Source organism: Stegodyphus dumicola, chromosome 6, assembly GCF_044657685.1.
Source record: "Stegodyphus dumicola isolate Sdum_Otavi_A_Nest chromosome 6, ASM4465768v1".
Classification (NCBI taxonomy): Eukaryota; Metazoa; Arthropoda; class Arachnida; order Araneae; family Eresidae; genus Stegodyphus; species Stegodyphus dumicola.
The window spans coordinates 93,114,864-93,259,042 of NC_140773.1; the positions used below are offsets into that span (position 1 = coordinate 93,114,864).

The 144,179-nt window shown below is 34.2% G+C and overlaps 1 long non-coding RNA gene across 2 annotated transcripts; it reads right to left on the minus strand.

The window, feature by feature from the left end:
• Window positions 1–15,579: 15,579 nt before the first annotated feature.
• LOC146996802 (uncharacterized) lies at window positions 15,580–110,506 on the minus strand. 2 transcript variants are annotated; one of them, XR_015041473.1, is made up of 2 exons: window positions 110,329–110,506; window positions 15,580–15,898 (listed from the first exon to the last, which is right to left on the minus strand). It is a non-coding gene; the product is annotated as an uncharacterized LOC146996802 (long non-coding RNA). The 2 variants fall into 2 exon arrangements; XR_015041472.1 differs by having other exon boundaries at window positions 110,326–110,506.
• Between the last annotated feature and the right edge of the window lie 33,673 nt (window positions 110,507–144,179).

A 144,179-nucleotide genomic window follows, 5' to 3' on the forward strand; every position in this document is an offset into this window, starting at 1 on the left:
TACAACTGTTAAGGTTTTTTAATCTTATTAAAATTCATGTTATTGTTAAACTTGAGTTTGAAGTTCATTTCAACCCTGTGTCACAACCTAGGGTTTGCGTAGCGGTTTCGGCCACGACACCACAATATTGTCACACAGTTAATAATTCCTTGTTATAAATTCCTGGCCATCCAAACTGCGGCACCATAAAGGAAGCGACCAAACAGCATGAAACTTACAGGATGTGTACATGGCGATGGAATATATTAATGATTACGATTTCAGCGCACGCGCACATCATGGGCGACTGCATTCGCAAACTCACAACGAATGCAGGCCATAACACAACAAGCAGTTGTGTTATGGCCTGCATGAACAATTCCACGTCATTTACAGTATACTGGATTCTCTTCTAGGCTTCCATTCCTTCACTTTTTAATATTAAATCACAGACGTCTGCATTTGTAATGGTTCACTGAAGAGAGGAGATGCACATCCGAATGTCATCTCATTCTGCTTTCGGACGAATCACGCTTCTCTCTGAAGTAATACGATTATCGGATTAAATTTTGGAGACATCGTCGAGAAAGGTTGCTCGAATGTTGTGTTATGCATCGCCTTACTAGTCCTGCACCCAGTGTTGTAGTGTGGGATTTCATTCCCGCTTGCCCTAGTAAGCATTATCGATACACTTAACAGCTAACGCTAAATAATTTTAGCAGCCTATTCTCTTTGCTTAACTTGAGGGCTTGAGGCGGCCGCATTTCAACAGGAAAATGCGGAATACACGTTACACGCAATGTTCAAGCTTTCTTGTTAGCTCACCTTATTGCAGTGGTGCACTACCCTGACTTTTTTTGAGGTCTTTCGTCATATCGCACAAGAATAGACAATGAGTGGAGAACGCCTGGCCCGGTATGCCGCAATCGCATGTAAACCAGATGCAACATCGCTACGTCACAAGCTATGGCTACGGCACAAGCTGTCATTCTCCAACAACCCATTTTAAAGCCTTTTTCACTCAATGCGGTCGAGTGTAGCAGTGGTTATTGACAACTATGGAGGCAACACTCGTTACTGCTTTTCTCCTCTTCATCACTTCAAAGAAGGCTCAATCAATTAATTAACATTGGTATTATTTGTAATTTCTCAAATAAATTTGGCTTTTATATCTCTTTTCATTCTTCGTGTTACATTTTAGATGGCCAGCAGTGTAGTATAAAGTGTCAAACTGGCTACCTAGTACTTCGCTGAGAGAATATTAAAGAAAATGAATTCATAATTGCATGATTCATTCAGAAGACTGAAATTTAATTTTTTTCTCCAGTAACATTAAGAAGTTTCCTTCCTGAAATAAAAAGAGGAATTATTTAAAATTTTATATAAGTTAAATTTTTAATAAAGTCGCAATCAAATATTATTTAATCCTTTGCGAAAAACTTTATTCGAAAAATATTTACATGTTTCTTGACACTTTGTAACGTGTTTTTCTTAATTTAATCAGATTTTTTGCACACATATATATTTGAAAGTATATAGAATAACTGTATAAAGCTGTGAAAAATCGACATTTCATGCCAAGCGATTGAAAAATCTGGTTAAAAATAATTTTTCCCCAAGTCTATAATAAATACAAGACCATACTCTTTTAATCGTTTTATACTTTGCTTTTTCTAAAAAATTACAAATGTGGTTTATGAAAAGAATTAATTAAATAATGATTATTAACTGCTAGCAACCAAAATTTAATTTATTAACTCCTGCAATGAATTATTATAATTTATCCTCCTCAGAATTTGCAAGTTTCCATCTTGATCTTTCAGTTAGTAGAAAAAAGAGGAAAAACTGAAAGAATCGGAATAAAAATGTTTCTCATTTCTTACATACTACATTCATACATAAATTCATATATAGTTCAAGAGCTAACACAAATTTGAGCATTTTTGAAAGCTAGAAATACATGTCTGCGACATTATCGTCATGCGATGTTTCAAAACTGCGATCGTTTATGGTCGCTTTGTTTTTTACTACAATTGTTTAATAACTAGGGCATTTTTACCTTGCCTCTTTTCTACCATAATATTTCACTTCAGATTTTTCAGCGGAAATCGTCGGCGAGATTTTAAGTCATGATTTATAAATATTTAGCACTAGTGCATATAGTATTTTAAAAATTATTTTAATAAAAATTTTGCATCTTCATTTGAAATTCTATAAAAACATCTCAAAGAATGCCTGTAAAAATTTCAAATCTTACAATTTCTAAATATGGTAAGTTTAGACGCTGTAATGTAGTAATATTTGTAACACTTTGGAAATGGAATTTGCCGTTGTTACACGTAATAGAAATAATTTAGAAAATTGGGTTGGAATTTTCATGAAAACTTACCAAAGAATCGAATTCAAATTACGTGATGTGCAAGAAAACATACACTGGTTCAAAACACCCTCTAGGAATTAAAATGCTCATTAAAATGTTATGCTAAAATTGTAGGGTTATATTTATTTTAACTAATATTTATTTTAAGTTTAAACTATCTTTCCTGTTAAGCCTTACTTTCCCCTGGAATTGCCAATGCCAGAGTATATAAATTTTAGTAGAACGCGCAAAGTATTCAAAATAGTCAGCGGAAGTATTCTGAGTTAAATAGAAGGGAAACGAGTTCGAAAGGGGTGCTTTCTTGCTTCACGAGAGTGGAGGTGGCTAGTTAGAAATTGAAGAACCACGCGTTTCGGCCTGTGTGCTTGCCTCGGCAGATAGTTAAATTTTTCAACGTAATATTCAGAAGTTTGCTGAATTGTCAGCAGTATCTTAGAACGTGGTTAGATTAGTTATGTTTTAGAGAGCCTCGTAGGTAGTCACTTGTTATTTTTCATTTTTAGTTTCTTATTTTTATTTTACCGCCGGGTCGGCGTAGTTTGTGAGCGTCAAGAGGACGCATCTGTAATTTCTAAAGTTGAATAAAAAGGGATTTATCCAGTTCATAGCAGTCACCACTATTGTTGAGTGCAGGTTGGAAGCGCGCAACATTACATTGGCGCCCGAACACTTGTCGAACTGAAACGGCCGAAAACTGGATGGAAGCTGCTGGACAACAACAAGAAATGGCAAGCCAATTGGAAGGATTTGGATACTTGGTCCAGACGATGACAGCGTCAATCAAGCCAAACGTCAATTTCGACGGAAAAATTCGGTGGCGATATTTCTAGAAAGCCTCGAAAATCACTTCCAGCTCTACCCTGTGCCTGAAAGACAAAAAGTTGCCATCACCACATCTGCACTAAGAGGACAGGCCCCGCTATGGTGGAAGAATATAGGCAAATTTTTATTAGGGGAATTCGGAGGCCAGACATATATATACATTTGAAAATTTCAAAAAATCGTTTTTAAAGGCCTTCCCCATAGTGAAAGATCGAGCAAAGCTAGAAGCCGAACTGTATAGTTTTTATCAACGGAATATAGAAGAGTTGACGGACTTTATTCTTCGAAAAATTAAGCTGACGGATATGCTGTATGGGAAGAAACCCGACGCGGAGATTATTGAAATAATCTTACCAAGATTACTACCTGCTGTTCAAGATTACTTGGAAATTAGAAACCCAAACACATTGCAGGAGCTCCTCGAATTGGCGGTCAAGTTCCAAAATCGCAGAATAGCGGAAAAAGCTAGAGAGGCATCGTATTCTCAAAGTATCCGAAGGCAATCTTCAAATGAGCAGACCAGAAATGCAAACCGCTCTTATGGGAGAAAGAGCTATCAAGCTAACTCATCGAAGCTCGAAGGTCAAGGCCCAAAAAGGAAATTTGAAAACAACCGTCCGCGTATCCAGAAGGCAGAAGTTGAAAGGAAAGCTTTAAACGAGTAGAGGGGCCTGTGAAAGCGAGGGTCCAGACCCCGGAAGTTTTGAAAAAACCCTCAAGAAGATACGTAAACACGGTCATCGTAAAAAACTCACAATTACCAATTATACAAGTCTTGGGTGGCGATGTACCAGTAGAAGACCTCATCGATACAGGAGCAGAAGGTAATTTTATGAGTGATATTTTTTTTCGGAAGAATTTTAATAGCTTACGATTATTTAAAAAAAAACCAGAGAAATCATAGCAGCGCAAGGACAAACTTATCAATGTATAGGAAAATTATCTTTAAAAATACAGGTTCAGAACAAAAGCCTTAAAGTATTAATTTTTGTACTAAAAAACTTGCAAAGTCCACTTATTTTAGGTATGGAGTTTTTAAAAGCCGCGAAGGCCAAACTGAAATTTCAAGACAGTTCTATTGTGCTGGAGATGGATTGGAGGTTGGTGGAACCAGTGGAACAACCGCAAGTCGACCTTAGCCATTTGAATGACCATGAAAACCAAGCCATCCATCAAGTGGTGAGTACTTTTTCAAAATTGTTCGCAGAACGGCCTAGTAGTTGTCAAATAGTTACGCATGAGATACAGTTAACTGCCGACAAACCCTGTAGAACTAAACCTTACCGCTATGATGAACAGAAAGAGCAAATCATCGAAGAACATATTCAGGAAATGTTAAAGAACCAAATAATAACGCCCATAAATAGTGAGTACGCGAGTCCAGTCGTACTATGTAGGAAAAAGGACGACTTTCCTCCTTCGGATAAAAAGACTTGGAGGTTTGCTACCGATTACAGAAAACTTAATAGTGTTACTAAATTCCCAGTTTACCCTTTGCCGGTTATAGAGGAAATTATTAGAAAGATTAAATATACAAGATACATGACTATGTTGGACTTAAAGGCTGGCTACTATTAAATAGCTATTAGACCCGAAGACGTACATAAAACCGCGTTTATAACAAAATCGGGGTCTTATGCATTTTTTACGCATGCCCTTTGGGTTGTGTGGGACCCCGTCAAATTTCCAGAGAGCTATGGACATTGTTCTAAAGCCTGTCCTAGGAAAATCGACTTTAATCTATCTAGATGATATAATTATAACGAGTACGTTGGAACAACATATTAAAGACCTAGAAGAAGTTTTTAAATTATTAAAAGAGGCCGGTCTTACAATTAACGCCTCAAAATGCAAGTTCGCAACTAAAGAACTTAAATATCTGGGTTATAAAATTTCGCAAAAGGGTATAGAAACTCAAGATTGAAAAATAAAAGCCATCAAGAATTTCCCACCTCCCAACACCGCCAAGAAACTTTCTGCTTTCCTTGGGTTATGTTCTTATTATCGGTCATTCATAAAAGATTTTGCTAATATTGTTGAACCCTTGTTAGTAATTAAAAGAAAGAAAAGTAAATTCACGTGGACAGCAGAAGCAAATACCGCATTTGAAAGGTTAAAAGAAGCGCTCATCAATGCCCCTGTTTCGAAATTCCCGGAGGGGGACGAAAACCTGGAAATTGCAGCAGATGCGTCGGACGATGCTGTAGGTGCTGTTCTCATGCAAAATGGCCGTCCTTTGGCATTTTTTAGTAAAACGTTGAACCCTACACAAAGGAATTATACAGCTACAGAGAGAGAAACATTAGCCGTATTAATGGCTGTACACAAATTTCGAGTTTATTTCGGCAAAGCGCCAGTAACAGTCTTTTCGGATCATGCGGCTGTTGGTAGACTTTACTCGGGGAAAACCTTAACGCCCAGGTTAATAAGATGGGCTTTAAAACTTCAAGAATATAATCTCATAATTAAATATTGTTGCGTGCGTACGGGTTCGTTATGAAATGAATGCACAAGTCCGATGAAAAATGAACAAAAATTTATTATTATCACAACAAAAATGCTTAAATTTTCTCAAATTATCATGCAGTATTACAATATCTCACAGTAGTTATCTTTTAACTACTCAAATGTCCAATAGAACGTAATTCAAAACAGCTAAAGAACGCTAATCCGCGAATTCGCTGCAATCAAAAAGAGCAGTTTTCTAAACAACAACAAACTAAGCAACTACTACGAACTGAGATGTTTTCCTCCTTTTATAAGATTTTAAAATCACGCGCTAGAATTTTCCAGTACTTTCTCGAAATCAAAAAGAGATATTTATTTATTTAACGCACGCGCTCTTGTATTTTTAATTTTTCCGGCTTAGCTTTCTTTTAATATTCGTCACGCGCTGCACTGCGCGAGAAATAAAACCATTTAATTTATAATTGAACTAACATTAGCTTTTTAAATACCAAATTCGTAACAATATAAACCGGGTAAGGAAAACAATGTAGCTGACGCACCTTTCTCGTATAAAACTGGACGATGAAGGAAATGAACTCAAATGCGCTGTGTTGACTTCAAAAATTTTAGATTCTAGAGAAACAATTATTGCTGAATTGAAAGCTGATCCTGAATTTGGAAGTATCTATGCATATTTGAAAGACCCCGAAATCTTTGAGCACACTGATATCGATGCGATAAGAAATAGAGCAGAAAACTATGAAATAATAGATAATTTATTATTTTATACGAAAACAACAAACGACAATTTCGAGTACAAACCAGTCATCCCAGCCTCGCTTCGACTAAGCATTTTGAAGGAATTACACGACGCGAAAACAGCAGGTCATTTAGGGGTCAGAAAGACTTTAAAAAGGGTACGCGAGGCGGTATATTTCCCGCAATTATACAAAATAGTAACTGCGTGTGTCAGGTCCTGCAATAAATGTCAGTTAATAAATGATACTAATTACAGCCCGGCCGGGTACTTAAATAGCATTCGCGCTACATTTCCGAATGAAATTTCCGCCCAAGAAGCAGAGAACTGAAGAGAAACCTAGCCCTTCTACAAGTCATGCGACGGTACCGAAAAGAAGAAATGAAAACGTTCAGACTCCAGCATTTAAGAAATTCAAGAAAGCAACGCCGCCGCGTAAAGTAGCTTTGGTAAAGAGGAAAACACCACTTACAACGTATCGCAATAGAAATTCTGCATCGACGAGAACGCTTCCAGGGCCAGAGTGTCAGGTGCAAACAAGGCCGCCGTTCCCGAGAACGAAAAGACAGCAGGAGGAACGAAAAGACCACCACCAACAGAAGAAATTCAAGCATGATTCCAGACCGGAGGACGCCAAGACCAACCGTCCAGGGGCAAAACGGAAAAGACAGCAGCCCGACGACTACCACTCCAAGAGGCCAGCATGCACAGGGCGAAAAAAAAATATCAACATGGACGACACTCGAAGGACACAAAGGAGACGACTGACGTCGATGAAATCTATAACGTGGGAGCAGTTCTGCCAGAAGAGGATGTCGGAGTTCCAATCAGGGAAAACTCAAAGATAAGTTAAAATCTTCTATAAATTTTTTCTTTTGTTCCGAAATGTTATGCGTAAATACGATGTTCTGTGTTTTGACGGAAGTCAATGTGTCTCGGTTGAGACTTAGTTTTGTTTTACTTTATTTAGCTAAGGCAAAAGTATTATTTTCTTTAAGTATAAAATCTAAGAACAAGCAGTTTCTGTTGATCGAAAGACTAATTCTGTTACGTTAAAGCCAAAATTTGGCCGAAGATAAAAATAACTTCGTATTCTTGTATTAATAAGAAATTTAGTTTCAGTGCCGCCAGCTTGGCGAAGAATACGTAAAGTAAAAATCTATTTTTCTCTTATTCATTTTATGGTAAATTGTAAAAATCATATGTATTAGAATTTTGTAAATATACGTAAATACTTGAAAGTTACATAAAAGTAGAATTTTGTCTAGAAGCATAAAATTTTAGATGCTAAAAGTAAATGCTCAATAGAAATGAATTCAAATTTAAGTATTAAACTGTAGATAAAATCATGCTTTAGAGCGAAAGCCTGCATGTCTAAAGAGGAATGAGGGGGAATTTAGAATGAATGTGTTTTGTAGGGTTCTCCACCTACACTTGAACTTTAAGAATGTTAATAGAGCTCATCGAGTTTTAGAATGTCTAGTAAGGTGTGTCTAGTTGGTCGTTGAATTCTAACAAATCATTGTGGTTAGGGGAAGTGTTGCAATACTAAAACACGAATATTCCCGTTTGACGCCACACATGGTGGAGAGCCAGGATAAAGTTAAATTCATGTTTGAATACTTGAATGAATGTGAATTAAGCAGTAACTAAGAAAAATAAATCGATCAAAAACAAACTTTATGCAGTGTCAAGAAAGTGTAAATTATAATGTATTTAGAAAGATACTGATACTTATTCCTTCCAGATGCTGGAAGGAAGAGAACATATTGATTGCTGAAGTCCAGGAAAGGTTGCTGTAAGAAGAGAGGGTTAAATAAGTATTTACAGAATTTTATTCTACCTTTTGTGAGAAAACAGTTTTTTTTATGTAAACGAGGCTCTTAAATTTTAGTTCAGAATTGTGGAAACTTTTCAACAGGTCGTTTCTAGGACCTACTTCCAAGTTCACCAAATTCTGGCAGCGGCAAATGTAGGGTTTATATTTATTTTAACTAACATTTATTTTAAGTTTAAACTACCTTTCCTGTTAAGCCTTACTTACCCCTGGAATTGCCAATGCCAGAGTATGTAAATTTTAGTAGAACGCGCAAAGTATTCAAAATAGTCAGCGGAAGTGTTCTGAGTTAAATAGAAGGGAAACGAGTTCGAAAGGGGTGCTTTCTTGCTTCACGAGCGTGGATGTGGCTAGTTAGAAATTGAAGAACCACGCGTTTCGGCCTGTGTGCTTGCCTCGGCAGATAGTTAAATCTTTCAACGTAATATTCAGAAGTTTGCTGAATTGTCAGCGGTATCTTAGAACGTGGTTAGGTTAGTTACGTTTTAGAGAGCCTCGTAGGTAGTCACTTGTTATTATTCATTTTTAGTTTCTTATTTTTATTTTACCGCCGGGTCGGCGTAGTTTGTGAGCGTCAAGAGCACGCATCTGTAATTTCTAAAGTTGAATAAAAAGGGATTTAAACCCTTCTCAAGACTTTGTATACTTTCCAGTTCATAGCAGTCACCACTATTGTTGCGTGCAGGTTGGAAGCGCGCAACATAACAAAATAATTGCAACAAATAGAGTACAAAGATATAGAGCAGTACATAAATGGCTCTCTAAGTCTGATTCAATTGCTAGTTGCCAGTATAACCTATACTTGTGCTATACTACCTCTTAGAAATAAATTTATAATTATGTATAATCCAGTTATAGAAATCTCTAGTGAAAGCAACTCATCAGTGCCGGATAGTAAAATCGTTGAACACTCGTATTTAGTTACAAGTAAACCGGCTCAAACTTTCTTAAAATATTGGGGACTCACGGGCTAGCTGCATGCTTTCTTGGATGCATAGCATCATTTTCCCCGTATTTCGTTTAAACACCATCCTCTAAATCTTCTCTTTACTTAGTGCTTTTCCGTAATCCAAATAAACCACACTTTGGTGAACTCAAAATTTATTGCATTTACAAGAATTTTCTAAATGTGTTTGTTCGATTCTTAAAGTATAACCGTTTCGTTCTAGCTGTAAAAAGAAACATGCACAGACATGATAATTAGTTATCGGTAAGGCACGATTGAAGAGTTCTTTTTTGCTTGTGCACTGCAAAACTGACAGACCGGCCAAGACGATCAGCTGAAAAGAAATATGTTTAAAAAAGAAACATGCACAGACATGATAATTAGTCTCAGTGCGGAACGCTTGAATAGTTTTTTTTTTTTTTTTTTTTTTTTTTTTTTTTTTTTCTTGTGAACTGCAAAATTGACAGACTGGCCAAGACGATCAGCTGAAAGATAAATATGTTTCATCATCGCAGGTGCACATGTGGATGACATGTAAACAACTTATTGAAACTCGATTCAATCTTTATGGATGTATTTATATAAACCATTTTGCAACTTATTTGTTACAGTTATTTGTGCTGTAAATTTGCAAAATACAGGTCAAAATTAAGAATCGCCTTGAATTTTACAGAATTTTTGAAGCATTTGAATTCTATTTCTTTATACTACCACAAGCACTGTGGATATTAAATTTGAACCTATTTCATGTTTTCCATCTGATAAATAATTTGTTAAGTTCACTTTCAAGATACGTTCAAATTTTTCTAGTAGATGCTCTATGAGAGTTTTTAGTTTGTAGAGGTCATTAAAGGAAAAAAAAAAGAGCTGAAGGAATTCAGAAGTGTCCTTGCTAGGCTCGAGCCATGAATATTCCAGTTGCTTTTTGAAATTTCTAAGAAATTAGTCTGTAAAAGCATGTAATGCAGAATTTTGTAAAAAAATAGCGAAGAAATGAAACAACGAAATGTTTTAATATCGGTTCAACTATTTATTTGATTCCGTTAACAAAATTATAATTATTTTATTTCTTTAGAACGAGTTTTGTTCTTTGGAACAAGAAAATTTAAAGTAATGATAATTCTGAACAAAATAAATAATCCTTCTCTTCTAAGCTCGGTATAATTTACTATTCACTCTATTAAAACATGCATTTATTCATATCCACCGAAATAGAAATAAAAGCTCTGTTGTGTCGTATATTTATTTAATTACTGCTCCCTATATTATACTTACTAATGTTAATTTAATTAACTCAAAATATTAAATTTCAAATAAAAAGCGGAAATCTAAATATCATTTAAATGTTTATTAAATTGAGTTATTAAATCTTTTATCTCTAACCGAAAGTTAAAATTTTAATTTGTGTTTTTGCTAAAGTAATTCTTGAAATTAATTATTAGTAATTGTGAGAAGATTTCTTTTATGTAAGCATTAAAGAAGTTTCTCTTAATTAATCTTAACTCAGTTTCTATAAATTTTTAGAATGGCTGTTACCTGCGTTTATTTAATGGGTATGTCCCTATTTATTCAAGTTCAGGTTTAAGAGATTACCAAAGACGGGAATCGTGTTTCTAAATAATTGAATAAAGCACGAGAAAAGATAATGATTATTTATATTTTAAATTTAACTAAATACTCATGCAAACACTATTTGTAAAAGTGATTTCCAATTTGCCGTGTTTGAATTCAAATAAATTCAGGTTCATATATACATGAACCATAATTTTGAAACATTGAAACAGAAATAAGTAATGAAATAATAAGTAAAATTTCCAATTATAATGAAAAATTAGCAGCCTTCAATAAAAAACTAATAACTTCTAATAAATTTTACCATAGCTAATTTCCTAATATTTAGGACTTTTCAAAATTTAATAAAAGCACAGTTAAAATCAGATTTATTGCAAATGGTATTAAAATTATGAAAAGAACTCAACTCCATTTGTGAAAAGAAATGTTAAAAAACATTTGCAATCCCCGTAATTCCAATTTACTTCCTGGTAAAGAGCCGAGAGGGCATGGTCCTTATTGTTAGAGTGCTGCTTGAGAGGCTGTGCTTTTATTCCTTTCTGCAGCGCATACCGAACTTCTACTTGCGTTACAAATAGCCATGCCGCTGTGACTCTGTTACTACTGTTTCAGAAAAGCGCAGTAACTGTATGCTCTCCTATAAAGTAATATAAGTAAATGAAACTATGCAATACTTATATAAATTATGTTACTACATCCTGAGCCACAATGGCATCAAAATTTTACAATGTTATTTGATGTAGTTCCTAACATGCGATGACGCAAGATACACTGACTACCAATAAGTATTTGGACACCTATGCAAGTGACGATATCTGCGGTCCTAAGGTACGTCACGGACTCCGCTGGTATATATCGTGTAGGAAACAGCATCTGCTTTAGTCGCATGCAAGATGCCTCGCAGTTCGGAGCTCTCTGATTTCGAGAAAGGTATAATTATCGGATATCACAAATGTGGCCGATCCGTAAGGGACATATCTAGCGATCTGAAGTACCCAAAATTGACAGTGGCCTATGTGATTAAGAAGTGGAAGGTGAGCGGTGATTGTTGGAATGTGCCCCGAGTCGGCAGACCAACGAAACTGGAGATAGAGACCGACGAGTGCTGTCCAGAGAAATTCGGAAGAAACGCACCCACCCGATGGCCCTCATCCACGAGGAGTTTCAACAGGCATCCAGGAGTATTGTTTCAATGAATTCCATCCGGAAGGAAGCACATCTGCTTGGTTTTCATGGTCGTGCTGCTGCCCATAAGCCTTTGATCACAGAGTCCAATCGCGCTGCTCGGTTAATGGGGTTCAAAGCACATCGAAATTGGACCGTAGATCAGTGGAAACGGGTTCTTTGGAGTGACGAATCAAGGTTCACCCTTTACCGTTCGGATGGCAAGGTTTGGGTCTGGCGTCTACCTGGAGAACGTCTCCTGCCGGAATGCATTGTGCCAACAGTCAAGTTCGGCGAAGGTGGAATTATGGTCTGAGGGTGTTTCTCCTGGTATGGATTGGGACCCTTGGTCCCCATTCATGGTAAGCTCAACTCCGATGCCTACTACACTATTTTGGATAACAATGTGCTCCCTACGTTGTGGCAGTTTTACGGGTTGGACCCCTGTTACTTTCAGGACGACAATGCCAGTTGTCATGTTTCGAAGTTAACCAAGACTTGGTATGGTGCCAATAGACTTCATCGAATGGACTGGCCTGCCCAGAGTCCAGACCTGAACCTTATCGAGAACCTCTGGGACGAGTTGCATCACCGAAGTCAGGGGTGCACTACCCGTGCAAAATCGGTGAACGAACTTCTATGTCTTCTCCAAGCCGAGTGGAAGAAAATACCACTAGCTGTCATACAAAGACTTGTGGAAAGTATGCCCCGGAGGGTGCAGGCTGTAATTACCTCTCGTGGAGGCTCTACCAACTATTGATTTTGAATAAAGTTAGTTTTTCTTCTCTATCACAGGTGTCCAAATACTTATTGGTAGTCAGTGTAGTATCACCTAACATCTTGATAGAATGATGGTGTCTCCTCTTCCCGTCAATTGTGCGTCGGATAAAGCTGCTGACCTCCCCTTTCCCGTTTTTTTTTTTTTTTTTTTTTTTTTTTTTTTTAAATTCGTTAAGTTTAATTAATGTTTTGGTCGGTTTTTTAGAATTGATTACCTCGATTTTTTCTTTGTAGATTCGACAAGTAACACCGCCAGTCATTAACAGATGATTAAAAATAATAAAAGGGATTATTAAAACCATTAAAATTAGTTACATTTATGGTATTAACAAGAATTTAATGATAGGTTTATCAAACTTAGCGAAATGGTGTTTAGAACTTAATAGCACCATGAAATTCGGAAAAGAGATGATCTATGTTAAGTGTTCTCGTTTCCATAATTTTATTATATTTAAATATACAATCTTTCTATAGAATAACGGAATTCCAAAGGACACGAAATTTTCAACTTTCATTTGTAATCTTTCTCTTCTTGGACAAAATTTATGCAACCTTATGAAAAAAAAAAAAAAAAACAAAAAAAAAAAAAAAAAAAAAAAAAAAACGAAACCTTTAATCATACTTTTAGTTACATAGATGACCCTATCACGTTCAATAATTTTTAGCTAATTGAAACTGCTAATATTTTTATATAAATGTTTAACTTTATACAGCCAATACTTGTAACAATCAAATTGATTACCTTAAAATTCTTAGCTGTAAAAATATTAAGCTTTTTGACAACAATGTTTTCTTTGAATACTATACCAATAACTTTGTATATAGAAATTCTAGTATTTCTAGAAAAGTAATTATTAATGCCATCATTAATCAGATTCTCAGAATTAAAAGTATTTGTACAAATGCTGGCCCTAAGAAATTCATTATTTTAATGTTACATTTATTAATAATAATTAATAATTAATTTTATTACTTTAATTCTCCATAAATTACACACCGGGTCTTTTAATTTTTACAGTCAATTATGATAAAAAATGCTTAAACCAAATTTGAAATTACTTTCTAGATGCTTAATAATTGTAAACATCCATGTAAATATGTAAACAATCCGTCTATGTCTGTTACTAACAAATGGCCATTTCTGTTCTAGTCCAGTTATACGTCAAAAATAAGTGAAGACGTTTTACTGTTACTCCCTTTTTCTCTTTTCAAATCTATTCCACTTCTTACCTTCCCATTCTCGACAAAAAATAACTTAGCCTTGTCACCTTAAGTGGCTTTATTAGCCCAAAGGGGTCAATTTGTTTAGAAGGGCTATTAATTTCGTTTCCGCATTTTGCGTCGGTTCACTTTTAAAAGCGTTACCACCAATAAAGCCAGCATTACATTTAAAGAAATTAAATAATGAAGAATCTGCGTGAATGTATGTATGTTTTTCCATTGCGAAAAAACAACGGTACCTAGAGACATCACATTTTGAATAAAGTATTCCCCCATTCGAATATGAACATCTGGAAGAAACAATTTGGAATTTGTTTTATAATCTGTTTCATATTTTGTCAAACATTAAAGAACTTTTGATTAACAAACTCAACGATTTCAAAACGAGCAATGGCAACACAGTGCGAAAAAAAAAAAAACAAACATTTTTATCTCCAGCGCCGGGAAACTGTTTATCGTAAATTGTAAAGGTACTCGTATGCTCTTTTAAATACTTGTAATATTTAAAAGAGCTTGTAATATTTGTAATATAAATAATTTTGAGCTTTTTCTTGTAATATTTGTTCAATTGAATTCCATGGTTTAAGTGCGAAGAACATGATATTTAATAAGCAAAGGTAACACACACATCGTTCAAAAACGCTGCTTTGGACTTAATATAAAATCTGAAAGTTTTCAGTTTTTTTTTTTTTTTTTTTTTTTAAATTAAGAAAACAAATACAAAACTAGTTTTTTTTTGTGTGTTGCATTTTTAGTCCAAAGGGATTTGAATCCCGAAGTTTCGTTTTGGCATTTTGCGTCGGACGGATAAATGTCGGTTCACTTTTCAAACTGTTGCCATAAAATGTTAGAGTCCTGCATTATATTTGAAGAAATTAAATAATGAAAATCTGCGTAAATGTATGTATATTTCTCACATTGTCATAAAATAACGGTACATAGAGTCATCGAATTTTGAATAACGTAATCTTCCAACGAATATGAGCATGTGGAAGACCAAATTTGAAATTTGAAATTTGTTTTATGATCGATTTCCTATTTTTTAAAACGTTGACGAATTTTTGATTAACAAACTCAAGGATTTCAAAGCGAGCAATGGCAACGTTGTGCAGAAAAAACATTTTTATCTCCAGCGCGTGAGTCTCTGTATCGGAAATTCTAAAGATATGCTCGTTTTAAAACTATTTTGCGATATTGCTGTTGCACTGGATCTTATGGTTTAAGTGCGAGGAACATGATATTTAATAAAGAAAGGTAACACACAAAATGTTAAAAAACGCCCCTTTGGACGTAATTTAAAATCTGAAACATTTCAGATTTTTTTTAGCAGTTATCTTTGGTTCTACATATTTAACAAAAATATTTATTTAGATTATGCTATTAAATCTGAACAATACCCACGGCATTGTTAACAGTTTTATCCTGCAATTAATTTCTCGAAAGGATTGTCGTTAGAATTTAATATTAAATTAATTCATTTTTCTAATTTTAAGACTTTTGGCTGTCATTACGTACGGCGTACAAATTTAGGGGCATATGGACTTAACAAAATACACGCTGTAACAAAAAAATCGACGCACTAAAGAAGGCGTTGTCCGATGGAGATAAAACTTGGCGGATAAGAAGATTATATACAAAACAGAAAATGATAAAAATTCCAGAACAAATGAACGATTTATTTCATGGTTACATAGTTACAAAGTAACGAGCTCAATGAAGTGTTGACCCACTTCTAGCCTGGATTCAAGCTGCCGCATGGCGGGGCACAGAGGCATAGACTGATAAACTCTCGGATGGTCTCCTGCGGTATTTCTGCCAAATTTGCTCCATTTGTCGGCCTAGGTCTTCAACATTCCCAATAGATACAGTCAACTTCTCATCATATCCCAACCATGCTCGATGGGAGAGAGATATGGCTGGCCAAGGAAGCGTTTGACAAGCTGTAAGACAGTTCCTAGCAGCACGTGCCTTGTGTAGCCTGCCATTATCTTGCTGAAAAATAAGGCAAAAAGAAGATTAGCAAAATAGGTCTCAGAATATCGTCAACGTACCGCTGTGCTGCAATTGTGCCTGTAATGACGACTAAAGTGGTCCGGCTATCAAGGGAAATGGCACCCCAGACCATAACTCCTGGTTGAGGGCCTATGTGGCGTGCAATAGTGAAAGCAGGATCGACCCACTGTTCTGAGCCACTCCGGATAAGTCTTCGAAGATCGTCACGACACAGTTGGAAGCGGAATTTGTCGCTAAAGACTATACGTCCCCTGTAAGCATCATTCCAACAGGATCGAGCCAAGCACCACTGTAATCTGGCTCCCAGTGTTCAGGCGTGAGTGGCAGGTGGCGTACAGCTCGGTACGAACATAGATTTCGCTCTGCCAAACGTCTGTGAATGGTCATGGTGAACACTCACGTGCGGGTCGCACGTTTGATCGTTGATAGCTATAAATAAAGCGTTCTGATAGCTGATCTAGGTCGAATATTATTATCATGACGATGAAATCTGCGATTGTCCACCCATTCTTGTCAGCATCTTTTTATCGCTTCGACTAGTATGACGAGCGATTCTCCGATTTTCCCAATCTGCCTCTTTCAATCCAATGATACAAACTCTTTCAAACTCTGACAGTTATTCATAATAAGCTCAAATCCTGCGGCGAGGCATTTTTTAAATCGTTGAAAGGTATCCTAAATCGCAATGCAACAGAACCTTTTAACAACCGTTCAAGAACAGCTCCTTACATACATCTGCAGGATGCGAAGTTTCGTTGAACTGGAGATCGTTGTATTCATTCATTGGACACCAAATTTTAATCACTTGCATGAAAACATTTATGCATACAAAATTTCAAAGCAATCGGATGATTCCTTCTTGGTGTGTCGATTTTTTAGAACGTACTGCAAATTGGATGCCAAACTATTTAGACATTAACTTTCTCTTATTATATACTAAACCGCATAAATTATTGATAAAGTTTTACTTGATTCTATAAAATTATCGGTCAGCAGATTTGTCGTTACCAAAAGAAATTTAACACTTAGAGTTCGATGACTTACGGATCCGAACTACGACGTCTTTCAGCCTGTTTAGGACTGTGTATGGACCATCCGAATGTGATTGTAGTTTAGGATAGAGTCCTTTCAATCGAGTCGGATTTCACAACCACACCTTGTCTCCTTCGTTGATCGATGTCCAGTAGCTCTCGTGTCGTATCGGGTCTTCATCTTCATCAGGTATAAGTAAGAATCTGTAATATCTGTCACATATGCCGTGCCCCAAGTTCTCGGAATTTTCAGTAATACAGCTTCTTTTAAGGCAGGTGTAATACGTAGTAAGGTAAAAATACGCTGCCGACTGATGTGGCTGCTTATTCGGAAATCTCCACCTTCATTTAATCTGAGGATCAATTGTCCAAACAATGATTTGGAAGATGTATGTTTGAGAAGCCCTTCGGCCACCACTAACGCCAGAAGTGGTGTTCACTTTATTATGGAAGCACCTAGTAGGTCGGTCACCTCTGCCTCCTATGAAGAGCCGGACATTTAACAACCGTGCCTCCTCCGGGATTCGAACCCAGGCTCTTTGGATCGGAGTTGGCTTCCCTAACGACTGTACCGTCTAGGCAGCTTATGCATAATGTATTTTAGCTGACTTTTATGCTGCTATATGAAAGAGGCAGTACAATAAATTGTTTCTGATTCTTTTGGAATTCTTAGTAGAGACATTTTGTTGATAATAGACTGCGTTCTTTACTTTTACATTAAATCGAAAACGCTTTTACATTATTTCATAACAAGTTCCGCATTCAGAATTTTTCTGTTTAAACCTCGGAAAGAAATTGCAATATTTAACACTTTACTTTCTCGGTGTGAAATCTATTGGCATACTGGAATAAATATCACTATGTATACGCGAGGGAAAATTGTGTAATATGAATGCTTAAGAGGAGTAAATAACGCTGGAATGTCTCTTAGTGATCATTAGTAAAAAAAGATGATAGCACATGATATTAGAACTTTATGCAATTGCTGACACTTGCCTAATCTTATACAGAAAAGAAAAGCACCAACACATCTATCAAAACATTTTATAATATGAAGCAAGATTCGCTAGAAGCAACATGACATGATTTCTTGTCTTCTTACCTTCAGTTTGATACGATGATTCACTGAAGTGACTACAATAGTATCGTCCTTCTGCTGGAATGCATGGTAAAGCTTATATTTATCAATTTTTTACTTAAGCTCAGTAGCACCACATCAAATCTGAATGAATGTAAACCTTACTTCGAAGGTAAAAAATGAGATTCTTGAAAATTATTTCTGCAGTCAAAAATTGAGAGTGTTTTTCTTTGGTTAGAGAACAGCAACACTAAATAGAACAGATGTATTTCTCCTACTTAATTTCAGGTTGCATGACATTGCAACTAGACAAGCTTTGATAATTTACTTTATAAACCTTTGCTTTGATAGATCCCGGCATTTGATAGGTGAAAGATGAGAGTAGGGTCCGTACACCAAGGCGGATTTCACTGACTATTCGGGTATCGTCCGAATCCCGCAACTGTCCAGAAAAAGAATATTGCAAACAGGGGCAGAAGGTGGAAAACAGGCTTATTACGGATTCCTACAATACCAATGCCTATTATACAATATAGAGATACTTACATCAAAAAGTGCTGTTACTATGTTTAATTACAGTATTAATACATTGTATTACATTATACATTAATAGTGCACTATTATAATAGTCAACGCAGGGACGATAAATTAATACGTACAATAATAAAATTTCATTTACAGACATTGCAGAGCGATATCAATGCGCATTGTATGACCTATAACTATATATAGTATACATTAATATTACATACATACATACAATACATTAATACACAGATAACATAAAAGGTGGATTCGATATAATCAATAAAACAAACAATCAACAGGTTGTTAATAGCAGAAGTTGAAATATGTAATATTGTCTAGATTACTCAGAATAAAGGCTCACCCGCAGCCGAACAGTACAGTCTCTCAACACTGGTTTGGACCAGGGTTCGAATTTCGTCAAACGGGCTGGATGAATGGGCATTTTTGTGGTTTTCTCTACACACAATACGTATACGAGCCAGTTTCCTTTACAAAGTCCTCCTTCTGAGGCTAATAAACTTCGAGTACTTTGCCTTAATTTAATATGCCATATAATACCATACCACAATTTGACTGAAACTAATATTCAGATTAATAATTTTTATTCCATATTAAAAGGAATCTGATGTGGACACCACGACTTCCTTGTACTACCTATTAAATTATATACACGTTTTGCTGCATTTATTTGAACTTATTTCATTACAGATATACTTTTCATTCAATTAATTCAGTTCTCATGTCGCAGCAAAACAAAGATGTATAAAAACTCAAAATATTTCATTAAAATTTGTATAGTAAAAAATCCAACACCAAATACAGATAAAACAGCTGAGAACCATTTTTACAATTAAAATTAAAATTTCTATGCAAAAACAAACAAGCGAGCAACAAGGCGGCAAATAAACAAATGGTGCTTAGTTAGGCTTAACTCACCACGTAAATTTTCAAATTGTTGATAATTCTACAGCTATAGCATGCAGATTAAGGCTGTTTGTTGACAAATATCTGCCTATTCTTTCAACAGCAAGTTTAGCAGTATATTATCACATAAAACAATGCAGTGAAGTGCTGGAGAAGTCTGCTCCTACATAGAATACATCTTCAAATTTCTGCTAAATTTTTTAAAAAATTGCATACATTATCATATTATTATTAACTATTTGCTGGATATCACTTTTATTTTTTAGCGTTTATTCGATTATTATCAATGTTAAAAAACAGGATGCGCGACGCCTTCATTATGTCAGATGGTTATTTTTCATTTTGGGAAACATTTAATTTTTTTTACCTCAGGAAACGAAATAATATTTACACTTTCAACACGACACATTTCATTCATCAAAATGTAATTTCTACAGCACAAAATGTACATATACATCGATTATATTCAAATACTTTGGAATCCTAAAGGTTTCGTTAAAGGTCATTGCGTTTTTTTTTTTACTCCATTTGTTGCGGATCGTCTGCAGAATTGAACAGGTTTTGAATGTAGATGCACCTTCTCTCAAGCAATTTAGTACAAAACGTTGAATGATTTCAACAGCCATCTATAGAATCTAGAAACCAGAACGAATATTTAATTCCAAGATCCTTCAGCTAACGAGTCAATGTGTTCAACGAAAAATGTTTCAAGCGCAATTTTCGGCTGTCCGCTAAATATAATTCAAATGATAAATTACTTGACTAATTCTATTAATAAATATTCAACTAAGGGTTATGCAAGAACGTGGAAAGATCATTTCATATTTTTTCAGAAAGCCTTAGGGATATCTTTAAAACTGCCTTCGGTTACCAGTTTTGAACCATTTTACGTGAAATCTTGAAAGCTGAACTGATATTCTTATGGAGTATTTTATGGAATTTAATCATAGGAAGAGAATGTGTTCACATTATACTTATATTTTCTGAATAATCTCATTATATCATTTAATACGTTGAAATTAAGCATAACTGAAACGCATTTAAAATATAGTCTTCAAATATTAGGGATAATGTGTTGTTTCTATAAAGATTATTTAAAGTAAATTTTGCACTTTTAAAAAATCTTATAATATGACTCTTCTTATTGAATATTTCAGTGTTATTTCGTGCATTCTATAGTATAAATTATCTCTATATTCGGTGGTTTAATCTCTCGGCTACTCATGGGGTAGTTAATTTACAAACTTTTTCTTCAAAAGTACAATATTTTTATTTATCTTTACAATACAATATTTTTATTTATAGTTAAATTAGTATATTTTAAGGTGCGTATCATTTATTTAAAATTAATTTAATTTAACAGGATAAAGCCTGAATAACCTCATTTTCAATTAAAACATAATGACCTCAATAAGCTCTTCAAAAACTTTAAAAAAAAAAAAAAAAAAAAAAAAAAAAAAAAAAAAAAAGTCGTTTTCTGTTTATTTTTAAAAGTCGTTCTCTATTAATAAAAACTAACTCTCAAATCGCATTCAAGATACAACGAAAAAATAATTATTAAAATATACCCAATATACTCTTGATTAACTGAGTGCGCATTATCGGGTTTTCGGATTATCCATGTGTACCCATGCAGGCCACTCAACTCTATGCGCGAGAGTATGTAAAAAACAAACATGCTCAAAGTCGATCATGGACAAAGATTGTTTTTCATACAGAAATAGGAAATTTATCTAATTGTGACGAAGTCGAGGCAATGACTAATCGGAAATGTAAAAATTCTAGACACCTAGGGAACATTCATGCCAATTTTGAAAACGATTTTTCTCTTTTACACTTTCATATATTCGAAAAATTTCAAAATATCTAAATTTAAAAAAAAAAAAAAAAATAAATAAATAAATAAATTCAAAAATTCAAAATATTTTTCATGTATTTAAAATGTATCATATACGAAACATTATGTTACATATATTTTTAATCCTTTTTCTTTAAATTAATTCTTCATTTCAGTCCCTTACCGGGACATGAACCTGAATCTCTCGAAAGGGTCGTTCAGACTGAGGTTTATCTCAGCTAACGGAGACAACTAACTTAGCCGACCCATCACCAAAACCAGTTTTTCCCCATAGCGCAGCAACTTGCAAAATCTGAAATACACGCATAGCGGAGCTAGTCGTTACATGGAACTAAATCTGTTAACTCAGATAAACCCCAGTCTGAACGGCCCTGAATGCGCGTCGACCCTTATAAGATAAATATACATATTACGTTATGTAATAACAGCTTTTGTTTTAATTTGGCTTCATTTTACATTACATTCGAGTATTGAAAATTTTCCTGAAATGTTGTACTTTGTCGTCTTTTATGTCTATTTCATATCTCAGCGTAAAGGAATTTGTGAATTATACCTTCGCAAGACATGAGGAACTTTAAAAGATTAATTACTGAGAACGTTGCTTAGAATAAACTGAAAGAGGTAATCTACTAATATTGGAAGACAGAAACAATATAAATACCCATGTCTTACCTGAGTTAAAAATTAATAATCGTAATAGAAGAAATTATTCCTCTAATTTTTGCACTAAATGAAGAAATCAGTCAGTAAACTAATACGCACTACTATATTCTGCTATATAAACCAATAATAATGCAGATAGAGATTCAGCTAGTACCAATTACTGTTGTTTCAATAAAATTTCGTGCAAATTGAATTTAAAATTTAAGACGTATAGTAAAGATACACACAATTTTACTTGCGAAGTAATTCTAAATTAAATATCATTTAATGACAATGTTTTCCAGATAATAAATAATTTGTGCTTCAAGACATATATATATATATATATATATATAATAAATTTATATTTCTTTCAGGAATGCGAATGAATTCCTTTGGAACTTTTCAACAAGTACGCTTTATCATATTTCTATTTAATGAATGAAATATTCCAGTAACTGCTTCTACATACATAATTTTCAGATGGATGCTTCTCAGATCAGTTAAAATGTTCTCTGACAAAAAGCGAAACTAATAAATGTTTGAAAAATGTATAATAATGTTAAAATAGGCACCATTAACTATTTCTGCGTCTCTGAAAGTACCGTCTAAACGTTGAGGAAGTTAGTTCAAAGATTATTTAATGCTTTCCAGTGGATCACATTTGGAATGAGTGAATAACTTATCTTTCAGGCTTGTGCTATTTGCATTTGTATACCTATGCGCATAAAGAAATGCTAGTTGAACTGGTTTCTCATTGAAATATCACATCAGCTCCAGCAATATAAATAAAAAGTCAAATGTAAGCTTAATTGCATTTAAAACTGAACAGAAGATTTCGAATATTTATTTGACCGTTCTACATTCTGATACTATATTCTGAATAAATTATTCACTCTTTATCGAATTTGATATTCAAATCTTCTACAGAGAATATTTCTGACTATTTAAAAATGTTTTTTAGCTATTACGTATTCATTTTTTCCTCTTAACAAATCTGATGTGTTTCGGCATGTTATGCAAATATACTTGTTAGTGAATTTAATATGACAAAATATAAGGAGTCTACCTGCATTAGTTAGGATACGTTCACGAAAGTCTTTTTAAAAGGGACTAAGTCGTAATTATATTACAGGTGGAAATCAAAAACGTAAAATCTAGAGCTAGACCATTCTCAGAGAATAGAACCTGGAATGAACTAAACAGTTTCAAGATCCACTCAGCCACTAAGAAATAAGAAAAGTAATGACCGAATACACGGAGAGCAACTTATACGTCCTGCTTATGTTATTTCTTTTAAATTAGTAATATTCAAAAATAGCAGATTTTCAACCAGATCATCAAATTTGGAATATTTAAAAAATTTTTCCTTGACGATTATTTCAAACAATAATTAATGCAGTTGACATTCGTTATAGCAACCCTGCCATCCTCTAGAAGTTATTTGAATATACAAAGCTGTTTGAAGGAAATAATGCCTCTGCGGAGGATTTTCTGAGAAAATTGGTTCATATCCCCGGTTATGCATGGGTAAAAAACCATAAAAAGCAACGTTGCAGCCAGCCCCTTCATTTGGGTTCGAGACCAGTTTGAATATAATGAGTTAAGCTGGGCGCTTAAAATGGATGTAATATTCTTTTCTCAGCTGAGTACATTTTGCATCAGCTGGTTTAATAAACGATAATTATAATGAGCAGTCGCTGTAGCGAATGTCCATGCATATAAGAAATGAAGTGCAATACGGTAAAAACAAACTAAATAAGCAAATTTAAGAAAAGTTATTTCATTTATTCTAGATAACGATTTAAAGAACTAATAACAGTTATTTTAATTGTTCTAGAACAGTGGTGAAGAACCTTTTGGAGGCCGCATGCCCATTACCTTTTAAGGAAGTAATATTTAAGTAAGTAATAAGGATGTAATATTTTAATCGCGTACCGACTGATGAGGCTCTGCGTTCCAACTGTGGCACGCGTGCCATAAGTTCGCCGTTACTGTTCTAGAATAACACAAATTAACAAGCAACAGCACACAAGCAAATTCTAACTGTGTCTAAGAGAAAAACACAATGAGCGGACGCATTGATCTGCATCGTTGCGTGATGGTACCTTAATTTATATGCCCACAATTGTTCTACTATACATTTATTTACATTCAGTATGTACATATTGAATGTAAATAAATCAATTGCGGTAGAAGTATTACAACTTACTGCTTTTCTGCCACCTGGCAAATACAGTGCGTTATATCATTAGATAAGTTATATCATTAGTGCGATATATCATAAGATTGCTTCTTTGACATTCTATTACGCAACTGATAGCGTAACTGATTTTACGCGGTGTGCCGTCTGGTATAAATCACCGCAATCGGAGAAGATCAAACACAAAATATTTACAATGCTGTCACAACATTTCATAACACTCTCAGTGATATCATCCAATATCATGGTATCTTGAAAATTGTTTATATAGCTCATTTTGTGGATTTATTTCAATTTATCGATAAAAGCTCATAAATGCTAAATATAATACACACATGCGTAATTCATTTATGCTGATTCATCGCTATTGATAAACATTCAGGTTACATTTCTAGAAGATACAGAATTGAATGAAACATTTTTAAAAGTAAGCATTTGAAGCATAGTGTACATAAAGATAGAACACGTGACCAGATATAAATAGCGTTGAATTTAATTCTATTTATTTCTAACTTAAGTAGTAATATACATATGTTAGAATACATATTATATATATATATATATATATATTTGCTTACTGTTTTAAATGTCGTTCTGAAATCTTTGATTTTAAAGAGATGCCGTGTACTGTCTTGCGTTTGATGATTGCAACTAACCTCGCATGGAACAATATTTTTCCATTTGCTGTTTGCTATAACTAATTAGCCACCAAATTCTACAACTGAGGGGTAAGTATTCATTCATTTATTTCTTTGTTTTTCCTGCAACTGTATTTCAGAGGTTGAATCTGTTTAATAACAAAGAGCAAGCTAATCCCATTAAAAAAAACCTCCATAAACTATAATCATAAAATTTTAACGATCTAATTACTTCTTTGTTTCATCTGTTATTACATTTTAAAATGATTTTTGGTTGAAATATTTAGACTTAATGGAACCGCCCAATCTGTATAGTAGTTAGGAGAGTAAGCCGCTAAGTTGGCTTCCGACCCAGGTATAGATACATCCCTGCAGAATTGGTTACAAACTGAGCGGGAGTCAACCACTAGCTGCCAGGCCGCAGCCCTGGGCAGCCACCGCTGAGCAAATGACATTTATAAAATGCAAAAAAGAAATATGCATGTGCATACAAAGCACTTGAAGAAGCGTACAATCAAAATATATGTATATACATATAGATACCAACTCGTATACACTCTTACATACATATATTCCGAAACAAATAAAAGTATACATACTCTCATTCATATTGATATATATATATATATACGTTATCATGATAGTTAAAGTTTACATGAAGCATGCCATTGAGGTACGCGTGATCCTTAGTATAAATTATGTACCATAAATAAATAATATAAACATGTACAGATACATTATAGCATTCAGATACAGTAGGAAATTTGTGTATGAAAACCTGGCACAGCATAAATACAAAATTACATATTGAACATACCTATCACATATTCTGTTGCTGACATATTGAACTAGCTTATATAGACTTTTATGGCTACTATCTTCAAGCGTTAGAAGAGTAATTGCTAGTACAATAGTCAATTATTGTTTTCACTTTCCGCTGGGCAACTCTGTTACTTTGTAGATTCTGGAATCAAGACGGCCAGAATCTGGCTCCTGGTTGCTTGAGGCTTTTAAGTGCTGTGTGTGGGCAGGAGAGCACAAAATGGTCTGGATGACCCTCCTCCCCACATTTACAGTTACCATTCTCTTTCAAGTGAAAGCAGCAGAGGTATAAAGTGAAGGGCCCATGACCAGTGTGGAAATAGGTCATGTGATTGCTGTCTTGACCTTGGGAATGAGATTGTAAACACGTCTCCCTGTGGAGGCTTGATCCTAACGTTTTTGCCATCTTCTTAGGATCTGATAGAATGTTCGACTCTTTAGGTCCGAGACTGGGCTAAGGGTCGGGACTTCTCGCAAAGTGGAGGAATCCGCTGCTTCCTTTGCGACAACACCTGCTCTCTCATTTCCTTCTATTCCCGTATGAGTGGGCACCCAGATGAGTGAGGGTCTTTGCGAAGCAGGCATGTGGTTAGAATGTCTGTAATGCTGCTGACGATAAGGCTGCGAGAACGAATTCCAGTTATCGCAGAGAGGATTGAGGCTGAGTCTGTGCAGATGATATTGGGCAATGTGGGATTATTCTTCAGGTAGAAAAGAGCTGCTCTGATTGTTATGAGCTCCGCCTGAAAGACAGAGTTTTTAGAAGCGAGCTTTCTTTTCCAATCATACGTTAAAGCTCCTCCAGAAAGTATACAGAATCCGCTTCCCGTGCCCCCCTGGAGTTTTAGAGCCATCAGTTAAAACACCATTTGCAAGTCCCTCGCTCTGTGTTCTATTAAAGTAGATAGTGTCTACAAGATTATTCTTAGCAGGGTGGCAGGGAGCTTGCGGTATGTGATGCTCATAATCAGTATGTATATAGCTTTGTCCCCAGAGACTCATGGTGCGTCGTAGCCTGCTTACGTTAACCACCGCAGCATCTGGTTCAACTAATAAGTCCAGAGGCGACGGGCCTGCGATGATTTGTAAGGCTGCTGTGGACGTGGTACGATAAGCTTTGTAAATGAGAAGAAGCTGGTGTCACTGCATAGAGAGTAGTGAACGTCTCATTTGGGAAGAGTTGTTAGTTCGCCAAATAGCAGTGGAATACAGAATAATTCTTTCCACCACTGCCTTGTACCATATTCTAAGTAAGTGACATGGGATACCCCATCTTAACGAGGTTGTTGATCGCATGAAAGTAGTCAGTCAGTTGATTCTTAACTTTAAAGAAGAGATGTGTGATTGCCAGGAAAGTCTATTTTCTATTACTACTCCTAGGTACTTAAGTTGTTTCACACATTTAATGGATGACCCCAAGAGTTTAAGACAGGGATTTCTACGTAATGGAGAGCCTCGACTAACTATGACTACTTGTGTTTATGGCACCGAGAGTTTAAGTTTATGCTCTCTTACCCAGTCAGCAAATAAATTAAGGTAATCCTGAGTTCACATTTCAAGGTCGCTTTAGCCTGCTACAATTAGTAAAAAGTCGTCTGCGTATGCTAAAAGTCTTACTCCTTCTTTCTTTTCAAAGGCTGAGAAAACTGAGTTAGCAACTATGTTCCCAAGGACGGGTCCAAGATAGGAACCTTGCAGGCATCCCCTCTTAAGAGCCTTCCTTACCAATTCTCTGTCTAACGTCATTAAAACTTGTCTTTCGTAAAGATAGCTGTGAATCAGGTTATCTGGTTCAATGTTCCGTCTTACTTTCTTTGGGAACATGCAAGGACCTGACTCTGAACAGGGAGCTTACTAAAGCTATGTTCAATAAATGTGGGAAGTAGACAGGATACACAAGAAGGGTATACAAAACCCTTTATTTTTCTCTATTTACAATAATTTCCGTACTTCGGAATACAAAGATCCACTACTTGTGGTCTAAACGTAAGAATATAAAAATAGAACTAAACTCTAACTTAACTATGAAATAATAAACGTGGAAGATGGCCTTATATTAACAGGAAGCCGTATGTAGTACAGAGAACTGTTAACACTACAATACGTTTAAAATTTTCAAGAGGATTAAACCTCTGGCCTGGAAGGCAACAAGCAACTGAGTAAAACTTCTAAGGCAAGCGGCCTGCTTCGTCTAACTCCTTCCTCTCTCTCGCTTGGCAAAAAGCCACAACTTAAGTACTTGGCGTTCGCCAGACAAATTTTGCATAAATAAGTTAACGCTTTTAATTCTGGCCGGAAGTAGAAAATAAGAAGTGATAGTAAAGATTTAAAATAAAATAAACGTTAGTAAAACTTAAGATCCTTACAAGGTGTCTTATGGAAGCAGAGCATTTGAGGGCAGCCAAACTGTTCATTATATCAGGCCACCACAGCGAGTCGAAAGCTCCTTGAACATCGAAGGATATGACTGCTGTATGCCTATCTTCCATTTTGTTAGTGAGTATTATATCCAAAAGCTGAATCAATGCGTCGTCCGTGGACATACCTGGTTTGAAATACAATTGATTCTGATGAATGTTCTTAGATCGTTCAATGAAGTATACAAGTCTGCCGAGTACAACTCGGTCAAGTAATTTACCTGGAGCAGGCAGGAGACAAACTGGCCTATACGAGGATGGAAGGAAAGAGTCTTGTCTTGGGTTTAGAAAAAGGGGCAGTTCAGCTGTTTTAGTACTAGCGGGAAAATACCGGAGACGCCAGCATGCAGTCAGAAAAGCCAAGATTAAGACTGGAAATTTTGGAAAATGATTTTAATCACTTGATTACGTACTCCATCCGGACCTGGTGCTTTACGAGGTCAGAGTGTTAAACTTCTGCTCTGGATGGATGTGGTTCAGTGTCTTGCATACCAAATGTAGAGTAATTCTCTAAATTATGGCTTAGGAAACGATGTTTTTCGAGGTCTTCATCCAGATTGTTGTCAGGAAAGATATTGTCAAGGAGCAATTTGGCTACCTCTGCTGTTGAATCGGCAGTGGAACGGATACTCCGTGGAAGTGAGGTAGGCCTGAACACTTTATTCATCGATATTTTGTAAGCTTGTCCATAAGAATGCGTAGTTTCGGTACAGAAATTCTCCATAAAGAGAGCTTCGCTTGGTATATGTGTTTTTTACAGATGGTACGGCCGTCCTAAATTCCTTCATACGTAAGTTTCTATGAGCTTGTTCTTGGGTGACCTGCGCACGCCTTCGTAGAGCTCTTAGACGGCTTCGTTCTTTTTGTAGGCCTGAGATCCACCAGTGTGTTCTAGGGTTGCTCTTATACGCTTTGATTTTGTAAGCTGTACGACAAGCTACGTCAATCGTCTGGATGAGTTGATCATAGGCTTCATCGAGGGTTTGCTGATTGTAGCTGCTATTGAGAAAAACAGTCATGTACGGGTCTCTCGGTGCAAGGCAGTCTAGGAACATTTTGTGACCTCCATATATAGTCTTGTAACGTTTTTTCACCAGATATATGATTAGTATATCTATGCTATAAGTAATTAGGCGATCATCGCTTGTTGTGGGGATATCTTTGACCCTTCAGTTCTGAATGTAAAGGGCCACGAGGGCCGTATTGATGGTAAGATCAGGCCAACCTTCTGATCTGGTTGTTCAAAAGGTTGCGGGAGAGACTAAATCGTTAATTTGGATCAAATTGTTAGTAGCCATGAAGGCAATCCTGTGGTTGGCTCTGGCATCCTCTTTCTTGCCTCGCCATACGGGGCTCGTGGCGTTATAGTCTGCCTCAAAAATTCCGTATGATGCCGGAAATGGTAGTGTTTCCTCAAGTTCTCTTATTGGTACCTCAATATCCACTCTCGGAGGGAAATACGATGAAGTGGCTGAGAGTTTTTGATCGCATGTCTCCAGGATAATAGAGACTGAACGTTCAGTGCTCAGGAGTAATGTTGGAGAAAGAGGACCTTCGTAAATGATACTGCTAAGGAGTTTCCAGGCAAAAAGCAATTGCTTGTGTTGGGCAAACCTATGATCTTGCAGTAGGTGGAATATGGTTCTTGAACCATGGGGAGGTCTGCTTTCATCTGTCCCATAATCTGAGTAATATTCAGTGTAGCAGGACGTGATCGCTGATCGCTGAAGATTACATTGCATGCATTTCAATCCTCCTAGAAGACGAGGGAGAGCAAATCCCTGCTGGTGCTGGTCTATGAATAGACCCGACATTGTTGAATAATGTGCTTGTACGTGTGGCATGCTTTTACGTTTGCCTGGTGATTTACACTGTAATCAGTGCCCTTGAGAGCGTTTGAGTGAGAGCAGTTGTTACAGTGCTCTGCCTTCGCAGTACAATTCTCAATCGAATGCCCCTGATCGCAACTGGCACACACCGGATTGGACTTGCAAGTTCTACTTATATGTCCAAATTCCTGGAAGTTATAGATATAATTAATAATAATATTAAAGAATTTTTTAATCTGGCATAAATTAAAGCCCAAGTAGATTCTATGTAGAGAAAGGATAATCTCTTCTAGAACGTGGTCTATATCAAGAATCCAATTTTGGCTGAGTCTCTACTCTTGACAGAATTACGAGAAAAAATAGCGTCTTGCTCTGTGTTATGAACCAGTTGAGAAATCGTATCTGCTCCTTGCTCTCCCGTGAATTCTTTTGGAGCTCCAAATAGTATGAGAGCACGTCGCTTTGGACGTGGAAACCGGAGAGAAAGGGAGTCTTTAAGTAGAGGCTGTTACTCTATGGCGTTCTTGATAGAGATAATATCAGAAATGGAATTGCACCTATTGAGCAGTTCCGTGCTGTGCCTAGGGCGTCTTTAAATTATTTTAGTTCCGAGCTGCGCTGCCTTCAGTTCCCAACTGGATCCTAACGCTCTCAGGCGTTCTGGAGGAATGCTTAGGTCGAAGAAGGAGAACGTGCTCTGTAAAATTCAGTTTAGGCTCTGTGCGCAAGATATTATTGGAGGGGGAGGGAGCAGAAATGAGGTTAGACTGCTGTTTTGTCTTTTTCATTCCTCGTCGAACTACTTCAGTGAATGGTGTAGGGTCTTCTTCAATAAGATCAGGCTCCTTATCTTTAGCTGTTATTGTCCTAGTAGAGGGGGTTGGAACAAAGAGGTTGTTGCGTGAAGCTGCAAGCTGCCCTTCCAAATTAGCTATTTAAAGTTCTTGCTCTGTGAGGAAAGATCTAATGTTGCTGAGGCAGATTTTAAGGGTATTGCAATCAGCATTGTTTAGCCTGTGGGTCGCGTTCTTGGCAGTAAGGAATGTAATTACTCTATCGCAGATCTTATTGAATGAGTGAGCTCTCTTTGGGGCTTCTGAGTTTGATGTTGCTGGTTGTTCAGATGCCGGGGAAGTAATCAGAGAGGTGTTAGTAAGAAACGAGGTAGTCGATTTTGCCGGCGATATTGACTCATTTGCCATTTTGAACCCGGTACATGCAATAGAGAATTGCGGTTCAAAACCGTGAACCGAAGCTATATTGTGCTATTAAATGCTTTGCCCAGTGATGACGAAAACAATTACATATAGGTAAATACAAGCATAGGTAGTCAGTATATATAAACTTATTATTGCAGAAAACAGCTAGTCTGATAAAGACAACAATAGAAATAATAATAATAAAATTCACGAGTACAGTAATCTCATCTGAATGGGGCTAGAAAACCTGTAAGTTAGTTACTGCACTATTAACATGAGGTGCAGACAATGAGAGGTAATATGCAGAATTACAATAAAAAGCGAGCAGTTACTTAATCTGAGGCAGTACAATTAAATATAAGTGCGTGCAATGAAAGCACTGCCAACAGTTAGCGTGCACGGGTACAAGGTGACATGTAAATGAGAAGTGAATGGAGGTTACAGAAAACTCTTATTAATTTCCGTCACAAATGACAAATGTATCGAACTGTATGTTGAGAAGAAACCAGCCACAGAACCTATTACTCATACAATGCATACAATACACAGAATAATTGCATATACAGAAATAAAGCCTGAAAGAAAATAATAAGGTATGGTAACAAAGTACAATAAATGGCTGTCAGTAATTAAGCATAAACGAAAATTGTCAGGAAAATGAAACTAAATAAGTATAAAAATAATAATAATGATGATAAAATATTAAAAAGTAAATATAATAGAATAAAAAACAGTGAAAAACTAGAACAGGGTTAAAAAATTAGGTATAATAAAGGCTGGCTAAGTACCGTACAGCTAAGTGCAGAATGTAAACAAAAGCACGTGCAAGACTTCTATCAACCGCACTCTACTATGCGCGCATGCGCTGGAAGAGTTTGGCAAGGAGTTGTCCGACAAGTTCAGAGAGCGACCTATCCTGCTGGACAGACCCTTACACCGCCGTGTCGCAAAAACGAGCCGGGTGATGATATCGGGGTAAGAACAAGGTCACAGAGGAAAAATGCAATTAAAACTTACGGCGCTCAGTCACTAACTAAGCTAGCAGGACAAATGATACACTAGGAAAAAGGTAACCTAAAAGCCTACTTTATCGTCGAACAATGGTGTTGATATTCCCACTTAGACCGGAGATAAGAGCAAATTAATCCAGGTGTAAGCGCTGTTACGTCGCACAATAAAAACACTGCAATATATCGCACAAGCACTTCACAATCACAGCACTGGTATCAATAAAGAGATCAATTCTTTCACTTTCCAATGGTACTATGACTGAAATTGGATGCCAATAGGTACCAGAGAAATATTAATAGATGTAAACACCACAAATCGGCACTTTACGGGGTGACGTTAAACCTCAGCAGATATAACGAGGTCAAGTGACGAACAATCACTTCTGCATTAAAGGCTTAATTAATCCAGCACTAATGATCGGAATCGCTCCAGATGTATATCAAATTGCTTAGCTTTAAAAGATCTTTAAATTGATACAACTCCTGTGTATACTATATCAAAACTAACTTAAAATAAAGAGACGAAACGGGAGCTCGCCAATAAAAGTTCTACAGCGTTGACAAAGAGTGGTTAGGGGAGTAAACCGATGATTTGGCTTCCTACCCAGATAGATAGTATATCCATGCAGAATTGGTTATCGACTCAGCGGGAGTTAACCATTAGCTGCCAGTCCGCAACCCCGCCTGAGCAGCCGACATTTATAAAATGCAAAAAAGAAATATACATGTGCATACAAGGCACTTGAAGAAGAGTATAATAAAAACAGATGTGTATACATATAAATACGAACTCAGATACAGATATATACACTCTTACATACATATATATTATTAAACAAATAAAAGTATACGTAATCTCACTCATATTAATATATATACATTTTATCATAATTAGCTAAATTTTACATGAAACCTACCATTGAGGTACGCGTTATCCTTAGTATAAATTAGGTACTATTAGCAAAAGATATAAACATGTACAGATATAGTACAGCATTCATATACTGTACAAACTTTGTGTATGAAAACATGGCACAGTATAAATACAAAATTACATATTGAACATACATATCACATACTCTGTTGCTGACATATTGAGCTAGCTTATATAGTTCTAACGTGATTATCGCTATGCTTTGCAGAGCAAGTAATCTGTCTTCAGGTTAATAAATGTGCTAGTTCAAAAAGAGTTAATGCCCTACTGAAGGTGCAATGTCTTTTTCTAAGAGAACTGTGCTTAGAAATGGCATTGTTAGAAATTAATACGTGTTAGACACGACTCAAGTTTGCACTTTATGGCTACTGACTTCCAGCGTCTGAAGAGTAATTGCTAGTACAATTGTACGGATTTTCTTAATTTGCATAACAAATTTATTTTAAGTTTTCCTGTTCTCAACTTCTCAAACTTCCCATCACATTCTCTCGCCAGGATGTAAATTTACAGTTAAGTGAAGTGCTATTTAAAAGTGTGATTATCTCAGTTTATTCATAGCGTGTTTCGCTAGCCTAGTGCACGTTTCGTTGTTGTTTCGCGGTCACGCTAGTAAGCCTTTTGGCCTTATCAGTTTAGTATCGCGTCGGTTAGATTTCTGTGAGTCCAGCTGTTAGGAGTAATTTTGATGTGCGTTCGTGCACTCGTTTATTTTTCAGTTTTGATTCATATTATAGTCTACGTTTAGTTACCACCGAAAGTGTACGGTGTTTTGTAAAGCACGAAGTCCATGCTTTCTGTTAAATTAGTTTGATTCAATAAAGGATTATTTTGCAACCTTCTTCTGTGCTGGTATTTAATTCACGCCTTTGCGAGAATTCGCCAGATTCATTGTAGATCTAAGTTAGTGTATGTGGACCAAGTGGAGATAGATCTTACAAGGTAGTCAATTATTGTTTTCACTTTCCGCTGGGCAACTCTGCTACTTTGTAGATTCTGGAACCAATTTGGTCAGAATCTGGCTCCTGGTTGCTTGATTCTGTTAAGTGCTGCGTGTGGGCAGGAGAGCATAAAATAGTCTGGATGACCCTCCTCCCCACATTCATAGTTACCTTTATCTCTCAAGTGAAAGCGGCAGAGGTATGAAGGGAAGGGTCCATGACAAGTGAGGAAATACGTCGTGTAATTGCTGGGAGTCTACTTTGGTACAGATGGTCCCGGGTTCGAATCCCGGACAAGACAAGGCTGTTTGTAAATATATAGTGTCTTTGCGGCATGGGTGTACTCTAAACACAGGGCGAGATGAAAGTCCTCTCGAGAGGCTGGTGGTAGGATAAGTGGGGTGCGCAGTCTTGCACTGTTAAGGAATATTCTTAGATATCGCCAAGAGATGGCGTTAGGAGTCCATCTATTGGCTTACTTAACCTTTCCCCTTCTGAACACGTGACTTGAAAAAATTTTCTTCTTGAAGGTAGAATTTCGATGCACTACGCAATAGAATTCGATTTAGATTTTAGCTGGAATTATTCAGTGCCTTTTGAGCATTAAATATTCGATTCAGGCATTTTAGCCTCTATTGTATATATGTAAATATTAAGTTTAATTAAAATTTATGGAAAACCCTCCAGGCCATGCATCTCGTCTTTTGGATTATGACTGATTCGACTTTGATCTAGAACTTTCGTTTCATAATGGTGCATCGGCCCCAGAAAAGATTCTGATTAATTTGAAAATTTGTGTTTTTCGCCTTTTGGATTAGCTTTGTAAGCGAAGACTTCTCACGGTAAGTCTCCTTTGATAATTTATTAAAATGGAACAGAATACACTAATTAAGAATCGAGCACATATACGTGCTTCTGTAACTCAAATTATTAAAAATGTAGATGTGTATTTAAAAGAAGAAAACAAGAAGAGTTAGAAAATTGTTTGGAATTGTTAAATAGTAAAGAAACGGAACTACATGATTTAAATGAAAAAATACAAAATTTGATTGAAGATGAATCAAAATTAGATTCAGATATTAACACTTCTATGGAATATAACGATAAAATAATAATAGCGAAGTCTAAAATCAACCGTTATTTAAGGAAATACAATACTCAAAATATCAACACGAATTTAAATAATTCATCTACAGAAGTTGAAACCAAAAGACAGATTGAAGGCAATGTGAAATTGCCCAAACTGTTAATTCACAAATATTCCGGAGATTATAAAGATTGGATGAAATTTTGGAATTCATTCAAGGTCACTATTCATGACAATGTTACACTTTCGAAGATAGAAAAATTTAATTATTTGAGAACTTATTTATGTGGAAACGCAGCATCAGCCATAGAAGGTCTCTCAATCTCAGACGCTAATTATGACTCTGCTATAGACATTCTTAAAAATATATTCGGTCAAAGTGACCTTATTATCAATACACACATTTCTAATCTCTTAAATTTAAATCCCGTTCAAAGTTGAAGTGAAGTGGCAAAATTGCGAAAACTTTATGATGCAATTAACGTTCAAGTCAGAAGCCTTTTAGCATTCGGTGTGAAACCAGAAACATATTCCAACATGTTTATTCCAATTTTGATGAAAATTGTCCCGAACGATATAACTTTAGAATTTCATCGTACAAATACTGAAAATCCTTCAACCTATGATTTAAACAAATTTCTAGACTTTCTCCGATTAGAAATAGAATCGCGAGAAAAGATTAATTCGTTATCCTTTCCACGCAAGTCAAAACCGGAAATGAAAGGTATACACAGATATCCAGCGACGCCGAAACATAAACAAACTGTCACCACACGTGAATTTATGGCAGCCGCGTCATCAAATGAAAACTGCATTTTTTGTTATCAAGACCAAGACTTAGAGTCCTGTTTATGCCTCACAGTTAATGAGAAGAGAGATATTTTGAAAAAACAAGCGCGTTGTTTTCTTTGTTTGGCCCCTAAACACAAAATCTCACAGTGCAGGCAACGCCAAACTAAAGTTTGTAAAATTTGCAAAGGTAAACATTCAGAAGCCATATGTTTTAAATCCAGTTCAATAGTTAAAAATACACCAAGTGATAAAAAGGATAGTATATTAATTTCGAAAAATGATACACAAACTAAGGAACAGAAAAAAGAAATTGTTTCGGCCGTTTCACATAATGCAAATAATACAATTCTTTTACAGACTTGCACGATAAAAGTTAAAACAGCTAAGGAAAAGGTGTTTGCCAGACTTCTCTTGGATAGTGGAAGTATGAAAAGTTTTTGTGCTCGCGAGTTAGCGGACAGATTAAACCTCGAAGTCATAAGAAAAGAAAAATTGACTGTCTACACTTTTGGGAATACTTCTCCCATCCAAAAAAATTATGACGTAGTTAAATTAACTTTAGAACATAGAAGTTCTCCCGATTCTAGAATAGAAGTTGAATTATTAGTAACTGATCATATATCAGGTACAGATATTCCTCCTCCTAAATCAGAAGAAATTAAGCAAAACAGACAATTAAAAAATTTGCTGCTCGCAGATTTTCCCGACTGTAAAAAACCCATTGCCATTCTAATTGGTGCAGATTATTATTACAACATAGTAATGGGACACGTTAAATGCTTAAGCAAAAATCTTGTTGCAGTGGAAACTATTTTCGGCTGGTGCCTACATGGACGAAAAGGTGATGATGATGTCTCTTTAGCTTTCAATGTAGTTGTAAGGAAAGATTTGATTTCCATACAAATAACAAAATTTTGGGACTTGGAAAACTCAGGACTTATTGATAAGAGGGAAAACTTCGATTCAACTGAAAATGAAGTCTTCGAATATTTCGAATCAAATATAACATATGAAAATTCTCGCTATAAAGTTAGATTGCCTTGGAAACATGACACATCAAATCTAAATAATAATAGGGAAATCGCAGAACAAAGATTTCATCGACTTAGAAAACGATTTAAAAAAGATCCTAATCTATTTTACGAATATAGGAACGTATTAAGACATCAGTTAGATCAGAATATTATCGAACCAGTTTCAGAAATTTCAAATGAAGAGGATACCGTGTTTTACTTGCCACATAGGGAAGTTATACGCGATGATCGAACTACAAGTAAATTACGTATTGTTTATGATGCATCATCGCATGCCCCAGGATCCATTTCTTTAAATGACTGTCTACATGTTGGGCCAAATTTATACCCTGAAATATTCGAAATATTGTTAAGATTTCGGTATAATCTAATAGCCTTCACCGCAGATATAAAACAAGCCTTTTTACAGATTCTCATATATGAAAAAGATCGAGACGCAACCAGGTTTCTGTTTTCCGATTTCCCTAATGATGAAACCATTTCTACTGACATATATAGGTTCACTAGAGTTTTATTCGGAATAAATAGTACTCCATTTCTATTAGCCCCTACCATTAAACATCATCTGAAAAAATATAATAAACTTTATCCTACAAAGGTTAACTTTTTGAATGAGAACATATATGTAGATGATGTGATTGGATGCCAACCAACGATCAATGAAGCATTAACTACGAGTCTAGAATCGGTCCAAATATTTAAGGAAGCAAGCATGCAGCTTCACAAATGACATAGTAACTCGAGACAATTACATGAATTGTGGGTAAAAAGGGGTATCGTTCCAGATGAAAATCCTGAAGATTTTAATAGAGAAAATTTCCCATTTAAAGTCTTGGTATGGGATAATTCAAAGGACTTACTGTATTTTGATGTTCGTAACTTATTGTCTTTCACATCTAAACCAATAGAAACAAAACGATTTCTTCTACAAGTGTTGGGTCGGATATTCGATCCGATTGGAATTTTAGGACCTTTCACTGTTAGAATAAAGTGCTTAGTACAGAAGATTTGGTTGTCACAAATAGATTGGGAGGAACCGTTACCTGAAGATTTGTCCTCTGAATGGAGAAAGTGGTGTGAAGAGCTACCTCAAATAGCTGAATTCTCCATCTCTCGTTACCTTTTCATGCACTCGAACATTAATGTCGAAAATTTCGAACTACATTGCTTTTCAGATGCAAGTGTCAAAGCCTATGGTACAGTCGCATATTTACGTTTCACGACAGAAAATAAAGAAATCAAAACGGCCTTTGTCTCTTTTAAAAATAGGATAGCCCCACTAAAATCCCTTACTTTACCGAGGTTAGAATTAATGGGGGCATTGTTATCAGTTAAGTTAGTCAGCAATATTCTGAAATGACTGAAATTGAGAATTCCGTGCTATTTTTGGACAGACTCAACAATTACTTATTTTTGGATCCAGAAACAACCTGAAGCCTTCAAACCCTTTGTCAGGAATCGTGTCGAAGAAATACAAAAATTAAGTTCACCTCAAGATTGGCATTATTGCCCAGGTGTCGACAATCCTGGGCAATAACCTCGTATCCTCGTAACCTCGTAACCTCGTATCTCGGTGAACGAAGATTTCCAAGTTAATAAATGAGACCATTTGGACGCAAGGTCCCCAATGGCTTCAACCCCCTCACGAACTTTGGCCAAAATTAGATATTAAAGAAACAATAGATGAAAACAAGCTGGAATACCGAAAGAGATCCGGTGATATACATCAACTTGAATGTACAATCGAAAAAAGTGCAGATGATCTTTTCGACATATCAAAATATAGCAAATTAGAGAAGGTGTTGAGAGTCACTGCTTGCACAACACGTTTCATTAGAAAATTAAGAAAAAACTAGCGACATTCAAGGAACTCTCACAGCTGAAGAGTTACAAGAAGCAGAAAATTTCTGGATAAGATCAAAGCAAAAGAAGTTTTTTGCCGAAGAATATAAATCCCTCAAAGAAGGTAATTTAGTTGGAAAAAATTATCCTTTGTACAATTTTCTTTCTTACATTGATGAAAAGTAAATCATGAGGTTGAGAGGAAGACTGGAATTTTCTGCCTTCTCACTAGATAATAAACATCCAATAATCTTACCTAAAAATTCTCGACTAACGATTCTGATTGTATGCAAAGAACACGAGAAGATAATGCATGGAGGAATTGCTGCGACTTTAGCTAAAGTCAGATCACGCTTCTGGATTCCTAAAGGACGACAGTTAGTCAAAAAAAGCATTAAAAGGTTGTATAATTTGCCAAAAATATTTAGCTAAACCAGCAGACCAGATGACAGCACCCTTACCAAAGGATAGAATCAAAGAATCGCCTCCATTTGCAGTCTGTGGAATTGATTTCGCCGGACCAGTTTACGTAAAGAATTCTAAAGACACTCAAAAATCCTATATTGTTTTGTTCGTTTGTGCAGTAACCCGAGCTGTACACTTAGAACTTGTATTAGATATGTCAACAGAATCCTTTTTACTTGCATTTCGCAGATTTTTGAGCAGAAGAGGAACCTGCGTAATCATCTACTCTGACAACGCCAAGACCTTTAAGAGGACAAAAAAGAACTTGAGAATTTTTCAAAAGTTTTAAAAGATAACAAATTCAAGAATTTCATTGCCAAAGAAAGAATCCATTGGAAATTTATAATAGAACAAGCCCCATGGTGGGGAGGGTTTTATGAGAGACTTGTTAGATCTGTTAAAGAATGTTTAAGAAAAATCGTAGGAAAAGCATTGTTGACTTTCGAAGAAATGTCTACACTACTTGTTGAAGTGGAGTCAGTTCTTAATTCACGACCTCTAAGTTACGTTTACAACGACAATGACGAGCCGCAACCTTTGACTCCAATGCACTTCTTAAACATTGGACAAACTGATTTGAAGTATCCTTTGACCTTTGCTAGAATCATCGGTAGCGAAACGACAAGAGAAACGCTGTTAAAAAGAAAGCGTTATCAAGAATTGCTGTTAAAACACTTGTGGTGGAAATGGAAGCAACAATATTTATTAGATCTTAGAACTGCCCATTTCTTGAAAAATCCGCAACTTCAACCAGAACTAAAAGTAGGAGATGTTGTTTTAGTCGAAGGAGATAATAAAAACAAACTCTTATGGAAACTTGGTAGAATCATAAAAATTATTCCTGGACGTGATGGTAAAGTCCGATCATTCGAATTAAAAACTGGTAATGGGACTTTAAAACGTACTGTTCAACATCTATATCCTCTTGAACTTTATATATTTTGAACTTTAACGATTTAGTTATGATTTTTTCCTTTTTTTCTATTAATGATTAAATTGAATATCGTTAGTTAAGTTTGTTCAGTTAAGTGGAAAATATTTTAAAATTTAGTTCATTTATTAGTTATAACATTTATTATTTGATACATGAAGTGTATAACCTGTACTGGAATTGAAGTGTTTGACTAATTAGTATTTTTTAATATTTTTATAGAATAGTGATTTATGTACTTGATTGTATGTATAACTGAGTTAGATGAACTCTTGTCAGAGTTCAGGTGGGGAGTGTGTTAAGGAATATTCTTTGATATCGCCAAGAGATGGCGTTAGGAGTCCATCTATTGGCTTACTTAACCTTTCCTCTTCTGAACACGTGACTTGAAAAAATTTTCTTCTTCTTGAAGGTAGAATTTCGATGCACTACGCAATAGAATTCGATTTAGATTTTAGCTGGAACTATTCGGTGCCTTTTGAGCATTAAATATTCAATTCAGGCATTTTAGCCTACATTGTATATATGTAAATATTAAGTTTAATTAAAATTTATGGAAAACCCTCCAGGCCATGCATCCCGTCTTTTGGATTATGAGTGATTCGACTTTGATCTAGAACTTTCGTTACATGCACTCCTTGCTACTGTAATACTTCTTTGGCGATATGAAGCAACTCCAATGATGGAACACAGCAATAACTTTTATTTAACACTAAAAAAATGGCGACATACAAACAAGAAGAGAAAACATATTCTAACATTTAAAAATAAATTACATTCTTCGTGCAAGAGTCGCACGTGGCACTCGAGTCTGGTTTCAAATATTGCCATTCACAAATACCTTAATGTTCAAATATTTAAATTATTTAAACTACAATATTTAATATTATTTAAAGCTGTTACAACCTCTTCCTCAATGGAGAGACTTTTACCGAAAGGAAAAGTTCTGTAAAATTCGAAAGTTTATAAGCTCGGCTTGCTCAGTTGCTTAAAGAGAAAAGATAACTTCTCTCATAAGTTTCCAAAATTTCAGGCCGAAAATTTTAAGTTTTAAACAAATATTTTTACACCACATTTAAATAGGAAGAAAATGGACAATGTTCAAATTAGTCTTCTTTTTTTTTCTTGACGGCGCCTAGATCTCTTCCATGGTGGACCAGTTCCTCGGCTATAATTCACAGCAAAGCCTTTCCTCAGTTCATTTGTGCCTTTCGGATAATATTCATTTGTCATTTGCTTTCGACAATTGTTTTCTTAGTCTGTTAGTAGCGACTTTGATATTAAATCAAAAGCCGAAAGATGATGATAACACTGCATTGCAAAATGATTCTCAATATTAATTTCTTTATCGTTTTCCAATTTTTCGTGAACATCTTCCACGCCTAATTCCGGTGATTTAACTTCTTTTTTAAAGACATCTCTGGATGCTTTATTTTCTTCCTTCATCGGTTCCAAGATCTTCTCTTCTTCTATTTTGCTTTTCCTTTGAGCTCTAGTAGAGACGGCATTAACCTGGTGAGGATGACTATCAGGTTCCTTTCTTTGTTTATTCGAAAGTGCAAAAGTTCGATTACCTAATAAATACTTTCCCTTGTCGAGTTCATTTCTAATAATGGCACCCATAGTTATTACTCGCCCAAGATCGCAATTTAGTTCGATCTCAGCCAATGGTAAACAGGTTGGATTCAAATCTAATGGCTGTTGCATCCACACATTTTCACCTGTCAGCATTTCCGGCGTGATGTATTTGCGACAAACTATATCAATACTAGCACCTGAATCCCTTAATATAGGAATTTTATGACCATTTACATAACCCATACTAGTATAAGGTAATAGAAATTTATCCTCTGGTTTTGCACTAATTCTGTTAAGATTAGCAGGAGATTCAGTACTATTCTTAAGGTTTGGACATTGGGGTCTTAAATGTTGAAAAGACCCACACTGATAGCATTGTGGTGTTTTTCGTTTTTCATATTTATCATCTTGACGTGGACTTCTAGGTCTTTGAAACCAGCTTTTCGAATTAAATCCTGATGACAATTTTTTTTCAGTTTTATTTTTATTATCTGAACTCAATTTACCTTGAGTTAGTGCATTGTATCTTTCTTTCTGCCGATACACTACAGGCCTTTTTTGAAAGTTTCCGCAAACGTTTTCATGGGCATCAAGTTTTTCAGCTAATTTTTTAGATGAAATCATCTCTACCCACTCATCAAGAAAATGATCTCGAATTTCAGGAGAAACTCGACGCTTAATTTGGTCAATCACCATCAAATCTAGCAACTGATCAAAAGTCTTAACTCTTAGACCAGTCACCCATTCTTTGCAATAATTTTCTATTTCATAATTGAAATCCACCCATGTGGATTTGGTACTCTTTTGATGTTTCATAAATTTCTGCCTAAACTTTTCCGGGCTTAGTTTAAACCGTCTTAACAATAAATTCTTCACGTGCTCATAGTCTTTAGCCTTATCGGAGGGTTCTCTAGCTATTAACTGGGTTACTTCGTAAGGAAGTAGTCCTAATAAATGAGATACAAATTCTTCTTTATCAATTTTAACCCATTCTGCTTGCCTTTCAAACAATAGCAAATATATACTGATATCTCCTTTCTTGTCATCGAATTTTTGCATAAGGTGACGCAGCTCCGTTTTCGGCCGGATCTGTCCGGTATTTTGAAACTTTGTCTCTGCTTCAAGTCTTAATCTCTCTAATTCATACTGTTCGTTCCTTCTCCGCTCTTCTCTTTCCCTTTCCTCCCTCTCTTTCCTCTCTTTCCGTTCTTCTCTTTCCTCGCTCTCTTTTTCTCTTTTCTCCCTCTCTTTCCGTTCTTCTATTATTGTGTCTAAGACTCCTTTGACGAATACTTCATCATAATCTCCACTTTCAACAATTTTCTGTTTTAAATCGACTATTTTCAAATCTGCAGTCACATGAACTCCCAGTTCAGCCGCGAGATTTTGCAAATTTTCCTTACGAGCTCTTCCTAAGTAAGACATTCTTCCTATGTTTAAAATTAACGAACACTGTGTTCTTTATACTTCCTAAAAGTAGCTCAATTCAATTAATTTAATTAATTAATGCAGTCAGGAATCACGGAATTAAATGCACTCTGTTAAATACGTATACCTCAAAAATGAAATATTTAAATTATATGAAGTTCATTTTCTCTACCACATTAATTGTGACAGAAATAAGAATAACAACATAGAGCAATAGATATATCTACTGTCTGGACAACTAAAATGAATATTAAAAATAATATCCAATATGGTAATAAAATAAGATAATTCAATATTAACAGGAAGAAATAATCTGGTATCGCTAATATTGCGTTTAGTGATGAACTAATAACATAAAGCAATTCAATATTAACTGGAAGTAATAATCTGGTATCACTAATATTATGTTCAGTGATGAACAAATAAAATAAAAATACGCACGATTATTCGATCTCGGTCGGTGCCTCCAAAATAATTAAGACTGTAATACTTCTTTGGCGAAACTCCAATGATGGAACACGACAATAACTTTTATTTAACACTCGAAAAAATGGCGACATACAAACAAGAAGAGAAAACATATAACATTTAAAAATAAGTTACATTCTTCGTGCGAGAGTCGCACGTGGCACTCGAGTCTGGTTTCAAATATTGCCATTCACAAATACCTTAATGTTCATCTATTTAAATTATTTAAACTACAAGATTTTAATACTATTTAAAGCTGTTACACTACGATGGCTTTCTTGACCTTTTTCTGATGTTGTTGTCATACAAGGGAGATCACAACAACAGGCCTTCTTACAACAGGCTTTACTCAGTAAAGCCTGAACAAAGTCGATTACTTCAGTCGAGTAAACATATATATAAATTTTGCACTATCTTATCATCAGTGCCTAAGAAGACGACAGAGTTAAGGAATCATAGGCTGCTTATTTTTCAATCTCCGGCATCCGGCTGTAATGAAAATTTGTCTTTTTCCATGATTTAACAAGAATGAATGTAAATTTGGCTTAGAAATTCAACCATGAAAGCACTTGCTTCTAGCAATGAAAAAAATAAATTTTACCTTTTATGTATGTGCTTTCGCATTAACATGTCGCATCAATTACCTTCTCTTCAAACGCTGGTACATTAATTTATATTTGGCATCCTGTTGAATTGATAATATTAGTGCGTAAGTGTAATATAAATAGCTTATTTAAAAGGAGACATTTCCTCTTGAACACAGTCCACTTTCTATTCTCTTTGACATTGTAATTCATTTCAAAGTTACCTTTGGTGATATTCAGCACGACGGAAAGTTACCCAAATTGCTTTTCCAACTGAGTAAAGCTGATAAGCTCGGAAAGTGTGTAGTAAATTGATGTCATAAGAAATAATGTTTGCTCCCTGAAACTAAAAGGTCTCATCGTGCAGTTCATTTTGAGAATATTGCTTCTTTATATTTCTGAATCGATTTCCTACTAGCCCTCTGGACGGCACGGCTTTTTGGATCTGTCATGAAGACCTGAATTTATGCAGTATTTATTAGCTAAATTCATATATTTACTTATGTTACACACTAGTTTCATAAATGTACATTCATTAAGATTACATTTACATTATTCAAGAAAGTAAGAAAGCAAAATATCTTAAAAGTTATAAACTATTATGTATCAAGGGATAAAAATCTCATGACCGGATAAAGCCGGTTATACCGCTCAGAGGGTAGATTATCTATCTTCTATGAAGAGAAGACGATTACATTCAAGTCACAGTTCCAGTAGTTTTGCTGGTTTTATTTAGTTTGCTAATGAACCATCCGTTTCTGTATGAGAATGAGGCCCACCAGCGGCCGAAGGGTAAAAGTCTCTGAACACTGGTAGTTCGGTCCGAGGTTTGAATCCACGGGCTGGCTGCATGGGTGTTTTCGTGGTTTCCCTTATGTTTAACGTGTATACGAGCCAGTTTCCTTTAGAAAGTCCTCCACGAATGCATCCCTACACTTAGGCAGATAGCCCTAGTGTTCTTTGCCGTAATTAAATACACCAACACCAACACCTGTATGAGAATTATAGTAAATATTATATTAGCTAACAAGATTAGTGGTTGCCTACATGGATAAACGTAGGTTTCCGCGCTTGCAATTATCTACATACAGCGACGATTTCCCTTACTTAAGGACATTTTATCCATCTCATTGCGCTTGAAAGTTTTAACGTTTTGAAAACAACCGAAGGCGGTTTTATTGAAAACACGCAAGGCATAGAATCATTAAAGTAGATAGATTAACATTTTTGTTTCTATTAGCGTTCAAAAAGCCAAATCTCTTTGAAATTAAAAACGATAAAAATGAAATTTGAAACTTGAAAGAAAAGTGTATTCGAGATCTTTATTAAAATTTTACATCTTTTCATTAAATTTCTAAACACAATGAAATTGTTAACATCTTCCCAACATATATGGAAACACATTTATATGAATTCTAATAAAATTGTTTCTTTAAAGAATTTAAGATAATGATTTACTTTGCATTTTCAATAATAATGACGTAAAGATAATTCTTACTGATTTGAGAAAGGATTATATCTAAAACCAGTAAATTCAATAACAAAATTGCTTAACTGCTTGAATCTTGGATTGCTTGATAAATATGTATGGAATATTTCATTACTAAAGTAATTTTCCATGTAACTAGAAGTGCAGAATTTAATAAAGTTTTTTCTATTATTCCAGATGTTTCCAGATTCCTTCTTCATTATTTAAATTTAAAAAAAAAAATTTTCTTTAGAAAATGTAATATGCAACATTATAAATTGAAAATTGTAATATTATGAAGTGACTCTCCTCTAACATCCTTCAGATATAAAGCTCACATGAATAAGAATCTTGTATAGTTTAGTTTATTACTTTATATAAATATTTACTGAATTTAAAGGAATGCATAAAATCTTTTTCTATTACGTCTAAAGATATCTAAGATATCTGTTAAATCTTGGACTGATATGTATAGATAGTTGCTTTATAACGCGCTTGAATTCGTATTTCTCATTTTCTATATGTTTAACTGGTTTGAAATATACTACATTAAGCTAAATTAGTTTTAATTTAATTAATTTTATTAATAAATATCCAGTCTTAAAGCACTGACAGAAAGGTAACACACAAAATGTTAAAAAAAAAAAAAAAAAAAAAAAAACTCCACTTTGAGCGTAATATAAAATCTGAGAACTTTTGGATTTTGTTTTATTTTCCCCGCAGAAAATGCTTTCTCTCAGAGCTATTATTAGCTACTCGTTCATAAGAGCGACTGGGAACAAAATAGTATTCTCTTGTCTGTTGAATAAATGCTTTTTAAGTTCATTAGATGAGTTCTTGATTCTTTGATTTCTTTGAAAATTATTAAATACCATAATATTTGAATTCCCTAGTAAATTAATTAGCTATGCATCATTTATTAGTTCATTTTTACACTTATTTTCCATTCCATTAGACGTTTCTTTTAGAAAAGTTTAATGAGTATTTTTCTTTCACCCTATTCCATTGCATATTTGTTAAACTCTTATGATAAATATATATGAAAACTAAGCATGCAGTTCTTTGGTTACAAACAAAGGAGCTAAAAATATTCTTTTATGGAAACCTGGAAGGCCCAAAAAACGCTGCACCCTATCGCTTGTGCATTTCCATTAATTAAGCATTGCGAGAGAATTATTTCCATATAGCATACTGAGATATGTTGATGCAGTTGAACTTAAGCTTATGAATACTTTTACTTTTCTCTCTCAGGTAAACTAGTCAACAGTTTTAGCAGGGATGCAGTTCTTTAAGTAAGTAAAATAATTCCTTTTCTTCATTATTTTTACTAAAATATCAAATACGTTCAATTAAACTTTTCGTGAAAGCTTGTAACTGTAGCTCAACGGAAACCGTGCTATATGTCACAGATATTTAGAAAAATAACTGATATAAACATTCAAATGATCTTTCATAAAAAATATAAAAATATGACATTTTCTGTTACTGTTAATATTTATCAGATTACTGTTAAAACAATTCCAATTACACTAAACATGGTATTAATTTCGATGTATACATACCCCGCCTCGTTAGTAAATAAAACAGCATAGCAAGAATTTGCACGGTAAACATCTTTTATCAACACTTAAAGTCAAACATTAGTATTTCCCTATAAGCGTTACTTAATGTAATTCCAGACTTTACCAAAGAAATAAATACATATTAGCCTCATAAATATGAAATATCTCGTCTGATGGTAGGCAGTTTTATGATAAGGACATTTTATCCATCTCATTGCGCTTGAAAGTTTTAACGTTTTGAAAACAGTGCCATTGAATACATCATGAAACTAAATATATTTTCCAATTTCAAAATGTTAAATTCCAAATTACTTGATTACATGGTTTCAAAAGATTTCCTACGACATTCATATTGTAGCTCAATTTTGACAGGTCTTTTTAGAGTCCTGGGATTCCAGTTTTAAGTATGGAAACTTTAAGCGCGCTTGATTAATTCATGAAATTTTGTAAAGATTTGGTTATTTAAAATATGTAAAGAACTCTAGGAATTCAGTGAAATAGCTGAAGATATTAGATAGTTTATTTAATGGAAGGCAATGATAAATTTTGAGTCTTCATCTGAAATTAGCATTTTTATATTCAACTAAGTTATTTTTATCGCACAAAAATTTTTAATATCCTAAGACCTTTCCTAGTTGTTTCAGAAGGGAATACAAAAGTTAGCTGTTAAACCTATAGTAAAATATGTAAATAAGCTTTTAATCATGACAGAAGACTTTTCATATTTCGTTTAATCAAATTCTCTCATTGTGAAGTCAAACTTCACCATTTTTTATTTTGTTCGATTTAGATGTTCTACACATGTATTTCGCAAAATTAGGAAAAATGCTCTTATATGTAAATATTTCTGTATTTTAATTCCTTTATTTGAGCTCAATCTTATAGTATTTTACGTAACAGAATTTAAAAAGTAGGAAAGAAGAATATTAATTAAAAAAAGTCAAGTAAGTATATTCATTGCCACTGAAAATATGTTTTGAAAGGCATACATACACAATAATAAATTTTTAGGATTGCTCTTAAACGAAAGACTGGTGTTTAAGTTGTATTTAATCAAACGTTTAAATTAATATTGCACTAAATCAATATATAAGACATAGGTAAGCATACAAAAATGGGGTGAGACTGTAACGTTTTTAATTTGCGAGCTCTACCTTCTCATGTATCATGTCTATCTGTCTATTCTCCTGTAACATGTTCATATATGTATGGCTGTTTGATTTTCATGTATAATACTCGTATATAGCTTAAACGGAACAAAAAACAACGACAATGCTCGGTTTACAGGCATACATACAGCATGATATTTTTCGAAATCTGAATGAAATCTCACATATTTCACAAATTTGTAACCGATATATATTTAAAAAAAAAAAAAAAAATTATTGTAATATATTTCCTTCCTTTGAAGAATGACCTATTTGTTGCTGAAACCGTTATCGCTTATCATTATTGTCAATTTTAAACCAAATGTAAGAGAATGTTAAAGAATCTTAAACACGTGTTGGTGCAGTCTAACTATATGCACAATAACATATGCATGATTACAGTTATTATTGCGCGATATAATCTCTTTATTTAATCATTAAATTTTCAAGTAGTGTACAAGGAGTGACACAAAATATGAGACTACGCGCGTAGCTTGGAAACAGAGTTGACTTGGGAACAACTGTTTTGGTGACGTCATGCCACACACCTCCTTTATCCATGCGGCTTTTAACTTAACCGACCACGCCATTGGGGAGTACTACGTTATTGAGTGAACACGTGCAACTGCATTCTGCCGGAAAAATATCTGATGAAAAAAAAACCGAACAGCGAATCTACATCAAGTTTCTCGTGAAACTTAATCATCCACGGAAGAAATATTTCAAATGTTAACTGAAGCTTATGGAGGTGAAACTTTGTCTCATGCACGTACGTTTGAATGGCATAAGCGATTTTCATGGGGAAGGGACAGTGTGAATGATGATGAACGTGGTGGGCGCTCCCTCGGACGTTCATCATGATTGAATGGGTTCCCAACGGTCAGGCTGTTAATCAATACCGCTACATTGAAGTACTAAAGAGACTTCGTGACAAAATTAGGAAAAACAACGCCACAGTTGTGGAGTTTTGGACAGCTGTTGCACTAGCACAATGCACACGCTCACACGGCCCTATCTGTCAGGCAGTTTCTGACCAGGAAAAACATTACTGTGATGGATCCTCCTCCTTATTCACCTGATTTGGCTCCATGGGACATTTTTTATTTACTGAAGTTAAATCTTACTTAAAGGGAACCCATTTTACCTTAGCTGTAGAGTTTCAGGCAAAAACAGAGAATCTCCTGAAGACCCTTCCAAAAGCCTCGTTCCAGAACTGTTACCAGCAATGGCAGCACTGAATGCAGAAGTGTGTGAATACTGAAGGCTCAGGTGCTGGGCACTTCTTCAGGCTCCTCGGCTGGAAAGCCATATCCTGTGTTTATCCCGTGTAAGATGGCATATCTTTTTCTGGCATATCATGGCAAATTACTTAGGAGAGGAGGTTTCCTCGTGATAAGCAGTGGGCGTGATTGTCAATGGATGAGCCTTTCGCATAAACAGCACGGAGAGTTAGTCGCGTTCATGGCAGGAGCTGCGGGTAAGGCCTAAGTGATGCTACTTCTACGGTGTCCGGCGCTCAAATGTCGATGGAGTGGCATAGAGATGGTCGAGGAGGTGAAGGGATCAAGGATCAAGGAAGTGCAATTTACGGAGTTCATAGGCAATTACGCCTTTACCTCCACATCTTCAAAGGAAATTTAATCATCTGAAAGAGGGTATTGTCAAATAGGGTAAAAATTTTGATAAGCCGAATGACTTGGAGTAAGTGCCTTCACACTGAGTCAAAAAAAGGCAAAAAACTCAGAAGGTCTTAATTTTGCGCCGAAAAAGGGCCAGAATAATTTAGATAGGGGCAGCCATAAAAATTTTGACTAGAAATATAAAAGGTGAAGTTTCCTTGAACCTTGATAATCATTTTCTTGGCATACGTCAGATGAAGGGCACGCAGGGGAATTCCGATGCGCGCTCTTCGAGGTGGGGGGGAGGGGGGAACCTGTTTACAGGTCGAAAAAGTGGTTCAGTCAGTGATCAGCTGGGAGGGAGAAGTTTCATTTTATTTTTGACCGCTAGTCATTGCGGTTTTTAAAAGCCAAAAAGGACGCTGTTAAGCGCCTAGGAAAGTTCCTTCTTAAAAGAAGAGAGAAGTTAAAATTTAAAGAATATTTTTCAGTTTTAGAGGGAACTTTTTCAGTTTTATTTTAGTTGAAAGATGATAGTAAGTTAAAGCAGTCCTATTTGACTGTGATGTTTCTTGTTAAAGAAACGTTAAAGAGGTTCCTCGAGTTAATGCCGTGTGCATTAAAGAACTTTAGAGGCGGGGGGGGGGTTAAGGAACGAGAGGTAATTATTCACGTGGTTATCGGTGTGCTCATATCTAGCCCGTTTAAAAGGCAGAGTCGAATATTCCCTATTGAGTACCGCTCTGGGTCTCTTTCGGGAAGAAGCAACTGCAGGATCGTATACGGGTAGCATATGAAGCACAGGATTAGCGACACGTTGAATATTTTTGAAAAATTTTTCCGAAAGTCGCTGTATATAGCGATTAATGGGCATAATTTTGAGGTCGTTATGAATCTCTTCGTTCCGTACATACCACGGAGCTTTTAGAATTTGCCGAAGCATTTTAGATTGAAAAATTTGGACATGCTTTCTGTTAGTCAGTGCGCATGGGCCCCATACGGGACATGCATACGTAAGAACCGGCCTAATCATTGATTTGTAGAGCAAGATTTTGTTATCAGTTGACAGGTCGCTATGACTAGCTAAGAGGGGGCGTAGGGCGGTCTTGACAGCTGTCGCACCCGCTATGATTTTGCGGATGTGAGGCTGCCAAGTTAATTTTGAGTCTAGTAAAACACCTAGATATTTGTAAGAAGAGACCCAGGGAATAGGTTCACCGAAGAGCATTAAATTGGGTAAATTTGGGATATTTCTTCGGATGAACATGGTGGCAGCACATTTTGCGACATTAATTTTGATTTTATACAGACCGAGCCAGAGTTCTAAGGTCGAAAGGTAACTCTGCAATTGTGAGATTACCTGGAGGGTGTTGGAGTGTTGAGAAATGATGGCTGTATCGTCTGCGTATAATGCAAGATCGATATTTGGGGCCTTAGGAATGTCATTTACATAAAGGTTAAAGATTGCGGGGGCGAGGAGACTTCCTTGAGCCACCCCAGCATAGATTGGGCGGGGAGAGGAGAATTCGTGGTTAACTCGCACGCGGAAACTGCGTCCGGTCAAGTACGAGTTAATAATTTTAATGAGATGAGCCGAAAAACCAAGCCGCATGAGCTTGTAAATAATCCCGTCATGCCAAGTCCTGTCAAAGGCTTTGGCAACGTCTAGATAGACAATTCCAGTTCTCTCTCGCTTACGAAAGCCTTCATGAATGAATTCCACTACACGGAGTAACTGGTGTACCGTGGAGTGTTTAGGTCGGAAGCCGCATTGTTCCGGGATTAGTAAATTTTGATCCCGACAGAATTCATTCAGGCGATTAAGTAAGACAAATTCATAGATCTTAGAGAGAGAAGATAACAGACTGATGGGTCTGTAATTGACGGGCAGGTTTAAATTTTGTCCCGGTTTTGGAATGGGAACGACTGCTGCAATTTTCCAACAGTCGGGGAAATAGCTTCTCCTGAGCATTAAATTTATGAGGACCGTGATCCATACGATAAACATAGGGGGGAAGTTTTTGATCATGCGATTCGAAATAGAATCTATGCCAGGTGCCTTGTCAGGTTTCAGTTTGTCAATGAAAACCATGACTTCAGAAGGGTCCGTCGGCCTGAGTTCTGGTGTGGTAGGTTGTGATAGAAAATCTTTAACCCGTGCTTGTATGCGCCCCTGTGTAACCGGACGGTTACAGTAGGAGTCGTGGTTTGTTGTGAATTGAGTTGCAAGGCTGTCCAGCTATGACATTTGCCTTTTCTGAGTCAGTGTAGGCCATCTGCGCGCGATCGGCCGTTTGAAGGGGCGGAATGTATGTTTTATGTTTGCGTAATCGGGCGGCTGCGCGGCAAATCGATTTGTCTTCAGTCGTTAGGGACTCAATGAATGTTTTCCACTCCGCTTGTTTTAATAAGCGGGTTTCGGTCCTTATCTCGTTCTGTATCTTGCGAAATTGGGCACGGATATTGGGATCTCGTGACCTTTGCCAAATTCTTCGCAAGTAATTTCGCTGCTTAATTTTGAATTTAGTCTCAGGTGGGAGCCTAGCACCTGGATGTTTACGTGGCTTTGAAGCCGCAGCTCTCGCTTCTTTCAGTAAAGACTCCAAACTTTTGATATGCCTGTCAAAGTCCGAATTGCTGGAAATTTTGATGGGAGGGAGTGAAGTTTTTTCCAAAATAAATCTAAAGTCGTCCCAATTTGTTGAGACTTGCTCCTCTAATTTTGAGTATCGATTTTGAATATCTAGGGATATCAAAACGGGGTAGTGATCAGAGTCCAATTCCTGAATCACTTTTATCTCATGCCGAAAGAATATGTTATAAAAGGCAGCCAGATCAAGAACTGCAGGGGACCCTCTATGAGGGTAAAAGGTCGGGAGGGTAGGAGCAATGATCTGTACATGGTTACTCTGGCACCATGAATTTAGACTAATACCATACCTGTTCCTGTTAGAACAAAACCATGCGGTATGGCGTGAATTTAGATCACCAGCAATTATTAGGTGATTTGAAATATTCAAAATTTTATCAAAATCACTGACAGGAAAAGCTGGCCTTCCACGCGCTGTAGACAGTGGAGGTAAAAAAGCTGAGACTATTGTCAGCGGGGAGGAATTTTGAACGAAAATTTTGATGATTGTCGCTTCCAAAAAATTTAAATCAGGGGTCGGTATCATGTGGTGCTTTAACGAACGCTTCACATAGATACAAGTGCCGCCACAGGGATTTCTGCCCTGTGACACCCTGTCAGTACAATAAATGTCATAATTCCCAATTTTGGGAGTATTCCCTGGGGTAAGGTGAGTCTCTTGGACTAAAAACACGTCAATATCGTGCTCTACAACAAAATCACGAACTTCGTGAATTTTTGAAGTTAAACCATTGGCATTCCATGTGCAAATGGTCAGTTCTCTGATGGTGTTTGAACTGTTATTTATACAATTGAATTTTATGCCGTTGTTAAAGGTTCATCACTGAAAAAACAGAAGACATGGGTCTAAAAATGCCTAATTAGGTTGAAAGCTCAACATAGCTTTCATAAATATAAAATGCCCTCATTAAAGCATCTGCTTGCCTGAGTTTAGGCATTGCTTTTTTGAAGGCAAGGAGCAGAATATGCTTGTCTACCGCTGGGTCGCGGGAGATTTCAATTAAGCATTTTAGTGTAGATGAGAAGACGTCGTCTGAATCATTGCTACACTCTGCTGTGGCTGACACTGCTGGGGCTGCAGGAGGAGGTGAAGGGAGGAGCTACTGGTCACGTGCGCCAATGGTTGATCTGTAAAGAAAGTGCACAATCTTGCTTGTCAGGCATTGGTTGGGGGGAGGGGCTAAGCTAAAGTTGAAACTTATTGAGGGTATGATTTAAAGTCAGAACTAGGAATAAGATATCAGGATAAAAAAATAATAATTAGAATAAAAATATAAGACTAAAAATATGTAGAATGCAATAAAGTGAAAGGACCATGTGCTGAGATAATATGTGGCCTAAATAACTATTGTATATGGTCGTAATAGTGGAATGAATACTGAAAAGAACTACTTTGAAGGTAATTATGTCACGAAGATCTGATTCTTTAAGTAGATTGATTTATTGGACCAGTCTCGGTTTTTTTGTTTCACATCTTGTAAACTTTTATACTACTAACACAAGCCACACTGTCTTGTACTTATTTACTGTTTAACACATTTCTTGTATACGGATCTTCGGTTGCCAAGTTCAGCTACTGCACGCATAGTGAACATTTTGAACACATTGAGTGTTAAAATAATCCAAATATTCATATTCGATGGCACGTTATTTTACACAGATACGCATTCATATAGAGGCATAAAGCAGAGCAAATAAATGTTCAAATTAAAATGTGGTTATCAATAGATTAACTTAATGATACTGATAATGAATGTAACAGAAGATCATCAATAGAGCAACCGCACCATCATTTAGACTTTTGGTTTGTCAGCTCTATTGATGGGTACTATCCACCATCTGCAGTTCAGCGGCATTTATTAAAACAATTTAGAGTACATATTACGTTACAATTAGTTAATGTACAAAATATAAGTAATTAGAAATGTTGAATACATACTATAACTTTCAACTTAGATAACTTTTAAAATAAATATAAAAATAAAATATAAAGTCTATGGAGAAGTCAACATATAAATATATGTAAAGTACCATATGTAGAAGTCCATACCTTGTAGAATGTTCGTATGTAGAATATCCATACGTATAATGTCTATATGTAGTAAAATTAATAAAGTCATAAAATAAAAAAATATAAAGTCTATACAGTAGTTCATGTAATTATATGCAGAAGTCCATGTCTTTAAGAGAGTGAAAGAATGTCTATGTGTAGAATGGCCATATGTAGAAGTCCATATATGTCACAGTGCACCTTTTTTATTTTAACGTACAAATAACATAAACAATTGCTGTGATAAATATAGAAAGTGTTAACGTCGAAGGGAAGTGACGCCAAGAGTTGCGTACTGTTTACTTTTGGATGTGGCAACTACGAGTAGAACAGCAAAAGGCAGAGTCGCCATAGACTGAATGTGTTCTGGTTATTCTGATTATGTGATATGTATTTTTTAAGGTTCGGAGGACGAGAATGTCCAAGAACTAACTAAGGATTTCTCCTGGCAACGTGTCAGAACCGTAGATAATCCTGCTGACCTAATTTCTCATGGTTTGAGCCCGGAATATATTGTTTATAGTATTAAGGATCAAATTTCTTGCAACAACAAGTCATTAATTATAACAGTGTTAATAACAAATCAAATGAAACCTATGTGCACAAACTGAAGACTGTTTCTAATGTAAATTTGATAGTAAATGTTCAAATTCCCTTGTGGATTATGTTTTTAGTATTACTAATTGTTATGCTAAATTAATGAATGTTCTCTCTTAAATTGTAATTTATAACAAACTGTATATCTAACTAAAAACAGCTATGTCAGTTGACATTAGACGAGGTTTCTTCAAGTGAAAAGACATTGCTTTCTTTAGTCCGATAGCAAGAATTTCCTGAAGACTTCAAGGAGTTAAGTAAGGAAAAAGAACTGGTAAAAATAGTTAAAATTTTTATTTTCTTTTTTAGATGACGTCTAACGGCAATGCTTTCATGAAGAGTTCCAGGAGTTAAGCAAGGAAAAGGGAGTAGCTTAAAATAGTTCAAATTTTTAAGTCACTTTTCAGATTCAGTTATTAGAGTAGGTGATAGACTGCAGGAAGCTAACTAGCCTTTTAACACAAAGATCCTGCTGTCTTATCAAAAATAAAATCACAAATTGACTCTTTTGATTATGTTAGACCACATATTCGAAACCACCACACTGAAGCACAACAGTGAATAGTCTAACACTTCATAGCGTTAGAAGAAATTTTGGCAGATAAGTGAACGTAATCTTGCTAGAGATATCATAAGCGGATGTGAAACGTGTGCGAAGGTAAAACCAATATGGCTGGATCAAAAGATCAGTAATTTACAATTAGAGAGACTAAATCCCTCCGTTCACATTAACCACACTGGTGCTGAATTTTGTGGCCCTTTTGGTGTAAAACATATAAATCAGAGGAAGGGTATAGTGCACAAGATTTATGTTTCAATTTTTGTTTGCCTCTTGACTCGTGCGGTCCATCTACAAATCGTTTCAAATTTGTCTAGAGAATCATTTATTGCAGCTTTAAAACGATTTATTTTTAGAAGAGGGAAATGTGCATCCATATTTAGCGACAATGCTCGAAATTTTCTAAGGGACTGGCAATGAACTGACGCGACTATATAATTTGGTGAAATACGCTGATGAATTCTTAACCAAATGACTGACAGCTGAAAGGACTCAATGGATGTTTATCTCTGCTAGAACTCCTCGCTTTGAAGTTATCTGGGAGGCAGGTGTTAAGTCGTTTAAGTTTTATCTTAAAAGTGCGGTTGAGAAGTTCATTTTTATATTTGAAGAGTTTCTTACAAGTTTGAACCAGCTTGAATTTTAAATTCACGTCCACTATCCCCTCTGTCGAATGACAACTCTAATTTAGAAGCACTTACACGGGTACACTTTTAAGTCGGACGATCTTTAAAGTTTTTAACGGAGCTTGACCTTACTGGTTTGTCTGCCAACTCTTTAAAGCGCTGGCCAGCGCAGCAATCAATATACTAAAGCAACCCAATATTTGTGGAAAAGGTAGCAAAATGATTATATTAGTCATTTACAGAAACAATTTAAGCAGTATTTTTATAAGGATGATGTTAAAAGGTGCACTATAGTTTTAGTAAAAGAAGACAACATGCCCATTTCAACTTGATTACTGGGTAAAATTGAAGAACTAATCTATGGTAAGGATAAAAGGTTAAGAGACTGTATAGTAACAACCAAGTCAGGTCTTTTAGAGAGGTTAATAGCTAAACTAGCTGTATTACCAGTAGATGATACCCAAATTTAAAGTGTATTTGCTGAGTTCAAAAAAATATTTATGTATTGTTTTTGAATTCATATTTTCAGCATTTCAAGTTCTGTGTTCAATTATGTTTACTGCTTTTGCTTATGTGTATCAATTTAAATTTTTATGATATATAATTTGAACTATATGGTGTTTTAAAACTGATTAAATTTCGTCATTTGTTACCTGTGTAACAAATGCCCAACCCGGGTGGTATATGTTAACGTCGAAGAGAAGTGACCCCAAGATCTAATGTTTGAGCATTGTTAACTTGTGGATCTGGCATCTACAAGTGGAAGAGAAAAAGGCAGAAAGCTAGTTGAAATGGATTGTTGTATGTTCGGGTTATTCTTATGTGATATGTATTTTAAGGTGTGGATGGCAAGAGTGCCCATCCGAGTAGAATACGTAAAGTTCTCATGTATATGCAATTTCTATTAACAGAAGTAAAATTAAAGATTATACAGTCCACAATTCGTGTGGGTGAATTTCATGAAAATGTGGTGTGATTAAATTCAATTGATCGAATAGAAGGATTCCTGCAATAAAAGTAGTGAACATAATTTAATTTTTTCCCTTCGTTTTTAATTTCGATTATAATTAAGGAATCTAAGAATAATCTAAAGAGTTTAAATTTTAAGATAAATGATAAAATATTATTTATTAGGTCTTTTTTTATTTCAAGGACCTGGAAGGTCTATTTTTTGTAGCCTTGAAATTTCAGTCTCTTTATCTGACAAATTCTGACGTTTTTGAGTTACACAACCAATACATTCCCTTAACTTTCTTTTTTCCATATGATGAAAAGAAAATTAGTCAATTCGTGGAAAATTTTTAAGTTATGATATCTGTTCACGTAGCAAAAAACTACAAAAAACGTTTTCAAAAGTTACAACACATCAGGCTAATCTGATGAAAATATAAACGAGCAAATTAAAAAATGAAATACACATTTTCTGTCAAATATGTAAATAGTGAAGATCTAAATTGTTAGTGAAAAAATGACGCAGTCAGTAACTTTGATAATACTTTATTCTATAAAATTCCAAATAATACTCCGTTAACGTCAAAACTAATAATCGTTATCTCCGCCTAATTGGAAGTGATTATTTTTTTCAATAGATGAATATTTCAAGAGAATATTGAATCAATCATCTGAAAAAATAAATAAAAAAATCTATCGCTGCCTAGCGCTTTCTGGAAACTTTCTGACAATGGTATGTTTTCTTTAGAACAGAGAATACTTCAGCAATACTGTCATCATACTTAGAATTAATGCGTTAGATAACTAATACAGTAGTCCAAGTACTCCGATTTTCTGTGATACAATTAACGAAAGAAAATTAGTACATGTTACGTCCAAAATATTACGTTCTAGGAAAAGCATTTTCCATCATTTGCATTTTCTTGGTTATTTCATGATTGGTTTACTATATTTTTGGACCCTAATTTAAAAAAGTCTCTTCTTTATATTCTGTTATATCTTTGTGGTAAGTGAGAAGAATTTTGGCAATGCAACTTGGTGAAACTGGAGTACAGGTCAGTAAAGAATGGATTATTTCATCTATTTCCTTGCGAAACATATTACACTTAGATTAAACATGCATCTAAAAAGGAAAAGGTTCTGGAAAAATCTCTAATAAAGGTAATTCTCGGAAATTTATTTTGTCAAATAGAGCAAAATGTATATGAAAGATTTTCAGTTGAGGAAGGGATGTGTGAAGCTCACCTGCATCAAAAATAAAAGTGTTTTTGAAACTGATATTATATGTGCATAAAAATGTCTTTGAATCTAATATAAAAGGATTCCTTCACTATACAGCTTAATCCTTTTAAAAGTAAAATATGAATCTGGAAGGATTTTTTTTTTCCTTTAGAACATCAAGAAATTTTGGGACGCAATACATCCCTTTAAAATGAATAAATTGAAATAAAAAGTTTAAAATTGTAAATGCAAATCCAAACGATGAAATAAATTTGAAATTATAAAATAAGTCGGTAATAGCAGGCGCGCAAATGAAAATAAAACGCCCTTGCTTTATCGAATTTTATAACCTCGAATCATAGCACTAAAAAAATGTAGAGACTGAGCTACTGACTGAAATGTATGTCTTTTACTACATACATCTGCCTGTGAAACATTTCATCAGTTGTTTTTATTCATTAAAATTTTAAAAGTAACTCATAAATTAAGAAAACTTGTATACTAGTTTTAGATGTAATGAAAATGTAACTTTTCAGAAATATTCATTTCTTGCTTTCAATAAAATACCCATTAATCGCAAATTTTATTAAAGCTCAAGGACAATCATTAGAATTTCCCAGACTATCTCAGATTGTTTCAAAATATGCGTGTGTTTATGAAACTGCGATACCGTCCGACTGGCCATGGTGGCAGGGCCGTTGCTATAAGCTTGGTATAGCTTTGAATTCCGAAGAAGGCATATATGGATGTGTCTTTGTGGCATGGGAGCACTTAAAGTCAAGCTGAAAATTGACGCGAGAAGTTTGTGGAAGCAGAAGTGTGGAAGGACTATTTCAAGGTATTTTGTTTTCAAAATGGAAATGAAGTAGGCAAGTCGGCACAATCACTTATAAGGTGCCGAAAGACTGAGTCAACAATACGCACAATCTTTCTTCTGGACCATAAGAACATTTGTGACATTAATTGACTGCAAATTGAAGTCAAAATAAAAAGAGACGAGGTTTGTGTACTCAGTAAGCGATTCAAATGGCGACAAATATATCGATCGACTTTTAGTTTTAGTAGGGTCTTAGCAAAAAACATCTTAAACTCATTATGCTTTTGTTAGTAAATTTACCTCTACATAAAACCAAATTAATGTTCGCTTCTTTGTAAAACGGCTAGTTTATTGAGTACCTGCGAAGAATATTGTAGTGTGTTTTCGTTTATTTTGTAGATACCGCATACGGATATGTAAGAATTTATTTAACTTTGCTTTTATGATTGTTTTATATTTTTAACTTCTAAAATATTTGCAGAAATATATTCTGAAAAATTACAATTTCTTCTCTAAAGAGTACCCCAAATGGCACAGTATTAAGGATCGGATATGTTATTACTAGGACATACTTAGATGAATGCTTTTATCACAGCGCTTTATCGTCAAGTCTTAGATGCTGTATATGTGTTCTAATATCGCCTTAGAGCCGTCTAAAAAATGACAGAAATTCAATCAATTGAGGAGGGTACTTGAGAAAGACAATGAGCTGTTTTGTTTGAAGTAAATTTCTTATAGTAATCTATTGATGTTTTATATAGATTCTATAGCAAATGTGCCTATATATCCTTGTTATTTGACAAGTTTATTGATTAGTTAAGAAATTTCTTGAGACAGAGGATCACCAACAGGCAAGCCAGGAAGTGAAACAATCAAGATCTCAATATAGGCATTTAAAAATTATATAAAACAAAGAACGCCTCGTTAAAGCTTTACATTGTATGTGATTTGTGTGTAAAATTCCAAACTTTCGATTTGCAATTTATTAGTGCGAAACTTTTGGACACTCTTTATTTATATAAAATTACTGAATACTATTCCTGCCTTTGTCTGTAAAATTCTCACTGTCATACAAATTTTACTTTGATTCCATATAACTCTGAATAACACTTCCCCCCCACGTTTGGATATGTTAAAATGATGTTGCTACACAATTTACTACTTCTTCCATTTCAAATTTTGGAATTTATTGTACAACTTTAAAGAACTACAGTGGATGGACAAAAATATGGAAACACCTGAAATGCATGTTTGAAAAGAAAGATTGATTTTAATGAAATATGTAGGTGGCGCTGGCGTTTTTGATTACTGACGCCACCTATACAACTTCGTAAATGTGCTAAACAGTTCAGTTGTTGTCGGAGTACTGTTATGTGAGGTTGTCATTGCATTATGTCAGAGTTAACAGACTTCGAACGTGGGCAAATTGTTGGAGCACGTATGGTAGGTGCTTCCGTAAGCAAGGTAGCCGAGGTGTTTAGTGTTTCAAGAGGTACTGTATCGAAGATTTATTCCGCATACTTGAAAAGCGGAAAAACATCATCTGCTAAATCACAGCGCGGACGAAAGTGTGTCCTGAGTGATCGTGACAGACGATCATTAAGGGCAATTGTGACGAAAAATAAGAAGACCACAGCTGCAAAAGTTACTGCTGAAATGAATGTTGTGTTACCGAACCCTGTGAGTACCAAAACAATTAGAAGGGAGCTTCATAAACAGGGAATTGCTGGCCTTGCTGCAATTGAGAAGCCACTCATCAGTGATGCTAATGCCCGTAACAGGAAAAGGTGGTGTTTAAGTCATAAAGCCTGGACTATAGAGCAGTGGAAGCGAGTAATATGGTCTGACGAGTCTTCTTTCGCATTGTTTCCCACTTCTGGCCGAGTTTACGTCTGGAGAACGCCATCTCAAGCCTATAATACAGACTGCTTATTGCCAAGAGTGAAACATGGCGGGCGTTCTGTTATGGTTTGGGTAGCCATATCGTTGTTCTCTGCTAGCCCCATGATAACTGTGTCAGGGCACATGACTGCCAAGACTTATGTGAACATTTTGGCCGATCAAGTTCATCCCATGGTACAAACTTTGTTCCCCGATGGTGATGGTGTCTTCCAAGACGACAAAGCCCCTGTTCACACAGCTCACATTGTTCAGGACTGGTTTTCTGAGCTCGAGGATGAGTTGTCCCATCTCCCCTGGCCACCACAGTCACCAGACCTGAACATTATCGAACCTTTGTGGTCTACATTGGAACGGAAAGTGCGTTCTCGTTATCCACCGCCAACATCGTTATCTGAACTTGCCACCGTTTTCTAGGAAGAATGGTATAATGTTCCCTTGGCAAACATACAGGAACTGTATTTAACCATTCCGAGAAGACTGCAAGCTGTTTTGGATGCCAACGGGTTTCCTACACCAAGTTAAGCAAAGAAACATGTTTTTTTTAAAGGTGTTTCAATATTTTTGTCCAACCCCTGTAAGTGATAATACTTTAGCAATTTCCAAAGTATCATAACAACGCATTCCTCCATAAAACAGCAGAAAGTCAGAATTAAATCCGTTTCAAAAGTCAGCTGAATTATTTTGAAATCAAAACGATAAGCGATAAAAATATGAAAATGGGAGTGCAAATTTTCATTCTGCATGAAAAAATAATGTACATATGCATTTAGTAGTGAACTTCAAAAGCACATCTGAATGTATTTTAGTGAATATGTTACCGTGAAATACCGAAATTGGAGAATGTCGACTTTCACCGGAGAATGTCAACATTCACCAAATACGTCGGTGAAAGACCGAATATTTCTTTACATTCTTGTACATTCGGACCCTCACCGGTGTATGTCGACAATCACAGATATGCTCTGGCGTAGGTCCAAAAGAGAGGAGTATATGTACATGCTGCCATTACAAAAGGAAGTTTCCACAAATAAATGCAGTTGTAAAAGCAAGGGCCTCTTGTGCAATTCAAAGTGTCATAATAGTTTAAATTGTTGCAATAAATAAGATTTGAATCACATAATTTAGTAAGTTTATAACTTCTATTATTTTCCTTTCTTATTTTGAATGTATTGTGTGTTTTAAGTTCTTATATTCTTAAGTTCTTATTCTGAGTCTCAAGTTTCTTCGCGAATGAATTACGGAGAAGAAAATATAATATTCTTATATGTTCAACATTTACCATTAGGACACGGTGAATGTCGACATTCACCGGTGTAAGTCAGAAATAGGAGTATTTGGAAAATATTTCGGACATACACCAAGCGACTATGTGAATGTTGACATTCACCGGTGAAAGTCGACATTCACCAGATCTCGGTGTTTCACCGTAACAAATATAATACATAAATAAATAAATTGCAATAACAAATGAAAAGCTGAAAGGATGCAGGGCATAAAACACACACACACAATATATATATATATATATATATATATATATAATATATATATATGTGTGTGTGTGTGTAATTTAATATAAATGCAGGTTATCAAATTCTGAAACACTTTAAATGCATGAACTAAAGTTATGGAATTGTTTTTAGCCTATGATAAGATCACTTTGAAATATCATATAAACCGACTACAACGCCCCATCAGCCGAATAATGATTATTGGAGAAGTCAAAAAATGAGACTCAGCATTATATTAGTATATTGTTTCCAGAACTTTGGCAGCTGAGGAAGATGGTTCGGTAATTAAACCATCGAAACTAGTCCTGGAAAATTTACTAATATAATGCTGATTCTTGTAGTTTGACTTCTCCACTAATGCCGTTGTTAGTATCTGTAACATCATTTTTTAGGAAAATCAGATGAAAGTTCTAAAATATAACTTCAACTTAACAGACATCTAAACTTTCAGTTCCTCAAATCATGGCCACTACTGAAAAAGCTTTTAAATTCTCTGAAATTTTAGTAGCGCAGAAAGATAAAATCTGCAATTTAATTACTAGTAACTTGAGCTTTAGTACCAAATTTTTTGTTTTAAATCTTACACAAAAGCAAAGGAAGCTCTCTCGTGAAATTCATTTTAATCCTAACATCATAATTTCCAAAGCTGGATAATGGTGAACAGATCGTTGTAAATCGATAAACACACATGCATTAGTTAAGTCACGAAACTGAAGACTTAAGGCCTATACTGGTCGATCCCTAAAGATCCTTCAACTTCTGACCTCACAAATATTAAAACAACTGTTAAATATTGTCATGCACTCGCAACTCAGTTTGAAAAGTCATTCATTGGTTGGTAATTGTGCTGAGTTGCTTATTCTTCCCAAACAGTATTTCCTTTTTGATCCACAAAATTGGAATTCCTTTTCGACCTATTATTGTCCACTAAAATCGAATTGATTTCTGACTTATTTTGTCCAAAGGATATGATGCCGACTTAGGAATGGCATGGTATCCTTTAGGCAAAATATTTTGTTTCTATAATTTCTGCTTTACTTTGTAACACTATTTATATTCTTTTGAAATTGTCAATAAACTTAAATATATTTCTCCTCTGTGATCTGTTATTGTTTCTTTTGATGTTAAATCAGTGTTTGCTAATATTCCATTCGAAAGGAGTTCTAAAATTAGGCTAATAATTCCCTTTCCCACATACTGAAACTGAGTTAATTTCACTTATTAGAGTCTCTTTTAGTTGAACCAAATGTGTTTTCCAAAATTAATATTATTGCTAACTTCAAGGACTAGCTATGAGTTATCCTCTAAGTCCGGTACTTGCTCACCTTTACATGGACTATATTAAAGAAAAGATATTTGAAAAAGTACCTTCGCTACCTAGACGACATTTTCGCGCTTTTGTTAATAATCAAATATATGTATCCCAGATTTCTTATAAATTCAGGTTATCCAACTGTCCAGTTTACTTTTCAAAAAGAATCTGATTATAACGTTTCCTTTCTGGATATTATTATAATCTGCAATGAATTTGACTTCAGCAATACTATATACAGTAAATCCTTTTTATCTTTGTTTGTCTTCTAATGCTAAGCCATATCACCCGGCTCAGCAAAAAATGACTTCTTTTCATTATGTATTTCTCGCTCTCAAACTTTCTGCTTGCTAATGAACTCAATTATTTTAGACCAGCTGCCACTGGCCTAGGATTTTATCTCTTGGTTGTTAATAAAGCCTTTAAATTTTTTTTTTATCTCGCTCTCAAAGACATTTCATTTTGCCGTTGGAAATGACATTAACAAATGAGTTGTGCCTTCATTTCAACCTTTTGTCACTTATAAAATTGTGCGGATTCTGCAGAAGTTCAGTTTTCAAATCCTTTTCCCACCTTAACTCCCATAGTTGATCCTTAAAAATTCAGTTTTTGACTTTAATTCTCGGGGAATTTCTTCTAACTTGGGAAACTTCTATGCTGTCTGTTTTCCGTTGTGTTTACGTTGTTTTCAACAGCTTATTCCGAGGCTCACGTTGCCTCTTACTTGAACTCTACGTACGCTCTCTTATTCGGGGATTTATCTCATGCTTTTCCAAAATCAGGACCTTCAGGGATTTTGCTTAGGATACTGGGAAGTACTGCTTACATGCGGTAGAAACCCAATATAACCACTCTGATGTCAAAGTATCAAGTGTCTTCGTTACAGATTTCTTTCCTCCTAATGAAGAGGTTCCTGTATCTGTTTGCCCTCGAAATCGATAGAGTCTAGACTAAAATTTCCGCCATCCGCAAGGTTGTTGCTTTGCCTAATTTTATGTTTACCATGGTGTGTTTCGTTTGTCTCTTGAACAGTTAGTAATAGAGACTCCGGTGTGACCAACACTTTTAAGCACGGGCGTATTCCGTAGCATGATTTAATGACATCTTTTTAAAAATTTTACTCATTTAAAATTTAAGATACTTTAAAATTTATTTCTATTGTAGTTCTACTGCCTATTTTTAGTCGCAAAATATTTTATAGGCTTAACTTAATCGTGTAAGAAAAATTTCAAACTTCATTTGTATGGCATAATAAATGTTTATGTTACATAATTATTTATCTCGAGTAAAATTTCTTTTTTCCTTCGGTATTATTTTGCTTGTTTATGTTTTCGCGGGCCAGAATTTGCCTTTTAAATGAAATGTGAACGTTGTTTTAGTAATATGCCATTTGCAATTGGCCTGAATAAACTTATGAAAGTATTATTAAATTTCTTTTATTAACTCCATACCACAATTCGTATCATTACTGTGAATGTTCCTTAAGGAATTCAACCAAAATATAAATTTTTATGATGGAATTCAAGAAACGCAAATACAACTAATAGAAGAAGATGAGTAAATTTAAGATATTCACTCATAAAACTTAATGATCCGCTAGAAAAAGAAATTTTATAGAAGCGTTTCCTCCGGAAGTTGGGAAAAAATCAATATCGAGATAGTTTGGTGATACAGTCATTTTAACGTCTGTTTTTACGAAGTTGTGAAGTTAGGGTTTGGATGTTTAAATTTATTCCTGCCCTTTTTATTATCCTATATGATTACCGGGTATCACAATCTTTTTATAGCGCTATGAGTAAGCAGTTTTGAGTGCTCGATATTTACCACGCAATCCATATAATAAATATTTTAAATTATTTTCCTAATAATTTTAAGGATCATTATGTTATTTATTTATGTTTTCGTAGGAACGTTACTTTAAATTCCGCATGAATTCCTCTTGCTTATTTGCTTTTCATAAATTAAAGCATAGATTATCAGCAGACAGAAAAAAGCTCAATAAAATGGAAAAAGTTACTTGATCGAGATGACAATAGATATTTCAAAATGTATAGCCACAATCATGATAGCGTTTTAACTTCTTATGCCCTCAGAACTGTTTCATTCAATGATGTTGTTTACACTTTTTACTTCCTTGTACGAAGTAAAAAGGAAGTATTGTAATCGCGGAAAAGTTTCAGCCAGCATATTTCAACGAAAATATCCATTTTGACCGCTATCGAATGCAATTTAATGATGGTTTTGCGTGATATCTGTACGTAAGGACAGAATAAAATACCCTTTTCCTTCAAAAAAAATTATAAAACTGCTTTAAAATTAATTCTGAAGAGAATTTTTTATGGCGCCTGTACGAACGTATCTTGCATAACTCGAAAACGAGTAGAGTCAGAACGTTGAAATTTTGTATTTAGGACTACTATAACATGTAGATGTGCACCTCATATTTTGGTTGCAATCCCCCGCACCAAACGTATATAAATATATTTATATATATATCCACTCTGTTACTCGGCTCAGTGATCTCAGTTTCTTTACTCTTATATGTTTGTAAATTGTACATTTGTTTTTGCTTTAAAAATGATTGAATTATGTTGTTCTTATATTCCGGTTAAGGTTTTTATGCCTTTAGTAAATCTGTATGCAATATTTTTAGAATTATCAACAATTTTAAAGTTGTTTAAGTGCCGCTAAGCCTAATAATTGTTTTGATGGCGGCCATTGTTTGTTTACATTTGAAACAGCAGAATAGTGGATTTGTTGCCAATCTAGAGACACTAAGATTCGCAACAAAAGATAACGAGTTCATTTATTATAGCGCATTAAATCATGCTTAATCCTTTCTGGAATTTTTTCGGGAAATAAGTGTTTAAGATTTACTTCGTAATTTTTAATACAGATATTTTGAGTTTTTATGTATTTTTGCCTTGTCGCGAAGTGAGAACTGAATTAATTGAATGAGAAATACTAAATCGTCTGTGAAAACTCTTTTTTTGTTTTGTTTGCTTAATTTCTTTTATACATCGTTCTAGCTTTATTATAATATTTGAATAGAACATGTGTCAACGATTAGATAATTCTTTAAATGATATAAATTTTGGGCATTCTGAGTTATAATAGGACCGATATATAATACTGTTAAGTGAACCTAGCGCCAGAGTGTCGCTATGGTAAATTATTTGAATTTTAAAGAATGCATTTATTCTATTGTGGTTTATGCGCTGTCGGCGAAGTAGATTTAATTCAATCCAATAAGTGTAAATGAAATGCAAGAAAAATTCGTATAATTTAATATTCTGTACAAGGAAATCATGTGGTGTACACATCAGATTTTTTAATCTCAGAGTCAAACATTTTTAATAATAACTTAAATTTCTATATTGCATACTCTCTATTATTTAAGAATTTTCTGTCTCTTACTTCTGAAACGCTGCTGACTCAACATGAAAACGTTTAAGTGAAGTCATAACAAACTACTGAAAATAAAATCTTTGAATATCTGATGATAATGAAATAGAGATCGTTCAGTTCCCTTTGAGAACTGAAGAAATCTTTAATTAAAAATAAATCTGCTTTTTTAAGCTTTTTCTTATGTTGATGTTTGGATATATTTATTGTTGAAACAATGAAAAATATGTTCGTATTGCGGGAAAACGGGGGCGCATAGACCAGTAAAATTTTGAACATAAAAATTCGACTCAAACAAGTAAACTCTGCGTAAAAAAAAAGGACAGTTTTGTATCGCTCGTTCATCTGGGGCTGATTGACGAAATTGAACTTGCACTTTTCATACCTATTGAATTTGTGATATATTTATTAATATCCATTTTTAATACTACTTACTTGATTCCTTCTTTCACAGTGCAAAATTTAGATCCAATCCCAAAAAATATTCCCAGATATTTTCTGATTTATTCTTAAAATTTACATTTTTATTACATTTTTTATAAATTTTCGGAAATTTACATTTTTTAGTACATTTTTATAATTTTTTCATTTTCATGCTTATTTGCTTTTCATAAATTTTTAAAAATTTTTCTAATACACTCATGTCCATAAATTAAGGATAATTCGGAGTCACGCGGAAATCGATTTCTAAAATAAATATATCACCTGTACAATCACTACACACATCTTAAAGAATCATATGCAAATTTCAAGAAGTAACCAGATGACACCGATGGTTCGTCACAATGACGAGAGTGTAAGAGAGTGATATTTAAGGAATACAGGCAAATAAGTAACATTGTTCGCAGGCGCTTAATAAGCATTTCAGTGCAATAACCGAATAGTTATGACACAAAGGACGGATTTGGATGATTTTCTAGGTGGTAGAATTATCGGCCGTCTGGAATGTGGGCGTACACAACTGGAAGTATCAGACGAACTTAGAATTGCCCAGAGTGTCATCTCCAGGCTTTGGCATCGATTCCAAGATGATGGTAATGTGAGTAGACGTTACATCACAGGTCGCCCTAGAGTTAGAACGCCGAATGAGGACCGGTATTTGGCCGTTACTGCCAAAAGAAACAGGCGGAGCACAGCCTCAGACCTGTCTCGTCAGCTCTCTTCAGCCACTGGTACGACAATTTCAAGGCAGACCGTGTACAGACGCTTAGGGCAGATTGGTCTATATGCTCGTAGACCTGTCAGATGCGTTCCACTTACTGCAACTCACTGTCGCCTGCGGTTAGCCTGGAGTAGAGAGCATGCATTGTGGACACCGCAACAGTGGGCTTGTGTGATGTTTTCCGACGAGTCCAAGTTTAGCTTGCAGTCTGATTCTCGCCTGACTTTCATATGGAGAGCTCCAGTTACCCGTTACCACCAAGAAAACATCATTGAACGACACCGTTGCGGTGGTGCAGGAATGCTCGTTTGGAGTGGAATTATTCTGGGTTCCAGAACTGACCTGCATGTTCAAATTGGAACCATGACAAGCCAAATCTATTGGGACGTCATTCTAGAACAACATAAATGTTTGTTTCGGGGCGCCATGGGCGCACAATTTGTGTTTATGGATGACAACGCGCGTCCTCACCGTGCAAACATCGTAAGAGAATGCCTTCAATCGGAGGATATCACCCGTATGGACTGACCAGCATTCTCACCGGACTTGAATCCAGTACAGCACGTGTGGGATATGCTTGGCCGACGAGTTGCAGCCCGTCAACCTCCTCCTACATGTCTAGCGGAACTTCGGATTGCATTGCTTTTTGAGTGGTGTAATATCTCTCAAGATCAGATCCACAATTTGATACTCAGCATGCCTAGGCGTTGTACGGACTGTATTGCATCATCTGGGAGACATACAATGTATTAACAATCAAGCCAACCATGTAATATTGGTTTTTTGTAAATAGTTTTTTTTTTTTTTAATTTGCTCCAGGGAGAAAAAAATCGCTATTTTTTTAATAATATCAAACGTATAGCATCTTTTTTGCTGTTTACCTTTTGTTTAATAAAAGAGCTTTACAAATAAGTCAAATTTTTTCTTCTAATTCTTTCTTTGCTTGATTTTGCATTATTCTTAATTTATGGACATGAGTGTATTATCCAAGATATATGCGGATTTATATATTGGCACATTCTAAAATTTGGCATATTGGTTAGAAAAGATAAGAACATCAAATGTAATTTACGCACTTTATTAAAATTATTTGGAAGAATGGACAATGCAACCTTTTTTTCGCTTACGCACAGAGAAAGGGAAAAGAAAATAAGTTTTCATAAATTAGGAATGCCAAATTTGATTTACGCACATTATTAAAATTATTTGAAAGAATGAACGATGCAACCTATTTCCTGCGCACAGTGAAAGGGAAAAGAAAATTGTTTTTCATAAATTAGGAATTTCACCAAGCTCTATGTTTCTCACCAAGTTAAAAAAAATAGCATTTAGGCAAAATTTAGCCGCACAATCAAAATATTAAAAAAAAAATGTTAGAACAATATACCGGGCAAAATGAGTACCAAGTTCGCTTGGGGACTGAACACTGGGGGTCCTGCGACAAGCTGACCACTTGTTCAGGGCATTTGGTTACGCTCCCCGGGGCCCACGGTCAAGAAAGCTGATTTCGGGCCCTGCAGGCCTTGGTCTATTAGGGCTGTTACGCCACTGAGTTTTTATATATTACTAAGTCGCGCTTTCGTTGAATAAAAAACGAAAATGTAATTTCGTCAACTGGCCCAGTTGAACGGGAGCTGTAGGAGTGTCCTTTTTATGGTTAATAATGTATATCGCACTTTGCTTTTTATGTATTTCATATTGTTGTGTTCTTCGGGTTCGTGAATTTGGAGTAATTGATGATAAAACTTGATGGACAATCAAAACACAATTTATTCGCCACTAAGCATTGTTACGCAGGACAGTTCAAAAGACACGTTTACACTCGTCGAAAAACTACGACGAACACGCTGAAACAATTAGCAATACAGCCTTCAGGCTATAACTGCGAACAGAGCTTCATGGTACAGCACGAGAGTACAGGTCCCGACTCGTTCGATCACTCTCAAGCTAGTCTCTGAAGTCAAGACACTGTACTACATTACTACTCTCTCCCATTACACGCAAGGTATACATAGCTTTAATCTACTTTCGAGAAGATTCCCGAGAAAACCGCTAAACATACGTTTTAAAATGTTTCCGCTCCGTCTATGGCATATCGACAATTTTGTCGCCAAATATCGACAAATGAACCACTCGCACCAAATATGACAATCCTGCCTTTTTCTGTCATTCTCTAACAACCATAACCGCGCTTTGTGAGGAAGCTCTCCTATGTTTCAAAAGCAATTTGGTAATCGGTAAAAGGTATGATATTTAAATTTCAAATTTAATCAGAAATTCACATATTTAAAAAAAATCTGTTCTTGTTGATAGAAGTAAATATATTTTTTTCTCACGAGAGTATTTTGCTATTTGTCCAATCGTAAGACATTTAAATTTTGTTTCAAATTTAATATGTTTATTATTTACAACGCTATAAAAGCAATAAACACAATTCGTCATGTCTAATTTTGTCAAATAACAGATGAAGACGTGAAATCACACTAGCTGAGTTCACTGAAATTATTATTACTGTTATTATTTTATATATAAGTGTGTTTATTTGTATAATGACTGGTCGAAGAGAAGCGATTGAGAAGTTTCAAATTCTAATTCAAGTTCCTTGCCGGTTTATTGGTTTTCATTAACATTAGCTAATTCCCTGAGTACAATCTCGTTTAACATTCAATTCTTGGAGAAGTTTGTTTCAAATTTCGATAAATGATTGAAAAACATTTATAGCATTTTCGCTTTTTTTTAAGCTTACTTTTTTAAAGTTAATTTTCACGTTTTTTTTTTTTTTTTTTTTTTTTTGACTTTGTTAAAAATATAAAGGCATGTATTATTTTTATTTAGTTAAACAAATTAATTCACATATTATTATGCTCAAATAGATAAAATAATTTAAATTAAAAGGTTACTTATTCAACTAAATTGAAAACAGAATGTGTAAATACTTATTTAGTAGTAGTCAATTAGCAAAGCAATCCAAGTGAAATAATGTCAGATTTACATCAATAGCAACCAATTCGATATCACTTTACAGCAAACAACCCAATAGTCTTCTCTAAAGCTCAAAGGCAAGCCCCACAATGAAAGGAACATTACCACCGGTGCACCAGTATTATAAATTTGAGCGTCAATCTTATAGTAAATAGAAATATAATGAGATTGGCGGCATTTATTTCTCCACTTCATGATCATCAGTAACTTATTTCAATGGATACTCAATCTAGTTTCAGTTATAAAAACTACTTATTAGAAATAGCATGTTTCTTCTCCAAATAATAATATCTATTTAACAAATAATTCTAATCTAGAGAATAAGTACACAGAATAGTATCTATTAATATTGTAGCACTATTCATATAAACACATTACATGTATTCATATTTTAAACAGTCATTTTAATCAAAGTTAAATAATATGCTTGAGAGATTATTTCTCGCTTGATACACATGTGTAAATGTTCAGATAAAAGAAAATGATCTTATTTTTGATTTTAGCTTGTAATAAATTTCTAAAAATTTGCTCTGTCACAAAAAAGTGGAAAAAAACAACTTAAATTTTAGTTTAAGGGGGAAATATTAGCACAGCTTGCTTGTGACAACCTGCACATTCTTCTGCACCTTCAAATTCAGTCACGAGTTCATTCCCTCCAGATGTTTATATACATTTTGAGAAAATGATAGGGATTTAAGCATTTAATTACAGCCAGTTAGTTGGCCAGTCGGTAGGTAGCCTGCAGTTGTCTTTGTCAGATGTCTGATCCTTCCTGAGTTGAGTTCTACCTGAAGAACGGCAGTTGAGTCTAGTCACAGACGTGGCAGATCATATGGAACGTCTGGAAAGTAGTAACCGTTGATTATTCGTGCGAGTTCCGGCTGCAGTACGTGATGACGAGAAAAATCCTGTCCAAATCGGTAAGCTGAAGATTTTTTTTCCTTTAGCTTGATAAAAAGAAGTGAATTGCAGTTCCTCGTAGGACAATGCGAACTTTTATTACGTGAAGTAGTCTCTTATCTTTATATTTTTGCTTGTAATTCGCAAGAAGAGATTCATTTAGGTTGTAATGTTAAACGCTATTAGTTCTTGTTCTGCATGCAAGTACAGCGTGGTTATAGTTAAAGTGACCCTATTTAGACCTCTCTAGAACCTGTTCTACTTATTGAATTTAAAAGAAATTTGTTATATATATATACAATGGGGAAACGATTTCTGCAATAAATAAGTTTGACCACAGGGAGAATTGTGGCCCCTAAAGATAGGCAAAAAATCTCAGAAGCATTAAAATTTATTCCCTTACAGAGCTTATGTGCTCAGTGTGTGCTCCATTAACATCAATTATGTGTTGAAAGCGCATTGTATTGCGTTCAATGGTGCGCGAATTAATTCTTGAGGGATTTCAGCACGATGGCGTGTAATGCTGGCTTTCAACTCAGGTAAAGTCCTAATTCCTCCTCCATAAACACGGTTTTTTAGGAGTCCCCAGAACCAGAAATCACAGAGATTTAATTCGGGTGAACGAGCAGGCCAGGCATTCGGAAAAGCTCTGGGTATTACACGATTAGTAAGAAGCAGTTCTTTGATTTAGCGTCCAATTTGGGAAGTTGCTCCATCTGTAGTTCTGGAGTTCTGTAGGAGCATAATTAACGATGACAAAGGCGTGCAGAATGATTTTCTGGCTTTGGCTGCAAGTCTCTTTAGAGGTTTGACTAATTTGTATATGGAACTTTTGAAAATTTCCCTCTGGTGGTGAAAATGTAAGCGATTTTTTATTGCAGAAATCTTTTTCCCATAGTCCATATAAAGCATATACCAAGTTTCGTTAAACTCCGACAGGCAGAACGGGTTCTACAAGTTCTGAATAGAAATCACTTTAAATATAATCACTGTGCATCATTTCCATCGCGATAACTCGGAAAAGTAAGCTAGCGGCATTTTGTAATTAGATTCCATATAACTAGCTGTATTGGTCACACCAGTTTAAATTTCTTAAAGCAAAGGATAGTAAAAGTACCGAATGCCTAAGACATGAATTGCGTAACACCGAAGTCTGTCTTTGTGTTGTAAATTTCAGAAATGCTGCAAAATCCCTCAGTATTCACCTCAAAAACCATAAGGATCCTCTTCGAGATTTCTAATGAAAGAGAAAAAAAACAATAAGCCATTTTTTGTTATAAAAATTTCAAAATTTGACGACTGAGATTAAATAAGGAAATTGAATGAAATATCAGTCACTATATTCAAGTAAAGATTCCTTAATGCAAGTTTTGGAATGTTTATTTACCTTCCAATGCAAATCGAAGCACAAGAGAAAACTTCAGACTAATCGTTCTCTTGTAAATCGAAACTGCTTTTTTATCTTTTAAATACGAAGAAACATAATTTGATATCATAGTATCATTATTCCATATGTAAATGCGTAGGTTTTGATGTGTAGGTTTTGTTTTTTCGACACGGTGTTTTCGATTAATTACATCAAGCTTACTGCCTGAGAATACAATCACTGATATGAAATATTGTATTCAGTGTCTTAAATTTCCAGCATAGCAAAATAATTCATTTCCTCTTACGAAGCATCTTCTGTATTTTTTCCTTTTAAACAAATGGAAAGAACATATTTTTATAAATTTCGTTTGCCTTTTTTTTCTTCTTCCTGCATGTTTCGATACAACCGATTTTGGAGAAGAAATTCGGAAAGTAATCATCTTTAGCAGCGATTTTATTAATAGAGGGGACAACTAAATCGTTCTTTTTTCGGATCATTTTTAACAGTTATCTAGATTGTTCTTAAAGTAACGTCTTATGCATTTTAACCAGTTGATTTGGTAAAATCGTAATTAGGTTTTGCTTTAGCCAAGTAAATGTATATTAGATACCTAGATTGTTAAAACTATTACACTTGTAAATTACCTAGTACCCTAAATAATGAAACACCGAAATTTATTTAAAAACATTTTGTGATGAAACATTAACATTTACTTAAATGCGACTCTCCAATTAGTAAAAACCAAGCTTCTTTAAGAAAGCGAATTTCAGTACAGTCCAATGAAATAAGCTGCTCAAAATAATTAAGGGATATTACGATATTTAATATATCATATGTCAGGAAGCGTTTTGATACCAGATATATGATGTACTGATGTTGTAAGATATAAAAAAGAAGCGACTAAGGAATAATTTAATTTTATTTACGCTGTTCGTCAATAACCAAAAATGCACAATTTTTGCATATTGCAAACAAATAAGAAATGAGATTTTGGGGACACAAATGAGTTTTGAAAGAAGTATGGTTTCTCCTGACCGAAAGCCAGATACGAGGCATGGAATCGATGAGATTATCAATGACGGACTCTGGTATTCTCTCCCACTCCTGTAATAGAGAGCTTTTAATGTCTCTGGGAGCGATAAGCAACTAACAGCCCTTCTCCCTATAATGTCCCAGACATGTTATGTTGGGTTCATACCTGGGTAATATACTGGTCATTCCATTCGAGGGATTCCTTTGTCGAAAAGGAAATTACCCACTAGCTGAGCACGATGTGGCCTGGCGTTATCCTCCATGACAATTAATTCATCCCTGGTATCTGCATCGTAAAGGACCACAATATGTCTGAGGATCTCCTTCCTGTATCGCTGAGCCGTCAATGCTCCATTCTCGATAATGTGCAGGTCGGTGCAGCCATTGATAGAAATACCGGCTCAGATCATCGCTCAGCCTGAACCAAATGGAACGCTTTCATGCACAAATGTAATATTCTGTGTACCAGATTCTATCTACATGAGAATGCACCTATTGTCATGTTCAACACTAAACAGTGACACATCCGAGAAGAGCACGCTAATCTACTCATTTCGCCCTTATCTGAGATGCTCTTGTACCCAACTTCTGCGGCAGCACGTTAGGTCTGCGTCAACGAAACACAAAGGAGGACACAAACCCACATAGATGAGTCGGTTTTGAACAGCTTGAGTAGAAACGTTGTACCCGTAGATACTGTTGCAAAAACTTGACGTTCATAATGCGGTTTCTTCTAGCTGTTAGTGTTAAATACCGATCCCTATATGTGGTGTTTCAAGCTTACGACTTTGTCCCGATCTTCGGCGAACCGATTCCAAGTCTGGAAATGACACTTTGAGGAACTCCTAACACTTCAGATGCAACGCATCATTTGACCGGCCTCTAAATGACCTATGGCCCTCCAGGCTACGCTTTCAGCTAAGTCATTTTGCTAAGACATCGTGCGTACTATTTACACAACATTCAATGTGTGTCAACTGTTTTAATTTCCTCCTACCAAAAAAAATGCTGCAAGTCGCTTTTCACTCCTTATCTAAAACGCATAGGTTTCGACGTAACAGACAAAATTTGCATATTCTCAACTTTGTAAACACTATAATTTTCCATTCTAACACTTTTATTTCATTTATATTAATGGATGTTTTCGACTATATGGTTATTTCATACCGAACTTACAATTAGTTCTAATTGTTTAGAGCAGTGTACAATATTACTCAGAAGCTTTTCATTTAACTATACTGAAGACTTAACTGAAGCATTCAGTGCGTTATTTTAAAAACATTCAGAGTTTTATAAGACACATATTCTAATGAGAAATATTTTACCGGGTCAGAATGCCGTAATTAGTGTCCATTCTAATGGTAGCTTGAAACTTTTTCAATCCTGAAATATCATTAATGTTATTCATATTGAAGTAATTTATTGTAGTTATCTTTTAACGTAGGTTTGTATAGTGAAAGATGTGTTACCCTAATTTAGTAATTATAACATTTCTTGGTGCATTAAATCTAAAAATATCTTAAAGAGATTTAATTGGATGCCTACAAAGTCGAATGCAGATACAGTTCCTTTAAAACAAATATTTTTTCATAATAGGATTAATATGTCCTGAAAACTCAAACTTTCATTAAAATCAGAATACGCTATAAACTTATGTTATCTTATTTTTTGATAGCATGATTTCATTTATTTAGTTCATTTACAAATTAATATAAATAAAGGAATCTTCATCAGAAAACGGTACGATTGAAAACAAACTATTTCTTCCTACAGTAAGGTACATTTTTTTTATTTCTGCTCTACTTTTTATGAATAATATCTACTATATTGAAGATAAAGAACAATTTTCTTTTTAAAATACATTCAGCTTGAAATCACGAACACATTTATTTATATTCGCATAAAATGCAGATGAATAAATAAATCATCACCAAGCAAAATCATGTTTTAATAGCAGAATACTTCTGTTATACGGTAAGATACAGTATGTTTTCAGCATAATTTTATTTTCGTTTTGTAAATAATGTTTGAAAATAATGGAAAACAGCTGTATTCTTCAAACATATTTTGTATATTTATTTTACTCCGAATGATATAAAGTGACATTTGTAAAAGTGTATAATAATTACAGAATTGCATGAAAACTGCACAATCATAGATTTTGAAGTTATTAAGAAAGCTGAAAGTTAGGCGTAAATACACTACGGGCATCTATTGACATTTTTATTTCCTTCCTTCTTTTATATTTAATACATTTTTACTTAGTTGAAAAGAGCTAAGTTGAACCTCTGCGTGTCTAAATGTATTCTGCTCGACCATGGGATATACGATAAAATGTATCACTTTAGCAGACTGGCTTTAATATAATAGTAAGCCGCTTTAAATGTATATAATGGGTAAGAAAAAGTTTTATTTTCGTGTAAATTTATAATAAATAAACGCGTTAGAAAATAGATAGATAATTTTATAGGGCTGATTTTTGTAAGCTGAATAATAGGAAACTAAGGAAACACATCAATAAAGTTTACAGAATGTTGTAGCGGAAAATATTCCAACATTAATAAAGTGTCAAGTAAACCACTTGTGATTTTCTAGTAAGTGAAAGAATAGATTAACTTAGAGTCTAACTTATCTTATCCTTTACAAAATAAGGCAATACTCGCAATGGTCTTCGAAACCTGCGAGTAAAAAGTGTTCGGATGCTTAAAGCAACACTTAGTATCTGAGGACTATAGTAATCCAGAATTAGTTTTCTTAAATACCTTTATATAATAACAGAGTATCAATAATTGAACAACGTAGTGTTATCGACTGATACGAGTTCGATTTATTCTTAAAGAACTATCCGAGTGCAATAATAGGGACACACCGTTATACTGACTAGTGTTGGTTGCGTTTTGTTTAGGTTGCGTATTAACTGTATAGTAAACGGAAACGCATTTATTATAATTCGACGAAAATCACTTAAATTCACCAAATATTACGTAAATTTATATTTGAACGTCAAATTCTGCTAAGTAATCCAGAGCGCTACTAAATGATTTTTAAGCCGCCATGAAATCGAAAGGCTGTTATGACAGACACAATATAGATAGAGAAAATTTTCCGACAAAGCTTTCTGAAGTTATAACTTTTTAATATCAGATAGAAGCATTACTGGACAGATTATTGCTTCTATAAAGTCAGAGCATGTAATTTCACACCTTTTTAATAAATCAAGGACTGAGACATGTCAGGGTACCACACACATAAATTTGTTATCATTGTATTGTCCGCGCAAGTGCGTCTTGTTCGTCATAATCTAATCATTATTCAAAGAATAAGTCTGAAAGACTGATGGCGACTGGAATATACGACCATGGAAATATTGTAAGATATAACGAGCAATAAATATAATAATACATTACATATATATATATAAAAGATGTTATAAAGACAACTATAAAAATAAAGTATGGAATGAGCTTTAAACAAATTATTAAAATATATTTTTATTTTTCCAAATACAAATTATGCAGAACTCACCTAATAAGCATTAATAAGAACAGTATTTATTTTTTCCTGTCCCTTAATCTTTTGTTTTCTATCACTGAAGGTGCTATTAGTCTTGATCCTCACTTGTCTGTCATATCACTTTTTAAATAAACGAATGTTGCCACCAAATGTTGTCGTAATGCACTGTAGAGACATTAGGTATATTTTTAGAAGTAGGAGAATTGAAAAATTAGCAACATCTTCGCCGGGAATCGAACTTCGGACCTTTGATTTACGCGCTGAGCGTGCAGACCACTACATAAAGAAGGCTGGCGAAGAAGGCGGAAGAAATACCTTATATACCCCGTTTAAAGGGCGACTGCGTTTTTAGAGAATCCAGTAGCCAAATCTTGGGTGAGGAGAATATCATCCAATAGCCTTTTAGTTCTGGTGCCACTGCAAAGATATTAGGTACATTAGGTTAATTGTAAGCAGGAGTCATGGAAAATTAGCAACGTCTTCGCCGGGAATCGAACCGCGGACCTCTCAATTACTCGCTGAGCGTGCAGATCACTACACCACGAAGGCTCGCGAGGATGGCGGAAGAAATACCTTATAGTATTACTTTTAAAGGAATAATATAGCGAATATAAATAAGGTATGTAAGCACCTAACATTCTTTCAGAAATTTTAAACATATCCTTTTTTAGCTGAAATTATGAGTATACAATTTTCCTAAATGTAAGTGTAACGACTGGGAAACTGCAGAAAATTTAGATGCCAAAATATGGGTATTTAGGACATTTTTGTAGTTGGAAGTATATGTCTGCGGCTAGTGTTGTGTAGCGAATTTAATTTAATTAAGTGATTCATAAAAATCAAAATTTTAATTTGTAATTATTCAAAATTTGAGCTACACATGTTTGGTTATATTCTTTTTGAGCCTATTAATTCTAGTGTAATATATTTTGGCTTTACGAGTTTACGCGAACTGCGTCTTCAATCTTGTACACGCAAACAATGGATAAGTATTTCTTTCTACGTAATAAACTCAGTTTTTCATGTCAAAAATTAATTGGATTTCTTAGTATTTAATATCACTAGTTGCAGAAAAATTAGCTCTTTAATTTGGCATAACTTTCATTTTTCTAACTTTAATTGCATTTCAGTTATGAGCTTTAATTAGTAGATTTTCTTCGTTTCGCTTGTGATTTAGTTAAAGGGGGATGAAATGCCTTCTTTCCGGTTGAAAAGTCACTTTTTGCGAGTTTTCAGCGTTCTTTCGTTGGGACCCTTGCAGGGTTGTTGAAATTCCTAATTTCCCCCGGTCACAGGTGGTGTTTATTTGGCGAGGGTTTGGTGACATAGATTTTCCGTTGAGGTTTCAAAGTAGTGGTTTTGGCGAGTTTGATAACATGAGGGTATGCTGTGGTTGCAACTATTTCAACTTTCGGCGAAGAATGGGTTGCGCCAACTTGGCAGTCCGGCGCTCTCCCTTTTAACGGGTTGTTTTGTGGGACGGACACACTTTTTACACTTTTTTTGCACTTTTGACTTACCATCGGACGCTGTCTCGCTGGCAGCTGAATTTTATTTTGGAAAATGCATTTTTCCGCCTTTGGATCTACGGGCCTCTTGCCCTGGAGTTTTGAACGAGGGACTTAGTTATACGCATCATGACCTCGACTAAATTATAGGCTCCTCATTGCAGTGCTTGAATATGTAAGTTACTCAAAGATAATTAAAATAGAAAAATGCTACGAAGGGTGATGCCTAGTACTGGTGCCGTTAAGAAGAAATTTTAGCCTCTCCTCCATGAATAGAGTTTTCATCTGCATCGATGTTCCAAGTCTTTAAGAATTATTTTTCGCCCTGCCAGATTGTCCGGCATCGCTAGCTCCGGGGTCGCTACTACATAATGCTACACTTCAATATTGGATTGGACATCAACGAGAACCTCCTTAGTGCTTCTTAAATCAATAGTAACTTCTGGACTTTTCGGAAAATTTATCTACCTATGAACTCTTCTCTTTTTCTACTACGCTCAGCAGCCGTCCTCCTTGGCATCTTGATAATTTTTTAAATATGAGGGCATTTCTCCTCCTCCTGTTCACTTGCAGCCTGTATTTCAGCAGATAAGTTTTTTTTTATTTGTTTTCTTTTATTTGTTGGTCTGATAAAAAAAAATATAATAGTTAATTCTAATAGTAAAGTATAATAGTAATTTCTAATAAGTAATTCTAACAACTAAAATAGTTAATAGTGATTGAAATAACTTAATTAGTTGAATTAAAATTTTGTAGTTGAGTAAATTAACCTAATTCTAATGAAATCATTTTGTTGTCCATAAAGTAAATTATTAGATTGGCTAAGGAAATATATCCTTATTTAAATTATTTAATTGAAACAGTGAATGTAAATTAGTCAGATTGGTTAAGGAAATATATTCTTCATTAAATTATTTAATTGAACTTGTGAATTTCTTTCTTGGTGAAGATTGATTGGTAAAGGTGTCATTATTTGAGCTTCTTTGCTCCTCTTAGGGATTAAATTGCTTGTAGGATGTAATAGTCTGATTTTAATTAACATATTACCCGGTTAAATCATTCTTTTGAAAATAGAAAGTTACTATGTGCAATAACCTGAATTACCTTGGTATTGATTATTCTGAGTTAAATTGCTTGTAGGATGTAATAGCCTGATTTTAATTAACATATTACCCGGTTAAATCATTCTTTTGAAAAATAGAAAGTTACTATGTGCAATAACCAGAATTACATTGGTATTGATTACTCTGTGTGAAATGTTTTTTTGGAATGTATAACTTGTTAATTATTCTTTTTTTCTCCCCGGGGAGGGTATTGTTAATTTATCCAAAGTTTTATCTGATCATGTTTACCTGAATGTAATAGCAATAATAGTTTGATATTATTGAGTCTAAGATAGAAGTAATATTACTCTGTAGAGGTATGCATTTTGTAGAAAGCAATATTTTACAGTTCAGCTTGAATATAATTTGCTTACTAAGTTAATTCTGCACTGTGTACTAATCAATATGTTAACAGTTCTGATTGAATATTAATTGCCTACAAATTACTGGATTAAGTAACTCTTAAAAAATTTAATAAATAGGCTCACTTTTCTAGATCAGTCAATGTTTATTTATTTCCTTTTGTGTGTGTGCTCATGATTGTCACCCGTCTCATTCTCAAATTGATTTCAGGGTTAATCCGAAAACACAACGCAAATGTACAGAGCTTATTGATATTAGTATATTACTGGTGTTAGGAAATTTTAAGTGTTATGTCAACAGAGGAGGAAACCATAACAATTTTGGTGCCATGACATTTTGACCATAACACTAATGGTTGCGAAAATATCGACTGTGTAAGCATTTTTATGGACAAGGTGTTTAATAATTTAATAACCCGGGAGCATATGCGCTCAGTTGAATTACAACAGCGAGCTCATTGGGATCGGAAGTCCCGGCTCGTATGTTTTGAAGAAAACTTTGTAAATCCTCCTGCAAAAATTTTACATCTCTGCAAATAATAAAAAAAATTACGATAAAATGAAAGAAGTATACTCATTAACATTTTTAATTTCACCAAATTTTTTTAATAAAATATAATGTCTTAAAGAAATAGAAAAAAACTTCTATATATTAGCTTAGGAAAATATAGTATAACTTTACTCTGCATTGATAACTTACTTAATCAGATTGCTTTATCACTAAGCATTCTCATACAATTATCATAAAAAATAAAACTCCAAACACTGATAAAATTGACTCCAAAGAAGAAATAATATTTCAATATAAATAATAAATTATTATCATTAACAAATGGAACAACATTATTATCATTAACAAATGGAACAACATTATTATCATTAAAGAAATGCCGAGAAAAAAAGCAACAAGAAATGTTAACAGCACATTGAACTAAGTTTTCTTGTGTGTTCCAAACACAAAGATTTTTCACATTCGGCTTAGCAAGTTTCCGTTTTTCTCCGTTTTTCTGTCCTTTGCCGCTGCCCGCCTATTTCAGCGACGAAACTGGGGTCAAAATCCCCACATACAGAAAATTCTTTATCTCACAGTCTCAGAGATAATAGCCCTTTACGCTTCAGCAATATGGGCCAATCCGATGAGTGGTAGAAAAGTCAAACAGCTGGGAATTATACAACGACCTTACGCCTTACTCTTGTGTAAGGCCTACAGAACAACGACCACTAGTGCAGCAGTGGTATTATCTGGTCTAATGCCACTGCACATACGCGCAGAAACTGAAGCTGCTTACGCTACTGTTATCCATTTAAAGAAGGAAGCTACCTTCTGCGGAAACACTTATAGTCCAGTTCAGTATGAGCATCCAAGGAATACCCTGGAGACGCACCCTGCGCACAAGGGAAGAAATATAAGGATTCACGTCAGCAGAAGTGGCGAGCAAATTACAATACAGGATCCACGGTACCCAATGCAGTACTATACAGATGGATCCAAGCTCAACGAGGGTACAGGTAGTGCCTTCGTCCTGTACCACGGAGGATGCAAGGAAATCGAGTGGAAGGGGCATCTTCAACCAATAAACAGTACATTCCAGGCTGAAGTCATAGCCATTACCACTGCGATTCAGCATGCAATTGACAGCGGGATCACCGATGCAATGCTGTTTACAGATAGCATGTCAACGCTATTCGCCCTAGTCAACCATAACCACACCTCCCCATTGGTAGCGGACCTCCAGAATATTCTACAATCACATCCTCAACTAATTGTAAATTTAATATGGACTAAGGCACACGTTAACAACGAGGGTAACGAGACAGCTGACCAACTGGCAAAGGAGGCAGCAAGCAACATAGCTGCACAGATGGTAACTATTCCAGCGCCACCCTCGTATCTCAAGAGAATTCTTAAGGAAAAAGGTCTGCAGAAGTGGCAAGCTGAATGTGAGACCTGTGATACGGGTCGCAGAACCAATTTATTTCTGCCTAGAGTGAAAATGGAGCGCCAATACTCCATACCTCCCATCACTAATTACATCTCGGGGCACGGGCCCTTTCCCACCTATTTTGAGCGATTTGGTATCTCTAATACAGGCTTGTGCGTCTGTGGGTCGCTCGGAACTCCAGACCATTACATCTTTGAATGCCCGCTCACGGAGGATAATCACCTCCACTTGCCAGCAGACAACCAAATAGCCTTTAAACGATTCATCGTTAATAACAAAGGCACAGGGAATACCATCTGCAGAATAATCAGCCAGATAACCGCCCTGGGGCAAGACCTATGCCAACCCCACTAATTCAGGGTCTTCAGTGAATGTAAGTACCCCTCTGCATCTAAGGAAATACAGTATCTTCCTTCTGCTAAGCGCATGTACCTTCTTTAGTAATAGTATTTATGTGTCATGTCATGTATGTGTTATGTTAATATTGTTTTTCTTTTTTTTTTCTTTTTCTTAAATGTGTAACCAGTATGTTATGTAACGTATACCTTGCAAACCTAAAATCTGTAATACAATATAAATAGCCAATGTATCTCTCATCTGCCCCTGTATGGCAATGTAATAAATCTTTTAAGATCTCAATAAACCCCCGGTAGATAGGGGAGGGCGCGGGACATATGCCTGTTTACCTCTGTTAAACACCAGGCGTCCCCGTCCTCCGTCACCTGTCACCTGTCCTTTGTCGCTCAGACAGCATTTTTTAGTTTTCTCTCTCTATATTTTTTTACAATAAAGCAATCTATGTCATTCTCATTTTGGTTTCGGAATTTAAATCTGTTTCTGAGTAAGTATTATCCGAACTAAAGTTTGTGACCATCTTCACTCTCATTTTCTTCAATAGATTTTTCGCTAGTTTATATTTCATCAACTAATTTTTACGTGTGTGATAAATTACCCGACATGTTTCCCGCTTTGTATAATATCACAAATCAACTATATAACAGCATTGCGAATAGGCGCGCTGGGTCTAAAAGACCCAATCTAATCAAACACATGACTTCGAATCAAAGCCCCGACGAAAAAACTAAAGGAGTAACCTTGTACTAAAAAAAAAAAAAAAAAAAAAAAAAATAAAGAAGTAACTTTGTACGCGACTAACTCTGGAATTCGAGAACTTGGGCGTAATAATCGTGCTTTGAAGATAAGTTTGTTTAATCGGGCAGATCCACTGGAGCCAGGCTCGCTCGGGGCATAATGTACTTAGTAGTTCATAAAAGCTAATTATAAACGCAATTCATTTAAAAATTCTGAATAAGATTCCAGTATGTCATATCTGCCCTTCTTACCAGACGAATGTATCGAAAACATGTAAACTTTAGTTCCACTTCAGAGTTAACAACTCCTCATATTAACAAATCTCCTGTTTGAAAGTGAGATAATCAACACAATTTTATTCTTCCTATTTCGTTTTACGGTGAGAATCGCTTCGAAAATTAAACCTAATTGCATCAGTGTAAAATTCATCATTTTTTTTAATCCAGAATTTAATTTTGACTTCCCGTGCTCTAATTTAAAAATGGGATCACCAACTTGCAGATCTGAGTGAAAATCAAACTGCTGAACTCATGGTGTATACGGATTGACTTTTATGAAAATTTGTAAGATGCATCTGTGGTGTCCTAGCAAAAGAGGTAGTTGACTTGCACATATCGGTAGAGTGCTCCAAATTCCAGATGCTTTGAGAACCTGAAACTCTTGGACAACTTTGTTCTAGCCATCTACCAATCGTAATCCTTGTCCTTTGGTACTTTCTTCGCCGTCTGGTAAAAACTTTGAAACAAATCTTTATCTATACTGATTCTATCACTCCAATTATTCAGTTTTTTGGTTACAGCCGAAAACATCGCGGACGAAAACGTCGCGGAGGAAACAACGCAAGGCGGAAACATCGTGGTACAAAACATCGCGTGAGAAAATATAGCAAAGAGAAAACATCGCAGTTCTAAAACATCGTGGTACAAAATATTATCGTCGAAAATAAAGCGGTTCAAAAAATAAAGTGGTGTACAAATCATTGCCTGACTATAACATTGCAGACATGCGTTTTAATGCTTTAATAATTGTAAATGGATATTCACATAATGATTTGTGAGCGCAAGAGGGAAAGAAGGATAATTTTTACTTTCATATTTTTATTAACTAATACTTTTTTAAAAAACAAGAAATTTAAAAGAAACAAGAAATAATTTTCACTGTCAGAGTATCAGATTAACTAATGTGTAATAATAATATCATAACGTAGCAATTTGTTTACAGATAAGGTCAAGCAGTTACTTATCTTTCTTTTTCTATTCTTTTTTTTTTAGGTTATACTTTTCATGAAAAATTACCAGTAAAACTTTATAAAAATAATTTATTAATTACCTTTGTTGGTTAATGATGTCAATTTAAAATTCTAAAATCCTATAAGTTGCAGTAATGTTCTATGCTTAAGTTTCCATTTTACATTTTTAGCAAATATTTATTAGCTAATACAAATTATGAAAGTAAAAATTATCCTTATTTTAACCTTGCGCTCACAAATCAATACGCGAGTTTTTACAATTATTAAACAATTATTAAATTTTACAATTATTAAAGCCAAAAAAAACTCATGCATGCGATGTTTTGTAGGCACTTTTTTTTACCACAATATTTTCGACGACGATGTTTTCAAACTGCGAAGTTTTTGAACCGCTTTATTTTCGACGTTGATGTTTTGTACCACGATGTTTTAGAACTGCGAACTCTTTGCTTTATTTTTTTCCACGATGTTTTCTCCGCCACGTTTTCGTCCTCGATGTTTCTGCCGCGATGTTTTCTCCGGACACCAGTTTTTTACATATATTTAAAAACGTCTCCATTTCGAAATTTTGTGTCATAATCGGTTCCTATTGATAAATAGTAACTCCATGTTTTCAAACAATTATAAAACTGAATCATATATGCATGTTCTACTCAGCTACATTTATGGAACTGCTCATCTGCTTTATTTGTTAGTATCCTATATCCTAATAAAATTTTCATTTACATTAATTACATTAATTTCATTTACTGATTTAGTTGGTCCATAATTTATGTAAATATTTCTGTTGCTCTCTTTTTGCAATCCTTAAACTTGCTTCTGGAGTTATTAATTACCTATATGCACAGTGCATGTTCATTAGGTGACATTTCATACACGATTTTTAAGACCTCCACCTATGACAGTTTAGGAATATCTTCACTCTCTTCTAAATATCACTGAATAACAACGTTTTGCTACTGTTACTAGAAATGACAGCACACTAATGCCAAGTTATAAATCACAAAACGGGAAATATATTGAGAAGTCAAAATCAGCCCGCAAGAGACAGAACTGTCATTCGTCCGGTTACAGTTTATAGGGCAGATTAACGGCTAATCTCTTTCATTGGATCACGTAGAGAAACCGTCTTTATTAATGACAAGTCAGAGCAACTAGAAGCATTTTGCAATGATGGTAAAAATGTTTATCGATGGATATGTGCTGGTTTTTATGCTCTATTCATAGAGTAGATATTTCCGTGTTCGGTTTGAATTATGCCTATAACATATCGCAGGATCTCTTACATTGGGTTATGAAATTCTGTCTCAGACTAGAGTTGGGATATCAAAGAACTGACACATACAATCATTTTTTAAAATCATATTTACTTCCAAATGCATAGGATATTTCTTTTTAGCTCGCACCAGTCTAAAACGGAAATTTACCAATCTGTTGTTTTATACCTACTCGTACATTATCTTGTCCAGCCGTTAATGATTTTGTTGTGATTAAATCTCATTTCTAATTTTATGTGAATAAAGCCTTTTTTTCTTTTTAACGAATTTCGTATTAAAATATAATGTTTCCTTGAATATAATTTTGATAAAATATATTTTTTGAAATCTTGACAAAAAATAAGCTGACATCAAAATTTCACTTCTGTATATGAGATTAAAAATAAACTCTAAGCATGAATCATTGACATAAGCCAAATTTATAGACAATGTATTGAAAATAAAGTCTAGTTGCTGGAATTCTTAACGCCGAATTTTATGTGATAAAATTTTTCTTTAAAAACTGATGATGTGTTTAAACCATTTTAATGTGTTACGACTATTCTGTGATTACTAGTCTGAAAAAAATATTGATGCAGATTTCATTTTACTAAAACCCACAGTCTAATGCTGATAATGAAAAGAAATTCATTTTAGTTCTTTGCTAGTAGTGTAGGCAAGCCTTTTAAATGTCTATTCCATTCCATACCCAAATAAATAAATCTGAATTAAAGCAAAGTAAATAAAACAATGAGAAATAGTTGCTTAGTATTACTTTGCTTTAATTTAGATTTGTTACTTTCTAACACAATCAAGTTACTTAAGTTTATAAACTCGACTAACAATTATACGACAAACATTATTCTAAACCTCTAGCCTTTAATTTCTACTGTATTCCTTTTAAAGTTTTTCGTATTATAATAAAAAAAAGTAAATCAAATATGTATTTGGAGAATCTGGCACGTATCCACGATTATTAAATGTCACACCACTAAAAGTCTCTAGACGACAGCTTGAGAACCGATTTGATACATGATTTTCTTAGAAATTAATTAAACGTTGGATTGTTAAGGAAAGAATACATTTAGGGAAAGAACAGTAAATTCAGTTCCAGAAATCGTTTTAAATTATCGAAACTGCTACGCAAATTTTAAAAATTAAACTGATGGTTATCCCTTCAAAACATATCGATTCCTTCCCTTTTTAGTATCGGAAAGCCGTGAATGTTTGCAGCCTTTATTCCTGTATGGTTTAAATTTCATTTCCAGAATAATTAGTGTATTTGCTCTATATAGATTAACGTTCAATGATTTATCTCACTTCTATATCACGAAACACTGCCCTTGTCTGGCATAAAATGCTTTTGCGACAGCTAGTCAAGCTGTAGGGCAAAATAGGGGAATGATAAACGAGATAGGAGAGATGGGGGAAATGCTTCATGCTTGAATGTTTTTCACAAGTCTTGAAAGCTGAAGAAATCTTTTTTCCCTGGAATCCTTAGGGAATTCTCTGATTGGACCATAGAATGAGTGACGCAGACGTGGACACTTGCATGCTGCAGAAAAGCCGACAAGGAAAAAAGTGAGCATGTGAAAGAAGGAGGGGATTTTCTCCAGTTTTTTAAAGAAGCATTTCAAGAAACTTTGATCAGAAGCTTTCACTGTATCTCAAACTTTAATAATTAAGAAAAATAATTGTAAGAAAAGTTCTAGATATACACTCGGAAAGAAAAGGCTCTTATTTTATTGCTGGCCACTAAAGGGTATCAAACGCTTTTCTATTTTCATAAAACATTAAATAAATATTAATATACAAGATAACGTATTTCCGATTTAGTGTACTAAATATACGTGAACTTACTAAGGTTTATTTAATTTTTCATTATTACAAACAGCCTTCCCATATATGACTACAGTTTTCGTATAGTGTCCGCTTTTCCATATATGATGGACGTCTATTCGATAATTTATTTTAATCTCATATTAATATACTAATATATTGGTGTCACATTTATAAATGTGCCAATTGTTATGTATCTAGTTAAAGTTTTCTTTCTCTCATAGGCGATAACGGTTCCAATAACAACAGAAATTTAATTTGTGTTGGCATGTTTGCCTACTGTTTAGTTATATAGATTTCTCCGAAGTTTCGATATGGATATGGTGAAGTGTGGTGGATACCCATTGGTTAACCATTCGCAATATGGGTGTTGTCCAAGTACATTAATTATCCAGATAATTACAGCCCATAAGGTTCACAGGAGACCTTGCCAAGCGTTGCCTGCAATGTTTTGTATTTGGTACCACACTGCGAGCAATGCTTTTTTTTCCATTAAATATACATTGATGTTTTCACAGTTGGTGCTTTTCGCACTTACATGCTATGGAGGACAGCTCCAGGTCTGCTTACATATACTGTTTTAAGTAATAGTTTTTTTTATGTTATTTATGCTGCGTTGCATAACTCAGTGCTTCGTGTGGACAAGAAGTTCATTATATTTATGATTTTTTCCTGAGAGTTTTGTTCTTGGTAGCTTATCTTATAAAAGGAATCATTTCATTTTCTGAATTCGGGACTTTTAAATGATGTTCATCTGTGAGGGAGCACTTAAATAAATAATGTTCGGGACTGCCTCTTTCTCCACATACACCCTGATCTGATGTAACTAAGCTCCTTGCATAAACGTATGTGGGAAAAGTGTCATACCCTGATAAGAACCACGTTATTTCTCTTGTTATTAAACTGGGTGCTGTGCTTACTTTTGCAAACAATTGATAAGTCCTTTTTCTTTGTTCGGCTTTGTCCCATCAGTTCTGCCATTTAGCTTATTGATCATTATGAGATTTTTGCTTATGAGTTTTTAAGGTGCGAACCAGGCCATGGTACTCATAAGTTTTGTGCGTTTTGACCCCTGCTGCTGCTTTGGCTAGGATGTCAGCCTCCTTGTCGCCTTTTGTCCCTGCATGTGCCTCCAGCCAAGTGACAAAGAAATGTTGGTTTTGTGATGCTCAAGTTATTTCTGTAATCTCTTGGATTACGTTTGATCGCTGGTGCAGGTTTGCGACGGCATGCGTCGCTGAAGGACTGTAAAGATATATGCTGGGCCAGACCAACATGTCGTCAGATGATCGCAAATTCGGCAATTTTTGGTGATTTTTCGCCATATTTGGCAACAAAACCGTCGCAAACTTGGCGATATGTAGCTAAACTACAGAGATACCCATTTACTCAATGTTAAATGGACTTGCCCCTGTATTCTTTGTTTTCTGAAATAGCTCTAGATTTTTCATGTTGTTGCTCTAGTTTCATGTTGTTGCTCATGTTGCTCTAGATTTTTCATGTTACATCACGCAGAAATAGACAACAATTTAACATATCATTGCACAAAATCATCTATGTACAAAATTTGTAACTATATGTTGTCGACGATACAGATTTTACCCTTCGCACTTATTTTATAACAGTTGTGAATGCATAACAATACTTTTATATACATGCATAATAATATGATATACACACGTGCAGAAAGAATTTCGTACATGTACAGGCAAAACGTACATACTGAATACTTGCATAGAGAATTTTGTACGTGAATTATTGTTCTTAAAATTATAATCTTTCTTTTGTTCTGTTTGATGACAATATGTGCTATGATACTATATGATCCTCTTAACTTTTTGTATATTCTAGTCTTTCATTTCGTTGGTATTTGCCTCCAATCTTTTTGTCAAGCAGGCCATTTTGACAGTTTTAATTTAAATTCTGGAAATTACAGTGTGTCCATTATTTGCTTACCTGTATTGCGCAATTCGTTCCCTCTACTTATGATAGATATGCTAAAAATTTCTGTTTTTCTCTTTAGTTGTTTGGGTTTTTATGCTTTTTGTAGTCATTTGTATATTTTAGTCTCTGCGAATTTTAAATGATAGTTTTCTCCTAATAGACACTTGACGATGCAGTATTGAGATTTTCCTTTTCTCTACATCTACTCGCTCAAAATAAGCTACGTCTCGTTCGTAAAAATAACTGGGGAATATTCCATATCGTGTAATAAACCAAATGATCAGATGATTTATGTTAGTTCTGTTTTATCATGATGTTAAAGTTGGAAAGTTGGAAGCGTTTTCTCTCCTTATCACGTTTTCCCATTCTTCTTTCCATAATTGCTCCCGACGATACTTAGGTAGGTGTTTTAGCTGCAATTTGGGTGAATACAGAGGTTTCTAAATCTGCTTCTACGTCGGTAGTAGCATATTTTGTCTCTCGATCTGCTTCCCGAAATATATTTGGACATCTTATTTTCGAACAGTCGACAGATTTAACATGTGGATTCTAGATATCTGTAATGCATTTTTGTTTATGTAAGACTGAAGCTTCCATATCGCAAAAGGAATAATTTTGCTTGTTCTTCAGTTAAAACTATAAGCACACACACACATATATATATATACGAGGGCCATCCAGGAAATAAATTACGTTTCCGTCTGTGTCCGCTAGGGGCGGGGCTAGCGCGGCCATCTTGGGGTCAGAGCGTTGCGCAGCTCAGTCTGCATCTAGCCGTGCTAGTGAGAGGTTCGTGCTGTGCTCCGTTCAGATACTGTGACGGTTTGAAATGTCTGCGTTAATTGAAAATCCCGCGAGCTGCGAGGTGCGCTCAGTAATAAGGTTTCTGACTGCAAAAAACTGTAAACCGATAGAAATCTATCGGCAGCTTCGTGAAGTGTATGGGGACAACATTATCACTGAAGGTGGAGTGCGTCAGTGGGTCATAAGATTTCAAAATGGCCAAACCAATGTTCACGACGAAGATCGAAGTGGGAGACCCAGCATAGTGACCGCCGAACTTCTCGAAAAAGTCGATGCTAAAGTCCGTGAAAATCGAAATTTCACAATAACGGAACTTTCTTTGAGTTTTCCACAAATTTCGCGAAGTTTGTTGCACGAAATCATCAGCGAAAAGCTTGGTTACCACAAGTTTTGTGCAAGATGGATTCCAAAAATCTTGACAGAGGACCACAAAAATCAGCGAATGGCTGCAGCGTTGAATTTTTTGGACGCTTACCATAATGATGGTGACTCTTTACTCGATCGCATCGTTACTGGTGACGAAACATGGGTGAAACATGTGAACTGTGAAACGAAATTGCAATCAATGCAGTGGGGGCACACAAGTTCTCCCCAAAAACCCAAGAAATGCATGCAAACAATGTCGGCAAGGAAGATGATGGCGACTGTTTTTTGGGACAGAAAAGGTGTAATTTTGGTGGACTTCCTGGAAAGAGGCACTACAATAAACTCTCAAAGGTATTGCCAAACTCTCCAAAAACTCAGAAGAGCAATTCAAAACAAGCGCAGAGGAATGTCGAGCTCTAAGATCTTGTTGATTCACGACAACGCCCGGCCCCACACGGCAAATGTCACTCGTAAAGTTCTTGAATCTTTTAAGTGGGAGTTGTTTCCTCATCCGCCGTACAGTCCCGACCTGGCACCGAGCGACTTCCACCTATTCCCAGCAATGAAGAAGTGGCTGGCTATGCAGCATTTTGATGACGACGCACAGCTGCAAGAAGAGGTAACGAAGTGGTTGAAGGCGCAGGCGGCCGAATTTTTCGACGAAGGAATTTTCAAGCTCGTACATCGCTACGATAAATGCCTTAATTTGTATGGTGACTATGTAGAAAAGTAGTATTTGAGTGTGGCTTTCATCTGTATATAATAAAATTTGTTTCCTATACTTTGTTTATTTTTTTATTCCAAAACGTAATCTACTTTCTGGATAGCCCTCGTACATCAGAAACAAGGACCTTCGGAAAAGGTATACACATTTTACTGAAAGAAACTTCTTTATAATGTGTTAATACCAAGCTTGATTATAAGTTACTATACCATATACAAATATAGTTTAGGTTTAATACAAGATTTCTGAGTACTCAAAGCGTCAAGATAGTGGCCATGAGTTGCTGCCGCATAATACAACGGCGAGAGGTTGCTTGAACAAAATCCTTTAATGTGTCTCCGCGGAATATTACATATGACGCTGTAATTTCTTGGTGAAAGACCTCCATCACAAACAATTTTCTGTAAAATACGCCATCCTTCAAACTCTCTCAAGGTCATTTTTTTTCTATTTCATGTGTCTTAAGAATACTGACGTGTCCTTGAGCAAACACTATACTACATTTTATTAAGATAATTTCATTCCGTTTCGGAACCAATAAGCGATAAGCAACGGAGGACGTGGGCACTGTCCCTTTACCAAAAGGTTAATCGGTATAGCACCACGTCCACCTATATCTAGAGCCTAAAGAGGAATCACAAGACGCCACGCACCGGGCTCCCAAACCCAAAGCCAAATTCAACCCGGGGGCAGTCCAACAGACCAAATGCCCACGAAAGACAATCCCAACAACCGCCCAGGCCCCACATTTATTAAATAAAATAACAAAAGCGTGCAGGGCCAAAAAGGGCGAGTTTTGACAATAAGCAAAAATTTTACAAAGGTGTAATACACACAAATATAGAATATACATAAGCTAAAGTACACTCTGATGTTGAGCAGCCCAATAATATACATTGAGTAAAATATAGACAGTAGAATTAGACTTAATGACAATATAACATAAAAATAGAGAACATAGTGACATAATGAATGTAAATGATTACAGCAATACACAGAGGATATACCAAAAGAAATAAAAATAAAATAATACAATAGCCATCAGTGTGTGACTAGAAGTACTGATACATGGGAAATGCGTAAAGCATTCAGAATTCGACTTAATTCAGAAGACTAACAACTGGATCGGGATACATTGCATAGCCAAGTACATATATTTGACAAAGCAACATATTGAAAGTCAGTGTAATAAACTAGATATTCGCTATGACAAAGTCATGTTATAATACCGCAGGTAGTGATGTGATACAGAAGAAGTAGGTAGCGTACAATATAATTTGATCTCGGTACGCATTCAATCCCTATAGTACAACAATAGTTAGGAAAAAGGAATATGTTATACAAAATACATTTAGCATGCAACTGTGTTTAAGATATACAAAGGTCGATACATTGGTTACTACCAATTATGGTACAGGATTCGTACCAAACTTAGTAACTGAATGCAATAGTGGTACAATACAATTGATCACGTGGTATTGAGGGAAAAACATGCAATAAGGCTAATTATACGATTATGAGGAATAAAAATAACATATTTAGCCTGCATAAAAGTTAACGAATATAAGATACCATACAATACTATACAATATTACAATACAATACAAAAAAAAAAAATTAACATATTTAACCTGTACTAAAAGCCAACTGATATAAGATACTATACAATACTATATAATACCACAATACAATACGATACAGTAGATACAATACCACAATACAATACGATACAGTAGATGCTATACAATACTATACAATGAAAATACAAAATACATTCAGTGTTGGTGACACAAAAATACATTTAAAATTGTCATGACACTAGTGATGAAAATGCAAAATACATTCAGTGTTGGTGACACAAAAATACATTTAAAATTGTCATGACACCAGTGATCCTAATGCAGCAAATAAATTGATGCAGTTACCTGCATAAAATATAACTAATATAAGATACCATACAATACTATACAATACTACAATACAATACAAAAGCTAATTAAACGATTATAATGAATAAAAATTAACATATTTAACCTGTATAAAGCCAACTGATATAAGATACTGTACAATACTAAACAATACCACAATACGATACGATACAGTAGATACTATACAATACTATACAATAAAAATATAAAATACATTCAGTGTTGGTAACACAAATATACATTTAAAATTGTCATGACACCTGTGATCCTTATGCAGCAAATAAATTGATGCAGACAGTTAAATGTGTTACTATACATTTGTAAAGGATGAAATATAGACTTAAGTATGCCACAAATTATGAACATATATTATACCGTGAAAAACACAAAATTCATTCAATGTTGGTATAAATACAATGGATATATTTAAAACAATAGATAATGGTTGGATATATTATACAATGAAAATCTCTAGCGACCCCAATACATTCAGTGTTATTATTACACAGAGAATTAAATGTATGATATTACATGGGCAATTGATGAAAAGAAGACAGTAACAGTATAATGTATAGCCAAATATGCAAGTATATGGTATACCGATGTTTAACAGCAACTGGCAAACAATGCATCATTAATACGCACAACTAGATATGCCAAGATATTATATACTATTATACAGTGAAAAACGCAAAATACGTTCAATGTAGATATTATCATAGTGCATTATGAGGGAATACAGACAGTTATATGTATGATAATACATGGGCAAAAGATAAAAATAAAGACAATAACATTATTATTCATAGGTAAATTCGGAACCAATAAGCATACATCATCCGTTAAAGTGTGTATACCCTATTATGACATTAATTTCTTTTTCCCGTAGATTTGGTGCTCGAACAATAGCGAGCGTTCTCTTGTATTACGTAGTACATAGTTTCAAAATTCAAGAGAGTTTGAACATCATAAATACATAATTTTCGTTAAATAATTTTGAATATCTATTTCACATTATTGTACAATACTTTCAAAATTTCTTCCTAAAAATAAGTGAATCCAGAGTTAATGAGATCTTATGATTAAGCTCCAAATTTCGATTTTCGAAAATTAGAAATTTACAAAAGACATTTTATTGCTTCTGATAGATCTTTTTGTACAACCAACCTGCTACCAGCCTTTTATTTCATCTTGTTGATGTGATACGAAATAAACGAAAAATTGTTCAGTTTTGAAATTAATTTAGAAAGTCATCTTTCAATCTACTGATGGTTACTTAATAACAGGAACAAAGTAATAATACTCATGTTATTTTCTCTGAAATTAACTTACGTTTTAGACACAGCCTCGTAATATAAAAGAAGAGAACGAGATTTAAGATGAGAGTAGTATTTATGATGAATTTCAAACACAGTTTAAAAATATTTTTCATTAAAGAAAGTCCTGAGTAATGTTGTTTTATGTTTCAAGTCTCTCAGCAAAGTCACCTTTAACTTCTATAACCCAAGCCATTTATTAAATTTAATATTCTCTCTTCAACACCTAATTTTTTAAAATTAACATTTATAAATATTAATTTATAATTATTGTTTTAATAATATTTTCAAATTTTGAAAAACAGGAAAAGAAGTGATACAAAGAATGTATATTTTAAAATAAGGCATTTAGAAAGCAATAGTTTATGAGGTATTTCTCCCGCCTGCTTCGCATGCTTTTGTGGTGTAATGGTCAGCACGCTTGGCGCGTATTCGAGAGGTCCGAGGTTCGAGTCCCTGCGAAGATATTGCACATTTTTCATGTTACCTGCTTCCAAATAACCCAATGGCGCCCGAACTAAAAAGGTGGTAGATAATGATTCTTCACCACTGGGTTCTGGCGAATGTGTTTCCTAATTCCTAGTCGCCATTTAAAAGGGGGAATATTTTCTCCCTCCTTCTGGCTTGCATTCGTGGTATAATGGTTAGCGCACTCAACGTGTATTTGAGAGGTCCGGTTACAGCCAAAAACATCGCGGCAAAAACATCGCGGACGAAAACGTCGCGGAGAAAACAACGCAAGGCGAAAACATCGTGCTACAAAACATCGTGGGAGAAAACATCGCAAAGAGAAAACATCGCAGTTTTAAAACATCGTGGTACAAAACATCGTCGTCGAAAATAAAGCGGTTCAAAAACTTCGCAGTTTAAAAACATCGCCGTCGAAAATATCGTGGTAAAAAATAAAGTATCTACAAATCATCGCATGACGATAACATCGCAGACATCCTTTTTTCAGGCTTTAATAACTGTAAATGGATATTCCCATAATGATTTGTGAGCGCAATCTTACAAAACATCACTTCCTACATCACTCACAAATCATTCCCATAATGATTTGTGAGTGATGTAAGGAAGGATAATTTTTATTTTCACGTTTTTTTTTAACTCATAAATTTTTGCTGAAAAAATAAGAAGGAAACTTAAGCATAGAAAATTAAATGCAACTTAATAGATTATACTTTTCATGAAAATTTACCAGTAAAAACTTTATAAAAAGGATTTATTAATGGATTAAAAAGGTTTCTTTGTTAGTTAAATATGTAGGATTAAAATTCTATTAAGTGCTATAAGTTGCATTAATTTCTATGCTTAAGTTTCCTTCTTATTTTCTCAGCAAAAATTTAATATTTAATAAAAAATATGAAAGTAAAAATTATCCTTCTTTACATCTTGTGCTCACAAATCATTATGGGAATATCCATTTACAGTTATTAAAGCCTGAAAAAAGCATGTCTGCGATATTATCGTCATGCGATGATTTGTAGATACTTTATTTTTTACCACGATATTTTCGACGGCGATGTTTTTAAACTGCGAAGTTTTTGAACCGCTTTATTTTCGACGACGATGTTTTATACCACGATGTTTTAGAACTGCGATGTTTTTTCTTTGCGATGTTTTCTCCCACGATGTTTTGTAGCACGACGTTTTCGCCTTGCGTTGTTTTCTCCGCGACGTTTTCGTCCGCGATGTTTTTGCCGCGATGTTATCGGCAGACACCGAGAGGTCCAGGTTCGAGTCCCTGCGAAGGCATTGCGCATTTTCACGTGTTCTGCATCAAAATAACCTAATGACTCTAGAGTAGAGCTCCATTTAAAAAAGGTGGCGGATGATGATTCTCCTCCACCAGTGTTTGGCGATTCGTTCCCCTAATCCCCAGTCATTCTTTAAAAGAGCGAGTGAATGAGTGAGTGACGGAGGACATGTGCAATGTCCTTTTACAATAGTGGTTAATCAGTACAGCACCACGCCCATCATGCCCTTTAAAAGAGGGAAGGTTCGAATCCCGGCGAGGGCATTGCACATTTTTCCTGTCTTATGCTTCCAAATAACCTAATTTCACTACAAGTTGTTAATACATATTTTATAAATGTGCAAGATTTTAAACTCATTCCGTTTGAACTAGAATACTCTAATTAAATATTCTGCTTTGTACTTAAAAAAGAAGACTAAAATATTTGTGTATATTTTTGAAACAGAAATGTCTGAAATAAACAGCACAGTGCTTCTTTTTTTCCTTACATTCTCAGTATCTAGAATACTTGCTTTGGTTCCGCAAGTACCGTACTAACCTTTGTAATATTGAATGGTTTTCTAGATCCTGAAAACATGGCTCACATTTTTAAAACCAGTACAATTTCTGTTAATATTTTACCTAATTTCCTTAAAGAGAATTGGACTATGGAAGTGAAGATAACGCACAATAATCCGTAAAATTACATTGTTTCCAATATGAGGTAAAAGAATAGATTGTTCAAATACAACGTTTACAGACAAAGCCAGTTACCCAAAGCATGAAAACCTAAAACTAAATCATGATGTCACTATTAAGCAGATGCAGTGTAGACCATTATCCTCTATTGGCTAACTTTAAATACAGGATTAGCATTAGAATCGTACATATGCCACACATATTAAGTAAACAAATACATACGTGCGTGTATGGTTAATGATGTCATGGAGGAGCAAACATCTATCTCATTCTTCCTTTTTTCCAATTCGTGTGAAGTTATCTCTAACAAGTTTCATTTTTTTATTAAGAACTGTCATGCAGAATATTTTTGTTTTTACTTCCCTGTACGAAGTAAAAAGGAAGTATTTTAATAGCGAAAAATTTCGGTTATCATATTTCAACGATAATATCGATTTTGACCGCTATCCAATGCAATTTAGTGATGTGTTTGCTTGGCATCCGCAAGTAAGGACTGAATGGAGGACTCATTTCTCGCAAAAAAAAAAAAAAAAAAAAAAAAAAAATTATAAAACTGATTGAAAATGAATTCTGAAGAGAATTTTTCGTGCGCCATGAAAAATTGTACGTATCTACCTATCTCGGATAACTCAAAAACGAGTAGCCACAGAACGTTGAAATTTTGTATGTAGGACTGCTATAACATGTAGATGTGCACCTCGTATTTTGGTTGCAATCGGCCTCACCAAAATTATATAAATATATGTATATATATATATATATATATCCACTCTGTTACTCGGCTCAGTGAGCTGAGTTTCTTTATTCTTATATGTTTGTAAATTGTGCATTTTTTGACTTTACAAATGATTGAATTATGTTGTTCTTACCTTCGGGTTAAGGTTTTTATGCCTTTAGTAAATCTGCATGCAATATTTGTGGAGTTATCAAAAATTTAAAAGTTGTTTACGTGCAGCTAAGCCTAATGAATTTTGCGATGGCTGACATGTTTGTTTACATTTTAAACTTGGGAAAACGGCGGATTTATTGCCAGTCTGTTGTTTGCAACAACAGAAATAACGCCTTTTTTATTTTTTTTATCGTGAATCTGGTGAAAGCTGGGTAAGTTGCTTACCATTTGTTCAAAGTCTTTAAATATTGCAGCTTTCCATTCAAGAAAGGTAGTGGTAGCTAATACAATAAAGGTATTAATATCATTGGTGAATTGTTTCAGGCAAAATTTCTTCCTTAGATGTTAAGTGGGGGAGGAATTTCGTCCTTTGCATGAGTTGCCGTAAGTCACTATCTTGAATGATGTTCATATCTCCAGTGATGATGTGCTTATGATAAGCATCTACATAGTTACTGTTGTCTGGAAGATGGCATTCACAGCTGTTATGAGCTCAAATATAGTGGTGATTTGCTATTAGACTGCCTATTGTTGTTTCGTACTTAAAACAAGGGATAACCTGGAGTTGTTGGCAGGTTAGAAGATTGTAATGCTTTTTAGAAAATTGAGGAATATGGATCTGGTCATATAAAGGGTGTTTGAAGGGTACTGTACAGAAGATTTTATATGGAAAAAATTACTTCTCTTCAATTTATAATTACAGAAGTCAACAATTAAATCTTTTATGATTTGGCATCCTATAAATTGTCTTTGTTAAGAAGAATCCACAAAATAATGTTTTTGAAGAAATGCAGGAAATTAATCATATTTTTAGTGAAGGATGTTTTTTGAAAGAAAATGCAAAACGTTTTAATGACATTTTCCAAATCTTGAGGGGAAAAAAAATTATTGCCAAAATTCCCTCCTCTTTCCATTTACAGGATTCCATTTACAGGCAAATATATTACCAAATTACAGGCAAATATATTACCAAATTACAGGCAAATATATTACCAAAGGGAAACCTTTGGTTGTTTTAGTACTAAAAAATCTAAATTGCCTGTAAATGGAATCCTCTTTTTTCTGCAAAACGTGTTGTTCAGATGAGCGTTGAGCCCATATGGGGAAAGTGCTCTTTTTTGTAGGATGTAGATTGACTCTCTAAAGAGTCTCAATTTTGCGTTAAGTACAATATCGAGAATACTAATCTATATGTTATCAAAATTGTGGAAATGAAAATGATCTAATATAGCAGTATTGTTTTTCTCGTGTACAGCTGCTTTGGCAATTTCTTTAATTTTTTTTTTATATGTGAGCTATGGTTATTGATTCTCAGTTTGAGAGAGTTTTTAATCTGCCCTACGTAGGTAAGGGAACAACATTTTTACAAGTGATTTGGTAAATACAGTTAAACGTTTTTCAGAAGATATGTTGATGTTGTTCATTTAAAGGTGCAAGCTGGCATTTAACTTTGAACGTTTTCAAAGCAAATTGCTTCAATCTATAATTTTCATATTTTTCAACTGAACAAGAGATAAAGGTAAAGAGGGAGCTACCTGCTTTACAGTGTTTTTTGGTAGGAAGACTAACCTAATGTGGAATTACTACTGGTAAAAGTTTAAATTGCTTCCACTGCTAAAGCTTTAGACTACTAGTTGCTAGAATTCTAGCAAAATTAAAAGAAACTTTTTGCGCGTGACGCTGCTAAAAATGTAATTGTAAAAGTAGTATGTAGTAAAACAGAAAAAATCTGAGACCTAGTTGGGTAAAATTGCGCGTTGAGCTGCAAATTTTAAAATACAATCATAATAAAAGGAGAGGTAAAAACAACTAAAGCCGTGAAGAACATTTGAAGCCTAATTCCAGAAATTACATGTTAAAACAAAGTTAAAACAACCAAAATTAAGTTAAAGCAATAAATGTTTCGCGGAATAACCTACATATTAAACAAGAAAAACTATGAAAAAAATCTAAATAATTAAAAAAATACTGAGAAATATTACATATAAAAACATGGTCAATCCACTTCATTCAAGGCTTCACACAGAACTTGTCAAGAGAAACGTGTCTGAAGCTCGCAACTAAGCTGATTATCCAAAATATACAAAACAGGCACGTTTCGTCGAACAAACCCATTGAGCTTGAAAACGACATTCCTAGTATTAAATGTTATTAACTTTTTTCTCATCTATTAACTAATGATTTCTTAATAGATCGTTTCCTTCTCCCGACGTGCCTGCGTGTTTGAAGACATAAAAGTGAAATTAAAGAGATCAAAGCTATAATTCTTAAACAAGAAAAACTTGTAATCTAAAAAAGAAAAAATCATCTAAAAAAACTCAAAATCATCTAAGATTTAAGAAAAATCCTATACAAAGTAGCTTAGTAAGGCAAATTTAAAAACAAATTTTACAGTGTTAAACCTACAAGTATTTACCAAACATCATTTAACGGGACAGGCCCTTTTGCGTGAAAATTAAAAACTCTAACCAAATTTTAAAAATCTGGACAAAGAGGGGCCCTTGTTAAGACCAAAAGGCTCAATATTCGTGAAGAAAATAAAAAGGCGAACCAACCTGCGTCCGTCACGTTTTCTTTTTAAAATAAAACTGATCTAAAAAAGGTTGCCAGAAAGTGACGAAGGCTTGAGGAGTGCTACCAGAATTAAAGTCTAATTCCACCTATTGGAAGAGTATGACATGGAAGCAAGTAAACGTATATTTGCAGAAGCCAATGGACTTGTTCGGCTTGTGGGGAAACAATTCAGGGTTTGAGAGGGGTCGAGAAAGGAGTCAACTCTTTCCAACTGGCTTCGTTCTTAAAAAATTGCCGGATCTAAAAGCGAATATTTAAACAAAATGGTTAAAATCCTGTGCATTTGCTAAACTGGTTAAAAGCAAGTTGAAAAGGGGAAAAAAATCAGAAAAAGTTTAGTTAAAGTCGCAATTCTTCGCGCTAACGAGCTCTGAAGCGTCTTTGAAAGAAAAAGGGCTCTTAAAATCAATTACAGAAAAAGGTTGGCTTGAAAATTGCGATATTAAATAGTAAATATATTTAAGTTCTAGGTCAAATTATGAGAGAAAAGAGTAAGGAGTACTGAGAAACTATGTTAAATTTTTATATCAGATTACCTATTTTAGTCATCCATCATCTACCTTCTTTTCGGGTTTGGGTAAAACATTTCATACCACTAAAGCAGGTAATTTAAAATAATAGGTAAATGCCAATTAATAACTGTAAGGATAATAACTGCTTTAGGAATTTGATTGCCTGGTAAGATGCTAATGAAGTAAAGTATTTCTTCTTGTAGAAGGTCTGTGTTATTACAGATTCTTTTTATTCTTTGAAGTTGTGAATTGATAGAATTAACTATGGCACTTTTCGAAATGTTAGAAGTCCAGTTAGTGAGCTTTAGCGCGTGAAATTGGAAATCTCTGCGTTTGTCATAAATTTTAATAAGATTGCAATTAATAATTAGAAGATGAAAGTAAACTATATCATTTTGCTGTGCGTTGGTGACGTTAAGCTTAAGGCTACTCGGACATATATTTGCATTTTCAAGTTTGTTGTAGTTATTAAAGGCATTTACGTCATCAATATATCAAAAACGTGCTGGTAATACTCGCCCGCATGTATTCCTTGGACTTGTTTAAAGATTGTGTTATCAAATTGCAGATAACTTTTAAATAATACACTGCTAAGGAAAAGCTTTTTTAGTGACTATTGTAAGTAACTGTGGAAAAATCTCAGGGAGGTTATCAATGTGGCTGCCGTATTGTTCGGAACAGGCTCTAATCCCAGAGAAAGCATTGAACGTTGAAAGTGCACAGTGTCTGTGCGTCTAGCAAGATGGATGTTATTTCGAGATGTTTGGTTGTAGGAGAAGAGGGATGCAAAACAATCGTACTCATCTTCCAGGATATTTTCGATTTAAATTGGGACGGGTTGGCCCACTTCTTGCGAAAGTAAAAATGTATCATCTCCTGCGGCTCACCTAGGACAACGTTCTCGGTTTTTTCGAATGACCAATTCATATCGGTCGTTTTCGATAAATAGATTCTGTTGCAAGTGTCCGGCCATGTGAAATAACAAAAAAATATACATATATTGTTTAAAATACTTTGAAAAAGTAAAATAGTATGTACGATGTGTACGATGGATATACTGTCGATATTCTGCAACGTGTGGCTTGCAAACTACAATAGAAAGCAATTATGGATTTTATGTAAGTCTTCTATAGTTTGTTTATTCCGTGAGTCATTTCTTAACTATAAATACTCATTTTTAAAAACATATTACTGAGATAATCTGAATTTGTCCGGATTCTGTCCATGCAAAAGGAATTTCTTTCTTACAATATATACCTCCAATATTGACTACAGCAAATACATTTTCTTATCTTTCTGGCGTAATTACGTGTTGATTTTGTGAGTGTTATTTTACTGTTATCGACAGTCATTTGCTTTATAAAGTGAAAAGCTGCTTTACTTAATTAATTTTATTCATATTTTAATTAATATTTTGTGTAACATTAAATGCATTACACGAAAAATTAAAATTCCTCATGTACACTCTTGTTATTAACTGCATGAATTGCCTTCGTGGTTTTTCACCTGTGGAATGCGAATACGAGTCAGTTTTCCTACAAAAGCATTTCTCACCTTAAGCAAGTAGCCCTCATCTACTCTGCCACATTCTAATAACCTAACCTTTTCTACTATACAGAAGAATTTATTTTTTAATGTATGAGACCTAATGGTGTCAAAAACTGCGGTTTTAATTTTTTTTTCTTTTTAATGGAAAATATATACATCGATCAATTTATGTTGAAATCCGTAAAACTTTACATAAAATCAACTTTAATTTGTATTTTTCCCCTTTTTATTTGTGTTGGAGAATTTTCATGTGCGTGAACTGAAACTTGACGCGGACAATAAGCTTTCTGTATTATAAATGCAGAATGTTTCCATATTAACTTTCTCTGGAACGTTCAAAATTTAATATTTCGTGAATGTGATGGAAAGAAGTTTGCATTTAACATTATGATAACATAGTATCTAGTTTCTAGAAGTCTACTGACACTAGTTTTTCAAATAGAAATATCGTTTATAATGTAGATTAAGTTACAAAACAGGGACAGACACTCGAAAATCATTTCATTCAAATGTTTTGATCATTTAATTCAAATTTATACAGCAACTGACATTGAAATATTGACACGATGACATTAAGATTGCTTGCTAATTAAAAGTTGTTAATAATATAACATTTTATCCTGTAACAATAAATCTTGCTTAGAACTGAATAATTATGACATTATAGAATATTAAATTTTTAATTAAAATTTTATGTTTATGAATTAAAACTGTGATAATTAGCTAAATTTTCGTAGACAAATAACACAGAGATTTTTCTGAAAGTTAAAATGCAGTTCTAATTCAGAACTTATAAATTTAAAGGTAATATTAATAAATTTGACATTTGCGAAATTCTTAACAACTATTCAACCTGAATGACAATATTGTGCATTTCTTTCGAAGCAATTAGACATGAATCAAAGACTGAACGATTTTAAGATGAAGCATTGTGATTAGAAACCAATAAATAAAACAAAAATGCACATAATTTGATGTAATTTGCATCAAACGTGGTAAAATGTATTTCATTCTTATAACAAAAATTTTGAGGAAGCACCCCTTTTCATTGTTGTATCTACAATATTACTACTAGATAATACTAATCGTGAAAGAAATGGGATACGTTTATATTGTTTGATAAATTAAATAGATAAATAAATAGTACAGCAGTAATAAATAGATAAATAAATAATAATTAAATAGATAAATAAATAGTACAGCAGATAAATAAATAGTACTTCTAGCTGCAACAGAAATAAGTGCCTTTCTGACCCAACTTAATAATACTTTACTCACCCAGTCAGTTCGCAGAAAATATTCTTGAACATATATTTTAATTTCCACAAAAATCTCTAAAGAAGTAATTTAAAATATTTCATGGAACTATAATCGCGTAATAGACTTTTTTATTCATAAATTTGGTTATAAGAAGCATAAAACAAAAGTTAAATATTAATGTAGGGTTCCGTAGAAACATTTGTTGCTTTATATTGTAATATCTAGATTAATACGAAAAACTATCTTGCTGAAACGTAGTAGAAACTCTAATCATTAATTTCTGCTTCATGAAATACCTCAGTCATAGTATAAACTAGGGACACAAGTTAACGTTTTTAGAGAAGAAAAGCTGAATGCTCTATGGTTCATTCCTGCCCCAAACAACCCGAGGGGAAAGTTAGGAGGATTTAAAGCTTTGAATACGCTTCAATTTTACAACTCTCTCATCTTGAATACTTAACAAACGGAAAACGACTGGGGGGAAGAAATATTTTGCAGGAGGCAAAACCATTTTGAGACACTCTGAGTCTTGGAGGCAAGCCGTGAAAACGTTTGTGAGACATTTTGGTCTGTTCCCGCCATCAAAGGGAAAATCGGCAATGGGTTATATAATTTTTTTTTTACATGCGAGACAAGAGGACATTAGTTTTTTGGATATTTAGAATAAATGAATCGAATAAAGATTCTTATTTCTTCAGTTATTTAGAGCTCTTTAGTGGTATTATATAGTAAAAAAATTGAAGTTATAATTCGCACGAATTTCAAATATAAGAGTGAAATAAAACTACGCTTTTGGCAACATATGATATTTTTAACTATAACTGATCTAGATGGAGAGGTCTCTTTCATTCAAATCTAGGCTTTCATCTATGAATTTATGGTATCTTGCACTTTGTCCAATTAAACATGTACTTCAAACGAAGATTCTTATAGCAAACGAATTAAAGTGCTTACTTCCAAGATCTGAAGAATGATTAATTTAAATATGTATAAATATTCTCCATTAACTGATTAATGGATTCCAGAAATAGTGTAAAGTTCACACATAACCGAGAAAGGGCATAGTTGTAAAAGGCTGTTAACTAACTGATATTTACCTTGATACTAAAAGAGGATACTAATAAGCACGAAGGCGGAAAACTTTCGATTGCGTGTAGGCATCTGATGCTTCATTTTTAATAAAACCGAAGAAATGAGAAATTACCTCCATTTAGAATGCGGAATTTGGTTTTAATGACCATGATGAAACCAGGAGAGAATACGCAATACGTAAACAAAATCTTATTTGGTAGAAGGAACTTTTAATAAGCTCATTTAATAATTGCAAACCAGGGTTAGTGCTCTGCTCATTTAGTTGTTGCAAAACAACGTTATTGTTCGTGATCGAAATTACTAAAGTTGGTTTATTAGAATCTTTGAAATTTGTTCTCATGAAAGAACTATGAAAAATGTTTATGAGGATTATACAAGTAACACATTTGATATAAAGATAAAAGTATGCATAGTGTCCATTTTTGTAAAACTGCGAAGTTTCCATATCTTCTTTCGCTGCATATTTTTTTATATTTTTCTAAGAACTTAGAAAAGCTAATAATTCTTCAAAAATTACCTTTTGAAAACAAGTAATCAAACTAAATATACTTCGGATCTAAAACGATGTTAAATAGTTTAAGTAGCTTATGGTTTTAAGCAAGGTTAAGCAAGAATTAATACCACGAAGTCACATTTAAGTGAATTTTATTGATGGTTATAGAGAGATATGATACACTTTAGATACGCATACATAGATATTATAAATAACAATAAAAATATTCATCTGTGAATAGATGTAAAAGTTATGTATTGTTACAGGGTAGTTCACAAATATCTAGTAGGAATGTAACCAAATATACAGGAGACAGAAATAAACATAGTTTTTAATGGAATGTACGGATGGAAATGGCGCAGGAAGTTGCAGAAAAAAAGCGGTTTCCTTCCTGAAAAAACAGATTTCATACCCGCGGACAGAATGCATACCGGCGAGCTCTGCGTTACGGTAGCGATACGGATTATTTGCACTCCGAACGTGAAATGACGATGTACAGCAAAGATACATCGGTGCACCTCTTACTATCTGCGCTGAAATATTCCTCAGGCCATCTTAACGAACCATTTCTAGACACTTATTTGCATGTATTCCATTAAACACTGCTAATTTCAGTATACCCTCTACCTGCCTTTATCTTTTTTTGCCAGCTAATTTTAATCATTTTCCTTCTGCCTCTCTCTCTAGATTTATATATATATTTACATATAATACACAGCATAAAATCTTAACATTAGTTCGTAGTAGTTCATTAGTTCTGCATTTTTGTTTGGCTATTTCTCATGTCTAGCCTAAAACTGTAAATATCTAAGAAAAATAATGGATTGTTCTTCTAAACTATAGCCCTACAGGTATGAAAGGGAGACAAAAAATCAATTGGTAAGAAGGAGTACGACAAAACGTGTTCGTTGGGATAAAATGAGTAACATCAAATTATAAAATTAGGTATTTGTAACATAGAAAACACAATATTTACAATGAATCTGATTAAAGACCACCGAAGAGAGAGACCACTGAAACACAATATTTACAATGAATCTGATCAGATCACGGAAAGAGAGAGAGAGAGAGAGGGGCAAGAAAAAGAAAACCTGACAAGATAAGAACTGCCTAACATAAACAAACTATCCTTTGAAAGAGATATACTGTAAAACATTGTACATATTTAATCTTTATCAGCATAACATATACGCAACAATATCGTTTGTCTTAGTAATGAATTCCATTAATCTTTGTATACCAATATGATATTTTGTATTACTGTAAATAATTTTTTATTGTTCTTGAAAGAGGTTTCTCTGAAGAACTAGCTTTTGATTGCCAGTTAGATGGAATATTGCCTACTATAGTTACTATTATCTACCTATCCATCTGAGCTTTCTAAATATTATAACGGCTGCAGTATATCAGACAGAACAGTCATATAATATACCTTCTAGGAAACAACTGCTGAAAAACATGGCGAAGAAACGTCATTAAATAATTTATTGTTTTCAGTTCATTGATTTCGCATTCTGAGAAAATAGAAAGCATTTGACATTTGAGGAAAGTATTTATGGTGCTATGGGTAGCTGTAACCATATGCGGCCTTCGTATGCCTTCCAGTAATTTCGAGTAGTGGGAGATACAAGAAATTGGAGGGCAGGCCGAGAAAAAACTATATAAGCATATGCAGCATCAGTTTCTGAGTAGTAGCTTTTGTTTAGTTCTGCGTTAGTTCGAATTGAGATATCTCCGTATGAGCTTCGCTCATTAGATGCGTATTGCATTCCGTTTTGTGTACCGTTCTTAGTAGTTTGGCTTCTAACTGCTGATTATGCTCTGTAACATTGTGAACAGCTCTACGAGGCCTGGAAAGTTCCAGAAATGTGAAATGTTTCTTTTGTGAAATAAATTTTATCGGGCCATCATAGCTTCTGCGTTCATTCAATCCATTACGAACCATACGCAAGCAAAAATAGCATTAAGGATTCTTAAACAAGTTTGTAATTGCTTAGCTTTAAATCTGTATCAGAATATAATGTGAAATTTGTATTTAAGGTCGGATTGTAATTTCTTTTAATCTTAAGACTTCTAATTATTAAAACATTTTGTAAACTTTCTTTTTTCAACATTTAGAAATATTATTGATGAATTCTTCAATATCTTAGATTAGAATGTAAACATATTTTATTTTATAAAATATGCTTTTATTTCTAAAAAATATAACCATATTTCACATTTTACCATAAAAATGCATTTGCCAATTTTAAATGTAGCATTTAACTAAAAATAAACTTACTATTTCAACTGCGTTCTTTATGAGGTTTTAAGAATGATTATGCCGTAAGTGTAAGCCGTATCGAATAAATAAATACGATAGGAAAAACAATTCTATCTCTGCAAGTTAGGAAAATGGAATGAATTATATTGGAAATTCATCAAGCTCTAGGGCAAAGAAATGTTTACAAAAATTAATTAAGAATAATTATTTAAGTTATTTATAAAATTATTTATGGAGTGAAATAAAAATTAAAAAATGTATTATAGTATCCATTAACTTTTGTCAAACATAAAATATCTAGATAATGAACATATATATATATATGTTTGATATAAATGTAATTAATACAACATTAAAACATTTCGAAAGGTTTTGGTTTTTTATGTGAATACGGCAAACCCTCAAGAGCTATCTGTCTTCGTGGATGACATTCTAAGAGAAACTGGCTCGCATACACGTTAGATATGGGGGGAAAAAGACGAAAACGTCCATGAAGCCAGCTCGCTCACGGAATTCGAACCTCGGACCGAACTGAACTACCATTTATTAGCGACTTTACCTTTCGGCCGCTATTGAACTCACATTCCGGAAGGACGTTCGTATTTTTCCTCACTTAGGTACTTTTCATAGTCATTACTTTATTTTGAAGCAGTAAACGTGAAAATTTTGCAATGTCCTCGCCGGCACTCGAACCCTGGACATCTCGAATACGAGCCGTTAAGCCACGACGGCTCATGCTAAAAGAAAGGAGAAAATGTCTTACAACTTAAAGAGCAAATACTAACTTAAATCAAAAGACGAAATGTATAACAGTGTCTAATAATATGTTAGAAATTTGCTTAACCTTTATGCAAACTTACGAAATCGAGCTTTGTCTGTCGAAATTAAAAATGTTGAAATTCAAAAAAATTTACAACAACGAATGTTTTAAATATTTTGAATTCTAGCACATTTGTAAATTAACCGAAGAGACAGCAATTTCTATCTACACATATATGCAGAATTACTAAATATAGGGATTATCGAAAAGATATCATGACATAATTTAATTTCCTAACCCATCATAATTTAAAATTACTTATTTATTTGATCGCTATGCAGACTTATAAATGTAGCTTCAGATTAAGAAATTAGCATAAATATTTGGAATTTTCTCACTGAAAACATGTTCCATCAGTTATTATAATTTTCTCAAGAAACGTGTTTCCTTAGAAGAATTAGTGCATAGCAAAGATCATGAGCTACAAAAGTGTAATTACTCGAATTTCAGTATAAGGATACAGGTACTTACTACCTTCATCTAGAAATGTAAAACTTCTGATTCTTCGCATTTAAATCCTCAATCAAAATAAAAGTATGTAATTCACTTAGTTAAGAACAATGAGAAATATTCCGTGGCAATGCTACATTATTTCCTCGCTCCAGAATTACCAGTGCGCATCGTCAAACTTTATAACAGCATATTCACTTTTCTTCTGCTTTGCTCACTTATTTTCATTAGCAAGTTCCGTTGCTGCCTTTACAATGTTCTTAAAAGTTTCGAAATACGTGGCCTTGCATGCTAATTATCTCAATCCTATCTTTCGCTAACACGCGCTTTCACCACTACCTGATCCTGCATATTAAGTACGTATTTGGAAAATATGAAGCTAGCAGCCGAAGAAAAGTTGATTGATGGATTTAAGGTACTCTGATGTTCATTAAAAATAACTATAAAACAAAAACCATACATTTCTTTAATGACTTATAACCCAAAATATTGTAATGATCCATTTAGAATAAAAACGTCATTTTATACTTTTGCACTGTTTTATTTAAGATCGTTCCTATGGTTGTTGGTTCGATGTTTTTGATCAAATTGTGAAAATTAATTTTGAAACGTCTTCTACACATTTAAATGTGTTGAAAATTTTCAAATGTACGTATTCGGAATGACAATGAGCATATTATACTGGAAACTCTTTAAAATTTAACATTTGTTTTATTTTTATTTATTGATTTATTTATAATTAGTGTTAGATTTATTTATTTGTTTTTATGTACTGTTTAACTTTCTCATATATTCTTTTAAAAGTTCAGACTAACCACTGTAGGACATCAATGTGTACACGAACCAATATCCAATAAATTGAAAAATTATCTTCCAAATGAAATTCTTCCTACAATTTTTAGTTTATAATCTACAAGACCTTTTACATTTTAACTCTGTATTACTAACAATAATGGATATTTACTAAATAAAAAGTTTTAAGTGATGATCGATTTAATCAAAACTGAATTTCACATGGGCTGAATCGAAATTTATGCCTCCGGAGCGATCAAAATATCTTAAACAAAAAAACAATATCAAGCATTCTTCGAAGCTTCAAGTGAATGAATGAAACGTTTTCTTTAGGCTCTGAAGCGATTATTTCTTGCTTCATCACATTTGAGCAAAATGTGTAAAATAAAATATCTAACTTTTTTTGTTTCATTACACAGCATTTATAACTACACAACTTAGTTCAGTACTGTAAAAAATAAAAACAGAATAACTATTTACCTATCATAATATTCTCAATTATCTAGGATTGAAAATCACTAGTTTCCTAACTATCGTAACTATTTAGGATTGAAGTTACTGGGATTCTGCATACGAAATATATTAGGATAATACTAAAATTTCAAAAACCAACAAAAATGATATGTATAATAAAATGGCTTAAAATCACTATTGTTACTTAGTCATAATAATTTTTATTCAAAGAATTTTACGATAATTCAATTTTTTTTCACTTTATATTGCATTCGAACAAAACAGCGTAATTAAAAAAGCTTTAGATAGTTAACTTGAATTTCAAACACAAGTATAATTATAAATAACAATATTAAGCTTTTCCATGTGTGTAATATAGGAAAAGTTTAATACTTCTTTATTTAGCGAAAGGAAAAGTATAAATCATAAAGATTGAAAATGTCCACTTACCATACGAATTCAGTTAGAATGTAAGTAGCCTTTTCGTGTTTCATATTCCATTGCTATCTAATTGAGGGAAAGCTGTTATGAAGGTAAGAAATCCGATTTGGCTTGTTTCCATTTTGTAACGCTCTCGATACAGCTCATGTATTACTAATATACTAAGGAGTTTATTTATACTGCGAAATTCATTTAATCCATATAATGTGAATTAGTAATTTTTAATAATTATTTGGAATTTAAAATTCAATTATTTCCTGTTCCTTTTGTTTAAAAGAATGTTTAAAGAAATTAACACTTTTTAAATGCATAGAGTTGTGTAAAATATGATTTAACAACTTTTCATTAAAATAAGTTGTTTCTTCTTAGAAATAACTAGTACACTCAGCAGTGATATCTTCACATATACCCAAATCCTTGTGAATGTGTTGATTGAATGGAAAGTACGGTGATTTTATCCATGTGTATCGAAACTGATTAACTAGTTTCTTCTATAAATGCTTCACGAAGGCAACCCCCTTAGGTAGGTACATCTCAGGCACTTCACTATAATATAAACAAATCTAATCCTCTGAAATAAATTTAACAATAGATTGCGCTTCGATAGTAATCGAAATAAATTGGTTATAAATAAGACCTGAAAATAATCATAAACTCTCTACACCACACTAAACCTCGAATCTATATTTCTTATTTTTACACTATCTTACGGTGTTTATAACAAATCTACATGAAAGATAATACATAATCTATTATGTTAATATATGGAAATAGTTGCCTTTCTGCTTGTTTTTCAGTCAAATGAGTGGCATAATTTTAACATACTTTTCTTTAAACAACAATTTTGCAGATTCATGATTTTGGAGCAGTGCCGCTAAAATATTCAGAATTGGGTACATAAGCAGATAAGTATTTCATAGAAGTATATTGCTACATTCCTCCCATTTTGGTTTTGTCTCGTAATGAAATGTTTTCATTTAATCATTTTTAAGGTGTATTTTTATTAAAAATATGATGTTCGAGAAGTACCACGGATTTTTGCATATGATACGATATTTGAACCACAGATAGAGCCATATTATTAGATCAAATCTCACTGAGTTACGCATGAGTTCCACAGTCAGTATATTAGGCATGCATTTTGCATAACGAGTTTATTTAACAAGAGTATTCCCCATGGTGCCATTCATATAGAGGATCTTCAAGATGCGTTCTTGAACGTACTCTAAAATACTTGTTTAAAGAAAAGAATTACCCGAAACTCACCGCGGAGGCTTTCACGATGGTCTTGAAATTGTCAGAATAAATTCGCTCCGAAAATGTCTCTCCGTCTTCGGGAGAGATTACTCCCAGGAATTTGCTTGATGGAGTCATTTGCTCCTTTCGCATTCCATCGGCTGATGTTACGAAGTAAAGGAATTCGACGGTCATAGGTGCTAGCTTAGACAAAAGATTTCCCTCCTTCCACTCAATACCACCCAACTTCTGCTCGTTTGCCAGAAAAGGTGGCACTTTAGAGGCAGTATCGTGGCCCTGAAAACTGTTCTGCTATTCAAAAGAGTTACGTTTTCCAAATGGGATGGCTCTTGATGGAGATATTTCCATAGTGTGGTTATTTATTGGCCTTTTCCAAATTATTCGAACGTTAAGAAAAGGTATTTCTCATTCTTTTAAGGAACTGCAGCTGCTGTATTATGGAAGAATTACTACTAAGTAAAGGACGACATACTGCTTTGCAGTGTTCGAAATGATTATTAATGCACAGCAGATCATTTTCACAAAGTGTTCGGAAAGCAGAAAATATTCCATCAGTCTCTTACTATATATATTTAAAAGTTTGCTATGAAGGTGTCTCAGAACATACATTTTAAAAAGATTAATTATTTGTGACAAATGAAGGAAAATTTATACATAACATTTGAATAAAGTTGAAAATGTAAATTTTTGTTATCTAATTGACTCTGTCTTTAAGAACATATCTGCAGCAAAGTCGAAATGAATTCGTTTAATGCATCGCGGATATTGCTTAATGAATAAGTATCAATTTTACTGTAGTACCAGATGATTCGAGCAGTTAGAATTTAAAATTGTAATGACTAAATGCCTGTTTGTCTCACATCCGCATTTACTTGGGTTTTACACTTAATTATAGTGTCTTTTAAATCATGCACTTCCAGAAAATATCCCTTTTCGGAAAGGCAGCAGTAGATAGAATGTATATACTTCTAATTTCTTCTGAGTTTAAGAAGTTTCATATTATTTAAAGTAATGAGGTCGCTCTTAATTTCAGTTATACGTGACTCCCTTTGTTTATTCTCCTTATTAATTTTGTAGTGATATATTTCTAGAATAGCAGATTATGAATATGCAGTGTTCAAATAGAAAATAAAATCTTTAATCAAATGATAAAATTAAAGAAACATTTTCATGTTCGATAATTTTATACACTGATAATCTTATAAATCAACAGGAAGCTATGTATTGCATAATATGCGATATGTTACCTGTAAAAAATTAGTTATTCATATTTTTGAACACCATTCTTCAAAACTGCTGGAAATATCATTCAAGGGCCATCTTGTGAGCTTAACAAACTTTCGTAGAGCAGTGAGTATTCGTTTAAGAAAACTACTTTTGCAATTCATAATTTCGAGTATCTCCTTAAAAATTCTTATTTTCTGTAGTTTCGACTTGTGTATTCAATAGTAAATGTGTATACTTTAATTCAGAATAAAACTTTCATTTAGGTGACAGGCTTACATGCTTTCCGCATATTTAAACTTCCTTTATACGCATATTTTATGCAATTTGTGTGATTTTGTGTACATTTTTGAAAATCAGTGTTGAGTCAGGATAAATAATATTTTAAACTGCTAATATATAACATAAAAAACGATGAATATATGAAAAGCATAGTAGAGAAACATATCTTTAAAGAAGTTCCCGTCGAATAATAATTATAATAATAATAATAATAATAATAATAAAATGAAATAGATAAATTAACTCATCAAATTCCAAACGTAATGTTGATTCCAGCTTCCACATAAAGGCAATTCATTTTAAGTCCACTGTTATACTTTTAGCTCTTAGTTTTAAATCAAAAATAAAATTTTAATCATTAGAGCTTTTTCTATAATTATTTTATTGATGAATACTTTAGGCAAGAATAAATTTAATAACTTTATAATGTATTTCTCCCGCCTTCTTGGCATGTGATTCGTGGTGTGGTGGTCTGCGCTGCGGGCGCGTATTCCAGAGGTCCGTGGTTCGATTCCCGGTGAAGGCATTGCTACTTTTTCATCTTGCCTGTTTCGAAAAAAATACCTAATGTCCCTAAAACTTTTCTGTTCCCCTAAATATGCGAAAAGAAATGGAATACGTAGAGACTAACACGGCATTTTCATTAGAACAATAATTTACTGTTGTTACGCTAGATTTATGGGAAATCATTAAAATGCTTTTCATTGAATAGACAGAAATGTAATATGAGAAAATAACAGAAAAAAAAATTATAAAAATAGTTTCTTATTCTGGGTTAGTTAATGCAACTTTTATGTATTATTTCTTTTAAATTATGAATTTTATAGTAGTTTATTATGCTTAGTATAAAAATTTTCGTTTAAATGAAAATTCAGTTACTACGATAAAGCGAAACGAAATGAATTAGGGAAATTAGTTTGTTAAGATTAAAAGTATCAAATGGAATTAAGAACTAAAGTTCGTTTTTTTTTTTTTTTTTTTTTCATCAAATAAAACTCAGAACCCCATTCATGCAGATCCTGTATTATGCTAAATTTAAGAAACTCTTAATAAAAAATGCAATACAGTACCTCCTATACTTAATTGAAAAGTAGTTAGCAACAGCTTTATTTCAAGCATTATATTTGTCTTCCTAAAACATTAAAAGTTTAGGAAAACAAATATGCGTAATTTGGATCAAAAATTGCTTTCGATAACATGAATAGATTAATGTAGATTAAATTTGATTAAATACTTAAATTTGAAAAATAAATTATACTTTATCCAAACGAATAAGTGTAACGTGAAAATATTTGCAGATCTTGGTTTCAAAAGGTTAAATAAAACTTTCTTTTTCAGCTGCAAGAATTAATGATTTCCCCTGCAGATGAAAAGAAGTTTCTGTACAACGTTTTATTTTATTTTTTTTTTCCCCAATGGCAAACTATGAACAATTACAAATGTAACCCAGTCCATTAATCTATTCAGATGCGCTGCTCCCTTTATTATGGAGGCACCTAAGGGCCACAATAGCATTTCCTATGAAAAAAGACAGACAGTTACAACCATGTGTTCTTCGGGATTCGAACCCGGGCCCTTCGGTATCGCAGTCAGCTTCCCTGACCACCATACCGACTGGGCTGCGTTTCTGTACAGCATTCGAAAATATGTATCTACAAGTTTTTGCAGAATACACTGATTCTTGTTGCTAATTTTTAGTATCCTTAATATTTTTCTTTCCCGTGTTTTATCAGTCATAATTAGATGAAAACTCATATTCGCATATCAAATCTGTTAGAGCTATTATTAACAAAATAACACAAAATGGATTTTAATAAATTTAACAGTGATATATGCAATAATATTAATTCGCACGATTTTATTTTAGTCGAAAAGGCAATTGGCCCAGAAGGACTATTAGTTTCGTTTTGGCATTCTACGTTGATTCACTGTACACGTTGATTCACTTTTCAAATTGTTGCCACCAAATATTAGAGCTCAGTATTATATTTAAAGAAATTAAATTATGAAGATTCTGCACAAATGTATATATATTTCTCGCATTGTGAAAAGAATACGGTACCTAGAGCCATCAGATCATGACTAACGTATGTTTCCACCCGAACATGGACATTTGGAAGCCCAAATTTTGAATTTTGAATTTGTTTTATTATCTATTTCATATGACGTAAAGCATTTATGAGTTTTTGATTAAGAAATCCAACCATTTCAAAGCAAGCAATGGCAACACTGTACTGAAAGGAAAACATTTTTAACGCCAGCGCGCGAGACTGTGTTTCGGAAATTCTAAAGATATGCTCTATTAAATATTTGGTGATATTGCTGTTGAATTCAATTTTAGGGATTAAGTTTGAAGAACATGATATTTAATAAATAAAGGTAATACAGAAAACGTTTAAAAACATCCGTTTGGGCGTAGTAAAATCGAAAATCTCAAAGTTTTAGCCGCACACTATTTTCACAGAAGGGGTATTAATTTTGTGTTGACATTTTGCATCGGTTCACTTTTCAAATTGTTGCCACCAAATATTAGATCCCTGCATTACCTTTAAAGAAATCAAACAATCAAGAATCTACATAAATTTATATACGGTTTTCGCACTGTGAAAAGTACGAGAGATTTTGTATCTATATTCTAAATACATGTTCTTTTAAATTTTTGTGATACAGCTGTTGATTTTAATTTTATGGTTTAAGGGCGAAGAACATGATATTTAATAAGTAAAGGTAACCCACAAATCGTTAACAAACGGCATTTTGGGAGTTAATATAAAAGCTTTCAGTTTTTTTTTTTTTAAATTTTTTTTAAAATTTATTTATTATTGGCCAGTATGTTATTGTCTCCAAACATTTTGTGTTGTTGGAATTTAATGCTTTGTTTCACTTTTCATTCAAAGATATTGCCATTCGAAAAAGAGATATTCTTATTATAATCTGTCAGTTATTAATTATATTTAAAAGTAAAAGATGTAGTTCTTATAATATATTGCTTTATTTTTAATATGCTTAATGTAAATAAATTTAATTTGAGATACATCTAATTAGAAACATTAAATATTTTTACAGAACAAAATTATTTCATTTTTACCATTCTTTATATACACTGAACATATTCAAAGTTCTCATATTAATCGAAGTGTTTGTTTCGCTATTTTACCTAAGCCATATCTGTCGATAATCTTTCATGATAAATGATATAAACCTTAAAAGTGTCCTTTTGGGAATCAGTTAAAATACAATTTTTTTAAAACTTTTTTAAAACTTTTTCTAGGCCAAAAGGCGTTAGTCTCGAAACCGGTTTGCGAAGTATCACTTTAAATGTATGAATCATTTTTGAAATTCTTGCCATAAAATATCATCGCCCTGTATTAGATTTAAAGAAATTTAATAATGAAGAAGCTGCGTCAATGCATGCATGTATGTATGCTTCTCGCACTGTGGAAAAAACGACAGTGCCTAAAACGATTCAGTTTTGAATAACGCAGTCTTCCACGCGAAGTTTTGCACCTGGAGCAAATCCGAATTTTGAATTTCGAATATATTTTTATTATCTTTCTCCTATCTTGTCAAATTTTAATGAATTTGTGATTATCAAACTAAACAATTTCAAAGCGGGAAGTAGCAAAAATTGCACGGAATAGAACATTTTATCTCCAGCGCACTGTATCGAAAGTACTAAAGTTATGCTGTTTTTAAATAATTTGCGGTTTTGCTGTTGAATTGAATTTTATGATGCGTAATTGCGAAGAACATGACAGGTATTAAATAAATTGAACACACCAAACGTAAAGAGAGAAAAATTAAGCCATCTCTCTAAGAAAACTAAACATTAATATGATGAACTATGAAAAGACTGAAAAAATAGAAAAATGTATGCCAGCACTTAACGCTGCATGGGTTAAGTACGCTGCACTTTACGTTGCTGCTAAACTTATGCCGTTATGCTGCTTTTAAAACTTTTGTAATTTTTTTGTTGAATTGTATACGCCATTAGTTCGAAGAAAATGTTTAGTAATAAAGCTTAAAAGACAAAAAGAAATGGTTTAGCAGAAGTGAGAGCAACAGAAGACTGGTAGACTGCAAGCTCAGCGGCAGGCTTAAAAATGCATTAAGAAAGGGCAGTTTCGAGTTTCCTTTTTTTAAGGAATCCTTATTGAAAGCATTTATTTTCCAGGTTGGATCTAAAAACGGATTCATAAATCATGTTTTTAAAACAGAAATGGCATTTATTATTTTCAAACCTCGCCACTGATTATGTATCACTTGCTACCACCATAACGCTTAACTCTTTAGCGAATTAGCCAATTATAGGGGCAAGAAAAACTGCTTAAGTTTCGGTTCATTTTCTTTCATTTTTCTTTCATCGTTCGCAGTACGTAGGATGGAAAACCGAAATGCTTGGAATAATTGAAAGAAGACTATCTGTTTAATATTCCTAGCTCTTTCAAAACGGTATATTGCATCTTTGAGGCATGAACTAAATTTTTACTGTAACGTAAACACAGTTACGAGTACTGTAACTTAAATACACTTTTACTGTAAACTTTTACCGTAAATTAAACTTTTATTAACGAAAGACTTAATATTGTATAAACATAATTTAATTTAAATCAAAATTAAAAGTATTAAGTTTTAAATTAATAATTAAATATAAATTATTTAAATTCAATTTAAAAATTAAAATAAAGAGATCTAAAAAAAGCGAAGTTGTATGTTAATGTTTACGTTTATAAGCAATAACTAAATTTAAAAAAGATTTTTTCTTTAATTTGAGTTTCTTGGAAAATTTCTTTAGAAGATTATGCTTTATATATGAACGGAAAACTTCATGTATAAAAAATGTGTAAAAGTTACAAGTGCGTACTTAAAGAGCTACTTGTGTATTTGTAATAGAAGATACATATGTATATACATATATAATGCATTATGTTTTCCATTTTCTGTTGCGTGTGTTCCAATTTTAGATTTTAAAATGCCTTGGACCTTAAAATACTTCTTTAAAGCGTTCAAAGCTTGTGCTATCCCTTTCCCTTCTCATATTTTTCTACTAGAACTTATAATTCTTTCAGCATATACGTACAGAACGTTCTACTTATAAATCTTCCAGCATATACGTATATAACTTCGCTTCATATTTTAGGATATAGAAGTTTCATATTTCAGTACGGAATGAAATCTTTTAAGATATGAAATCTTTTAGGATTTAGAGGTGTGTATTTAAAAAAATTAATTAATTCAGTTTACGCTGTCTTCATCTCAACTTTCAGAGTACTTTTATTTAAATTTTAGAAAACATTTCAAACTTAATAGCATTGCAATCGCATCGAAATTTACATCCTTAGAACGTAATTACGCAAATGTATTTCCAAAAGCTTCTTTCTTTCCGATCGTAATTACACACTTTAAGCAAAGAAGAAAAATATAAACCAATCGTCAAAAGGAGAACAATTCGATTTCTGAGAAATTCTATAGAAACGAGTACCTAGTTTGATTCTCGTTAAATGAGCCTGAGAAAAAGATGCTTTTATCACCACTCAGTTAAATTATCAAACAAGCAAACGGAAAAAAAAAGAAAAAAGAAACTTAATATCTTAACATGGAATTATAGAAAAAACTCGATGGCTTCTAATGATATCACAAAATCAATTTTTGAATGTCTATTCTTTATGATTAACGGATGCTTTCTTGACAACATCTACTTGACTCTTCTCTTTGGCACTCTGCCTGAATTTCTTTCAGAGAAGTTATTGCATTTAGAGAGAGAGGTTTTGAGGAAAAATGGTAGAACGCAAATCCAACGAGAATTGATAAACGGTTAGATCCGAAAATCATCTGCTGTTTTAGAGCGATTAAGATGTCCGTCATGATTTACGATGCCAAATTCAGATGAATTACCTGAGCTAAAAGTTTCAGATCGGTTACTTCTCCTATCATTTTCGTAAATCAGATGTCTTGCTGTTTAAGTGGATATTTTGTATAAATTAAATAGTCTAGAGATTAACAATGAAAGAGACATAGTTGCTTAGATTAGTCGTTAAAACTGTAATATATAAACACTGATGAGGTTAACTTTAATTTGTTGTTTGTACTAGTTTGTTCTAAGCTGAATAAAATCGTATTTCTGTGTGAAACCTAACAAATACAAATCACAGAAATGTAATTTTATCACGTATCCTTTCAATTTTAGGATAAAAAAAGTGCGTTTCTATGTTGACCTTCAATTATAAGTCTTCATTAATTTTCTTTTTGAAACATTTTCCTGTATTAAGCTTACTTATCAACTCATTATACAGGATATCGGAAAAATTGTATTAAACATCATGAATGCAACCGTTGTCTTTGTTTGATTATGAGGTAATAATATACAGTATTAATACGGTTAAGACACGCATAGCAAAGTTATTAGAAACATTCAAAGAAAGCAGCGGTACGCTTGCAGTGGTGCACGAAAAAGAGTTGTAAGTATATAGTGTCTGTACGGCAAGGGAATACTCAAAATACACGGAGAACCGAAAGTGCTCGCTGGAGGTTGATACAGAAAGAGGGGTGGGAGACCCCTGGATATCTCAAGGCGTATTTTCTATCAACATTGGCAGGAAGCTTAACAATTAGCAAGGATGGCTACCCTTATATAATTCGGGAACATATAATTTTGCCCAAAAAGTCAATCTTCTAGTTCCAGTTCCAGATCATAGAGCATGTTATGTTAATGGTCCTTCCAGATTTTTTCATTATGAAAAATATCGTCTCCACTTATATTGATAGCCTGACTGAGCTATCTTCAGATAATAATTTTGTGCTGCCTGAATTATGTATTAATGATATTACACACCATACAAAATTACACCATACAAAAGAGCACTTATTACCAAGTGGCAGGATATGCCAAGGTTCTAAGCAACATTCGGTACCCTTTCGCAACGATTCCAACAAGGAATGAGTTAGACGTTGTTACTGAAAAACTTTACTACTGAGACTGAGGAAATTGAATCACTCGCTGATAGCTATGCCTCTCAGTTCTGCTAAACCGCATCTGTCCTCTTCACACAGAAAAATTATTCACTTATATTACAACAGAATTCTTTACAAAACCACTCACAAATAATATTATAAATAATATGATATGCTATCGCAGTAATGGGTCATATGCAGAAAAGAAAAACCAGGAAAAGACGTGGAAACAACCAAGTAAACATGGAGATGATAAAAGAGATGGGTTTTTCTCATGCTCTGAAAATTTCTCTATAAAGTTATTAATTATATCTTACAACTTCAACATTTTCCGTCTAGCTGGAAAACTCCAATCATCTCACCAGTCATGAAGACTGGCAAGGGCCCACGTGACCCTGCGTCTTATCGACCTATCAGCTCGCTGTCCTCTCTCAGTAAAATTGCTGAAACTTCCATCTTATAAAGAACCAATCAGCACATTGAAGAACAAAACATCATCATCACTCAGTAATATGGATTTCGGAGTAAACATGATACAACTCACCCGCTTCACAGAGTAACTGAATACATCTAACCTATACTTGTGAAATTTGTTTTGAGCAAATGAATGAAACTGCGAATAGGTCATCTGATCAGAATTCAGAATTCAAAATGCTAACAGATATATGACTCGTGCACATTTCTATGAAATGATTTAAATAGATAAAGACCTGAGTTACTAATGAGAAGGGTACTCGTCTTCCGATTACAACCGAAAACATCGGGGCAAAACAATCGCCCGGTTAAACGTCACGGAGAAAACAACGCAGGGCGAAAACGTCATGGCACAAAAGATCGTTAGAGAAAATAAAGCAAAGAGAAAACATCGCAGTTCTAAAACATCGTGATACAAAATATCATAGTTGAAAAAAAAAGCTGTTCAAAAACTTCGCATTTTTAAAACACTGTTGCCGAAAATATCGTGGTAGAAAATAGTGTACCTACAAATTATCGCATGAGGATAACATTGCAGGCATGCGTTTTTCAGACTTTAATAATTGTAAATGGATATTCTCATAATGATTTGAGAGCCAAGATAGAAAAAAGGATAATTTTTATTTTTACATTTTGATTACCTAATAAATATATAAAAACAAGAAATTTCAACAAAAAAGAAATAATTTTTACCATAAGAGTATCAGATTAACAAAAGGGAAGAAAATAATCTCATAATTAGCTTAGCATTTTTTTATAGATAAAGGTACGCAGTTACTTATCTTCCTTTTTCTTATCTTTTTTAGATCATACTTTATATGAAAAATTACCAGTAATACTTTATAAGATAATAATTTATTAATGGCTTTTGTTAGTTAACTATGTCAGTTTAATATGTTATTAAGTGCTATAAGTTGCATTCCTTTTCTATCCTTAAATTTCCATTTTACATTTTCAGCAAATGTTTATTAGTTAATAAAAAATACGAAAGTAAAAATTATCCTTCTCTCCATATTGCGCTCATAAATCATTATGCGATTAATCTTTCACAATTATTAAAGCTTGAAAAACGCATGTCTGAGACTTTATCGCCATACGATGATTTGTAGGTACTTTATTTTTTACCACCCTATTTTCGATGACAATGTTTTTAAACTGAGAAATTTTTTAACCTCTTTATTTTCGACAACGATATTTTGTATCACGATGTTTTAAAACTGAGATGTGTATTCTTTGCTTTATTTTCTCCCACGATGTTTTGTGTCAGACGTTTTCGCCTTGCGTTGTTTTCTCCGCGACGTTCTCGTCGCGGAGAAAACAACGCAAGGCGAAAAGTCTTCTCGTCGCGGAGTCTCGGCGGACACCCCGTCTTCCGGATTTAACAGTTACAGTGGACAACACTTATGGCCGAAACCGGCAGAGACACACGAAGAAGTTCCATACATCAAATGTCAGATGGGTGCGCATACGGCTGACACCTGAAATGAAAGACGTAATGCTTGTTTAGATCTTCTATAGCGGTATGCGACGGATGATAACATTTTTCAGGCTACATCTTAACTATGCATGAGATCTCGAACAGTTATGATTCTAAAGAAATTTTTTATGACGATCCGGATTGGTCGATGTTATATGAGTGGTTTCGCAGTCGTCATAAAGAATTTGTTTCCAGCTCTATATTCCCATTATCAGCAACTTTGTAAATGGATTGAACTAAACGGGCCTATGCTGAATGACATTAGGTGAACATTACGGATTTGAAATAAATAAATAGTTAAAAATGAAATCTAGTCTGACACTGAAATTGCGTGGGAAGATCTGTATTTGCAGCAACCAGCTGAAGAGATTGAGTAAATTGAAACTCATCATTAATTTTGTAGAATCATTAAGTTTTTCAGAGCATAAACCACAGAAAATCATCTAAGCCTTCGCCGTAATTAACAACTTTTACCTTCCCATTGCAAGCCAGACGAGCTTCTGATTATCATGCAATCATGTGCAAGAAGCGGAAAAGTTCCTTACATACTCCGAAACTTAAAAGGCGACAGGAGAATATTAAACCCAGTAGCCAAATTCAGGTTCTGACGAGTTAGCGTCCACCGCACTTTCAAATGAGCGTCACATGCGTAATCGTTAGGAATTTTAAAGCGGGAAACACGAAAAATCATTTATCCTTTTGCTAGGATTCGAATTCCGCCCCTTCAACGGCTAGCCAGACATGCTTCCAACTACACCACGAGGGCATGCTTGTGAGGAAAGGGGAAATTCAGTTACGTAAACGAAGTGACACATTTGTACAATATTAACAATCACAGGGAATGTTTCTGTTTTGGTTACAAGTTTTTTAATTGCCAGTCTGTTTAGATTAAATTCTGGCAATATCCTTGATCTTCAAGTTACGAATTTCCAATAAAGGGACCCGCCATATTAGTCCACGACTAAGTATCTCCGAAACAATAGCCCAGTACAAAATAATCCGAGACCATAAAAAACGGCCTAAATATAACTACATATATTATATTTTTTTATAGATTCAGTTCTAGAAACATTTTATGTAAAAATCGACTTTTTATATCATACGACAAATTTCTCTCATCTAGCTTTAGTGAAGAAGAAAGGAAAACTTTTTTTTTTCTTTTTTATACACTTAAAAAAAAAAAAACATGTAGTGCAATACCAATAGAAAAAAAGACATCAGTGTTTTATGACACTAAGTATCTAAAGGTTATTGCCATATTTAGATACATTTTTACGCAAAATATGTAAAGCTTTTGTAAATTAAATAATTAGAATTTAGAATATAGGTCAAAGCATATAAAAATTTGTCTGCCGCGGTAGCCTGTAAATGGAAATAATTACTACGAAACATTACTTGCTAAATGGTTGTAAGATAATTTTTAAATAAGCCATCATATATAAATATGTGTAGCACCAGATTTCAACCTATTTCTTTTAAAATGCATTGCGTGCAAGATGTAATTACTAATAAATGCATATGCCATTGCACTCTTAAATATCACCAGTATACATTTCAATACCGAAAAGAGTTGTTGCGTGCTTAAGGGTTCATAACAGATTGAATGCACACAGGTCCTATGATAGGTTGGCAAAATTTATTTTAACAAAGAAAATAGTTCACACTTCCGGAATTTTCCACAAAACACATTAATATCTGGGAAATAATTGCGTTTGAAAAGAATTAACGTAATATTTGATACAAATGTACCATTCATAGAAAATCGCTATGGTTTATATAGCCCTTCTAAAGGCCCCTATATCTCAAGTAGCTTAACATTTCGTCAAATCTAAACCGGGTTCTGTACATTCTATTAGCAGATCATAAAATAAAAGAGGTAAAATTTCAATTCCCATTCACGAACGACCTTCTTTAGTGATCATCAGTCTTTCACTGAATAGGTGTACGACATAGCTCACCCAACTAAAAGAAGCCCTTGTGACATACCGCAGCACCAGCTGTTTTCAGTTCCTGGATGGTTTTCGAACGGGGGTTGCGAGTTGCGATTGCCCGTCCCAGAATGTCCCAGACATGCTCTATAGGGTTGAGGTCTGAAGACCTGGCTGGCCAATCTATCCGGCGAATATCCTCACTCTCGAGAAATTCGTCGACCTGAAGAATTCTATATGGCCTCACGTTATCGTCCTGTAAGATGAACTCGAGGTCCACTGCAACCCGGAAAAGATGAACATAGGGCTCCAAGACCTCATCCTTATACCTCACACCAGCCTCTGTCAAAGACATGGAGAGGTGTGTGGCCTTCCAACATGACGCCTGCCCAGACCATTACACCGCCACCGCCATAATTGTTGATTTCGCGGACATTAGAGGGTAGGTAGCGGGTCCCTGGCTCTCTCCATATGAAAGTACGGCGAGAATCGGTGTTTACGCTAAAACGGAACTCTCGGTGAACAGAACGGTCGCCAATTGATCCGTACTCCAATGTCTATGCTGCCTCCACCATGCTAATCGGACTCTCCTGTCCGTAGACGTGAGCGGGACACAAACAGCCGGTCTTCTGGTAAACAACCCTCTCTCATTCAGTCTTTTGTAAACGATCACCCTTAATACACGGGCTCCTGTGGCTGCATACTGGTCCCGAGGGAGCTGAGAAATTGAGAGAGAGAACCCGAGAGAGCTAAAATGGACAAATAGCGATCTTCTCTGGCCGTTGTGGCTCTTGGATGACCTTGCCCACGCTTTCTCTCGATGGATCCAGTATCCTCGAACTGTTTCCATAGGTTACACAAGACGCTGGGAGTTAAATTAAACTCTCTGCATATGTGGACTTGCGATTCGCCTACCCCTAGCCTCTCCACAATTCGCCACTTCATTTCATCATCTAAACGTTGGTGGTTATTCATTTTTACTGTTCCGATGTAAACTTAACAGATTGCGAGATAACACCAAGAAATTCACCGAGGTGTGCTAGCTATCGCAATTCGTCTTACCCTACACGCGGTTATATAAAGCCTGGTTTTCTGCTGGCTTCGCCTACACACACGTGTACGCTTACGTATTTACCGTACAAGATATGCATTTTTATCTGGAAGCCATGGTTTTTCCTTTAGTTCAGTTCTTTTCATGCAATTCGATAAAATATGCAAATTTTCCTAATTTATATCACCAGTGCATTTCAGAAAGAGGAAAGGTTGTATTTCAACTTTCGTTATCGTTACGTTTTCGTTATCGTTCATCATATGCATTTATTTGCGTTCAGAATATTAAATTGGACACTATAGCTAAGGATACAGTAATAGAATGCCTCTCAAAATTAATGCGGAACACAGCTGTTGCAATAATTCGATTACATGTGTGTTGTGAACCTTGTGCAACGTAATCCCACTAGTTTTATTTTTCACAAAGCCCATTTCGTCTTAATTCTCTTAAGGGATAATTAATTTTCTTAGGCTCAAATGGCTTTTAGTAAGAAAGAATTGAAAACCAATTACCTATCTCGAAGTTCAATTCATACTTTAATGAACGTTACGTCCTGAATCACTGTAATTTGTTAAGTTCCGTTTAGATCTCACAACAACATCAGCAGTTAGAGTAAAAGCAAATTAATACTCTTTTTCGTATAAGAGGACAAAAAAAATAAATAAATAAATAAATAAATAAATCCGTCTCAAATGTACCGAAGATGTTTTATTAAAAGCCCAAGAAAGGAATAAATGCATGTCGAAACCATTTTCTTCTTTGGTTAATGTTATCTTAAAGCTTTCAGCAAGGAAATCATTTGAGTCTTTCTTTCCCATAAGTAAAAGAATTTTTGTTTGTGGCAGAAGTTCTTTTCTCTTAAAATAAATTCAAATGCATTTTAGTTGGTTAAATAAAGAAACTGCCCATCTAAGATTCCGTAAATTTGCTCCAGTTTGAAGGCAAAAGTTTAGTTCAGGGAAAATTTTTGAGAAAATATATTTATACCAAATGCTTTTAGCTAGTATATTTACGAAATCAGAATTAATAGAATAAACAGTTAAATTTGGTTCATATAATTTAGCTTAATATATAAGGGCCAACTAAATATATATATGTTACTTCTAAAAGGAAAACGTATTTCAAACATTTCCTTAAATTTATATACAATACCTGAATAAAGCAAATGTAATAAATTAGATAGTGATTTCTTCATTTCGCTATATATTTACCCTATTCTTTTTTTTAAATTGCTTAAAAACTCTTTATTCTTTTTAAGTCGTTCTATAATTTTTAAAAAATAAACATAAAAGAATAAAGAAAACATACCCAAAAATCCTTAAAGGATATTTAAGTTTAATGCAAAGCTATACAAAATGCGCAAAGTAACAGTACTTTTATTGTGATTAAAAATACCAATAGATAATAGTGCTTTCATAGCTATTAAAAATACCAAAGTACATTTATTATTCAATCACTATAAAGTTGCATATAATAATTACTGAAAATACTTATTATTTAATACTTCCTTTGATGTTTTCAAATACCTTGAAGGAAATATGTTGGAAGTGTTTATTGTTTTAATTATTTTATTGTTGGAAGTGTTTATTGTTTTAATTAATATCTATATCTATTTATATATATAGAGAGAAATATATAATATGTTATATAAATGTTCTCATGATTTAAGCATAATTTTTATTTTTGGTGTGGTGTGGTGATGTATTTAATTATCGCAAAGGTCACTAGGGATATCTGCCTAAGGGGAGGGATGCCTTCGTGGAGGACGTTCTAAGAAATACTGGCTCGTATACACGTTACACATGGGGAAAACCACGAAAACACCCATGCAGCCAGCCCGTTCGAGGGATTCGAACCTCCGACTGAACTACCAGTGTTCAAGGACTTTACCGCTCGGCCGCTGGTGGGCTTTTATTTATGGGAAAATAATTTTTAAAATATTTAGCCTATTCTAACTGTTTAGTTTATAATTATTTCAGATTTATAACTCAAACTTGTATTTCTAGATTATACTGTAATTTCTTTTTAATCTTATGAATTTATATTTTTTAACTTCTAAATATTCTTTTGTTTTTCAGAAATTTTCTTAAACATTTTCTTTATTGAGTGAATGCATTAAATTCATAAAAATTTCCGATGGAATAATACCACAGGAAAACACTCCCCTTACCATTTGGCACTGACATTTTACAATTTTTTTTAAATACTTGATTCTGTGTTTTAATATAGAATTCTTGGAGAATTATTTCCGACTTTGGCTTTTAATTGTAATCTATATACGGAGATCTGATCGAAATGTTACAAAATTGTATGATTTTATGTTTTTAAAATTATTTTATATTTTGTGAACTTAATGTTAAACTCTTTTGCTGTAATCTGGATTTTCAGATTGAAAGGTATTTTACAGATTAAATTAATTACAAAAATTTTTGCCGTCTAAATTATTTAAATATGTTTAACTGGATATGCATTATGTAATTTACTTCACCAATAATTTATTTCCAGGCTCTTAGGAAATGTACAAAAATTCATGAAGTTAAACTGAAATTTTCCGATCAGATATTTTTAAAAATAATGCCTTCGTGTATTCCTGAGCCCAGAAAACAATCTGTAGACAGCCATCAATGTCTTGAAATATTTAGATGTTTCAGAACAATTGATTTTCTCTCGAAAAACATAATATTTGTTTTTACTGTTCATTTATCTCGCATTATTAGAAAGCATGTCATTTAATTGAGAGAAATGTAAATCTTTTTCCGGAATCAATATTTAAATCAGAAAAACATTCTAGTGGAATAATCACTCTAATGACGTTGTACAGACAATAGGTTGTTTTGAATACAGACAATAGACCTGAAAAAAGTGCAGTGCCCTTGCTGGGACTCGAGCCTCTCGAATACGCGCCGAGCGACCTGATTAATACACCACGAAGGCATACTAAGAAGGCGGGAGAAAAATCTTATATACTCCCCCTTTTAAATGGCGACTGGGGATTAGGGAACTCAATCGCCAAATCCTATTAGTGGAGAATCATCATCCACCACTATTTTTAGTTCGGGCGCAACTGTAGAAAAATTTGAATTCTTTTTTGCGGGAGACGTGAAAAATGTGTAATGCCCTCGCCGGGACTTGAACCTCGGACCTCTCGAATACGCGCCGAGCGTGCTGATCATTTCGCAACGAAGACATGCTAAGAAGGCGGGAGAAATACCTTATAACGTAATTTGTGAAAAAAATGCAAAATATTAGTAATTCCCTTAACTTGCTCATTAAAAATAATGAAATACCTTTTACAATACAATAACGGAAAATATTATTTAAAATAATCATTAATACTAAGGTATTTTACAGCACACAATCACTGTATAAAATGTACATGATTATATATGTTTATGTGTATTACTCTCATTTTCAAATTTCATTTAATTCATAATTTACTTCGAATTGACTAAGCCACTGAATCAGAATTCTATAATTATTGCAGACAAGAATACAGACATTTATTTAAGAAGTAATTGCGAAATATGATTAATTTAATTACCAATCAGTTAAACGAATGCACTGTAGTGTGACATATTGTTTTAATACGGAACTAAAAGGTTAAATACTACACTCTTGATTATTTAGAAGTTAGTACATCTTTTGATTAATATGCGTATACCGGATATTTAAGATCTGAACTATGGGTGGTAAGATCTGAGCTTTCACTCCGATGTGATCCGTATTAGTTAGAGAATAAGTAACAAAATATTCGTGAATTGAAACATTTCTGATTTTATTGTAGTTGAACAGAAACCAAAACAAGCAAAACAGCATAAAAATGAATACAGAAAAACATAAAAGAAGAAACTGGTTAAAAATCCTGAAGTTAAAAAGAATATTTCATTATAAATCTGACAAAAGTGTTTGACGTTCATAGACGAAGGGAATGCTATAAGAAACATTCTGTAAATGAGATTTCACTTCAATTTGATAAAAAGGTTTAATGAAAGAAGTGATAAATGTGTTAACCTTTGACTGAAATATTCTTAATTTGAGTATTTAATACATACTTTTTTTGAGTCATCAGTTTTACAGAAACATGAAAAATCACTAATTTCGCCTTTGGATTCCAAATTCCGGAATGCCATAGCTAACCGAACTTATTTCCAATCATTCCACTAAGGCAAACGGTAAAGAGAAAAAACGTTTCTTACATACTACTTCACTTAAAAACAGACTAGAAAGGAAGGGACGCAGTTGCTAAATCATGCTGGTGAAGAATTATCATATAACACCTCTTAATTCGGGTGCCACATTTAGAGCATTATGTTTATATCGAACCAGAAATGATGAACAATTACCCATGTCGTCGCGAGAATTTGAAATCCGTATCTTTCGATTGCTTGCTTGACGTGCTTCCAATTACAACATGAATGCATGAAGGAAAGAAAAAGAAAATTCTTTAGAAAGAAAACTAAAAATAAAATTCTCTAACAAAACCATAATTAAGTAATTATTTATAGCTTGACATTCAGCGATATGATTATGAACGTTTAAGTTGTTCTTTTCAAGTTGATCAAACGAAAGCTATCAATTTGAACAGTTCACTAACTGTTCAAGTTGATATCTTTGAGTATCAATACCTTATAGATAGCGTGTGTCTATAATGTCTTTACTGCACGTGAGCAGTTAAAATATAGCCAGACAAAATCTTCAAGCTGATTTAGTGGTGCAGGAAGAAAAGGCGTTAGATGTTTAGATTAGGTCCTCTTGGAAGCTTTTTCAAAACTGGAATGGAGCCTAGGCAGATAATAATAAAAGTTTCTGACTTTCCTTCCAATGCCCTTCTCTTTCCATGTAGGTCTCTATTTCAGATTAAAATATGAAGCTACAAATAAAGTTAAGCTTCTTTCTTTTTACTTCCTTCTATGAAGTGAAGTATTGTAATCGTGAAAAATTTCGGGTGTCATATTTCAATGAAAATATTAATTTTGACAGCTCTTGAATCTATTTGAACGATGTTTCTGCGTGACGTCTGTACGTAAGAACAGAATAAAGAACTCTTCTTTCCATCCCGGATTCTAAAATGGATTTAATATTGATTCAGATGAGAATTTTTTCATAACGTCTGTACGTACGTACGTATGTAGTATGCATCTCGCATAACTCAGAAACGAGCAATCAAAATTTCGAAATTTTGTATATAGGACTGTATGACATGTAGTTGTGCATTTTGGTTGCGATCGGACTCGCCAAACGTATACATATATATATATAATTAAAAAGTAAATTCTTCAAGCTATAGCCTATGAGCTAAAGTGATGCTTCGGTTCCTTGGCAAAAAAGTATAACCACAAAGTAAAGATCCAGTAGTAATGCAAAATGTAAAAACATAACATGTCAGAAATACTAGCAAAAGATGAAAGCTTAACTTGATTCAAATTTAAAAGTTAATATGTATGTAGAATAACGTGTAAGCTATCTCAAAACATATTAGAAAAACGTACAAAAACATCATAATAATATATATATATATGTCATAATTTAAGGCGTAGAAGGAAACGCTGGACTTTCAACAACTTTCGATATCCGTCATGGCTGAGCTTTGAATGCGTACTGATGAAGATTGCAAAACTAGATTTCTACAAATCACTAAACTTTATTTTCGCTCATATCAAAAATCGACCTTTTGCAGACAAGATATTTTTTAATCATGATGAGAACACAATAATTTACATACACACGCTTTTTAAAAATACGACTTAAGCATTTTGGACAGGAAAACATAAGCGGCGTAGAGCTCTTACCAGGGTGGAAGCTAGGGAAAGAAATGACGTAGTTGTTGTGCCAAGATAATTTATACTAAGTAGGATGCAATTGTAAAGTTAAACTGCTACTGGTTAATATTAGTTTTACTTACCTTTTACTAGCAATGTTATGTAACATGTAGAGATCTCGAATTTGGGAGAACAGATGAGAAATAAATAGGGGGAAAGCATAAAATCTAGAACCGTTAGTTAATTTTAAAATCGCCAATTATTCTTAAAGTAGCCATCGTGTTTTGTTATATCTTACATATATATATACGCGGCCTACTCCAAAGAATAAAATTATAACAAAAACCATGTCTGAAGCGGCTATATATATTTGAAAGATAGTTGATCTTGTGGCTTAACCTCTCCCCCCGATCAAAAGTAATATCAGATCAGGTCTCTGAGCTCAGATCAAGCTACGCAATCCATCATAGCAAGGACAGCAAGATAGGTAGGTAGGTTACGGAGGACTGGAACGCCTGGTGTCTAACAGAGGTAAACAGGCATGTGTTCCAAACCCTCCTCTAACTACGGCAAAAGCTTCCTGGAACCACACGAGGCTGCACCAGGAGATTATTGAGGTTGTCAAAGGGAAGTACATGGCCTTACAAGGGCATTAGTAGGATTGTATTACAGTTTGAAGAGGAAAGCTGTGGTGTTACAGATAGTAGGTAGTTAAACTAAAAATACTTGGATAAGAAGACGTACGCATTAAAAAAAAAAAAAAAAAAAAAAAAAAAAAAAAACATAAAAATGCATAGGCAACAATACACAAAGCACAATGCGTAAAATGCATAAACAGAGAGCACAAAAAACAGGTACATAGTCACTTAAGGCACAAAAAGATAAATGGAGTACATGAAGTCACATGAAAGCTGGAGCACAATGTTAGTGTAAGGCAGTTCTGTTGGATATAAATACAAGTACATCTTGAATGATGAATGATGAGTTCATGAATACTTATGTGTGCAGAAGAAGAGTGCGGTTAGATTGCTAAGGCGTTGATTATTGTAGCATCGCTAAGAACATAGATAAAAACACTGATAAAAGGCACGAGGATGTTGTAGCACTAATTATTGGGCAGTGCCCCAGCAATGTGTGCACCGTGAGGCACACAAGCGTTCACTAACACTGCGTAAGAAGATGTTGTTCACATGCTGTTGAAGGGATTACACACGTATCATTATGGAGGCATAACACATCTCTCTAAGGAGATGCCAAATATTTGCGAATTGTTAGTATTGCCACTTTAGATTGTGGGCAGGGAAGCTTAAACACACAGTTGTGGTGAAGCCCAGATATTGTAAAATTCACTGGACTAGTCTTAGAGCTTATCGTCAGTACACCATACCGTCATTTTAGCACGGTAGGCAAAGGTCTGTGCCCAATGCCGCGATGGTATTCATGAAGCTGGAGATTGAATTAACCGCTCCTTTATGCGTTCTAAGGAACCGGTGATAGGCGTTCCTATTATTTGTAGGTAGCGGAAGATGGTGTGCAGCCGTCAAAGGACATTCAAATACGTAATGGTCTGGTGACCCTTCTGATCCACAGACACAGATATCTGTATTTGATATGCCGTGGCGATTGTAATAGCTGGGAAACGGGCCGTGACCCGTGATGAAGTAGGTGAGAGGTGCTACGGCAAAGAGTCGATCGGCGGAAACTTTCGGGAGGTAGGTGAACGTCCGTCTGCCTGTCTCGCATTCGGTCCACTCACGTTGCCATTTGTACATTCCTTGCTCTCGTAGGAAGCCCTTTAGATAAGAGCAGGGCGCAGGTACGGTGATGGGTTGGGCTGTCGGGTTGGAAATTGCATCTTTGGCCAACGTGTCAGCAGCCTCGTTGCCCTCATTATTCGCATGGGCTTTAACCCAGACTAGATTGAAATGGTAATGAGGGTGTTGCATAAGGAGATGTTGGAGACTGAGTATGAGAGGAGAGACATGATGATGGTTCTCAAGTGCAAGTAAAGTTGAAAGGCTATCGGTATAGATATTTGCTCGTGGGATCTGGCAATCTATGAGATGTTGCACTGCTGCCGTAATTCCCAGTACTTCCGCCTGGAAGATGCTATTGTGAGTGCGAAGTTGTCCTTGCCAGTCGTGTACAGTTTTGCCATTCTCATAGTGCACAAAAGCACTGCCTACACTATTCTCCTGCTTTGAACCGTCTGTGTAGATCTGGTTCCCATTCCGTGGTGCGTGTGTCGAAGTGTTAGTCTGTTGCTTGTCAATTTTGATGTGGGTTCCACTTCCTCTGAGAGCTGGTTGAGTATGGGTAGAAGTGGAGGGACGTTCGAACTGGACTGGACTGTAGCTGGTATTTGCGAAAGTTGCATCTTTGCGTAGGTGGATCAATTTAGTAAAAGTTGCCTCCATCTCTGCTTTTATATGGAGTGGTAATATGCCGGGTAGAACTGTTGCTGCACTGGTGGCGGTTGTGCGGTAGGCTTTGCTTAATTGCAGGGCGAAGGGGCGTTGTAGCGTTGTAAGTTGCCTGATCTTGCGAGTACCCATTGGCTGCGCCCAGATCACTGCAGCGTATAAAGCTATTTTTTCTACAACTGTGAGGTATAGCACTTTTTGGATGTGGGGGTTTTGGTCCCAGTTGCGACCTTGAAATTGTCTTGCTATGCGGGCGATAATTGACGTCTTGTTTCTGGTTTCCATGATATGCGGAATCCAAGTGAGACCTTGGTTCCATACCGGACAGCAAGATAGTGTCTATTGTTGGCAAAAGACCTGAGCATCATACAGCTGGCAGTAAAGCTTTGCTCAGTTCTGCCCCTCCTGTTTTGAAAGCACTTCATGGGAACGAGTCCGAGTGTTCCCCCGCCCCCATTCCCCTACCGCCGACATCTCGTGAAGACTTTCGGATCACCACGTATTTAGAGTGCTCCCATGCATCACAGACACTATACACTTACAAACATCCATGTCCTATCCGGAATTCGAAACGGGGGCCTTCGGTACGGCAGTCAGTGTCGCTAACCACTATCCCGGTTAGGCAGCAAGATAGTTGTTCTTCAGACAGAAGTCACACATCCGGTTTCAGCAAAATTTTATCTACAATCGAATGAGAAGGCTCTAAATAGAGGTAATCTGATGTTCCTTTTAATGCATTTGAGTGCCTAATATTATTTGCCTTTTGTTATTTCCTGTAAGAGCTCTAAGGATCTTAAGTTTTACTAACGTTTATTTTATTTTAAATCTTTACTATTACTTCTTATTTTCTACTTCCGGCCAGAATTATAAGCGTTAAAGTTTTTATGCAAAGTTTGTCTGGCGAACGCCAAGTATTTAAGTTGTGGCCTTTTGCCAAGCGAGAGAGAGGAAGCAGTTGAATCAAAGCAGGCCGCTTACCTTAGAAGTTACGCAGTTGCTGTTTGCCTTCCAGGCCAGAGGTTTTAATCCTCTTGATAAATTTAAACGTATTGTAGTGTTCTCAGTTATCTGTACTACATACGCCTTCCTGTTAATATAAGGCCAATCTTCCACGTTTATTAGTTTAAAGTTAAATTAGAGTTTAGTTTTATTTTTATACTTTTACGTTAGACCCCAAGTAGCGGGTCAGTGTATTCCGAAGTACGGAAGTTATTGTATATGGAGAAAAATAAAGGGTTTTGTATACCCTTCATGTGTATCCTGTCTACTTACCACAATTAGTGAACATAGCTTTAGTAAGCTCTCTGTTCCGAGTCAGGTCCTTGTATGTTCCCGAAGAAGGTAAGAAGGAACTTTGAACCTGATAGAGCTACCTGAAATGTTAAAAGACCACTTATTTCTTTTAGCCCACAGAAGACGCTAACTGCTCTCAATACTTTCACGATTTTCCCTCGTTACTCTATGCATCATTGTGAGCTAAGTCATGAAAATTAAAAATGTTTCAATTTTATGCCTACCATATGTATTTTTCTTATGAAAAAATGGCATCATTATTAAAACGATGAGGAATAAAACATTAAACAAAATTTTCGAAAGTAATCAGATCTCGTAACTTTAAACAAAATTTATTGGATTAATTAAACAGTCTTAAAATTAGTTTTCGAATACCGTATCCGAAAATGTATTAAAGTGTGCATGTTTCACAACTACGCAATGAATAAATGAGAGATGAAATTTACTTTAAACTGATTTGCATAAAATTAACATTTCTACTAGTTTTGAATTTGATAATTGGCAACCATCAGCACAATGTACGATAACACGTTCTAATTGAAATATTTTTAAATATTTAATATAATTAAATGATAAATATATTAAACTTCTACTTAGGTAATGATATTTAGTGAATGACAGATAAAAATATTAATTTACAATTTAAGTTAGCTTAAAAATCGGATTAGCTATAGAAGCAATGGAATCGTGTTAAGTATCGAAGTAATTATATTTTACGAGAAGGTTCGTCACTAAATATCCGTTACAGCAGTGCTTAACTACGTATTATTAAAAATAAAAAAATAAATAAAAAGAAAGAAAGGTTTCCTTTCCTTTTTCCGTCAGTAGGAAAAATTGTATTTTAAACTAATATAAGCTCATAGAATCGCCATAAATTTAAACCTAATGCATTGTTACAACAAAGGTATTTTTTCCGGAGATATTTTAGAAACATCAATTTAAGCTAGGTAAATGACTTAGAATGCAGTATTCAAGAAACCGAGAGAGAGTCTGAATGTCAAGCCTAGAGCATAGATGGCGCCTCGGTGGAAAAAGGCTCGTCAATCAATGTTATGTAATTTAGTGTCCTCAAGAATTTTCTTTCTCCGCATCCAAAACATGAACTTAAGAGACAAGCTTTTCTGCTAGCTATATTTATTTTCTTGCAGGCTTGTTAAAGTGAATTTTCTTATCTCTGAAATGAAGCTGAACTGTTCTGACTAGAACTGCAACATAACAGGCAAAATATCTCTTATAAGTAAAAATAAAATAAAGGAAACGAACGAAATGAAGGAAGAAAGAAAGAAACGGAAAAGGAAAGAAATGTCTTAGAAGAAAACACGCTTAGAATAACAAATTAATAACCATGGATATAATCTATAAATTTTAATAATCTATAAAAACTAAAATTATAAGTGTTATTATATTAAGAAAAATATAAATTGTGTTATGGGATGGACTAATATTTTTCAAATCATAATATGATAAAATTTTCTCTTAAATATACTTACTGAAATTTCAGTCTTAATTAACCGTATAGCAAAATTAATAAATATTGATTTAATTTATAAGTCATTACTCAGATATTTACACTGAAATAATTCACTCACATGAGTTTAACTTTAGCGATATTTAGACAGTTTAAGACACAAATATAACACATTCATGTATTTGAGTCCAGTTTTAAATATAATTCTTATGAAAATAGTTTCAAAACAAAAGTCTGTTTTATACGTGAAGCCCTCTACTAGCTTTTTCCTAAGAATTTTCAATAAAGAAACGGAGAATACTCTTCTAGAGCATTTTTACCTCCGTTTTCAGTAACTGGATTCATGAAGGGTGAAGTACCTTCAAAATAGATATAATCTCAGTTTCATCCCAATTCACAACAGTAATTTAATATTCTGAAGATATTTAATAAAGCGTTTAAAGTTACAAGCACATTTTACTCTTTATTAGAAAATATACTACGCACTCAAAATTCTACTTGGCTACAATCCGAAATCAAAACTTAAAAGTTCTTTTTGAAGTTACAGAGGTAGGAGAATGTAGGCGATGAGCATTATATTCCTTGTTTTCGGTCTTATACTAAAATAGGTTTATAATTGTTTTATAAACCTTACAAGAAACTGTTTTCCTCCATATTCGTATACCTAAATGTTCTCATAATATCACGTTATTTTACAGAGCTTTGCATTAAACTAAATATGATTTTAGTATCGCCTTCAGGCCGAATAATCTAAACGTTTTTCCTTCCTTCACATTACAAAGTTGAATTACTTTTCCTGGATTAATGTTATTGCAAAAATTTCTTTGTAGACTGCCAAATTCAAATATTGGAATTTTCGTGATCGGGACATAAGATTTCACTGAACATTGTCAGAGCAAGAATACTTCTCGTGCATTTATGTGCATGAGAAATATAATCATATCATGTATGTTTTGCATACCATTAATTACAGATTTACAGTCTACTTTACGAAGTCTACTTTACTCACTGTACTAAATAAAAATGGAAAATACTAGACATGGCCTTTGTTCAAAGCGTTTCATCTTGCAGTATTGCTTTAGTGACGTTCATATGAGTTCTTTACGTTTCATGTTTGGTTTACTCTCTAGTTGTTTAACTTTAATTGCTTTTAAGAAAAAAATTAAAACTTTTCGTTTTAAAGGAATGTACACTATCATGTTTAAAAATGAGTTTTCAACTGGAATTTAATTTCCTAATTGAGATAACTATCTCTTCTGTCTGCTATCTTAAGTCTGTCAAATTGCAAAGTTACTATATAGTACCCAAAAGTAGGACAGTTCCACCTTTTCTATTGAAATATATTGTCCTACATCCACATTAAAATATCCTTTTTTTATAGTTTTCATGTAGTAAGGCCCACCAGCGACCAAACGGTAAAGTCGCTGAACACTAGTAGTTCGGTCCGAGGTTCGAATCCCGCAAAGGGGTTGGTTGCATGGGCGTTTTTGTGGTTTTCCCCATGTGTAACGTGTATACGAACCATTTTCCTTTAGAAAGTTTTCCACGAAGGCACCCCTTCTCTTACGCAGATAGCCCTCGAGGCTTTGCCATAATCACATTAGCCAAACCAAAAACAAACCATGCAGAATAAAAGCACTGTTTCTCTATATTCACGTTCCTATAGTATAAAAATACTGTTTCACTATACGTACATTTATTTCTTGAATTAAATTATTTATTATTTATTTATTAAATTATATATCACTACACCACGAAGGCACGCTAAGAAAGCGAGAGAACTACCTTATGTACTTCCCTTTTTAAAGGTTGACTAAAGAACCCGATTGCCAAATCCTGGTGGCGGAGAAACGTCATTCACCACCTTTTTTTACCTGCAGACACATTAGATATTTTTTGGAAGCAAGAAACTGGAAAAATGAGCAACACCTTCGCCGGGAATCGAACCACGGACTTTTGGAATACGCGCCCAGCGTGGAGACCACTACGCCACGAAGGCACGATAAGAAGGCGGGAAAAATACCTTATAAACTAAGCAGGAACTAAATGCTTTGCAGAGACTAGTAACGCGAAGATTGGCCTTTTGACATAACGTATGTAGTGAGCGAAATGCAAAGACTGCAAATGCAAAGACAACTAAGTCCTGGCCTTAAGGGCAGACATGAACTGATTGAAAAGCACGCGCTTGTTAAGGCAGCAAGAAAGGTCTTTCTTCTCTTGGCTAAGAGCCACATCTTAAATACCTATACAGTTTGCAACCTCATTAGATTAGCATAAACAATTCTACTCGCGCTTATTCTGGCCGGAAATCGAAAATATGAGAGGACAGCAACGTTTTAAAATGAAAGAAACATTAGTAAAACTTAAAATCCTTACAGAATGAGCCGAAAACCATGCAGGTAATATAGTATTGAATATTTAAACTGTGACTTTACCCGTTAACACGATATCGTAACATGTGTTCCTACTTTACACATTGTCAAAGGAATCAATGAAGCTTAAGTAACATTTGACAAATGTCCATATAGACAAAAATGATAAATATTTATCATTCTTTAAAACATTCAAAGAAACATATTTGTAAACACAGTCATTGCGACAACATCAGATCGAGATGACGATGAGCTGCGTGCCTTATCATAACATTTCTTACCTGCAACTTGGAAACCCTCCCGTTATTCGTGAAGAACGTACTCTACCAATTAGCTATTATTATTCTTCAGCTGTAAATGAGGAAATAAGCATCATGTTGCATAATATAATTTTCGGTATTATAAGAATTCCACTATGTGTGTGTGTTCCATACTGTACAAATAAAGATTGGCAAAATAGCTCAGTAAGTAGAAAATATTTTATGTGTTTTCTTAAAAACATCTGAATTCTCAATGCAGTTAAACGAGTCAACTTTGCCCGGAATCATAGCATTATTTTTAGCTAATGTTAAATTTGTAAAGGAAGAAAAGATTTGTGCAGAAATGTTAATTTGCAAAATGTCTGGAAACTGATACGAGAGATGAAAAAATACGAATTAAAAAGAACTTTCGATATAAATGCTATAGTTTTGCGATATGAATGCTATACTTTTGCTTTGATTCAGTGCTGAAATTCGTGGAAATTAAGGATTCGTGGAGACCATAAACAGTTTAATTAATTCGAAAAAGGACACAGCTTATATGACTGACATATTTACCAAATTTAGGAAATCCAATTTCAATTTCCCAGGTGATCAATTAAACTGAATGAAAAGTGAAAGCAAAGTAGTTGCTTTATTGGAAAACTATGCAAATAAAACTTGAGCAGAGGAGACTGCTTTCGGTTTACAAATCATATAAAATTTCGAGAAAGACATTAAGATTTGTTTGCTTATTCTAAACACTTAATGTATCTTCACTCTGACATCAGCCAAAGATTTGCAGACATTCGTTTCTGGCTGTTGGATTGAAGGGGTTGTTGAGTGTAGGATTGGGGTGTTGGATCCTTTTGCAAATACACTGTTCTAACTGAAATGAGGAGCCAAGACTAATATTCGAACACGGATACCACAATATCTCGTTACGAAACCAGACACCAATGCTATGTCTTGCATTATAGTCTACTGTAGAGAAGCTATTGATTGCTTTCTTGTAACGTCCTACTTAGTGGAAAGTGGATTCAGTGCAGTTATGAGCCTCATCACTTAAAAAAATATCTGATGTGTACACCACATGACTTCCTTGTACGGAATATCAAATTATAAGCATTTGTTCTTGCATTTCATTTAAACTTATTGGATTGAATTAAATCTACTTCGCCGACAGCGCATTAACACAATAGAATAAGTGCATTCTTTAAAATTCACACTAGTATTTGTTTACCATAGCGACACTCTGGCGCTAGATTCACTTAACAGTATTAATAATTATATAACAGTTAACTTATATATTTCGTTCATATTATAACTCATAATTAACAAAATTTATATCATTTAAAGAATAGAATTATCTAATTTTTGCCACATGTTCTATTCAAATACTGTAAAAAAGCTAGAATGATGTATAAAATAAATTAAGCAAACAAAACAAAAAAGAACAGTTTTTCGCAGAAGATTGAGTATTTCTCATTTAATTAATTCAGTTCTCACTTCGCGAGAAGGCAAAAATACATAAAAACTCAAAATATCTATATTAAAAATTACGAAGTAAATGTTAAACACTTATTTCCTCGAAAACATTCCAGAAAGAATTAAGCATGATTTAATTGGCAATAAAAAATGAATGCGTTATCTTTGTTGTTGCTAATTCTAAAAAATATTGCATACAGATTTACTAAAGGCATAAAAAGCTTAACCGGAAGATGAAAATAACATAATACAATCATTTTTCAATGAAAAAATGTACAATTTACAAACATATAAGAGTAAAGAAACTGAGATCACTGAGCCGGGTAACAGAGGGTATATATATATATATATATATAAATATATTTATATACGTTTGGTGCGGCCGATTGCAACCAAAATACGAGGTGCACATCTACATGTTATAGCAGTCCTATATACAAAATTTTAACGTTCTGAGGCTACTCGTTTTTGAGTTATGCGAGATACGTACGTACACTTCTCAAAAAAAAAAAAAATGGGACAGTGCTATATCTCCCGTTCTACTGGGGCGATTCACGAAATTCAAATTGCGTTCTTCATGTCTCGAAAGCGCGACTTAGGATATATATTAGATTTATATATAGCACTATTCTAACATAGGTATTTTGACACAAAATCGGACTTTTTCTGAAATAACATACCAATTTTTTTACATATTTCGATTCTACGACTATACCAGACAAACTTTTACAAAACTTGCCAGAATACCAAGTTTTGTAAAAATCGTACGAGTAGTTTTTGAAATATTAGCTCTCAAAATCTTAGCTCCTCAATGTTAATTGAATTTGGCAAATATTTATTTATATCTCTTTTTTTATTAAACTTTTTTGATTTTTTCTCTCACATTTCGAAATTTAGGTTCATTCCAAATAAAATTTACCCATTTTTTGTGTTTTATTTTTTGAATTTCTATTTTTAAATAATTTTTATAAATTTTTCGAAAAAAATTTGAATTATAATCTATAAAATTTTTACCATCATCTTAAAGTAGGTATATTTTTAAGCATATCTGCAAAAAATTAGACTTTTTTATTCAAAATTTTCTAAGATATACACAAATTTACATATTTTCGCGTTTTGAAATTTGGCATCTTTTTTTTGAGCGATAATAACGCCAAATGTGGTCTATGGATTTTTGTTACACTGTATTGCCACAGCTATTTTTGACCTTAAATTTCAAGTAAAATTTTACGGAGAATTAATTATATGACATTTTTTCCCTCAATGATGCGTAATAAATATTTATTAATACTATATGAAAAGCTATTTTTTTAAATAAATTTTTTAATATTTTTTTAATTTCTCTCTATCTTTTTTTTTTTTTTTTTTTTTTTTTAAATAAGTGTAAATTTTTGTAAGAATAAATTTTTACCTTCGGCGCTTTATCGTCTGCTACTTTACTTCGTTTAAATCGAATTGTCTAAAACTGAGAATTTTCGTTTGATGTTTATTTGAATTTTATGACATTAACTGCACAATTTATTTCTAAACAAACTGATGCTTTTGAAGTGGCTGGTACTATCATCCATATTTTTAAATCACAGTATATTTTTATAGAAACATAAGATTTAGAATAATCATTTTTATAAAAGTCAAATTATGATATATATATACAACCCTCCAGAGACTGAATTAATGGAAGTTCAATGGTTATGTAGAAATGATTTGAAGCTACTTAATCGCTGGATAAGTCAGCAGATTCCGTGGACAAGTAAGAATAATTATATAAACGACACCCAACATTCTGAATTCAATTAACAACGAGGATACGATGTTTATTAAATGAATTCAAGAAGTTTTAAAACATAAAAAATCAATTCATTTTTTATCCTAAAATGTACTTTTGTGCGTAGCGTATTTTCATTATCCTAATTTAAAATTCTAATAATTCTTAAAATTCTAATTTAGAATGAATTATCAAGAACTGATTCCTAATCGTCAGTAATATAATAAGTAATTATTACGGTTATAATTAAATCCTTCTTATAAAGTAATTGCAAATATTTCAAAAAGCTTTCTGTCTGAATGCAAATATTTTTCTGTGCAAACATTTTTAATTTTATATTAATCAAGACTGCACACGATATTATTTATTTGCACTTCAATTCTTAGCGTCAGTTCTAGTAGAAGTTACAAATCCATTATATTTAATTAAGGATTGGATTGGATTATTTAATTATGGCAAAGCACACGAGGGCTATCTGCCTAAAGGGAGGGATGCCTTCGTGGAGGACTTTCTAAGGAAAACTGGCTCGTATACACGTTACACATCGGGAAAACCACGAAAACACCCATGCAACCAGCCCGTTCACGGGATTCGAACCTCGGACCGAACTACCAATGATCAGCGTCTTTACCGCTCGGCCGTTTGTGGGCCTTTATGAAATGGAAGGCGATAACTTTATTTAAAATGATTGTCAGAAATACCAAAATGTTTCGAAAAGTTGGATACTTTTTAATATAC